Below are 118,279 nucleotides of genomic sequence, written 5' to 3'. Positions count from 1 at the left end.
GGTGAGGAATATTTCTATCTCAACCAATTGGGCCTGGTAAACAGGTAAAACAGAAAAGAAAAGAAAAAGCTGGAATACCAAAACAACCAAATAGATCTTTGGTTTGGGAACAAAATCATAGCATGGACCATCCCATGCCTGGGCCCTCTCCTAATAATATGCCTAGGACTAATGTTTTTACCCTGCCTAATTAACCTTTTTCAAAGATTTTTAACTGAAAGGATCAGGGCCATTTCACAAACAACTACCGAAAAACATCCACACAAGGCGTTGCTCCTACAGTCAATCTGAGACCAGAAAACTCTCTGTGTCCTCATCAGCAGGAGGTAGCCAGAAAGAACACGTCGCCCCTCATCCTTTTTATAACTGTAGGGTCAGGATTGACAGAGCAGGAGCATTGCCATCTTGGACAAGCACTGTCATTTTAAAATTCACCTTGATCAGAAACTGCCTAAATCCAAAGGGCATCAACCTAATGGCTAAAGTCAGCAACATCCCGTCAACATCTCTTACCAGAAACATTCCAAACCCCTCCCCAATGAGAGACATGCCAGCCCCGAGATAACCTCCTCTCCAGCCAGAAAGACATCAGCCCCAAGATAACCTCCCCTCCACCCAAAGACATTCCAACCCTGCCATAAACTTCTCCCCCACACAGAAACATTCCAACCTTGTGATAAGCTCCTTCACCCTAAAACTAATATATATATGCTTAGTCTGTAAGAGAGAATGCTTCTGACTGAAATTGGCCAGAAGACACTCTCTGGTTTATTTCTCTAAAATACATCTGTCTTTGACTGTTGAGCCACATTTCATGTTACTACCCTCTTTCTTTAACTCTTACAGGGATCCCGTTTCTTTTTGGGGGATTACAGTAAGTATAACACAGAAGGATCAAATGCTTCCCTCTGCCACGGCGTATGGAGACAAAGGGCAGTGCAAGATGCAACAGGCTTTGTCTGCTCCTGGTAGGCCTGCCTTTCACACAACTGCTCCAAATAGTGAAGACAATATAATAAGTAAGAGCCAGGAAAAGTCCTGTCTTGGCTGTCCATCAGATAACAATGGAATAGGTGTGGAAGGCTGCTGCTGGCCTTCACCATCGTCTTCACTACTCACAGTCTGCCTTCTTCCCGTTCTCTCAGATCTTCATTCCCCCAACTCAGCTCACTTAACACTTAACAAAGCAAACCCCAGGCATGACTCCTTTTCTCAGCTGCCCTTGGCATTCACATAATTTCCATCCTCTCTGCCCCTGGTGGGAGGGGAGGAGCACATCTGGCCAACCTCCAGCACGAATTGCTTAGTGCTTGCTCCTCTGTCTCCCTATCACAGCCACAAGTGCCATGCAGATTGCAGTTTTCTGGTTTTCAAGGTCATCTCCACTAACCCAAAGCACATTCCAATGGGTTTCAATTTCCAGCTGCTCCCCTGAGATTCAGGCCACTGTTCACAATGCTCTCTGAATCCAGCCAGTGCCCTGCCTCATTCCAGCAGTCGGGAATGCTCAGCTTTGGAAGCCAGTGAGGTGGGCGGTAAGGTGTTTTATATGCCAAGTTGCCCTGTGTTTAAGAAGATTGAAAAAGGTGTCAGTGTACATGTGGTGTTCATGTTGGCATTCTCACACATATATTTGAAGAATGTTTGATCTAAGTAAAAGGAATGACAGACTCCAGTTCCTGGAAACCAGGGATTCTTTGGAAGCAGTTCCATGCATTCTTTTTACTCACTGAAGACACACCACTGAGATGCCTTTCTGGACCTACTAGAGCTGAAGTAGGGAGTGGTTCTGCCTGGGTGTTCTGATACCATCTGTGTATGACTGGCCTACTCCAGGCCCCAAGGCTGTGTCTCATTAAGAGCAGAGCCCCTAATAAGTTCACCTGTCAGTTGAGTGGGCATGTGCTGGACGTAGTGCTCAATGCTAGGGAGACAGACATGAGAGAGGTAGAGATGCTTACACATTTCAACATCATTTAAGGGTGAAGGTGAAGGCTGATATTGTTCCCTACCTGCCCAATATGCTTGTAGTGAATTATTCTGCCAACTTTAAGTATTACTTTAGGGATTGGCACTAGGAGCTTCAGGGGGTGGGAGGTGGTCAGGGGGAACTTCATGTCAAAGCTTCACATGTTATGTTAGGGCAAGATGGTACATTCAGCAAAGGCAGAGCATTAAGTAGATTCTCTGCCAAGGACTTTACAACTATAAGTCAGGGTCCCCACCACTGCTGCAAATCAGGTAATGTTCACTTTAGCTGGCTTTGTTGGGCAAGGGAAGGGACAGTGTGTGACCTTGTAAAAGCTAGTTCACTTTGGCAAGAGGCTGAAAAAGGGTCTGGCAAGACATTTCTCTTGTCAAGAGTAGCATTAGCAAATGTCTGAAATGAGTATCATCTCAAGAATTCAGCTGAAGTAGCTATATTGCTTTCTGTGTTGAAGTTAATAGAGTTGGTAGAAATCACAGACATGACTTCACAGCCTGAGATTCACTGGACTGACACAGCCACTGTTCAATGCTGCTGCAGCCCAGACCAAGCCCTGTACGTATTCTTGATCTTGGCCTCATCTGTGCAGTGGAAAGATAAAGGTATAAGGTGTGGGGAAATCAAACAAAATGACAAACATGAAGGCTCTTGTAAGATTCAGGGGCTTGTGTGAATGTTAGGAAGCAAGGTGGTTACTGGGTGGTTGTGCCCAAGTGCTGCAGAGAAGGGGCTGCTGAGGGGCATCCTAAAGTCTTGTGTCATAGCTCCTGGGAGCCTAGAAGGAGGAGAGAGGCAGTTGCTGTGCATGTGGCCTGTGTCCTCTGGGATTTCCAGCTCCTGGGGCAGGGTAATGAGGGAGTGAGAAGGCATGGCCTCCCTTTCCTGAGAACAGGAAGAAAGAAGGAACTAGTTCTGCTTCTCTTTGAGGGTGTGCTGTGTGTGGAGTGTGCAGGGCAGAGCTTTGGCATTAACTGGCAGTGGACTTGAGCAAGGCATGACTTTTCTGGGTTTCTGATTCCTTTTCAGTAGGCACTGTCTCTATTGGCTCTGCCCACTTTTATGTCAAGTGATTGTCTATGAATTTTAAAACCTACTTGGGAAACGTCCATAGCTAAATGCAAAAACAAGAGACCATATTTAAGTCAGCATTAAGTTCTGCAGTTCAGTGGTCATCAGATATCAGGGAGGGAGGGAATCGGTTCCTACTTGGCTCCACTTCTTGATCTTTTACAACCCTATGAGAAGTATGATGCCCCATGCCCAGTGAGGTGCCAGGTGCCATTAGACCCAAGGAAGGGCTGGAAAACCACTTTCTCGAATAGCTTTGGCTTCACACAAACAAACAAGCATGTAGAGGCATGTGTTATTATGACGTTTAGCTGCAGAAGTGTGCAGGTGCCAGAGGATGCAAATCATCTTACACTTTTAAAGCCCAATGTCACTGGCAACAGACCTTAGAAATGAGCCATAGCCTTCATTTTTCAGGAAAGGAAACAGACGCAAGAAGGTGAAGAGATTTGCTTGACTTTGATAGCAAAATTGAAATGAGAACCCAGGATTTGCACCCTTCACTCTCATTTGCAGAAATATTCTGTTTCTAAAATGAAAAAATACTGGCTTCTTTTTGCCATCCTCTCCCCCTTTCCTTAGTCTCAGTCACCCCAGCTACTTTTATTTCTATACCATGAAGTACCTGCCTATCTCCATTCATGCAGAACTCTCATCCTACAGGCTGATGTTGAGGTGGGAGATGGGCTGTTTGAGCCAGGCAGATGACTTAGGCAGCTGGCTGGTTGTTAGGCCTGCCTTCTGCCCTCTTTTCAAATGTCTCATTCCAGTTTTTTTTTTTTTCTTAATACATATGTTGGCAGGACAACCTCCTGGCTCTGTGGCTTCACCTGCCTTCTCAGCTTAGGGTTAGCAAATACTGGGTCACCACTGCAGGTGAGAATAGAGTCCAACTTTGTCTTCCTTAGGGAACGCTCATACTTCAACAGCCTTTAGATCATTTCCTAAGATCTCATTTATTCTGGTCCAGGGTCCCTTTCTTTTGAGAACTAACTTCCTTCTTTCCTTCCTTCCTTCCTTCCTTCTTTCCTTCCTTCCTTCCTTCTTTCCTTCCTTCCTTCCTTCTTTCCTTCCTTCCTTCCTTCCTTCCTTCCTTCCTTCCTTCCTTCCTTCTTTCCTTCCTTCCTTCCTTCTTTCCTTTCTGCTTCCTTCCCTCCCTCCCTCCCTTCCTTTCTTCTTTCCTTCTTTCCTTCTTCCCTCCTTCCCTCCCTTCCTTTCTTCCTCCTTCTTTCCTTCTTTCTTCCTTCCTTCCTTTTTTCCTTCCCTCCGTTCCTCCCTCTCTCCCTCAAGTCAAGTTAGTGGACACCCACACTGTACTGGAAGTGATCTCTAGCAGACAGATCCTTCACTGGTCCTTGGAAGGCTGGAAACCTCCTGGGAAAGGTGCAGCCTGACCGTGAGGAGGAGTCAGCTGAGGAAAGGGTGCCAAGGGGATGGGACATGCTGCAGACAGAAGAAGCCATGGCGGAATCTTGGTGTGGCTGGTTGTGTGCAGATGGTGTTGGGAGCTGTGGCAGAATCTATAATTCCCCTGGGCTGTGCTGTGCTTCTGCTCTGAAATCTGTGTATCTTCTGGACCTGGGACGCTTGCCACAAACTCTTCTCCTTTCTTTACCATGTGGATTCCAGCATGTTTTAAAGTAGCAGAGCGGAGAGACCGGTGTTCTAGTTCAGCTCCGGTACTGATGGTTTCAGTGACTATTGGAAAGTCACTTCACTTCACAGGTCTCAGTTTTCTCACTGGTAAACGGAAGAAGGAAAGGAGTCCACAGCTAAAAGCTGAAGTAAATGTCTCTAGAGCCTTCTTTAAGTTTTAATTTTTAAAAAAAATTTAGAGACGAGGTCATGGCTGGCCTTGAAATCCTGGGCTCGAGTGATCCTCACTCCTCAGCTTCCTGAGTAGCTGGGACTACAGGCATGCCCCACCATCCCTAATGAAGCCTTTTTAGTTAAAAGATCTGAATTTCACAAAAACATTGATCTGCTCTTGAGGAGCCAGGGAGCCTTTTTCATGTACCCACGATTGATCTGAGGCCATAGCTGTTTAGCCTGCTGATGAAAGAAGTTCTCATAATGAGGGCTGGCTGCATATTTTACAGAAATAGAATCGGTGCAAAATAAAATGTGGGGTCCCGTGGCAGCCCTTTAGGCCAAGCACAGGCCCTGGGTGACTGCACCAGCTGTGTGCCCACAGAACTGCCCTGCTCAGAGCTACACCAGGGATTTCACAGACTCCAGAAGGTGTGAGAGAGAGTTAGGGCCGTGCTCATGAGAAGAGTATTCCTACCTCAGTGGCCAGAGTTCATGCTTGGATGACAATAGGCCCACAGCCCATCTCATGCCCACCTCTCTATCACCAGTACCTGTTTTAGAAGAAGGGCTGACTTCACTAGTGCTGGTTCTTCCATTTCTCGAGGAAAGATTGCGCTGTTCAATAGGGAGCTTCAGGTTTCCAGAACAGATTACTGACTGTTTTGGAGTCTGCAACTGACCCTAGTGCCCCCTACCTTTGGGGAGAGAGTGGCCAAGCCATTTTGTTCTGTTCATCTGGCCTTCCCCCTCCACTTCCTCATAACAATCTTCTTTCATGCTTCAAAACACAGACTCCATTCTTTGCTCATTACCCTTGGGTGGCATCTTGGGCCATGATAAAGAAAAAGAACTCCCTCCAAATATGCACCAGAGTCCCCTGATGTCTTAAGAATTACATGCAACCAGAGATGTTGAGTGATTCTCACCTGTATCACCTAAGAGTGGGAGATTCTCTTCTGAATTCAATTTTCAAAAGCAGATTTTCGTTTTTTTTTGTTGTATAAAAATGCTCTGGGCATTGCATGATTTCAGGTTTTGGATCTAATTCCCAGTCCCTTTATAACCTTGGCAGCTGGGCTTCACCTTCATTAGCCTTTCCCTTTCCCTGCTCATTGGCCTCTCACAACCCCACTCCCTCTTCATATCACACAAATCAGTTCATTCTCAGCCCCATACACCCCATGTGTCTTCTCTTTTTTTCCAGTTTTCAACACGATAATCCAGCTTCTTCAGCTTCATTGACACATTAAAATGTCATCTTTGAATTCGTTCTTACTTTGCCATTCAAAGCATTCTGTTCCCTGACTCCCCAGCCCTTCTTCGCTCCATTCTAACAGTTGAGTTTGCTTGTGTTTTATCCATCCATCCATCCATCCATCCATCCATCCATCCATCCACCCACCTACCCATGTGCCTATTTTGAATCAGGCACTGGGGACAGAGAGATGACATGATGAATTACTGTCCTCATGACATGGCAGCGTAGGGGTGGGGAACAGGATATATAAATGAAAAATTAGTAGCAGTGCAATTAGATATGCACAAGGCACAGAGGCTGTAAAAAGAGATGTTTGGATGGTGAATAAGGAGCTGGGAAGGCAATAAGGTGCTGGCAAGAGATCTGGGGACCCTTTAAGCAGAAGGAATGCTGTGCACCGGCCTGGGTGGATATAAAAGCATGCTGCATGCAGGAAGCGCTGTTTGGAAAATTGTTGAGGCACAAAGTAGGAGAATCTGGGGATAGGGCAGGGATTGGTGAGAATTAGTCTGGACTATTGGGCAGGGCCCAGGGCTTCAGAGGCCCTCTATGTTATGCTAAGGCTCTCAGGCTCATCCTGACAGTCCTGGGCCTCCACCCAGTGGTTGGTTTTAGGGAAGGTCATGACATGGTGAGACTAGTTTGGAGAGAAAACTCTGGCAACACTGCTGAGGATACGTTTCACGGGTGACTCTCCAAGACAGGGAGGCCTATGGGGTGTAAAATTAGGAATGGCGTTACCAGGGAGGAAGACGACACATTCAAGAGGTGTTGTGGAGGTAAAGTTGGTAGCGCTGAATGATAGGTGGTAGGAGTGGGGACTGCCATCTAGGTTTCTGGCTTGAGAAAGTGGGTGCATGAGAGTTTTGTGCCCACACCCAGTGCTGTCTAAACTAGTGGCCATTCTGCCTCAGGCCTACCTCGGTTGCCCCTGTCTTCCATTTTGTTACCAACATATAAATCAGGCCTTCATTTCTTACCTAGATTCTTGAAGTATCCTCAGCATCTCTTTCAGTCCATCCTACGAAATACTGCCATCATAATCTTCCAGGGACAGCTGAACAATTCCCATTGCATAGTGAATGATGTCCCATCTTTTAGTATCACCATCAATATTCACAGCTAGAGGAGACATTCTTTTTCCTTGGAGTCCAATTTTTGAGAGAAGATGAGGCATGTTATATGTGAAGTAATTGAATGTGAAGTGGTCTTTAAGAGGGGTCACAGAATTCCTACTCTGAAGGCAACTGAAGGAAGGAGGCAGGGTGTCTCCAGGGGTGATCATGAGTGATCATGGTCTGTGCCCATCATTTTTTTCCAGGTGTATCTTCCACTTCTCCCCTGGCCTTGTGCTCTCTGGTCTGGTTTCATTGTTGCCTAAAAGTGACCCCTTTTCCCACCTGGGTCTTTGCAGACTGCATTGCCTCTGCCTGGAATACTTTCGCTCACATTCCTGTCTGTTGAAATCCTACCCATCTTTTGATATCCAGTCCAAATGCAAGAACCCCATGAACGCCCAGGGGAATGGATCCTCCAGAAGCACTATCCTCTCTTATGACACTGCACATTTACTGTGCACAGCATCTAACATGTCTCGTATTTTATCTCCCCCACTGGACCGCTAGACCAGGAGCAGAAGTGGAAAATCAGAGGCCTTAAGCCTGGGGTCAACCTTTGTATGTGTTTTGTTAATTTGCATATTTTTCCCTCACAGAATTTAATTTTTTAAAAAAATCATGACCTGTGTTAAACATACAGAAAAACTGAGAATATTATATAATAATGTATATTTGGGACTTATCACCAAGAATGAACAGATTTGCTGCTGACACCTCGCCACCCACTTTTTAAGATACAAAATATTACACATACAGTTTGAACACTAGCCCACATATCCCTCCCCTGGAGCTGGTCTTCACACTGCTTTTTCAAATTTAGGGTTAGTCACTAATATTTAGAAATGAAAAGATTTCACATAAGAGTTGGACTTTGGCCACTTTTCTGCAAGATCTCTCTAGGCCATTGTGGGCTCCCCACTCCATCCCTGGCCTAGGAGCCTGCCTGTCGGGTCCATGGCTGAGTCTTGCACCTGAGCTCCTCATCTGCCCTCTGTACACGTTTCCCAGAAGGCGGGTGGGCATCCTCATGTCCCTCATCCTCCTCTTCACCACTGCCCCCTTCCTTGGAACCAGGAATCCAAGTCCTCCTTCAAGCCCCACTGGCTCCTGTGGCTTTTCCCAGTGACTTCAGCTCAGCTCCATTCTCTGTACTCACATATACCTAAACCCTTAAGCTGGTGGCTGAGCACTTGCCTGTGTTTTCACTCATTCCTTTGCCAGGTACCCTGCAGAGCCACCCCGGTGGAGAAAAGACACCTAAAAGTCCGTGCTGGGTCAGGTTTCCTTCCTTGTTCTTCCCTCTGAGACTTTGCTGCCGCTGTGTGGTGAGTCTCGTGAGGTGCAGCAGAGTTTGGTGCAGGAGCTCTGCCGGCCTCACACCCTCAGGTATAAGAAGTGATGGCACATTTTGTTGGCCACAACACAACAAGGCCTTTTTGCTTGTTCAGTTGAGAATCCTGGCCCATCCGATTCCCTCGTCTCTTTCTTTAAGCAACCCTTGCTGCCCGTTGAAAATATGTCCTTTTCTTTACCTTCCCTGTGAAAATTGCCCTGGTGGTTTTATAGGCATGGGGTTTCGCAAGGCTGAAAAACCAGGGGGAAGGGCTCTTTCCTCAGATTCCACCACTCTCCTTTTCTTCCCATTCTATTTGACATTAACATACGGATGGTGTGCATGCCTTTCAAGAGCTGGACAGATGCTGGCTCTTGCATTTTGTGCAGCGGCCGGGGAAGGATGGGTGTTCCATTTTCCACGTTACCCCACTGCCTGGGGCCACACCCCCTGATGCTAGTGCTGATCATCTGTCCCTTGTGGTTTTGACGGTGGTGGAAACCTGTTCATCTGGGCCAGAATATGGTTTCCTTTACTCTACAGGATGAACACTGAAACTAATTCCTTTGTGGTAATCAAATTCAACTGATTAATGATCTGTAAATTTCCTCTGTAAGAAAGAAGTCATCTTGATGTTGTGTATTACTCTAATCATGCTGTGATACACCCAGGTCCAGAGGAGATAGCTTCCCCTCCCCACACTGTTGACCCACAGCAACCTCCTCACCTGCTTCCGTTCAATTCTGTCCCTGATGCCCCTAACAGTGTTTCTTTTGACTGTGTTTTTGTTGGTTGCTTAATAACTATGTCATCATTGAAGTCCCCAAACTTATATTGATTGGCCTCATCTCTTCAGGGAAATTGAGACAAATGAGAGGACCAGTGATTAAAGGGGAGATAGAGAGAAGAAAGTGGCTAAGGAGATGGAAGAATGAAGGAAGAACAGATGTAATTTAAAATGAAAAAGAGAAAGGAGAGACAGACCATTAAATCTGGGGATATGGGATAGTAGACTTCTACTTTGAGGCTGAATAGAAGGTATATTTTGGGGAAAGTTCACACTTGTTTTCTTTACTTGCCCAGGAACCCATGATGTGGCTTCATTGTGTGATTGGAAGGGTGAAATGCAGGGTTATGAATAACCAGAATGATCAACACACATATAGCCAGGTGTGTTCTACAGACCTTCAAGGAAACTGGCACTGAAGGTGGAGGCTGGATGCATTTTTGCTTCTCTCTCCCCTGCTCAGGGCCATTTGCTAAGGCATGCAAACCCTTCCAGATACTCCTCAAGGATTCTCCTGGGTTCTAGAGAGTCCCCTGCAAGGGACTGGGCAAGAAGGAGGTAATCCAAAGTATCCGGGGCTCTCCCATAAATCGGGACCCCATGCTTCAGTGCTCTGCTGTACCACGGACAAGACCAGTTCAAGCTGTGTAATTGGGTGGAAAGATAAGGACTTTCAAGGCCAACTCCCTCATAGCAGGCCTAGTCACTAATCAGTGTGACTGTGCACAAGTTTCCTTGCTAATAAAATGGAAATAGTCACTCTACCTCATAGGTTTCTGATGAGTATTAAATGAGATAATATATGTCATATGTAGGTTATGTTGTACATGTGTGAAACATAGCAGAGCTTATTCATTCAGTCTTCATCCGCCCTCCCTGACCCTCCCACTACTCTGCCCACCTCCTAACCCCTGTTTCATCCTACTCTTCTAAATGAGAGATGGTGATACCTGGAAATGTAAAAGAAAGGAGAAAAGTATGTATTAACAGTAACCACACTTTTCTCCACTTTAAGCATTAAATCATTTATTACTCTTTTCACTGAACTCTGTGAAGAAATAGGAGATTTAAAAGAAAAGAAATCCCTTCTCATTTAAGAGGGGAAATGGAGCTATAGTAGTCGAAAGAGACCCTCAAGTTAAAAGAGATCCCAAATTGTTCAGAATCAGCCCACGAGATTTGGTAACAGCAAATCACCTTGTGTGTCCTCTGGCATATGATTAGGACAGAAAGCTTTTGGTTAGGCCACTGACTGCACAGGTTTTGATGGCACAGGAAGACAATAAGTTGGCTATTGTGTGAAAGGGAGGCAACAGGATCTGGGCTTGTGCCCTTGTCACCTTCTGTATGAAGCCAGGAGGATGGAGCTTGATGACATCGCCTAACAATACCCACATGCACATCTCTGTCATCCTTAAATCACTGAGTCTTGGACTTTAGGGTCTCCTTGTTCCAGTCCACAAGGGAACCAACCCACTCCACGGTTTTCTGCTCGGCTTCCTCCCAGCTGTAAATTGGCTTATATGCCAGATCTCGCTGAGCCTTCTTGTAAGAGAAGGTGACCATGCTGTTGGACAATGTCACTGTGTGGCAGTTGAAGGGAGGTCAATAGGTATAAATTGACCTGAGCAGGAAGCTCACTATTTCCAGCAGGAAGCCAATTCAGTACCTCAGGGCTAAAGGAAGCCTCCATCTGGAATCAAGGCAGAGGCCGAACTCTTTGCTCAAGGCGTAATTAAGGTTATCATAGCTTTGGTGAGGCGTGTCATCTGAGATGTAGTAGAACTGTCCTCGGACACTTGGGACCTTCTTGGGGCCCCACAGGGCCTCAAGGCCAGAATGTGGGCCCAGCCCACATAGACTGGGTTGGTTGTGGAGAACTTTCCAACAGTTGACAGGATCGCATTGTTTTTCAAGGCCTTATTTATATTGTCAGTAAGAAATGGGCTTCCTTCCCCATAGATATGCATTGAGCTTAAGGCACAAGTGTACAACATGCCAGCATTTTTCAGAGTCCACACATTAGCCGCCAGCACAGCCTTCTCAGCAAGCTTTTTGCTGTATGGATATGGAGCAGACCATGTGTTTTCCAGATGCTCTTGTTTGTGTCGATTCTGGAAAATCTCTTTGTAAGAGTTGGGCCAGGCTACCTGTATGCTGCTGGTATGGATGAAGACTAGCACACTAGCTTGGACACAGGCCTCCAACAGCTGTTGGGTACCTGCCCATGAAGAGCATGCTGTCAATGTCAGGAAATATCCCTAAGGGGGACCAACCACGTGAACAGATCCATGTGTCTCACTCCCCACTCCCAAGTTCAGTGGTTGTAATAGACTCGAGGTACATTCTTCAGTGGATCTGACTGAGATTGGGTCATGCTACAGCCATAGGAAAAACACAAAAATGAAAATCCTACTGGAAAGGCTAAGTGAGGTCTTAGTAAAGCACACCTCTCTATCTCCTGCGTCAGTCGAGAGACATCTAAACGATAAATTTATTACTCAGGCAGCTCCTGTCATCAGGAGGAAGTTGCAGAAACAGGCTCTGGGATCAGATAGTACATTAGAGGAGCTCCTGAAAGTGGCCATCTCGGTCTTTCCTCATAGAGACAGAAAAGCCCAGGAAAGAGAGAGGAGATACAGAAAAAAACCAAAAGCTTTACTGGCCTTGGTGCAAGCCCACAAACCCCAGAATTCCTGGGGTGCATCTGTTAACTGCTAAAGATATGCCAAGAACAGTTATGTCTCTTCTAAAGTTTAACCAGTCCAGGGTGAAACAGCTCATACAATGTTGTTAGTATATTTTACTTCTTGTCTCTGTAATCTTTGGCACTAAATTCTTTCCTTGTATAATACACATGTTTAATTCTGTGCCTGTTAAAAAGCCCCAAGATTCTAGCAGACACACACAAGCTGCTGGATGTCAAGAGGAGCAGATCAGGGGAAGAAGACAGAAGCAGCTAGATGTTGAGGGAAGCACATCAGTGAAGAAACACAGGGCAGCTGGATGTTGAGAGGGATGCACTGACCAGCAGAAGGATGCAGAGTTTGGCCAAGCAGTTAGGGAAGTGTCAGGCCACTGAGCAGCACACTCCAGGGGAAAACCATTCTTTTCTGGCTTCCTCCATCTGCTGAGAGCTACCTCCACTCAATAAAAGCTTGCACTCATTCTCCAAGCTCAGGTGTGATTCAATTTTTCTGGTACACTAAGAGAAGAACCCAGGATATAGAAAGCCCTCTGTCCTTGTGGCAAGCTGGACGGTCTAAGGTCTAATTGAGCTGGTTAACACAAGCTGCCTATAGACGGCAAAACTAAAAGAGCAAAACTAAAAGAGCACCATGTAACACATGCCCACTGGGGCTTCAGGAGCTGTGAACATTTGCCCCTAGATGCTGCTTTGGAGTTGGAGCCCTCCAGCCTGCTCATCTGTATGCTCCCCTAGTGGTCTGAGCAGGGGCACTGAAGGAGGGAGCCACACCCCCATCACACGCACTGTAAAGGGGACAAGGGATTTTTCCCATTTCATTCTCATCAGTGTACAACAAGATTTAAAATGATGACTATAGTGGCACTTGGAAGGTTTGATTCTGGCCCACAGAGGCAAGGGGTGGCTGGATATCAAGAGTCTGAAGTCGGAGTTTAGGTGAATTTGATTGGAGCCACAGTAGAAAGAGCATCCACAGCCTTTGGAGTCACACAGGGGTGAATTTAAAGTCTCATTCTCCTACTTACTTACTTACCTGGGGGGCCTTGGACAAGTTACTTGCCATCTCTCAGCCCTAGTCTTCTCATGTAAAAAACTGAAGGTAGCAGCTTTGAACTCCCCCAGTTGGTAGTGATTAGCAAAGACACTTGGCCCAGAGCATAGCAGGTGTTCAGTGGAGGGACTTCTCTTCCTTCATTGTTTATCTTTCTGATCCTTGTTTGCTCCACCTTGCTCCATCTCCTCCTCAGGCTACTGTACCTTTCACGTTGAAGTTCAAGATAGACTCTCTGTGAGTGACACCGAAGATGTTAATGATAGAGGCGGTGTGGATGACTACCGAGATGTCCTGGCAGGCTCTCTTCAGGCATGACTGATCCAGAATGTCTCCTTCTAGCACTGTCAGCTTGGTCTTGTTCTGGAGCTCTGCAAGAACACAGGTCAGGTCATTGGAAGGGTTTCCGAATCTGGCTTGGAAGTTTCCTGATAAAGATGATGTTACATAGGTGTTCGAGGATGGTTAGAGTTGGGTTGTTAGAGTGGAGGGTGTACATTCCATGGAAGGAACAATTAAACAAAGGCACAGAAGTCAGCACGTTTAGCAATTTTTTGGGAAAGAGCAAACATCTGTTTCTACCCCATCTCATTTCAGAAAAGTAATCTGAGCAATGAGCTGTCAGGTGTGCCTGGAATATAAGCACTGCTAGGGTCATGGGAGACTCACCAAAATTTTTAAGGAGAGTAGGGTGATTGTGGAGAGTTGGGTATAAGAGGGAAAAGTCTGAATTTAATTCTGTAGGTAATGCAGAATTGTGATTTTCGGTCTCCAGCACCATGTCACAGAAAACCCCTTATTTATATTTGGAACAAGTAGAGAAACAGGCCAGGGGTGGTGGCTCACACCTGTGATTTGGGAGACGGAGGCAGGTGGATCGCTTGCATCCAGGAGGTTGAGACCAGCCTGGACAACCTGGTGAAACCCCGTCTCTACCAAAAATACAAAAATTAGCCAGACATAGTGGTGAATGCCTATACTCCCAGCTAATAAGAAGCCTGAGGTAGGAGGATGGATGGGTCCCAGGAGGTGAAGGTGGCAGTGAGCAGAGATCATGCCTCGGGACTCCAGCCTGCGTGGCACAGCAAAATCCTGTTTCAAAAAGAAAAAGAAAAACAGAAGCAGAATTGTAGTGTAGGAAGTTAACCTTGCCTCAAGGATATAAAATGGACTGGTACAGGGGATATGAGAAAGCCAGGGGATCAAGAGATTAATCATAATGTCTGTGCCAAAGTTTAGATGAGGACTGGAAGCAGGGTCCCCCAGTGGAAGCAGAGGAGGGGAGAGATACACCAGGTTGGAATTTCAGACCTCACCTTGAAGGTCCTGGTACCTGTTGGATCTTGGCTGAGAGGAAAAGGAGAAGATAAAATCACCCCTATGGTTTCCTGCTTGAGCAACTGGGAGGAGAGTGGAGCCATTACTAGGGAATTGCAGAAGAGTTTAAATAATGAATTTTTTTGAAAATTCTTATTGGATATTATCGAAAGCAAGTACAAATGCTGAAAATGAGTCAGTCACCAATGAACTAACATCCAGCTGTGTAGCCCAGGGCAGCAGTTACAACATCAATGTCTTCAGGCTCCTCTGAAATCCACAAGTAGTGATGCTGCCAGTAAAGTTGTCACCTGGAATTAGCCCACAAAATGAACACCATGCTACATGGAGCTCAGATAAATACTTTACACTCATTTGTGCTTTATAATCTGCACATGGCTCACAGCTTGCTTATTTCCTTTTACAGCTGTCTCATGAGGTAGGTATTCTGAAACCCATTTTATTGGTGAAGAAACTGGGGCTCAGAGAGGTTAAGGAGATTAAAGGTCACGTTTCTAGTGAAGGCTCAAAGTTGCCCACCCCACCTCCAAGTCTTGTACCCTGTACACCAGGTGCAGGAATAGCTGTTTACAATCAACTTTTCTGAGAAAGAGTAAGAATAAGTCAGTTTAACTGAAATTGGCAACAAAGGCCAAAGAACAGTGAGAGTAAAATTCAGAGTGAAAAATTCAAAGCTGGAGAAATTCCTTCCTGGGATACAGGTGGGACCATTTGCTCTCCTGATGCCTCTGCCTTGTTTTGTCTACTCCCAGCCCCTTCCCACTGTCAGGCAACTCCAAGGAGGCTCTGCAATGGGGGAGGCAGGGAAGAGGCTGCTGGGGAGGAGGTGGGTGACAGCCTGAGAGTGGAATTTTCTCTGGTTGTATTTCCACCTCTGTACTTCCTGCTCCCTTCGTCTGCTTCCCATTTGCTGCCAACTTCAGACTGGCTCAAAGGAATTGCTATTTCAAAGCTGAAGAAGTCTAAAGCCAAGAGAAAATGACTCTTCCGCAGTGAGTTCACAGGGAACTAGAGACACCAGGAAAGGGGACTTTGTGGATGGAGCCATTGCTCCCTCCTTCCTCAAGCTGCTAGATGAACTACTGCTTAAGAGCACAGATGCTGCACTAGACCACATGGGTTCAAATCCAGCTTTGCCATATTCTAACTGTGGAACATTGGACAAGTTCATTAATCTCTCTCTGACTGTTTCCTCATCTGTAAGAAAGGAGGCTAATAACATTAACAATCTCATAGGGCTGTTATGAGCAGCAAATGAGTGGGCACATGCAAACCATGTAGCACAGTGCCTGGCACAGAAAAAACACTAAAAGGATTCTGTTTTTATCTTCATACAGTCTTTTGCCCATCCATTATACCCCTGCATTTTCACCACAGGGGAATTGTTCCTCTAGGCTAAGCATTGCTTTTTCTTTGTATTACGTGTTAGAGTACAAATATTGGTGAGACATAATGATTACAATCATTTAAAATTCATGAAGTGTTAATATTTGTTTATCAAAGACACCATTAGAACAGAGGGTGGAGGAAATCAGAAGAGGTCAGAGAAGAGTGAAAGAAGAGTAGAGTGCTGGGTGTGGTCCCTGAGTGCTGTCAAGTGGGGACTCTTCTGTGGGCAGCACATGACCCTCTGCACAGTCAGAGCCCACATGTAGACACACAGTCCTCCCAATCCCATGGGATGGGGAGGAGGACAGGGAATTGGACACACAGGGAGGCAAAAGGAGAGACTGAAGACCCATTTTGCCAAGTGTCAGCCCCAGGGCCAAGTGAAGCCTCTGGATGAAGCTTTGGTCTGAGCTCTGCTACACATTAATCAGATGGCCTTGGCAAATCGCTTTGTTTCTGGACCTTGATGCGTTCATTGTCCACTTGGATGTCACCCCTTTTCTACCCCCTTCCTCATAGTGTTATTTGCACAAGGAGTTGCTACAACAAATTCTGCAATTGCAGGGTGGGGGTGGGGGGGGCGGGTATTGAGCAACAGAGACAAATGGTTTTTAAAAAAAAGCCATATGTGAGAAATGAAAATGAGGAATGCCTGGCCTTATACTGCCTCTTACTCTGTCTCTGCTCTGTGCTGTGTGCTTGTGCATACTGTCTCCCTCTCACTGATGCTCTCTCTCTCACTCTTTCTCATTCATTCTCCATCTTTCTCATTTTCTCTCTCTGATTTTTCTCTCCCCTTCATTTTCTCTCTCTTTCTCACTCTCTGACATGCACACACAGGCACATATGCACACACACACACACACACACACACTTAAACACTCATCTTTACCTCCGCTTCCTTTTATTTTACCTCCACTAAAGATGCTGAGGATGCTATGAAACAAAACAAAGCTTGGGGCAGTCTAGACAGGCAGGGACCCACTGGTGAGGTCTCCAGGTAAATGCTGTCCTTTGTGAATGTTGTAAAGCAATTGCCAAGACAAAAAGCTTCAGAGCATAAAAGAGTTGTAGACAAGAATGAGAACTGATGTGGGATTTTCTAGATGAAAAGGGGCCTGGAGGCTGAGGTGGCTGCCTCTCAAGTTCTGGGTCAGGGCCAGAATCCAGTCTCTGGACAGCCTGTCCAGTATCTTTCACACTATGCCATTTTATACTATTTAATTTTCTTTTTTGATGACTTTGGATGTGGGATTGGCTTAGGTTTGGCTACAACTTGCCATAACTTGCCAGAAAAGCTCCACCTTCCCACACCCATGCAAGGTTTAAAATGTAGCCACACACCCATGACTCAAGTTTACTTACTAGAAAATTTCTCCCTCAATCCTGATCTGAAGGCCTTGTCCAAGGCCCTGATCTCCTTTAGCTCCTTCTCCTTCACCAAGAGGTTGACGATCCTCTGACCCGGAAACCCTCCTGCTCCTGTCACAAGGCAGCTCCAGCCCATCATGGCCAATCCAAGATTGCAGGAAACACTCGCCAGGAAATAGAAGATCCTGGGGAGCAGATCTTATTCTAGGGTGACCATGGAGAGGACTAAAAACAGAGGTAAAGTGGTTATAGACTTGCACAGATGCCTTATTTTCCTCCACCACATTGTTTGCAAAAATTCCATGTCCCCACCACTGCCAAGAGTAGCTGAAAGAAAATGAAAAAGCTTTCACCATTAATTAAATGGTTAAAAGGCTGGACAGAAAAGTCGAGGTGCTGGCCACTTCATTCCCTAAGGCAGCCCTGGAGCTTTATGCTCTGTGGCTCCTAGCTTGTCCCTTATCACTCTGAACTCATGCCACATACTCATTGCTCCCATCTCCTCCAGCATCCCTTTTCTCAGAAGAATAGTGACCTTTAGGTTATACCTCTAATTCTTCCCAGGAACATGAAGAGAAATCCAATCCTAAGGCCACTCTTCGAAAAAGATTAAGTGGTAAAATGTGTGGTAAAGAGTCTGTGGAAAAGAGTGTGGTAAAGAGTCTTAGGTTTAGCCTTAACAGGACGCTGGTCAGTTCATACCAGCTGTCTGGGATCTGCAATCTGTGAAGTTAAACTAGACTGGGAGATATCTCCAAGTGCAATGTGAACTTTGCCTTTGTGCAGTAAATATGTTTGGAGGGGAATCCACATTAGCCCATTATTTCCTGTCTGAGTGTCATTTGAAATGTTGCTGTTATCTTGTAAAGTTTAGAAATTTTCAATGGTGACAGCTCCAATCACTTAGTTTTATGTGAGGTGACTTTCTTTCCTACTGAATATATCCAAGACCTCAATTGCAACTTTCCCCTGAAGAGCTCTGGGTTACTAGATGAAGAACATCATTGAAGGAAAGGTATCTATTGATAACTGCTTAATAATATGGCCCGTACCACAAGAGTGGAGATTGTAGTTGTTTGCCCCAATGACTCTTGTCATAGATGTTTGAACTTATGCCATATTTTTGGCTGCAAAACCATTTTCAGCAAATTCCTGAACTGAACATGCTGTGAGTGCTTCTGAAGCCTATGCATTAGAACTGCCCAAATTTACCCACCGTAAGCTCCTGAGACACTTTCTTTACTTAAAAAAATGTAATTTGTATTCATTAAACTGCCCAGATCTCAAGTGTTCAGTCCAGTGAAACTTGACAGTTATGTATGCCCGTGTAAGTACCACCCAAAAAAACAGAGGCCATTTTCTTCTTGAAAAGAAGTTCTTAGTTAATTCCTTGCACTGTACCCAACCTACTTGGTAGGCAACTACTTTCTGATTTTTATTCTCATAGAATTCTTATTTTATTCCCATATTTTCCTAACTTTTTATTTTAAGATTTCTGTGGTTCTGGATACATATTTAAATATAAAATCATTCTGAAATGAAGTTTTGTTCATGGAGTATAGAAAAATTGACCATTAATTGTCTCTATTGTTTGTTCATTTTTTATTTCATGATTTTCTTTATTATTGGCTTACATTTATTAATTTTGGGTTTATTTTACAGTTATTTTTCAGTATTCTTATGATGAAAATATAGATAATTGACTTTACTCCTTTGTTCATTTCCACTATAGGCATTTAAAGTTGTAAATTTCTCTCTAAGCACTATGTCAGCTGTAGCCAACATTTTGATGCATTATCATCACTCAGTTACTGATGTTTTAAATTGTTTCTTGTGAGTTCATCTATGACCAAAGTGTAATTCAGATTATGTTGCTTGTTTTCTAAGACTGGGGGCTTTCTAGATATCTTTTTTTTTTTTTTTTTTTTGAGACGGAGTTTCGCTCTGTCGCCCAGGCTGGAGTGCCGTGGCAAGACCTCAGCTCACTGCAAGCTCCGCCTCCCGGGTTCATGCCATTCTCCTGCCTCAGCCTCCAGAGTAGCTGGGACTACAGGCGCCCGCCATCACGCCCGGCTAATTTTTCTATTTTTAGTAGAGATGGAGTTTCACCGTGTTAGCCAGGATGGTCTTGATCTCCTGACCTTGTGATCCGCCCACCTCGGCCTCCCAAAGTGCTGGGATTACAGGTGTGAGCCATCTATATATCTTATTGTTACAGATTTCTAATTAAATACTATTGTGGCCATAGCATATTCTCCACATGATTCTGATCCTTGGATATATATTGAGACTTATTTTATGGTGCAGCAAATAGTCTATGTTGGTGAAAATGCCATAAGCATGTGAAAAGAATGCTTTTTGCTGTTGCTGGAAATAATACTCTACAAATGATTTGGTTTGAAACCCCACTCTGGGTCTTGCCCTCCTCCCATGTTGTAGACATTCATCTGCTACTTGGGGTCTGACTACCAATGCTTCAAACCCACTTGCCTAGGAAAGGTTGGCCCTGTGCTGGAAGATGTAGCAGCTGGTTCTCTGAAACTATCGGAACTAGCTACAGGCCCTGGGTCTTGCTGAGACTTGTGGAGCACTATCTGAAACCACTCAGGTGCATCGCATGCCTTTGTCTGCTGTATCAGATGCTGGAGTGTACCTTATAGATACCCCATCACCTTCAGGGTGGGGCCGGACATTCCCTCAGCTGTTGAGAGTTCTAGAGGCTGATAGATTTCAGCCAGTGTCTCTTGGAATCTCTGAGTGGAAGCAATAAATATAAGCCCTAAAGAAAGTGAGAAATTAAACAAAGGGCAAGACAGATGGGGCCCACACTACTAAACTTTTTTGTTTTTAAACAGCTTTACTGAGGTATAATTGACATATCATAACATTCACCTTTTTTAAGTGTACAGTTCAATTATTTTTAGTAAAATTTTAGACATGTGTGACCATTACCACGATCCTGTTTTGCAACATTTCTATCATTCCTAAAAAATCCCTCATGCTTATCAGTTGCCACCTTTTATTCCCACTCCCCAACTCAAGGCAACCCTTAATTGACTTTCTGACTCTACAGATTTGCCTTTTCTGGACACCATATAAATAGAATCATGCAATATGTGGTCTTTTTTATCTGTCTTCTTTCACCTAACTTAATATACTTTTGTGTTTTATCTATGTTGTAGCACATATCAATATTTCATTCCTTTTAGGTGTCAAATCCTATTAAATTGTTTTTATAGTTCCCATTTGTTTGTTCATTCATCTGTTGATAGATATTTGATGTGTTTCCACTTTATGGACTGTTATGGATAAAGCTGCTATGAATATTCATTCACATTCATGTGTTGTGTGGACATAGGTTTTTATTTCTTTTGGGTAAACAGCTAGGAGTGAAAGTGCTAGGTCATATGGTAAATGTATCTTCAAAGTTTTTAAGAAACTGCCAAACTGGTTTTCAACATGGCTGCATGTCCCATCGACAATGCATGAGTAGTTTGATTTTTCCACATCATTGTTTTTTCACTTCCTCCAGTTGCTTCTGTCCTTTTTTATTATAGCATTCTAGTGGGTAAGAAGTAGTGTCTCATTGTAGCTTCAATTTGCATTTCCCTGCTCACTAATGATGCCGACTATCTTTTCATGTACTTTATTGGCTATTCCTACACCTTTTTGGTGAAATGGCTATTTAAATATTTTGCCCATTTATAAAATTAGGTTATTTATCTTTTCGTTGTTCAGTTGCAAGTGTGTTTTATATCCTGGATATAAGTCCTTTATCAAACATAGAATTTGATATTTTTTATCAGTCTGTGGCTTATCTTTTCATTTTCTTATTGTTGTCTTTAAGTGCAAACATTTTTAGTTTTGATCATGTTTCATTTTTCAACTCTTTTTTTAACCAGGAAAAGTTGAGTTTTTGTCTAATTCAGGATCATGAATACGCTAACCTATGTTTTCTTTTAAGAGGTGTATAATTTAGCCTTTACATTTAAGCCTATAATTTATTATGAGGGAATTTTTGCCTATGTCTGTGTTAATGGCCTGGATTCATATGGCCAATTGATTTTGACAATAGGAAACCCAATGGGGGAAAGCATAGTCTTTTAACCAAGTGATAATTAGACAACTGAATTGTCCACATGCTCAGGGAATGTCAGCCTGCTGTATCAAGTGATGCTCATCTGAGTCACCACCTATTGGCATCTGAGCATGTGAAGAATTTCTCAGTGTGATAATTATGGGTTAAATAATATGCTGTAGCTTTCTGCTTCTCCCATTTGACAGACAGCATCATCTTCTCGTGCAGAGCCAGCCACATCCCTGAGGCACCATGGTGAAAACGAAGGCCTAAGTCAATGGATTTGGCTTTATTGGGTGCTGGGTCACCAGGGCTACTTATAACTCTGATAAAGTGAATATTCTCACCATCAATCACCCCTTCATAGAGCTCAACTACATGGTCTACATGTTCCAGTATGAGTCCACCTATGACAAATTCCATGGCACCATCAAGGCTGAGAACAAGAAGCTTGTCATCAGTGGAAATCCCACCACCATCATCCAAAAGCTAGATCCCACCAAAATCAAATAGGGTGATTCTGGAACTGAGTACATCATAGAGTCCACTGGTGTCTTCACTACCATGGAAAAGGCTGGAGATGTCTTGCAAGGTTGAGCTAAAAGGGTCATCATTTCTGCCCTCTCTGCTGATACCCCCATGTTTATAATGGGTATGAACCATGAGAAGTATGAAAACAGCCTCAAGAACATCAGCAATGCCTCCTGTACCACCAACTGTATAGCACCTCTAGCCAAGATGACTCATGACAACTTTGGAATAGTGGAATGACCCATGACCACAGTCAGCGCTATCACTGCTACCCAGAAGACTGTGAATGCCCCTTCGTGAAACTGTGGCATCATGGCCACAGAGATCTCATCTTTGCATCTACTGGCACCGTCAAGGCTGTGGGCAATGAGATCCATGGGCTGAACTGGAAGCTCACTGGCATGGCCTTCCATGTACCCACCACCAATATGTTGGTCATGGACCTAACCTGCCATCTGGAAAAACCTGCCAAATATAACATCAAGAAGGTGGTGAAGCAGACATCAGAGGATCCCCTCAAGGGCATCCTGTGCTACACTGAGCACTAGGTTGTCTACTTCAGCTTAACCATTGACACCCACTCTTCCTCCTTTGATCCTGGGGCTGTCATTGCCCTCACTGACCACTTTCTCAAGCTCATTTTCTGGTATGACAATGAATTTGGTTGTAGCAACAGAGTGGTGAACCTCATGGCCCACACGGCCTCCAAGGAGTAAGACCTCTGGACCATCAGCCCCAGTGAGAGCATGAGAGGAAAAGAGAGGCCCTCAGGTGCTGGGGAGTCTCTGCCACACTCAGTCCCCCACCACACTGAGAATCTCCCCTCCTCACAGTTTCCATGCAGAACCCCTGAAGAGGGAGGGGCCTAGGGAACCCCACCTTGTCCTGTACCATCAATAAAGTCCCCTGTCTGTGCTAGGCCAAAAAAAAAAAAGTGCTATATTAGGAAAACTCACAAAGATTACTGATCAGAAAAAGAATAGACAGCATGATTTCTCTATCCTCTTTTTTATGCTAATGCATAAATGGTCAAGAAATGATGGGCTCACAACGGCAATCTGCATTCCAATGTAGGAACACTAGTCTCCCTTATTATAATTTTTTTTTTTTGTCATGTAAGCAGAAGGACACAACTTTAACAATGGAGGAACACACAGGCTGTTGGTGTGAAACAGTCTGGATTTAGGTGCCAACTGTTCACAAGATGGTGAAACTCAACTGCCCAGCACCTAGAGTCCTTGGGCCTCATGCAAAGAGTTTTCCTTTTCTTAGGGGATAAAGACACCCATTGTACAGGGAGCTATAGTAGGCACAGCCCCTCATGTTGGGAAAAGGAAATCCCTCTTCTAGGCCAGCTTATTAAATTTCTGGGTTACTTTAGGATAATTACACCCCTTGTGCTATAGTCCTAGAGAGGTCAATTTGGACATGAGTAGCATAGAATAATTTTTAAAGGCACAGGACTAGATGAAATAAATTAGGGTAAGAATATTCATGGATAAAAGGGAAAGTTCCTGGACTGAATCCTGGAATAGATATATCAATATTTAGAGGTTGAACAGAGAAGGAGGGACCAGCTAAATGTACTGAGTAGGAGTTGGTAGCAGGTAAGAGGAAAATTAGGAGATGGCCTTGTAAAAGTCAAGCAAAGAAAGTGTTTCAAGAAGAGTGTGGACCACTATGTTGGATGCTGCTGATGCATCAAATGCAATAGTAAAATAATTGATTATTGATTTTGACAACATCGTAAGTAATTTGGTAAGAGAAATTTCCAGGAACTGTTGGGTTGAAAGTTCAATTGGAAAGTCCAACACACAATTCATCTGTGTGTTGAGGAATAGAAGAAAAATGTGAAGACAGTGACTTAATGAACACCTGTTCAAGAATTAGTGTCATGAAGATCTCAGTAAAAAGGTGTTACAGCCAGTGGAGTCAAGAGTTTGTTTTTGTTGTCTTAAAACTGGAGTGCTGCCTTTATGAATCCTCAGCACCTTGTACCGAGCAAATGTTCAAACATTTTTGAGTGTTTGACTCAATAAAGCATCTGTGTCTCATACACCTTTTTATTACCATAAGAATTTTCACAACATCTGACACGTAATAGAAACTTAATAAATGTTTACTGAATAAATGAAAGGAAGGATGAGTGAACAATCAAGGACTCTAGAATGTCTTAGTGCTTTTGAAACTTAGTGCTTATGAACTAATACATAAAAAGAAATAGAAGAGAACAGTGACCACAAAAATGAAAAAAGTAGAAAGTTTTCCATACTAATGTGAGGCTGGGACCAACGAACAGGCCAAAGCTGTTTGCCAAGGAGAAGCAATTTTCCTCCCAGCTAAAACATGGATATGATTAGGGTCCCAGGTATTTGAAGGGTACTTGAAGAGCCAGTTTTCAGAAGTAGGGAAAAATGGGCCATCTCCTCCACCATACAGGAGAACTGGGGGCAGAGCTTTTGGTTTATATGAGCTCAACTTGGCTATCTTTCCCAGCAAGGCCTTTGGAGTGAGGAAGAAGAAGTCTTTGGCAAAATCTCTTTTCCATCTCCTACTTAATTCTCTGTTTGTCAGTTATTCTGGGAAGGTCACATAGCTGCCATTTAACCAGGTGCTCCAGAGGCTGACAATGATGGTATGGTAGCCAGCCTCTAAGGTGACTCCAGTGGTTCTACTTCTTCATATTCATTCCCTTGTGTGTGGGCTGAACCTAGTAACTTGCTTTTAATCAATATGATAAGACAAAAATGATGGGATGTTACTTCCATGATTAGGTTAGAAAAGATCGTTACTTCCATCTTGATTTTACATTTCCTCTTTCTCACTGGGCTGGATGAAGCAAGCTGCCATGCTGGAGAGGACAATATAGCGATGAACTGAGGGCAGCCAACAGTCAAAGGGGAGCTGAGGCTCTCAGTCCAATAAGCTTCGAGGAAGTGAGTCTTCCAACAATTATGTAAGTGAGCTTGAAAGTAGCTATTTTCCTAGTTGAGTCTTCTGATGAAATTGGAACTTTGTGCCAATCCCAGAGTTCTTGGAACTCCAATGTTTAAGAAAAAAAAAATGCCAGGTGCAGTGGCTCACACCTGTTAATTCCAGCACTTTGGGAGGCCATGGAGAGTGGATCACCTGAGGCCAGGAGTGTGAGACCCACGTGGCCAACATGGTGAAACCCCATCTCTACTAAAAATACAAAAAAATTAGCTGGGCATGGTGGCATGTGCCTGTAATCCCAGCTTAATGGGAGACTGAGGCAGGATAATTGCTAGAACCCAGGAGGTGGAGGTTGCGGTGAGCCAAAGGTTGCGGTGAGCCGAGATCATGCCACTGCACTCCAGCCTAGGTGACAGAGGGAGACTCCATCTCAAAAGAAAAAAAAAAAAAAAAAGAAAGAAAGAAAGAAAGAAAAAAGAAAAAAAAGGTAGACTGTCATACTTTCAACAAGCTACCTTCTTTCCTTGGGGACTTCTCTTGCATTACAAAGAACATTCACCCTTAGTTAAACTCAGTTTGAAAACTACAAGTGGTTTAGCAAATATTAGATACAGTGAAGTTTCTATGTGTTGGTGAAGATGTGGGGAGACAGGCATGTTATTTGTGGAAGTGTAAGTTTATGCAAATTTCTGGTGAGTATTTGACAAAATATTTTAAACTTTCACACACTTTACCCAGCAAGTCCACTCCAGATATTTATTTTAAGGAAAAATCAGTTGAGATCAGACCAAGAGGTCATATGGGACATCTCCTTGCACATAGAAAGCTCTACATATGAGCTCTAATATATTAATTGAGTCATTTACTATATATGGCACTTTACATATATTTTCTCATTTAATTTTTAAAATAGACTTTATTTTCTATAACAGTTTTAGCTTCACAACAAAATTGAGGGAAAGTGCACAGAGTTCTCATATACTCTCATTCCCACACATACACAGACTCCGCCACTATCAACATCCTGCACCAGAATGGTACATTTTGTACAATCAATTGATTTGCATTGAGACAACTTTATCACTCAAAGTCCACAGTTTACTCTTGGCCTTGCACATTCTCTGAGTTTTTACAAATGTATACTGACATGTAAACACCATTTTAGTATCATCTGCCCTAAAAATCCTCTGTGCTCTGCCTATTCATCCCTCTATGCATCTTGACTAGTACAGCCATTGACTTTTTACTGTCTCCAAGGTTTTGCCTTTTCCAGAATGTCATATATTTGGAATCGCACTGCATGTAGCCTGTTCATTTTGGTTTCTTGCATCTAGTAATATACGTTTATGCTTCCTCCGTGTCTTTTTAAGGCTTGATATCTCTTATTTTTTTTACCACTTAATAATATTCCACTATCCATTGAACTACTGAAGGGTGATTTGACTGCCTCCAAGTTTCAATAATCATGAACAAAGCTGCTGTAAAGATCTAACCTAAAAGTATGTTTTTGTGTGGACATAGTTTCTTATTTATTTGTGTAAATGCAATAGAGCATAATTGCTGGATAATGCATTAAGAATATGTATAGCTTTATAAGAAACCGCCAAACTGCCTTACAAACTCTATCATTTTGCATCCCCACCAGCAATGGATGAGCATTCCTGATGCTCCACATTCTTGCTAGCATTTGGTGTTGTCAGTGTTATGGATTTTCATCATTCTAATAGATGTGCAGGGGTATTTTTGTTTTAGTTTGCAATTCTCTAATGACATATGATATTTAGTATCTTTTCATATGCTTTTTTTGTAATCTATGTATCTTCTTTGGCAAGTGTCTGTTCAGGTCTTTTGCCTGTTCAGGTCTTTGTCTTTTGCCTTTCTATCAGATTGCATTACAAATGTAAGACATTTTCAGAATTGAAGAGATTCCTTCTGAGATTTTTATATGCATCTCTTCAGTTTACTGTGGGTATTCCTTTCCCCATGTTTCTGAGCAATGGAGAACAGCTTTTTGGTATTATCTTGATAATATTCTTGCTCATTTCCCTTGGAATTTTTGATCTAGCCCTCTGAGCCCAGTTGCAACCTAAAAAATTATACCCATGTGTGTCCAGGAGCACAGTTATCACCAGGTAGATGTATACAAAGAGAGCTTCTACTACATTTTCTTGTAAAGTAAGCTAATGTCATTGTCTGTATGCCACATTGTTTTAATACCATATGCTCATGTGATTTGTTTCACTCTTACCACAAACCAATCTCTAATGACTCTCCTAAGTCCTCAGCTTGTGATTTCATGGTTGAAGAGATGACCTTAAGTGGGCCACTACACCTGCATTGAAGTCCTTGTAATAAAAGAAACTTGGGGAAATTTTGCAACGTGATCACTAACAAGCAGGAAAGCATGAAAAAAAAACTGATTTGCAAGATTCTGACTGGGTGTTTGGAGGGGTGGACATTATCGTACTTATGTTTTCTCTGATTTCAAGTCTTATCTTCAAGGCTTTTTTATTTGTTTACTTAACCACAAAGAACAATTTAATACTGAAATGTTCTTATCTTTTTCTAATGTGAGGAGAATCATGAGACCACAGTTATGAACTTAACACAAATGGAAGGAGGCTAACTAAGAAAGATGGTATCTGACAAAGAGTTCTATGATTTAGAAGGGAAATTCCAAAGAGTAAAGTTCTAGAAATGGCACCAAGTCCCACTGTCCATGAGGGTGATTCCTGATGGATGACAGGGGTATTAGGGTTGGGGAACAGGCCAGAGGAGAGCAAAGTCAGCCTAGGTTTGGTCATTTACTGTGGGACGTGGCTGGTGGGACAGCTCTTCATGAGTCTGCCCACAGTCTGAGGCTGTGTTCTTGGGGACTGCTGGGTAAGAGAAGATTTCTTAGACTTTAATCTCTGCCATTCATTTATCTCTGTAGTAATTTATTGAGAAAGCCTCCATCTATCTACTAAAACTATCCAATATGACCAAAATAAACATATCTCCTTTCTCATTTACTGGTGAAGAACTGGACTTGTCAATATTAATTTGCTTCCAGGGTCCCTGAATCTCTTATTTGAAAACTCTGCTACTTTTCTTGGAAGTCAGTGCATTGCACAGAATAGACGTTAGCCAATGTGCCATAAAATCCTGTAACATTGTAGGTCATGACAAAGAATATTTTAGGCTTTTCTTTGCTCCTCTGTTCTTTCTTGTTCTGCTCTTTCTGGCCTTGGCTCTGTGACTCAAAGTAAAAAATATGCCCAAAGTTCCTTGCAGCAGTGCATGAGTTAAGCTAAACCAAGATCACTCTTGTCTCATATTCTTTTTAATCTCATGAACTTGTATGGTCTGAATATATCCCCTTCAGATTCACATGTTGAAACTCAATTGCCAATGTGATACTGTTTAGAGCTGGGGCCTTTAGGAAGTGATTAACATATGAGGACAGGGCTTTCATGAATGGAGTAAGTGACCTTATAAAAGGGCTTCAGAAAACTAGCTGACCCCTTCCATTCTTCTGCCACATAAGGACACAGTGTCCACCTTTTGCAGAGGATGTGGCAAGAAGATGCTGTCTTGGAAGGAGACACAGGGCTCTCACCATACATGGAACCTACCGACACCTTGATCATGGACTTCCCAGACTCTGGAACATTAGAAATAAGTTTCTGTTATTTGTAAATTATCCAATCTGGTATATTTTGTTATACTAGTAAAAAACGGCTTAAACCATGAAGCTTCCATTTTGTTTCAAGTCACATGTTGCCATGCAAATAAGGGTGTTGAAGGTCATCTTCAAGGCCCATGGTCATCTTGGCATCCTGTCCCATAATGCAGCTGTGACTGCTGTGTCAGCCAGCCAATCACCCCTAGATATGTGATTTCTTAGTATGTCCCTAAACTTTCAGCACAAGCACTCCCTGCTTGCTGCCAGATTAAAGACCCCTCCCTGACCTCAAATTATCAGCCACCAATGCAGCAGACAATTTGACAGCTACATAAAAAGTTAAGGCCTAACACTGGGAGCATGGTGATTTCATTTTTCTTTTTATCAACCCATTAACAGTGACATCTAATTTAGACTTCTGAGCTTCTTTTCAATGATCATGATTCTCCAAAGTATGCACTACTCTTCCAAATATTCTAACGACACCTGCTTCATATTTTCCTTTCATCTGGCTTGACTGTGCTGCTGTTTAACAGATAGAGAGCATGAGTTCTGTTGGAAAACATTTTATAGGTGTAGCTCTTTTGTCCAGAGTTCAAAGTTCCATACTTATTTCCTAGAGATATACGGGATGTGCAAAAAATTATAATCCACTGATGGTTTCAGTCATTACTGATCTGCCCTTTTAAGATCTTTTATTCTGAGAAGAACCAAAGGGACTGCTTTGAGTCACACATTTTATGAACTAATTTTTTAAGGGACTGCTGTTTTGAAAGTTTGGGGGTTCACTTCTTTTTACTTCTGGGTTCTGAATTGCAGTTATAGGCAAGTAGAGCTGTACCGCCATACTTCATTTTTCCTTTCTAAATATGTGGTGGTAGACACCCTATATATATATATATATATATGTTTGGGTTCAGCAAATAGACCTTAAAAGTTATTACCAGGTAGTCTGCTATGGGACTGCTTTCTCTTTTGGTGTTTTCCATGCTAATGTTCTTTTGACCCAGCTCTTGGCTCTGTGGGTTAATATGGGCAAAAGTGAACCTGTACTATGGTGTGGGTTCATGCAGGAAAGTGTCCAGTCAAGGAATGATAGAAGACTTTTCAGGTCTGTTGGCTTAGGTAGTGACCCATTCTGCTGGGTTCCATCCTAACTCACAGTTTTCCTCCTTGGACGGTTATAATTTTCCAGATCTGCTAATGTATTTTGATCCAGCTTTGCCTTCCTGGATTAATTTATTTAATAAATATTTATGAGGCCCTCTATGACACTGGGCATGATTCTAAGCTCTTGGGAATGTAGCAGGGAGCAAGACTGCCTAAGGTCCCTATGCGGGTACAGATAAACAATAAAATCTACAACTGAGGTTAGTTGCAGGTTTTGGTAAGAGCTAGGAGGAGAGAGACAACGTGATGTGATGAGTGAAGCAGAGCGTATTTCGGAGAGGATAGTGAGGATGTCTCACCTCTTTAGGGAGGTGACAGTTCAGCTGAGATCTACATGTCAACAGAGAGCCAACCATGAGAAGATGAGGAACGCCATTTTATGTAAAGGGAATGACAAATGTGAAGATTCAGAGGCAAGAAAGTTTTGCTTGTTTATGGAATAGAAGGAAGGTCGATCTCTCTGGGCATCATGAGTAAAAGGGAAGTGATGAGGAGTTGGAAAGTTGAGCAGATCATTCAGTGCCCGGGAGAGCTGGAGATCAGTTTATAGTGTGGTAAATGGAATGGGAAGCCACGGGAAGGTTTTAAATAGGTGAGACATAGGATTTGATTTTACTTTAAAAAAATCTCAGGCTCTTGTATGGAGAACAGAGTTTGGCAAGCAGCAAGAGAGATCATGGGAAAAGCCGCTGCTGCCACTATTCATTTAGACAAATATATTTTTTTCTCTAACCTTCTTTCTTTCTTTTTTTTTTTTTGAGACAGGGTCTTGCTCTGTCACTCAGAATACTGATGTGCAGTGGCACGATCCTCAACTTCCCAGGCCAAGAGATTCTCCTACCTCAGTCTAAGGAGTGGCTGGGACCACAGGTGTGCACCACCATGCCTGGCTAGACTTTTAACAAATTTTTAATTTTGTAGAGATGGGGGTCTCCCTATGTTGCCCAGGGTGGTCTCAAAATCCTAGGTTCAAGTGATCCTCCCACCTCGGCCTCCCAGAGTGCTGGGATTACAGACGTGAGTATCCATGCCCAGCTATCTCTAACTTTGCTGTGAGTGGGCCTCTGCCCACCTTCCAATTAGAGAAACTGTACCTGGTCACCTTGGAATTCTTGAGGTTTGATTGGTTTAAGCTACAGATTTTCTTAACCTTGGAGAGCTGTTTTGTTTTTCTTTTAAATGTAGAGAGTGATTAGTTAGAGTGAGGCCTAAGTATCTGTAATTTTGTAGAAACTCCCCAGGTGATTTTAATGAGGAAACAGGGTTGAGAACACTGTGGGACCAATTAGGGACCCCCCATTCTTTCTTGGGGATTACAGTAAGTATAAAACATAAGGCTCAAATCCTGTCCTCCACCAATATTATGGAGGCAAAGGGCAGTGCAAGGTGCAACAGGTTTTGTCTGCTTCTGGTAGACCACCTTTCACACAACTGCTCCAAATAGTGAAGACAGTAAAATAAGAGCCAGGAAAAGTGCCTGTCTTGGCTGTCCATTAGATAACTTCCACTGCTTCCATCAGTCCAGCAGTGGAAGGCTGCTGCTGGCCTTCACCTTCCTCACCATTCATAGTCTGTCTTCCTCCCCTTCTCTCATATCTTTATTTTCCCAACTCAGCTCACTTAACAAATCAAAACCACAAGCATGACTCCTTTTCTCAGTTGCCCTTGGCATTCACATAATTTCCGTCCTCTCTGCCCCGTGGGAGGGGAGGAGCACACCTGGCCAATCTCCAGCATGAATTGCCTAGTGCTTGCTCCTCTCTCTCATTGTCACAGCCACAAGTGCCCTGCAGATTGCAGTTTTCTGCTGCCAGACTGTGGTTTTAAGTTCATCTCTGCTAACCCAAAGCACATTCCAATAGGTTTCAATTTCCAGCTGCTCCCCTGGGATCCAAACCACTGTTCACATTGCTCTCTGCATCCAGCTGGTGCTCTGCCTCATTCCAGCATCTGGGAATGTCAACTTTGGAAGCCAATGTGGTAGGCGGCAATTTGTTCCATATACCACTTTGCCCTGTGTTCAAGAAGGTTGAAAAAGGTATCAGTGTACATGCTGTATTCAAGCTGACTTTCCCACTCATGTATTTGAAAGATGTTTAGCCTAAGTAAAAGTATTGGCAGACTCCATTTCCTGGAGACCAGGGATTCATTGAAAGCAGTTCCACGCATTCTTTTTATTCACTAAAGACACTCCACTGAAATGCTTTTCTGGACCTACCAGGGCTGAAGTAGGGAGTGATTCTGCCTGGGGGTTCTGATACCGCCTGTGTATAGCTGGCCTTCCCCGGGCCCCAAGACTGTGACTCATTAAGAGCAGAGCCCCTGAGAAGTTCACCCCTCAGCTGAGTGGGCAAGTGCCGGGCCTAGTGCTCAATGCTAGGGAGACAGATATGAGAGAGGTACAGATGCTTACATATTCCAACACCACTTAAGGGCAAAGGTGAAAGCTGATTTGTTTCCTTCCTGCCCAACCGGCTTGTGGTGAATTATTTTGCCAACCATAAGTATGATTTTCAGGGGCACAAGGGACTGCAAGGGATGGGAGGTGGTTAGGGGGAACTTCTTCCTGTCAAGGCTTCACATGTTATGCTAGGGCAAGATTGTACATTCAGCAAAAGCTCAGAGTTAAGCAGATTCTCTGCCAAGGACTTTGGAACTGTAAGTCAGGGTCCCTGCCATTGCTGCCAATCAGGCAATGTCCACTGTACCTGGCTTTGCTGGGTGAGGGAAAGGACAGTGTGTGACCTTGGAAAAGCTAGTTTACTTTGTCAAGGGGCTGGAAAAGGATCTGACTAGACAGTTATCTTGTCAAGTATAGCATTAGGGAATGTCTGAAACGAGAGTCACCTCAAGGTTTCTGCTGAAGTAGCTCTGCTGATTTCTGCGTCGAAGTTAATAGATTTGGTAGAAATCACAGACAGGACTTCACAGCCTGAGATTCACTGGACTGACACAGCCAATGTTCAGTGCTGCTGAAGCCTGCACCACCATGCCTGATGAAGCCATCTTTAGCTCTATAATCTGGACTCCACAAAGATATTGAACTGCCCTAGGGGAGCAAGAGAGCCTTTTCCATTTACCCATGATTGATCGATGAACGATAGTTGTTTTACCTGCTGCTAAAAGAAGTTCTCATAATCAGGACTGGCTACATATTTTACAGGGATAGGGTCAATGCAAAATAAAATGTGGGGTCTCATGTCAGTCCCTTAAGCCAAGCACAGGCCCTGTGTGACCTCACCAGCCATGTGCCCTCACAGCCGCCCTGCTCAGAGCTACACCAGGGATTTGACAGACTCCAGATGGTGCGAGAAGGAGTTAGGGCCGGGCTCATGAGAAGGGTATTCCTACCTCAGTGGCCAGAGTTCATGTTAGGATGACCATAGGCCTGCAGCCCATCTCACACCCACCCCTCTGTCGCCAGTACCTGATTAGGAAGAAGGGCTGACTTCACTAGTGCTGGTTCTTCCATTTCTTGAGGAAAGATTACACTATTCAAAAGGGAGCTTCAGGTTTCCAGAACAGACTACTGACGGTTTTGGAGTCTGTAACTGACCCCAGTGCCCCCTGCCTTCAGGGAGAGAATGGCCGAGGCACTTTCTGTTCATCCAGACTCCCCTCTCCACTTCCTCATAATGAACCTCTTTCACGCCTCAGATCACTGACTCCATTCCCTGCTCATTAGTCTTGGGTGAGACCTTGGGCTGTGATAAAGGAAAAGAACTCCCACCCAAATTCCCACCAGAGTCCTCTGATGTCTTAAGAAGCACATGTACCCAGAGAGGTTGAGTGGCCCTCACCTGAGTCTCCTAAGAGTGGGAAACTCTCTTTTGAATTCAGTTTTTAAAAGCAAATTTTCTTTCTCTCTTTCTTTCTTTTCTTTCTTTCTTTCTCTTTTTCTTTCTTTCTTTCTTTCTTCTTTCATCTTTTCTTTTTCTTTCTTTTTTTTTTGTAGTATAAAAATACTCCAGGCATTGCATGATTTCAGGTTTTGGATCTAATTCCCAGTCCCTTTGTAACCATGACAGCTGGACTTCACCTTCATCAGCATTTCCTTTTCCCTGCTCATGGGCCTCTCACTCCCACATTCACTCTTCACATCACACAAACAAGTTCATTCTCAACCCCATACCTGCTGTGTGGCTTCCCTTTTTTCCCATTCTCATCATGATAATCCAGGTTCTTCAGGTTCATCAACACCTTGAAAAGTCATCTTTGAATTCTTTCTTGCTTTGTCATTCAAAGCATTCTGCTCCCTGACTCCCCATCTCTTCCTCTCTCCATTCTAACAGTTCCATTTGCTTGTGTTTTATCCATCCATCCACCCACCCATTCATCCATCCATGCATCCATCCATTCTTCCATCAGCCCACATGTCTATTTTGTGTCAGACACTGAGGAGAGAGAGATTATATGGTGAGTTACTGTCCTCGAGACATGGCAGTGTAGGGGTGGGGAACAGGATATATAAGTGAAAATTTAATGGCACTGCAACTGATATGCACAAAGCATGAAGGCTGTAAAATAAAAAGCTGGGAAGGATGCACTGGCAGGAGAGCTGGGCACCCTCTAAGCAGAGAGAATGCCGTGCACCGGCCTGGGTTGACGTAAAAGCATGCTGCATGCAGGAAGCCCTGGGTTTTGGAAAATTGTTGAGGCACAAAGTAGGAGAATCTGGGGATAGGACAGGGATTGGTGGTAAGAATTAGTCTGGAGTGTTAGGCAGGGCCCAGGGCTTCAGAGGTCCTATATGTTATGCTAAGGCGCTCAGGCTCACCCTAACAGTCCTGGGGCTCCACCCAGTGGTTCGATTTAAGGAAGGGTGTGACATGGTGAGACTAGTTTGGAGAGACAACTCTGGCAACACTGCTGCGGATAGGTTTCACAGGTGACTCTCCAAGGTGGGGAGGCCTGTGGGGGGCACAGGGGGGTAAAAGTAGGAATGATGTTACCAGGGAGGAAGAGGACACATTCAAGAGGTGTCCTGGAGGTAAAGTTGGTAGCAATGAATGATAGGTGGGTGGAGTGGGGGGCTACCATTCAGGTTTCTGGCTTGAGAAAGTGGGTGCATGAGAGTTCTGTGCCTACACCCAGTCCTGTCTAAACTAGTGGCCATTCTGCGTCGGGCCTGCCTCAGTTGCCCCTGTATTTGGTTTTGTTACCAATGCATAAATCAGGCCTTCATTTCTTACCTAGATTCTTGAAGTATCCTCATCATCTCTTTCAGTCCATCCTACAAAATACTGCCATCATAATCTTCCAGGGACAGCTGAACAATTCCCATTGCATAATGAATGATGTCCCAACTTTTAGCATCAACATCAATATTCATCACTGGAGGAGACATTCTTTTCCCATACAGTCCAATTTTTGAGAAAAGATGAGGCATGTTATATGTGAAATAATTGATTGTCAAGTGGTCTTTAAGAGGGGCACAGACTCGTACTCTGAGGGCAAAGAAGGAAGAAGGCAGGGTGTCTCTAGAAGTGACGCCGGGTGATCCTGTCTGTGCCCATCATGTCTTTCTAGGTGTATCTTCCACCTTTCCCCTGGCCTAGTGTTCTCTGGTCTTGTCTCATTGTTGCCTAAAGGTGACCCCTTTTACCAGCTGGGTCTTTGCAGACTGCATTGCCTCTGCCTGGAATACTTTCACTCACATTCCTGTCTGTTGAAATCCTACCCATCTTTTGATATCCAGCCCAAATGCAAGGACTCCATGAATCCCCTGTGGGAATGGATCCTCCAGAAGCACTTTCTTTTCATATGACACTCTGCACATTTACTGTGCACAGCACCTAATATGTCTCATATTTTATCTCCCTCACTGGACCACTAGACTGGGGGCAGAAGAGGAAAATCGGAGGCCTTAAGCCTGGGTCCAGCCTTTGAATGTGTTTTGTTAGTTTGCATATTATTCCCCAGCCAAATTTAATTTATTAAACAAAAACCTGTGTTAAACATACAGAAAATTTGAAAATATGATATAATAATGTATATTTGGGACATCACCAAGAATGAACGGATTTGCTGCTGACACCTTGCCTCCCACTTTTTAAGATACAAAATATTACACATGCAGTTTGAACACTAGCCCACACATCCCTCTTAAAGCTGGTCTTCACACTGCTTTTTCAAGTTTAGAGTTACTAATATTTAGAAATCAAAATACTTCACATAAGAATTGGCCTCCCACCACTTTCCTGCTTGTTCCCAGCAGACCACTGCGAGTTCCACACCCCACCCAGGCCCTCAGAGCCTGCCTGTCTGGTCTGTGGCTGAGTCTTGCACCTGAGCTCCCTCATCTGCCCTCTGTACATACTTCCCAGCAGTTGGGGGGGCTCTTCATGCCCCTTATCCTCCTCCAAACCACTGTCCTGGCTGTGCCCCCACCTGGATCCAAGAATCCAAGGCCTCATTCAAGCCCCATGGGCTCCTGTGGCTTTTCCCAGTGATTTCAGCTCAGATCCATTCTCTGTATTCATATACACCTAGCTCTTAAGCTGGTGGCTGAGCACTTGCCTGTGCTTTCATTTATTCCTTTGCCAGGTACCTTGCAGAGCCACCCTGGTGAAGAAAATGGACCCAAAAGTTCCCACTGAGTCTGCTTTCCTTGTTCTTCCCTCTGAGATTTTGCTGCCCCCATGTGATGCATTGCGTGAGGTGCAGCGGGGCTTGGTGCAGGATCTCTGCCCACCTGGCACCAGTAGGTGTAAGAAGGGATGGCACATATTGTTGGCCACAACACAACAAGGCCTCTATGCTTGTTCAGTTGAGAATGCTGGCCATCCGATTCCCTCATCTCTCTTCAATCACTCCTTGCTGCCTGATGGAGATATGTCCTTTCCCTTTCCTTCCCAGTGAAAATTGCCCTGGTGGTTCATAGGTGTGGGGTTTCACTAGGTTGAAAAACAAGGAGGAAGGGCTCTTATCCCAGATTCCACCACCCTCCTTTCCCTCCCATGCAATTTTGCATTAACATATGGATGGTGCGCATGCCTTTCAAGAGATGGACAGATGCTGACTCTTGCATTTCATGCAGAGGACAGGGCAGGAGGGGTGTTCCATTTTTTACCTTACCCCACTGCCTAGGGCCACTCCACCCTGATGCTAGTGCTGATCATCTGTTCCTTGGGGTTTTGAAAGTGGTGGAAATCTGTTCATCTGGGGTAGAATGTTCTTCTCTTTTCCCATCAGAATGAACACTGATACTATATCCTTTTTGATAATCCAATTCAACTGATTAATGATGTGTAAATTTCCTGTGTAGGAAAGAAGCCATCTTGATCTTGGGTGTGACTCTCATCATTGCTATCACACCCAGGTGCAGAGAGAGACAGCTTCCCCTCCACACACTCTGACCCCACAACAACCTCCTCACCTGCTTCAGTTCAACTTTGTCCCTGATGCCCCTGAGACTGGACTTTTTTGTTTGTTTGTTTTTACTGTTGCTTCTTTGGTTGGTTATTGACTATGTCATCATTGAAGTCCCCAAACTTGTCCTGATTTGCCTCCACTTCTCAGGCACATTGAGAAGAATAGGAGGGCCAGTGATTAAAAGGGAGATGGAGGGAAGGAAAGTGGCTAAGGAGATGGAAGAATAAAGGAAGAAAGGATGTGATTCAAAGGAGAGAAAGATAAAGAAAAAGGAAGAGGCAGTTAAATCTGGGGATGTGGGATAGTACACTTCTACTTTTTGAGCTGAATAAGAGCTGTATTTTGAAGAAGTTCACACTTGTTCCCTTTACTTGCCCAAGAACCCATGATGTGGCTTCATCATGTGATTTGAAAGGGTGAAATGCAAGGTTGTTAATGACCAGAATGGCCAACACACATATAGCCAGGCTTGTCTTAGAGACCTTCAAGGAAATTGGCACTAAAGCTGGTGGAGGCTGGATGCATTTTTGCTTGCTCTCCCCTGCTCAAGACCATTTGGTAAGGCATGCAAGCCCTTCCAGATGCCCCTCGGGGAATTTCCTGAGTTCTAGAGAATCCCCTGCATGGGATTGTGCAAGAAGGAGGTAACCCAACTAAGCTAGGGTTCTCCCAAGTATTGGCACCCCATGCTCCAGTGCTCTGCCATACCACTGACAAGACCAGTTCAGGCTGTTTGATTTGGTGGAAAGATAAGGACTTTCAGGGTCAATTTTCTGATAGCAGGCCTAGCCACTAATCAGTTGACTGTGAACAAATTTCCTCACCAATAAAATGGAAATAGTCACCCCACCTCATAGGTTTCCGATGAGTATTAAATGAGGTAATATATGTCATATGTAGCTCATGTTGTACATGCCTGCAATAAGGGCAGAGCTTATTCAGCCTTCAACCACCCTTCCTGACCCTCCCACTACTCTGCCCACCCCCCAACCCCAGTTTCATGCAACTCTTCTAAGTTGGAGATGGTGATACCTGGAAATGAAAGGGAAAGGAGGAAAGTATGTATTAACAGAAACCATACCTTCCTCCAGGTTAAGCATTAAAACATTTATTGCTCATTTCCTTGAACTGTGTGAAGAAATAGGAGACTTAAAAGAAAAGAAATCCTTCTCTTTTAGGAGGAGAAATGGAGAGCTCTAGCAGTTAAAAGAGACCCTTAAGATAAAAGAGACCACAGTTGTTCAGAATCAGCCACTGAGATTTGGAAAAAGCAAATCACATTGTCTGTCCTCTGGTATATGATTAGGACAGAAAGCTTCTGGTTGGGTCAGGGAATGGGCAGGTTTTGATGACACGAGGAAGACAATAAGTTGGGCATTGTGTGAAAGGGAGGCAGCAGGACCTGGGCTTATGCCCTTGTCACATTCTGTATGAAGCCAGGAGGATGGAGCTTGATGACATCTCCTAACAATACCCACATGCACATCTCTGTCATCCTTAAAGCACTGAGTCTTGGACTTCAGGTTCTCCTTGTGCCGGTCCACAAGGGAATCTACCCACTCCATGGTTTTCTGCTTGGCTTCCTCCCAGCTGTAAAGTGGCTTATATGCCAGATCTCGCTGAGCCTTCTTGTAAGAGAAGGTGAACATGCTATTTGACAATGTCACTGTGTGGCAGTCGAAGGGCGGTTGATAGGTGCAAATTGGCCTGAGCAGGAGGCTCACTATTTCCAGCAGGACGCCAATCCAGTACATCAGGGATAAAAGAAGACTTCATCTGGAATCAAGGCAGAGGCCGAACTCTTTGCTCAGGATGTAATTAAGGTTATCATAGCTTTGGTGAGGCGTGTCATCTGAGATGTAGTAGAACTGTCCTAGGACACTTGGGGCTTTCTTGGGCTCCCGCAGGGCCCTCAAGGCCAGAATATGGGCCCAGGCCACATTGCCAACATAGACTGGGTCGGCTGTGGAGAACTTGCTGACACTCGACAGGATCCCATTGTTGTTCAGGGCCTCAATTATATTGGTAGTAAGAAATGGGCTTCCTTCCCCATAGATATACATGGGTCTTAAGGCACAAGTGTACAAGGTATCACCATTTTTCAGAGTCCACCCATTAGCTGCCAGCACAGCCTTCTCAGCAAGCTTTTTGCTGTATGGATATGGAGCAGACCATGTGTTTTCCAGAAAGTCTTCTTCATGGGCATTCTCAATGATTTCCTTGTAGGAGTTGGGCCCAGCTAACTGTAGGGTACTGGTGTAGATGAAGACTGGCACAGTAGCTTGGACACAGGCCTCCAACAGGAGCTGGATACCCGCCCAGAAAGAGCATGCTTTCAGTGTCAGGAAGTATCCCTAAGGGAGGGCCAAACACATGAACAGATCCATGTGCCCCACTCCCCACTCCCAAGTGCAGTGGTTGTAACAGACTCAGGATACATTCTTCTGTGGCTCTGACTGACACTGGGCCACACTACAGCCATAGGAAAATCACGAAAATGAAAAGAAACTGAGAAGTGGGTTCTGGAGAGCAAGAATTTTTAGACTTTTGGGTTTCAAGTGTGTGTGTGTGTGTGTGTGTACCTTAATTTTGGAAAATGACCTAGGGTTATCACTCTTTGTTTTGCCAACTAAAGACATTGAAAAATTATGATTTTTCATCAATACCATTAAAGACAGATTGTTTAAAATTTAAAAATACTCTGAGTATATGGATAGTCCCAATCCTTAGGCAGAAAAGGGCAGTGGAAGAATTCACATGACACACACACAAATACACAGTATTCAGGCAATATACACTCTTCAATATACATGAAATTGTTGACATTTTCCTCATTTTGTTGAGGACTAATAAAACTTTGTCACAAGGACCATCTCTGGGGTCACTGAGTAAACAGTGGGTTGTGGGAACATGCTGGAGACCCACACTCTTTTCCTGATTGTGTGTTCCCTGGGAAAGAGGCTCCCAATTTAAAGTCTCTGTGCAATTTGAATTTCTGGAGAGACAGTCTTAGGCTTTCAAAAATTAATCTAACGAGGGAGCAAATTTGGAGTTAGTTTACCTTCAAGGGGGAATTGATCAACATTGTGAAGTATTTTCTAAGCCTGGGAATGATAATGGTTTTAGGAAACAGATGTCTCTAACACTTTCCTTGTCATTTCATATCCCCTGTTGTATGGAGCTGTGGAGAACAGGAATTAAAATAAAAAACTGGTTACTCTTAGCATCCTCCTTGCATTGTAGGGGTACTTAGAGGTATGGGTAAGTAGCAACTGGAAAAGGTTTTTTTTTTTTTTTTAGTTGGTGCTGGAGACTCAAAAGCAATTAGTTGCTTTAGAAAAGGAGTTTGAGGCCGGGTGCAATGGCTCAAGCCTATAATCCCAGCACTTTGGGAGGCAGAGGTGGGTGGATCACCTGAGGTCAGGAATTTAAGACCTGCCTGGCCAACATGGTGAAACCCCTCTCTACTAAAAATACAAAAAAAAAAAATTAGCTTGGCATGGTGTTAGGCACCTGTAATCTCAGATACACTGGGAGGCTGAGGCAGGAGAATCGCCTGAACCCGGGAGGTGGAGGTTGCAGTGAGCTGAGATCGTGCCATTGCACTCCAGCCTGGGTGACAAGAGCGAAACTCTGTCAAAAAAAAAAAAAAAAAGAAAAAAAGAAAAGGAGTTTGAGTAGACTGAATGTGGAGGGCCAGGCCAGGGGTTGGAATGCTGTAGTGCTGAAGACTGGGTTCTGGAGATCAGAGAGTGAGAGTGCATTAGAAGATTCCTTAAGAAAATGTGTCTGAATTTAAAGTAGGTTGGAAAGCCAGGATTCAGAAAGACTACCAAGCATTTAAGGGATGAGGATTGAATGAGGGTGCACTTTGGGCACCTGGCTGGAAACAGCTATGTAATTAGCAGACCCTGTGGTGAGCTGAAGAGACTGTATCCTGGACACTGGGAAACTCTTATTGTTAAGAACATATAGTGGGAAGGCATGTGCTGGATAATTCTGTCCTGACAGACCTCTGTGAACCAGATTTGCTAGTTCTCTCGAGAGGATTTCTTCTTTGAGGTGGGCAGGAAGACTCTGAATGTTCTCATCAGCCTACACATAAGGTTCAAAATAATGACTATGGTGGCACCTGGAAGGTCAGATTCTGGTCCGGGGAGCCAACGGGTAGCTGGATTTCAAGAGTCTGAAGTTGGAGATTAGTTGACTTTTGACTGGGGCCACATTAGAAAGAGCTTCCACAGCCTTCGGAGTCACACAGGAGTGAGTTTAAAGTCGCACTCTCCTACTTACTTACTCAACTGTGGGACTTTGGACAAGTTGCTTGTCATTGCTCAGTCCTAGTTTTCTCATCTATAAAACTGAAAATAGCAGCCTTGAGTTCCCCCAGTTGGTAGTGATCAGCAAAGTCACTTGGCCCAGAGCACAGCAGGTGTTCAGTGGATAGACTTCTCTTTCCTTCCTGTCCTTCTTTCTGATCCTCATTTCCCCACCTTGCTTTATCTCCTCCCCAGGCTACCCTACCTTTCACACTGACATTCATGATAGACTGTCTGTGAGTGACTCCGAAGACATCAATGATACAGGCGGTGTGGATGATGACCGAGACGTCCTGGCAGGCTCTCTTCAGGAATGGCTCATCCAGAATGTCTCCTTCCAGCACTGTCAGCTTGCTCTTGTTCTGGAGTTCTGTGTGAGCAGAGGTTAGGTCATTGGAATGATTTCTGTATCTAGCTGAGAAGTTTTCTGATAAAGGTGATGTTACATAGGTGCTCAAGGACGGTTAGAGTGGGGTGTTAGAATGGAGGGCATACATTCAATGGAAAGAACAAGCAAACAAAGGCACAGAAATCAGCATGTGCAGCAGTTTACTAGGAAAGAGCAAACATCTGTTTCTACCTTATCTCATTCAGAAAAGTAATCTGAGCAGTAAGCTGTCAGGTGTGCCTAGAATGTAAGCATTGCTGGAGTCATGGGACACTCACCAAATTTCTTAAGGAGCCTAGGGTGATTGTGGAGAGTTGGGTATAAGAGGGAAAAAGTGAATTTAATTTTGTAGGTGATGAGGAATCAGGTATGGAATCATGATTTTGGGTCTCCAGCATCATGTCAAAGAAAAATGCTTATTGATATTTGGAATAAAAGAGAAACAGGTCGGGTGTGGCGGCTCATGCCTATTTCTTTTTGCATTGCAAATATAAATAAGCAATTTTTGGAACTTTGGGAGGCCAAGGCGGGTGGCTAGTTTGAGCCTAGAGGGTTGAGACCAGCCTGGACAACCCGATGAAACCCCGTCTCTACTAAAAATACAAAAATTAGCCCTGTGTGATGGCATCTGTCTATAGTCTTCACTACTCAGGAGGCTGAGGCAGAAAGATGGATGGAGATGGATGGAGCCCAAGAGGTGAAGGTGGCAGTGAGCTGAGATTGCACCTCTGCACTCCAGCCTGGGGGGTAGAGCAAGACCCTTTCTCAAAAAAAAAAAAAAAAAAAAAGAAAGAAAAAGAGAGAGAGAAACAGAGGCAGAGTTGTGGTGTAGGTAGTTAACCTTGGCTTGAGGATATAAAACGGACTGGTACAGGGGAAATGAGAGAGCCAGGTGATTAAGTGATGAATCAGTATGTCTGTGCCAAAGTTTAGATGAGGACTGGAACCAGGGTCCAGCAGTGGAAGCAGAGGAGGGGAGAGATACACCAGGTTAGAATTTCAGACCTCACCTTGAAGGTCCTGGTACCTATTGGAGCTGGGCTGAGAGGAAAAGGAGAAGATAAAATCACCCCTATGGTTTCCTGCTTGGGCAAGTAGGAGGAGAGTGGAGCCATTACTAGGGAATTGAGGATAGGCATAAATGATGAATGTTATTGAAAAACTATTATCAGATATCATCAAAAGCAGATAGCAATGCCGAAAATGAGTTGGCCGCCGATGAATTAACATCCCAGCTGTCTAGTGTCTAGCCAAGGGCAGCAGATACAACATCCATATCTTCAGGCTCCTCTGAAATCCACAGGAAGTATTGCTGCCAGTAAAGTTGCCACCGGAATTAGCCCACAAAATGAACACCATGCTACATGGAGCTCAGATAAATACTTTACACTCATTTGTGCTTTATAATCTGCATACAGCTCACAGCTTGCTTATTTCCTTTTACAGCTATCTTGTGAGGTGGGTATTTTGAGTCCCACTTTATTGGTGAGGAAACTGAGGCTCAGATAAGTTAAAGGACAGATCTAAGTTCAGGCTTCTAGTAAGGCTCAAACCTGCCCACCCCACCAGAAGCCTTGTATTCTGCACCCCAGGTGCAGGACTGGCTGTTTAGAATCAACTTTTCTGAGAAAGAGTAAGAATAAGCCAGTTTAACTGAAATTGGCAACAAAGTCCAAAGAATTGTAAGGGTAAAATTCAGAGTGAAAAAAATCAAGGCTGGAGAAATTCCTTCCTGGGGTACAGGCGAGACCATTTACTCTCCTAATGCGTGTGCCATGTTTTGTCTACTCCCAGCCCCTTCCCATAGTCAGGCAACTCCAAGAAGGGTCTTCAGTGGGAGGAGTCAGGGAAGAGGCTGCTGGGGAGGAGGTGGTAACAGCCTGAGAGTGGAATTTTCTCTGGTTATATTTCCCCCTCTTCTCCCTTCTCTGCTGCCTTCCTCTGCTGCCTTCCTCTGCTACTCCTTTGCTGCCGACTTCAGACAGACTGGCTCAAAGAAATTGCTATTTCAAAGCGGAAGAAGTCCAAAGCAGAGATAAAAGGACTCTTTGCGAACGAGTTTGCAGGGATCAAGAGGCACCAGGAAAGGGGACTTTGTTGATGGAACTATAGCTTCCTCCTTCTAGAAGCTGCTAGACTAACTACTGCTTCAGCGCACAGATGCTGCACTAGACTGCGTGTGTTCAAATCCAGCTTTACCATATTCTAACTGCGGAACCTTGAACAAGTTAATTAACCTCTCTCTGGCTGTCTCCTCATCTGTAAGAAAGAAGGATAATAAAAAACCGATCTCATAGGGTTGTTATGAGGAGCAAATGAGTCGACACATGCAAAAGGTTTAGCACAGTGCCTGACACAGAAAGAACACTGAAAAGATTCTCTGTTTTTATCTTCATGCAGGCCCCTGCCCATTTATTATACCTTCTGAATTTTCACCATAGGAGAATGGTTCCCTTAGGCTGAGCATTGTTTTTTGTTTGTTTGTTTGTTTGTTTTTTCTGGTATCAGGTGTTACAGCAAATATTGGTGAGATATAAAGATTACAAACATTTAATATTGGTCGTATGTTAATCAAAGACACCATTAAAACAGAAGGTGGAGGAAATTGGATATTTGAAGAGGTCAGAGAAGAGTGAAAGAAGAACAGATTGTTGGGTGTGGTCCTGAGTGCTGTCAAGTGGGGGCTTTTCTGTGGGCAGGGGAGTACCCACTGGGCAGCCAGAGCCCACATGTAGATACACAGTCCCCCCAAACCCCTGGGTTGGGGAGGTGGACAGGGAATTGGTTTGGGGCACACAGAGAGGCAAAGAGAGAGTCTGAAGACCCACTTTGCCAAGCATCAACCCAATGGCCAAGTGATGGAGCCTCTGGAAGGAAGCTCTGGCCTGAGCGTTGCTATACATTGATCAGATGGCATTGGCAAGTAACTTTATGTTTCTAGACCTTGCTGGGTTCATTGTCCAGTTGGATGTGACCCATTTTGTACCTTCCTCACGGGGTTATTTGCACAAGGAGTTGCTACAGCAAACTCTGCAATCAATTCCTTTGGGCTATTGAGCGACAGAGAGAAATGGTTTAAAAAAAAGCCATTTATAAGAAATCTAAATGAGGCATATCTGGCCTCATACTGCCTCCTACTCTGTCTCTGCTCTGTGCTGTGCACTTGTGCACACTCTCTCCCTCTCACTGATGCCCTCTCTCTCTCTTATCCTCTCTCTTTCTCATTCATTCAGACTTTCTCATTCTCTCTCCTCATTTTCTCTCTCTCTCTGACACACACACACAAACCACACAAACACTTATACACTCATCTTTACCTTTGCTCCCTTTTATTTTGCCTTCACTAAAAATCCTAAGGAAGCTTCCAAACAAAACAAAGTCCAGCACAGTCTAGAAAGGCAGGATCCACTGGTGAGGTCTTTAGGGTAATGGTGTCCTTTGTGAATGTTGCAAAGCAATCGCCAAGACAAAAAGCTTCAGACATAAAAGAGTTGTAGGCAAGAAAGATAACAGATGTAGGATTTTCTTAATAGAAGAAGAGAGGCCCGGAGGCTGAGGTGGCTGCCTCTCAAGTTCTGAGTCAGGGCCAGAATCCAGTCTCTGGACACTCCTTTAAGTATATTTCACACTATGAAATTTTATGCTATTTAATATTTCCTTTTTGATGACTTTGGATGTGGGATTGGCCTAGATTTTGCTGCGACTTTCCATAACTTGCTAGACAAGGTCCACCTCCCCACACCAATGCAGGGTTTAAGCTGGAGCCACACAACTATGACTCAAGTTTACTTACTAGAAAATTCCTCCCTCAATCCTGGTCTGAAGGCCCTGTCCAAGGCCCTGATCTCCTTCAGCTCTGTCTCCTCCACTAACAGGCAGATGATCCTCTGACCCAGAAACCCTCCTGCTCCTGTCACAAGGCAGCTCCAGCCTGTCATGGCCAATCCGAGGTAGCAGGAAACACTCTCCAGGAAACAGAAGATGCTGGGGAGAAGATCTTTTTCTAGGGTGCCCCTGGAGAGGGCTAAAAAGGGAGATCAGATATTTATACACTCACACAGATGCCTTTTTACTTCCACCCATTTTTTTTGCAAAAATTCCATATCCTCACCATTGCCAGAAGTAGCTGAAAGAAAACGAAATAGCTCTAACCATTAGTTAGATTATTAATAGCTTGACAGAGTAGTCAGGGTGCTGGTCACCTCATCCTTTGAGGCAAGCCTGGAGCTTTGTGCACTGTGGCTTCTGGCTCAGCCATTATCACCATGAACTCCTGCCACAAACTCATTGCTCTCTGCTCCTCCAGGATCCCTTTTCTCAGAAGAATAGTGACCTTTAAGTTTTATCTCCCAGGAACAGAAAGAGAAATTCAAGGCTGCAATGTGACAAAGAGTCTTGGGTTTAGACTTAACAGGACACTGGTCAGTTGATACCAGCTCTCTGGGATCTGCAATCTGTGAACTTAAAGTAGACTGGGAGAAATCTTCAAGTGCAATGTGAATTCTGACCTTGTGCAGTGAATACATTTGGAAGGAAATCCACATTAACCCATTATCTCCTCTCTCAGACTATCATTTGAGATGTTGCTCCTGTCTTGCAAGGTGTAGAAATTTGCGATGTTGACAGCTCTAATCACTAAGTTTTATGTGAGGTGACTTTCTCTCCTACCCAATATATCCAAAACCTCAATTGCAATTTTCCCCTGGAGAGCTCTGGATTCCTAGACAAAGAACATCACTGAAGGGAAGCTATCTAGTGATAACTGCTTAATAATATGGCCTGTACCACAAGAGTGGGGATTTCTGGTTGTATGACCCAGTGACTCTTATCATAGATGTTTGAACTTTTCCCATATTTTTGGCTGCAAAACCATTCTCAGCAAATTCCTGAACTGAATATGCTGTGAATGCTTCTGTAGCCTATGCCTGACAACTGCCCAATATCACTACCATAAGCTCCCCAAAACACTTTCCTCTATTTTAAAAAATCAAGATGTAATTTGTATGCATTAAAATGCCCAGATCTTAAGTGTTCAGTGCCAATGAACTTTGACAGTTATATATGCCCATGTAAGTACCACTCAAAGAAGATATAGACCATTTCCTTCACTCCATAAAGTTGTTTTCCAACTGTTCCCTGTTATTTCCCTGCCCTTCACCCAATCAGTCTCATAGGCAACTACTTTCTGATTTTTATTCCCACAGAATTCCCATTTTATCTTTCAATTTCCTATATTGTCATAATTTATTCTTCTAAGATCTCTGTGGTTCTGGATATATGTTTAAATATAAAATCATTTTAAAATTTAGTTTTGTGCATGGTGTACAGAAAAATTAACTATTCATTTTCTCTATTGTTTGTTCGTTTTTATATTTCATGATTTTCATAATTGGATTACATTTATTAACTTTGGGTTTATTATACTCTTATTTTTCAGTATTCTTATGATGAAAGCATTGATAATTGACTTTAGTCCTTTGCTCATTTCCACTATAGGCATTTAAAGTTGTAAATTTCTCTCTAAGCACTGTGTCAGCTGTATCCAACATTTTGAGGCACTGGGTTATCATCACTCAGTTAATGATGTTTTGAATTTTTTCTTGTGAGTTCGTCTATGACCAAAGTGTTATTCAATGTATGTTGCTTGTTTTCCAGGATTGGGAGTTTTCTAGATATCTTATTGTTATGGATTTCTAATTAAATACTATTGTGGCCAGAGCATATACTCTGTATGATTTTGATCCTTGGATATATATTGAGACTTGTTTTATGATGCAGCATATGGTCTATGTTGGTGAAAATGCAATAAGCACTTGAAAAGAATGCTTTCTGAAGTTGTTGGAAGTCATACTCTACCAAGGATTTGGTTTGAAACCCCACTCTGGGTCTTGCCCTCTTCCCACATTGCAGACATTCACCTAATACTTGGAACCTGACTACCAGTGCTTCAAACCCACTTGCCTAGGAAAGGTTGGCCTTGTGCTGCAAGATGTAGCAGCTTGTTCTCTGAAGCTATCAGAACTAGCTACAGGCCCTGGGTCTTGCTGAGACTTGTGGAGCACTGTCTGAGGCCACCCAGGTGCATCGCAGGCCTTTGCCTGCTGTAGCAGGTGCTGGAGTGCACCTTAGATAGCCCTCATCTCCTTCAGGACAGTATTGCTCATTCCCTCAGCTGTTGAGAGTTCTGGAGGCTAATAGACCAACCAGTGTCTCTCTTGGAGTCTCTGAGTGGAACCAATAAATATAAGCTTTCTTTAAACCAATAAATATCTCACTTTCTTTAGGAAAATGAGAAATAAAACAAAGACTGAAAGACTGATGCGAGCCAAACTACCAACTTTCTTTCATTTTTAAACAGCTTTACTGAGGCATAATTGACATATCATAACATTCACCTGTTTTAAGGCACAGCTCAATTACTTTTAGTAACATTTTAGAGTTGTGTGACCATCATCACAATCCTGTTTTGGAACATTTCTATCATTCCTAAGGAATTCCTCATGCTCATCAGTTGCCACCCCTTATTCCAAACCCCCCAGCTCTAGGAAGCCCCTAATTGATTTTCTGACTCCACAGATTTGATTTTCTGGACACCATATAAATAGAATCATACAATATGTGGTTAATTTCACTTTCACTTAGGTTAATATACGTTTGTGGTTCATCTATGTTGTAGCATGTATCAATATTTCATTCCTTTTAGGTGTCAAATCCTATTAAATTGTATGGATGGCTCCCATTAGTTTATTCACTTATCAGTTGATAGACATTCAATGTGTTTCCACTTTTTGGACTATTATGGATAAATCTGATGTAAATATTCACATTCACTTGTCGTGCTGACATACATTTTTACTTCTTTGCAGTAGACAGGTAGGAGTGAAACTGCTAGGTCATATGGTAAACGTATCTTTAATGTTTTAAGAAACTACCAAATTGTTTTCCAATGTGGCTGCCTGTCCCATCAATAATGCATGAGTATTTCAATTTTTCACATCATTGTGTTTTCAGTTCCTCCAATTGTTACTGTCTTTCCTTTTTATTATAGCATTCTAGTGGGTAAGAAGTGGTATCACATTGTAATTTTGATTTGCACTTCCCTGTTGACTGATGATGCTGACCATCTTTTCATGTGCTTTATTGGCCATTCCTACACTTTTTGGTGAAATGGCTATTCAAATATCTTCCCCATTTTAAAATTGGGTTATTTATCTTTTTGTTGTTTAATTGTAAGTATATTTTATATTATAGATACAATTCTTTATCAAATACATGATTTGAAATTTTTTTCTTAGTCTGTGGCTTATCTTTTCATTTTTTTATTGATGTCTTTCAAAATGCAAACATTTTTAGTTTTGATCATGTCTCATTTTTAAACTTTTTCCCTTTGACCAGGAAAAGGTGGGGTTTTGCCTAATTCAAGGTCATGAATATATTAATCTATGCTTTCTTCTAAGATGTGCATAATTTAACCCTTACATTTAGGCCTATAATCAATTTTGAGGGAATTTTTGCTTATGTGTGGGTTAATGGCCTAAATTCTTATGGCCACTTGATTTTGACAAAAGTAAATTCAATGAAGGAAAAGGATAGTCTTTTAAAGAAGTGATACTGAGACAACTGAATCATCTACATGCTCAGGGAATTTCAGCATACTGTGTAAAGTGATGCCAATCTGAGTCATACACTATTGGCATCAGAGTTTGTGAAGACTTTCTCGATATGATAACCATGTGTTAAATAATACGCTGTAGCTAGTTCTCCTCTCTTCCTTTTCCACAGGCGGCCACATTGTTCTGTTTTGCTCCAGCCACATCCCTGAGACACCAGGGTGAAGTTGAGGGCCTGAGTCAATGGATTTGGCTGTATTGGGTGTCTGGTCACCAGGGCTACTTTTAACTCTGGTAAAGTGGATATTATTGCCATCGATGACCCCTTCATTTAGCTCAACTACATGGCCTACATGTTCCAGTATGATTCCACCCATGGCGAATTCCATGGCACTGTCAAGGCTGAGAATGGGAAGCTTGTCATTAATGGAAAGCTAGATCCTACCAAAATCAAATAGGGCGATACTGGCACTGAGTACATTGTGGAGTCCATCAGTGTCTTCACTACCATGGAGAAGGTTGGGGCTTGCTTTCAGAGGGGAGCCAAAAGGGCCATCATCTCTGCCCCAGCTGCTAACGTCCCCAGGTTTCTGATGGATGTGAGCCATGAGAAGTATGACAACAGGTTCAAGATCATCAGCAATGACTCCTGTACCACCAACTGTTTAGCACCCCTGTCCAAGGTCATCCATGACAATTTTGGTATCGTGGAAGGACTCATGATCACGGTACACACCATCACTGCCAGCCAGAAGACTTTGGATAGCCCCTCTGGGAAGCTGTGGCATGACGGTCACAGGTCTCTCCAGAATATCATCCCCACATCTACTGGTGCTGCCAAGGCTGTGGGTGAGGTCATCCTTGCCCAAATGCAAGGACCCTATAAATCCCCTATGGGAATAAATCCTCTGGAAGCACTTTCCTTTCTTATGGCACTCTGCACATTTACTGTGCACAGCACCTAACATGTCTCATATTTCATCTCCCCCACTGGACCACTAAACTGGGAGCAGAAATGGAAAATTGGAAGTATTAGTCCTGGGTCCAGCCTGCAGACTTGTTTTGTTAGTTTGCATGCTTTTCCCCCCACAAAGTTTAATTTATTTAAAAAAATATAACCTATGATAAACATACAGAAAATTTGAGAATATGGTATAATAACGTATATTTGTGGCATATCACCAAGAATGAACAGATTTGCTGCTGACACCTGTCCACCCACTTTTTAAGGTATAAAATATTACACATACAATTTGAACACTACCCCATGCATCCCCCTCCTGCAGCAGGTCTTCACGCTGCTTTTTCAAATTTAGAGTTAGTCATTAATATTTAGAAATCAAGAGATTTCACACAAGAGTTGGCCTCTGGCCACTTTCCTGTCAGTTCTCACCAGGACATCATGGGCTCCGCACCCCACCCCAACCACTGGACCCTGCCTGTCAGGTCTGTGGCTGACCCTTGCACCTGAGCTCCCTCATCTGCCCTCTGTACACACTTCCCAGAAGGTGGGGGCAGGGAGCTCCTCATACCCCTCATCCTCCTCTGCACCATTGCCCAGGCTGCACTCCCTACCTGGACCCAGGAATCTAAGTCCTCATGCAAGCCCCATGGGCTCCTGTGGCTTTTCCCAGTGACTTCAGCTTAGCTCCATTCTCTGTACTTATATACATCTAGTCTTTAGGCCAGTGGTTGAGCACTTTCCTGTGCGTTCATTCATTCCTTGCCAGGTAACCCGCAGAGCCACCTAGGTGGAGAAAAGGGACCCAAAAGTCCCCACCAGGTCAGGTTTCCTTGTTCTTCCCTCTGAGCCTTTGATGTCTCCATGTGGTGCATCGCATGAGGTGCAGCAGAGCTTGGTGCAGGAGCTCTGCCTACCTGGCACCCTCAGGTATATGAAGGGATGGCACATTTTGTTGGCTACAACACTCCAAGGCCTTTTTGCTTGTTCAATTGAGACTGCTGGCCCATCCGATTCCCTCGTCTCTTTCTTCAAACACCCCTTGCTGCCTGTTGGAGATATGTCCTTTTCCTTCCCTTCCTTGTGAAAATTGCCCTGGTGGTTTTATAGGTGTGAAGTTTCACTAGGCTGACACACAAGAGGGAAGGGCTCTTGCCCCAGATTCCACCACCCTCCTATCCTTCCTATGCTGTTTGTCATCAATATATGGACTGTGTGCATGCCTTACAAGAGCTGGACGGATGCTGACTCTTGTATTTTGTGCAGCGGCCAGGGAAGAATGGGTGTTCCATTTTTCACCTTACCCCACTGCCTGGGGCCACTGCACCCTGATGTTCATGCTGATCATCTGTTCCTTGGGGTTTTGAAGGTGGTGGAAACTTGTTCGTCTGAGCCAGAATTACTTCCTTTTTCCCTTCAGAACAAACTCTGAAACTATCTCCTTTGCAATAATCAAATTCAGCTGATTAATGATCTGTACATTTCCTGTGTAAGAAAGAAGCCATTTTGATGTTGGATGTGACTCTCTTCATTGCTGTCACACCCAGGTCCAGAGGGAGACAGCTTCCCTTCCCCACACTCTGGACCCACAGCAACCTCCTCACCTGCTTCAGTTCAACTCTGTCCCTGACGCCCCTGACAGTTTTTGTGTTTTTTTTTTTAAACCTATTTCTTCTTTGGTTGGTTAATGACTACATCATCATTGAAGTCCCCACATTTGTCTTGATTGGTCTCCTTTTCTCATGGAAATTGAGAAGAATGAGAGGGCTAGTGATTAAAGGGGAGATTGAGGTAAGAAAATAGGCTAAAGAAATGGAAGAATAAAGGACGAAAAGATGTGAATGAAAGAAGAGAAAGAAATGAGAGAGAGGCAGTTAAATCTGGGGATGTGGGATAGTAGACTTCCACTTCTTGGGCTGAATAGAAGGTACATTTTCAGGGAAGCTCATGCTTGTTCCCTTTACTTGCCCAGGAACCCATGGTGTGGCTCATTGTGTGATTTGAAAGGGTGAAATGCAAGGTTAGGTATGACCAAAATGGCCAGCACACATATAGCCAGGTGTGTTCTAGAGACCTTCAAGGAAATTGGCACTGAAGCTGGTGGAGTCTGGATGCATTTTTGCATCTCTCTACCCTGCTCAGGCCCATTTGGTCAGGCATGCAAACCCTCCCAGATGCCCCTCAGGGAATCTTCTGGGTTCTAGAGAGTCCCTTGCATGGGATTGGGCGAAAAGAGGTAAACCAAATGAGCTGGGGCTCTCCCAAGAATTGGCACCCCATGCTCCAGTACTCTGCTGTACCACTGACAAGACCAGTTCAGGCTGTGTGATTCAGTGGAAAGATAAGGACTTTCAAGGCCGACTCCCTGGTAGAAGGCTTAGTCACTAATCAGTGTGACTGTGAACAAGTTTCCTCACTGATAAAATGAGAATAGTCGCTCTCACCTCATAGGTTTGTGAAAGAAAATTAAGTTTTGGGACCCCAAACTCATTTAGCCAAAGGGAAAACTCAAGCTAGGAACTGGGTCATGCAAACCTGCCTCCCCCTTTTGGTGCCTAAATAAGAAGGTTACAAGATGAAAAGCTACATGCCTCCCCCGTATTTTGCCCACAAAGAAATTTCCAGTGAGCTGTTAAAACTTCATCATGGCAATGCAAATTGATAACTTATCTTTACAGGTGCAGTCACCCAGGGTGCCAGACACAAATGCATATCTGATTGTTCCCCTACCCAGTGTTTTCTGTGTTACCTTATGTATAATGCAGATTCCCTGCATTTTCCCTCTGCCTCTTTTATGTCATCTTATGTAAAAAGTGCAGATTCATTGAGCCAGACAAGGGCATGAATGGCTATTTTCCCCTCCCCTCCCCTTACATAAAAACTATGTGCTTCTCAATATCCCACTCTTTCCCCCTTTGAATTTGGAACACTCAGAATCATCTACAGAGAAAGGCATAGACCTGTCTCTTGGATGTGCCCTTAACTTTAAAAAATGAAGCTGCTAAAATGATTGAGACTTGTCTCATCATTTTCCTCGACTGACATCTGGTAACCATGGAGGGATCCTGAGTGAAAGTAACCTGGCCTGTGGAAATTTGCCTCTCAATGCTTGGTACCTGCTTGGGCACTTTATATCCCAAAATGACAGGAAGATTTGCCGAAGTCAGGCACCTCTTTCCTCCAAGGATCCCTTCTAATATTTTTCAGTTAGGGGTCTGAGGTTTATTTGCTGTTAAAACAACTCGCCTTTTTTGTGGTAGTTCTTTTACTTGCTTCCATCAAGGAAAGTGAGCTCATCTGCTTCTGCATCGGTGGAGAGTGGTCTCCGGCTTGGGCCCCATCACTAGGTAAGAAACTGGTTTGGGATTGCGTCTTATCAATTCTTTTAAATGACTAAAATTAACATTAACAACAAGCTGGTGTTACTTTCCTGCTTACACTTAGAGCGCTCAGTGTGATCATTGTTAGTTTTGCTTAACTGTTTTGTTGTTTGTTTCTGTGTGTGTGTGTATGTGTATATTTCAGTCCCTTCTCCTGTCAGATTTGACCAACTCTGAACCCTCTAGCTCATGAGTGTGGAATCTTCCACTATGAAGAAATAGAGCACCTTGCTCCCCTCAGCCTTTCGAGGCATTCACAGGTGACAGAATCATGTGAGGGTGTCTGAGAGAAACACTCCCTGAAATGTGCCCTAAATAGGTTTCTCCCTCAGAAGAACATACTTAGGGTCTAATCTCAACCGGCAGGTACATATAAGGAAGTGATCCCTCCTGCACCTTGAGCCCCTGACACATTGTGCCAGGTAGCCATGACACAGGTGGACCAAACTGGGTCAAGGGGTAATGGATCTGAAAAGCTAGACCTGCAAGCAGCACATTTTGCGCCCGACACATGTCCCAGCTTGGTCAAATTTGAAGAGGAGCTCTAAATTATGGCGAACAAGGCCTCTAAGATCCCAGCAGCTGCAAAACATAAAGTTCCCCCTTTAGGAACTCTAGCTAGGTATATGCAAAATACTTATGGCAAATGATCGTGCAAATATTTAACCGAGTGGACCACTGTAACTAAAGCAGATTCTAAGTTACAATGGCCTAAATGGGAATCTTTTGAGATGCCCAAATTAGTGTACCTGTGAACCAGGATGGAAACGCAGGCACAAAAACCAAGCAACCAGAATGGGAGAACTATTTTCAGTGGTATCTAGAAAGTAACAAAAATGGGGAAGACCACCTCATCTCCCTACAGGAGGGGAACAAACAACTTAGGAATGCTAATAAAGAACTCTCTAATATTTTATCTCTCTTAAAGAAATCCTTGGGATCCCCTAATTCCCGTTTGGCACCTTCCCCACCTCCACCTACACTCCCACTCTACCCTGACCTCTCTGAGCTTCCCAGACCAGATCTGTCCCCACCTTCCCCTGTATGTTTAACACTTGCTCAACAGAAGGCAGTCGGGAATCTGACTTCGAAGACCCCACCCACTGAGGATTCCCTGACAACGCCAATGGCACTCTCACCTGGAAGTTGTGGGAAAGGGGGACCCCGCAGGGACTTCTCTCATGATTTCCTCATTTTGGGAACAACCAGTAACAGGTAGGGGAACCCCAGCAGTTGTCTACCAACCCTAGTCAAAGGCTGAATTATGAGGCATAAAGAATTTGCTGACCCCATAAAGATCCAATTGGGTTTGCCCGAGAAGTTGAGCTTATTATCAGAACCTATGACGAAGGTCATTCAGATCATTATCAGCTAGTCCACATTGTTGGTCTCAGAAGCTAAAGCTAAGGAATGGCTGGAAAAAGCACAATGGTCAGACCCTATAGCAGATTTGACTCCTGAAGGCACAATAGAGCCACAATAATCAGCCCCCACAAATCCAGAAGACGGGTGTAAAGACGCATGGGAACAAACAACCACTCTGTTAAATATTATTCCTTCAGTGTTCCAAAGGGTTGTGGATTGGAATAAAATCCAACAATGCTGCCAGAACCCAAGTGAATCAGTTTTAGATTATTTCACATGTTCTGATAAACTTTAAGACAATATTGCGGGATGTCAGCTGATTGCTTTGAAAACACCAAAAATGATATATTACTAAATGCAAATTTCTTAAACAGACTAGATGATGATTCAGCCACCCTTGTAAAACACCACATGACAAATTGGGCCACAGCCAGAACTAATGAACTAGTTAACTTATCTGACCAGTTATCTCGCATTATGATAAAGAAGGAAAAAAGAAGATGGCCTGAGTTATGCATTTACAGCTAAAGCAATTAACTTCTCAAACCTGTCAGTCCCAGAAAGATTTTAAGCTCCCTCAGTCTGAGAACTCTTTCCTCCCAGTCTGTTACTACTGTAACAGACTGGGACACCTCAAGAGGGATTGCCTTAGGCCGAAGCAAAAGAAAAGGCCAGAGAATGCAACTCGGGAAGACTAGGGATTCTCTGAGGAAATATAGGGGTTTCACCTCTTTAAGTATTCTACCCTGACAAACAAATTGGGAGAGATTAATATAATAATAAACGATGAGGTTAAAACTGCCTTGACACAGGCACGACTATTTCTCTGGTAAATCCCACCTTATTTAGAAATCCAAAGAAACCCCTACCCAACTTTAAACAATATCCTCTATGACAGGAAGCCATAGACAGAATTGCCCGTATTATACAAGATTATCTGAAAAAAAAAAACAAGACTCATTATTCCCTGCATAAGCCCCTGCAACAGCCCTATATTTCCTGTAAAAAATCCAAGTGGGAGAGGATGAAGATTTGTGCATGACTTGAGAGCAATTAACAATATTGTAATACCCAGGCACTAAGTAGTCCCCACACCACATACCCTTCTATCAGCCATAGCCACTACCAGCCAGTATTTATCAGTTGTGGATTTCTGCGGTGCCTTTTTTTAGTATTCCTGTAGATCCAGACAGCCAGTATTTGTTTGCCTTTACTTGGAAAGAATGGCAATATATGTGGACTGTAATGCCCGAAGCGTATACAGAAAGTCTCACTTACTTTTCCCAAATATTAAAAGCTGATTTAGAGGATTTAATTTTTCCCCAGGGCTCAACATTCATCCAGTACATGGAAGACTTTCTCCTTTGTTCAGGCACACTATCTTCCTCCCAGGAAGATAGTCTGTATTTACTCAAACAGCCACCAAAGGACACATAGTGTCCAAAGACAAATTTCAGGTATGCTTACCACAAGTTAAGTATTTGGGGCATATTATCTCAGTCAAAGGACTGAGTATTCACCCTGACAGAGTGAGAGAAATTTCAGCTTTCCCAATGCCCATCACTATGAAACAACATAGAGGATTTTTGGGCCTGCCAGGCTGTTGTAGAAACTGGATACCAATTTTCTCCCTTATGGCTCAACCTCTGTATTCATACCTAAAAAATGAACAACCTGATCCCATCATGTGGACTTCAGAGGGACAAGCAGCTGTACAACAAATAAAGGAAATTCTAACTAATGCCTCAGCATTAGGACACTCAAACTATTGGCTTTCTCCCTTTTTGTGCATGAAACTGGAGGTACTGCATGCAGGATACTGATCCAGAAACATGGTGATCATCGGAGACCTATAGCCTACTATAGCCAACACCTGGACCCTGTGGGTTAAGGGCTGCCTCCTGTGTGAGAGCAATAGTAGCCATGGCCCTTCTGTACAAGTCTGTTGAAGAAATAATTATGGGTTCCCCCCTTACCATTTTTGTGCCACATTCTCTTAAGACCCTTCTAAACTCTCATCATACTCAGCATCTGTCAACTTGTTAGCCTCTTATGAAATTTTGCTTTTATCATTTCCCAATATTACTATTTCCCACTGTAATAATCTTAATGCAGCCACTCCCTTGACAGGCCCTACCAAGGAAACCCCTCATGACTATGTTCTGATGACTGACCAACTTCTCACCCCCAGGACAGACCTATAAGAGACGCCACTGGATAATACTGAGATAGAATCATACACAGATGGGTGTTATTTAAGAGGAGAGGAAGGAAATTTTAGAGCAGGATATGCTGTGGTTTCTGTACCAGAGGTAACTAAAGCCAGTCTTCTTCCCCAAGCCAGATCAGCTCAAGTGGCCGAATTGATTTTCCTGATCCAAGCTTGTCAATTGTCAAAAGACAAGGCTTTTGCCATTTACACTGAGAGCCACTATGCTTTTGGGTTGCTCATGACTTTGGGATGCTATGGAAAGAGACAGCATATTTAACCTCCTCAGGAAAAACCCATAAAAAATGGACACCAATTATGAGAGCTGTTAGAAGCTATTTTGAAACCAAAACGTTTGGCAATTATAAAAATCCCAGGTCACTCAAAATTAGACACCACAGAAAGTCAGGTAACCAATTGGCTGACACTACAGCTAAAAGAGCAGCATCTAAGCCACCAGCCCCAGTACAAGAAATGGCCATAAAACCCAAAAACACTTAGAAACATGTTGAAAGAAACCCAGAGCTCCTACAAAAGGGAAATCTACTTGGAAACAGGCAGGGAAATACTTGGCTCCCAAAACTGAAATATGATGTGGACCTAATAATAAACCTGTTATTCTAATTGGATGTCAGGTGCCCCTTGTGGAATATGTTCATAATCTAAGCCATTGGAATCCAGATAAAGTAATATCCTGGTGTTAACAGTATTACTGGAAACCATCCTTCACAGTGGCACAAAAAGTTTACTCTTGTTATGTTATTTGTCCCAAATATAACCCACGAAAGCCCCTCCATGGGGCCCAGGGTCATTTTTCCTTTCTGATTGGACCTCTTGAGGTATGGCACCTTGATTTTATCCAGCTGCCATCATCTCAAGTTTACAGGTATGTTTTAGTAATAGTCTACATGTTTTCCCATTGGGTTGAACCTTTTCCCTGTAGGCAAGTAACAGCTATGGCGGTTGGAAAAATCCTACTAGAAAAAAGTATCCCACTGTGGGGAGTCCCCTGTGAACTTCACAATGACAGGGGAACTCACTTTACTGGCCAGGTTATTCAAAATATTTGAAAAATTTGGCCCATATTTCAACATTTCCATTGTGCCTACCATCCCCAATCCTCAGGCCTGGTGGAGAGAACCAATGGAATAATTAAAACACAATTGGCTAAGTTCACAGAGGCATTTTCCCTCCCCTCATTCGAAGCACTCACCCTAGTGCTGCTTACACTCTGATCAACCCCTTTTGGAAAACATCAATTGTCCCCTTATGAAATTATAGTGGGAAGGCCCATGTATATGGGAACAAACATAACAAATCCAACTTTTCTCAAGGGAGATATATTGCAATATTGTGAGCGACTTTTTTTATCACCTTAAAAAAGTCAAGATTTGGTAAGGAATTCCTTTCATAGTGTGCTCCCTGAAGATAAGGCACCTGGTCACAATCTGCAGCCCAGAAATTTTGTCTATTGGAAAAGACATCTAATAAAGAATTCCCTTCAACCCCGATGGAAGGGCCCATACTGGGCACTATTGACTAATCCATGTGCCACAAAATTAGAGGGTATAGACTCTTGTATTCACATCACTCATCTTAAAAAGTCACAATCTCCTGAGCTGGCTGTAACTTCCACCAAAGACCTTCACCTCACGTTCACTAAACATCAACTTTCAACCCAGGATTAGAAGCAGATGACAGCTATTGTGGACTGCTTAAACCCAAGATACAGGACCAGGCCTGTATACAAAGAAATGTCTATGTTCATTGTACAATAACCATTACAATGATTGTCCTAGATATACTGGCAACTGCTGTCTTATACAGAACAGGGCACTTGCTTTGTCTAATTTAACATCTGTTAGTAACTAAAATGAATTTCACAACCTTGCTGTTATTAATTATATATCCCTACATCTTCTTGCCACTGATGCCCATGAAACAAATCTGTTTCTGCAATAGGCTCAGGATTATGCAGACAGATTACAAAAGGACACCTGCTGGATATGTGGGCTCATGCCTCTCTCCAGTGGCTGTGGCCTGCCATGGTGAGTATCCTTCTTCCAAGGTCAGGACTGGATAGAATACCAAAAATGTATTACATCACAGAAACGGTCTGGTATTCTTAGTGCTGGCATAACAAAAGACAATATATATAGTTGGCCCATTAAAAACACTCTTAAGAACAAGGGACATAGGAAAAGTTTTTCAATGGAAAAGACCAGCTCATTTGCTCTCACTTTAGCATCTCCCCAAGTAAAAGAGAAGGTGGTAACCATGCCTCAAACAATGACCCATTTTCAGAATGGAATAATACAAATTTGGGATGGATTTATCTGGCTCACCCATTCTTTGGCCAACTTAGCAAAACAGTATGAGAGATGTGGGGTGGATACCTGGAGAACATTGAGACCACATTATCATATTATAAGACACTGACTGGCATGCCAACAATTGGGGGCAGCAACCAGATATTTATTGGCTAGCTCCAAATGGGACATATTGGCTATGTGGCACTACCTTATGGCCACGGTTACCTCCAAGGTGGTTAGGATGATGTTCTCTAGGTTATGCTTGGGCACAAGGACAAGTAATTCAGACCCTGCCAAAACCAGCAAACCTTTTTCATTTACACTCTTATTGGATGTGTTCAGTATTCCAATGGCATGATCATTTAGCTTCAATCTTTGTACCACAGATAGATATTGAAGATGTTATATGGCATATAGAGGCCTTAACGAATTACACCCAAAAGGCCCTGAATGATAGCCGCATGAGTATCCCCTTGCTAAACAATGAGGTTATGCTTATGAGGAAAGCTGTGCTGCAAAATCATATGGCTTTAGATACTCATGACAGCACAAGAGGGGACCTGTGCCATCATAAAACTAAATGTTGTGTGTATGTTCCAGATGAATCAAAGAACATAATGCAACATATGACTGCTATGAAAACCCAGATAACCAACCTGTCAGATCCAAAACCCTCACTAATCGATTGGTTGAGTGGTTGGCTTGGATCCTGGGGAACATGGTGGTAGAAACTATTGTTTATAATAGGAATAATAGTAATAATTTGTGTTCCATCCTGTTTTTGCTTACAATGTTGTTATGGTATGTGCTTGCATGTAAGTCAACGTGCAACTAAAAGGCCCAAAGAATTGCTCTAATTGAGGAGGCAGTAATATACCCTCACCCAGCTTCCAGGTTTGCTTTCCTTTTGTTGCTATAAATCTGGCCTAGGTCCCTATATATTTTCTTTTCTCTCTCTCTCTCTCTTTCTGGTTTCCTCTCATTTTCCCTTCTTCCACCCCACCCCTCCATTTTTTTTTTCTTCATGGGACAAGATTTCCTAGGAATAAGCCTTCCTAGCAAGGTGAGACATAACCTCCCAGGAATGAGCCTTCCTAGTGATGTGGGACCTGAACTTCTAGGAATAAACCATCCTAGCCATGAGAAACCAGCAAAAAAAAAAAAAAAAAAAAAAAAAAAAAAAAAGAAAGAAAGAAAGAAAAAGAAAAAGCAACCAGAGGCCAGGAATGCATATTTCTTTCAAAATGCAGTACTTCAAAAGCGTTTAGAGAAAAAAAGGGGGAAAATGTGAAAAAAATTAAATTATGGGACCCCAATCTCATTTAGCCAAAGGGAAAAATCAAGCTGGGAACTGGGTCAGGCAAACCTGCCTCCCCGCTTTTGGTGCCTAAATAAGATGGCTACAAGATGAAAAGCTACGTGCCTCCCCCATATTTTGCCCACAAGGAATTTCCTAGTGAGCTGTTAAAACTTCACCACGGCAATGCAAATTGATAGCTTATCACTACCGGTGCAGTTACCCCAGACACAAATGCCTATCTGATTTTTCCCCTACCCCATTTTGTCTGTTATTTTATGTAAAATGCAGGGAATCTGCATTTCCCTCTGCCCCTACTGTTTATGTCATCTTATGTAAAAAATGCAGATTCACTGAGCCAGACAAAGGCATGAATGACTATTTTTTTCCTACCATCCCGTTACATAAAAACTGTGTGCTTCTCAATATCCCTCTCTTTCCCTCCTTTGAATTGGAGCCCTCAAAATCATCTTTGGAGAAAGGCATAGGCCTGTCTCCTGGGCACATCTTCAAGTGAATCTCCTAAAATGATTGAGACGTGTCTTGTCGTTTTCCTCAATTGACAGGTTTCTGATGAGTATTAAATGAGATAATATATGTCATATGTAGTTCATTTCATACATGCCTAAAACATAGTAGAGCTTATTCAGTATTCATCTGCCCTTTCTGTACCTCCTACTACTCTGCCCACCCCCCAACCCCGGTTTCATGCTACTCTTCTAAGTTGGAGATGGTGATAGTTGGAAATGAAAGGAAAAGGATGAAAGTATGTATTAACAGAAACCATGCTTCTCTCCATGTTAAGCATTAAAACATTTATTGCTCTTTATGTTGAACTGTGTGAAGGAATAGGAGATTAAAGAGAAAAGAAATGCTTTCTCATTTAAGAGGGGAAATGGAGCTCTATTAGTCAAAAGAGAACCTCAAGTTAAAAGAGACCACAATTGTTCAGAATCAGCCACTGAGATTTGGTAACAGCAAATCATATTGTTTGTCTTCTGGTGGATGACTAGGACAGAAAGTTCTGGTTGGGCCAGTGACTGTGCAGATTTTGATGACATGAAGAAGACAGTAAGTTGGGCATTGTGTGAAAGAGAGGCAGCAGGACCTGGGCTTGTGCCCTTGTTGCCTTCTGTATGAAGCCAGGTGGGTGGAGTTTGATGACATTTCCTAACAATACCCACATGCACATCTCTGTCATCCTTAAATCACTGAGTCTTGGACTTCAGGGTCTCCTTGTGCCGGTCCACAAGGGAACCAACCCACTCCACGGTTTTCTGCTTGGCTTCCTCCCAGCTGTAGAGCGGCTTATACGCCAGATCTCGCTGAGCCTTCTTGTAAGAGAAGGTGAACACACTATTTGATAATGTGACTGTGTGGCGGTTGAAGGGGGGTTGATAGGAGTAAATTGGGCTGAGTAGGAAGCTCACTACTTCCAGCAGGAAGCCAATCCAGTACATCAGGGTTAAAGGAAGGCTCCATCTGGAATCAAGGCGGAGGCCAAACTCTTTGCTCAGGATGTAATTAAGGTTATCATAGCTTTGGTGAGGCGTGTCATCTGAGATGTAATAGAATTGACCTCGGACACTTGGGGCCTTCTTGGGGTCCCGCAGAGCCCTCAAGGCCAGAATGTGGGCCCAGGCCACGTTGCCAACATAGACTGGGTTGACTGTAGAGAACTTTCCAACACTTGACAGGATCCCATTGTTGTTCAGGGCCTCATTTATACTGGCAGAAAGGAATGGGCCTCCTTCCCCATAGATATACGTGGGTCTTAAGGCACAAGTGTACAAGGTATCACCATTTTTTAGATTCCACCCATTAGCCGCCAGCACAGCCTTCTCAGCAAGCTTTTTGCTGTACGGGTATGGAGTGCGCCATGTGTTTTCCAGAGGCTCTTCTTCGTGGCCGTTCTGGATGATTTCCTTGTAGGAGTTGGGCCCGGCTACCTCTATGCTACTGGTGTAGATGAAGACTGGCACACTGGCTTGGACACAGGCCTCCAACAGTAGCTGGGTACCTGCCCACGAAGAGCATGATGACAGTGTCAGGAAATATCCCAAAGGAGCTGCAACCACATGCACAGATCCATGTGCCCCACTCCCCACTCCCAAGTGCAGTGGTTATAACAGACTCAGGGTGCATTCTTCTGTGGCTCTGACTGAGATTGGGTCATGATACAGCCATAGGAAAAACGCAAAAATAAAAAGAAACTGACATTTGGGTTCTAGAAAGCAAGAATTTCTAGACTTTTGGGTTTCATGGACCTATGTTTGTGTGTGGTGTGTGTGTGTGTGTATGTATACGTGTGTATATATATATAATATATATTATAAAATATATATACACATATATGTATATATAATATATATTATAATATATATACATATATATGTATATATAATATATATACATATATATGTATATATAAATATATATACATATATATGTATATATAATATATACATATATATGTATATATAAATATATATACATATATAGTATATATATACATATATGTATATATAAATATATATACATATATTATATATATACTATATATGTATATATAAATATATATACATATATGTATATATAAATATATATACATATATGTATATATAAATATATATACATATATATGTATATATATACACACTTTAATTTTGGAAAAGGACCTAGGGTAATCACTTTATTTTTTGCCAAGTAAGGATATTGAAAAAGTATGATTTGTCATCAATACAATTAAAGACAGATCATTTAAAATCTAAAAAATCAGGAGGCTATACTCTGAGAATATGAGCAGTCCCAGTCAGTCCTTAGGCAAGAAAGGGCAGTGGAAGAATTTGCGTTACACACACAAATTCACAGTTGAATATAGGCAATATACACTCATAGATATACATAGAATTGCTGGTATTTTTCTCATTTTGCAATGGATTAATAAAACTTTGTCACAAAGACCATCCCTGGAGTCATCGAGCAAACAGTGGGTTGTGGGGAGATGCTGGAAACCCACACTCCTTTCCTGATTGTGTGTTCCCTGGAAAAGCTGCTTCCAATTCTGGCTATGACTCTGTTACCCAGTTATATAAAGTGGGGGTGATAAACCTTCCTTTAAATCCTGCCCTGGCATTTCCTGTGGAGCCTGGTGGAGGACTGGGGAGGGAGTGTGCCCTCTCCTGATAACACGTGCACTGGGAAGACCTGTAAGCATCACCTGAGCTGTGTGGAAGCAAAGCTCATGGAGGTATCTGGAGTGTCTTCCCTTGAAGAAGGAAGGAATTTCCTAGGCAAAGGATCATTTTTATTTACTTATTTTATATTCTTAGCCACTTTTAAAGTCTCTGTGCAATTTGAGTTTCTGGAGAGACAGCCTCATGAAATGGCCATCATTGTGAAGTATTTTCTAAGCCTGGGAGTGATAACAGTTTTAAGAAACAGACGCCTCTAACACTCCCCTTGTCATTTCTTATCCCTTGTTTTTGGGAGCTGTGGAAAGTCAAAATTAAAACAAAAAACTATTCACTCTTAGCACACTCCTTGAACTATAGCGGTACTTAGGGGTATGGCTATGTAGAAACTGGAAAGGTTTTTTTTGTTTGTTTGTTTTTTTAGACAGTGCTGGAGACTCAAAAGCAATTAGTTGCTTTATAAAAGGAGTTTGGGTAGTCTGAATGTGGAGGGTCAGGCCAGCAGTGGGGAGCTGTGGTTTGAAGAGACTGGGCTCTGGGAATCAGAGGGTGAGACTGCATGGCAAGATTCCTTTAAAAAATGTGGATCAAATGAGGGTGCACTTTGGGCACCTGGCTGGAAACGGCTCTGTAATAATAGACCCTGTGGTGAGCTGAAGAGATTGTATTCTGGACACTGGGAAACTCTTTTTGTTAAGAAAATATTATGGGAAGGCATGTGCTGGATAATTCTGTCCTGACAGACCTCTGTGAACCAGCTTTGCTAGTTCTCTTGAGAGGACTTCTTTGAGGTGGGCAGGAAGACTCTGAATGTTCTCATCAGCCTACACACAAGGTTCAAAATGATGACTATGGTGGCACCTGGAAGGTCTGATTCTGGCCCGGGGAGCCAAGGAGTAGCTGGATATCATGAATTTGAAGTTGGAGTTTAGTTGACTTTTGATTGGGGCCACAGTAGAAAGAGCTTCCACAGCCTTTGGAGTCACACAGGAGTGAGTTTAAAGTCTAACTCTCCTACTTACTTACTTACTTTTGGGGCCTTGGACAAGTTACTTGCTGTCTCTCAGCCCTAGTTTTCTCATCTAAAAAACTGAGGTTACCAGCCTTGAACTCCCCAGTCAGTAGTGATCAGCAAAGGCACTTGGACAAGAGCTCAGCAGGTGTTCAATGGAGTGACTTCTCTTCCCTTTCTTGTCCTTCTTTCTGATCCTCATTTAACCAACTTGTTTTATCTCCTCCCCAGGCTACTGTACCTTTCACATTGACATTCATGATGGACTCTCTGTGAGTGACACCAAAGACATCAATGATACAGGCGGTGTGGATGATGACCGAGATGTCCTGGCAGGCTCTCTTCAGGAATGGCTCATCCAGAATGTCTCCTTCAAGTACAGTCAGCTTGGTCTTGTTCTGGAGTTCTGTGTGAACACAGATCAGGTCATTGGAAAGATTTCTGGATCTGGCTGGGAAGTTTTCTGATAAAGGCGATGTTACATAGGTGCTCAAAGAGATTAGAGTGTGGGTGTTAGAGTGGAGGGTGTACTACATTCCATAAAAGGAACAAGCAAACAAAAGCACAGAAATCAGCATGTGTAGCAGTTTATTGGGAAAGAGCAAACATCTGTTTCTACCCCATCTTATTCCAGAAAAGTAATGTGAGCAGTGAATTGTCACACATCCGTGAAATATAAGCATTGCTAGAGTCATGGGAGACTCACCAAATTTTTTATGGAGAATAGAGTGATTGTGGAGAGTTGGGTATAAGAGGGAAAGTTTGAATTTAATTCTGTAGGCGATGAGGAATCAAGTATAGAATTATGATTTTGGGTCTCCAGCACCATGTCAAAGAAAAACCCTTATTTATGTTGGAATAAGTAGAGAAACAGGCCGGGTGCAGTGGCTCATTCCTGTAATTCCAGCTCTTTGGGACTCTGAGGTGGTGAATCACTTGATTTCTGGAGGTGGAGGTCTGGCTGGAAAACATGGCAAAACCCTGTCTTTACTAAAATTACAAAAATTAGCTGGGCGTGATGGTATGTGCCTATAGTCCCAGCTAATCACAAACCTGAAGCAGGAGGATGGATGGAGTCTGGGAGGTGGAGGTTGCAGTGAATTGAGATCATGCCACTGCATGCTAGCCTCAGTGGCAGAGAAAGACCCTGTCTCAAAATAATAATAATAATAATAATAATAATAATAATAATAAAAGATAAACAGACGCAGAGTTGTGGCGTAGGAAGTTTACCTTGGCTTGAGGATATAAAACGGACTGGTACAGGGGAAATGAGAAAGCCAGGGGATCAAGAGATTAATCAGAATGTCTGTGCCAAAGTTTAGATGAGGACTGGAACCAGGGTCCAGCAGTGGAAGCAGAGGAGGGGAGAGATACACTCCAGGTTTGAATTTCAGACCTCACCTTGAAGGTCCTGGTACCTACTGGAGCTGGGATGAGAGGAAAAGGAGACAAAATCACCCTTACAGTTTCCTGCTTGGGCAACTGGGAGGAGAGTGGAGCCATTACTCAGGAATTGCAGATGGGCTTAAATGATGAATTTCATTGAGAAACTTTTATCAGATATCATAAAAAGCAGATAGCAATGCTGAAAATGAGTTAGCCACCAATGAACTAACATCTCAGCTGTCTAATGTCTAGCCAAAGGCAGTGGATGTAACATCCATATCTTCAGGCTCCTCTGAAATCCACAGGTAGTGACGCTGCCGGTAAAGTTGTCACCTGGAATTAGCCCACAAAATGAACACCATGCTACATGGAGCTCAGATAAATACTCTACACTCATTTGTGCTTTATAATCTGCATACGGCTCACAGCTTGCTTATTTCCTTTTACAGCTATCTCGTGAGGAAGGTATTCTGAGTCCCACTTTATTGGTGAGGAAACTGAAGCTCAGAGAGGTTAAGGGACAGATCTAAAGTCAATTTTCTAGTGAAGGCTCAAACCTGCCCATTCCACCTGCCATTTTTGTACCCTGTACCCCAGGTGCAGGAATAGCTGTTTAGAATCAACTTTTCTGAGAAAGAGTAAGAATAAGCCAGTTTAACTGAAAATGCCAACAAAGGCCAAAGAACAGTGAGAGCAAAATTCAGAATGAAAAATTCAAGGCTGGAGAAATTCCTTCCTGGGTTACAGGCAGGACCATTTGCTCTCCTGATGCCTCTGCCTTGTTTTGTCTACTCCCAGCCCCTTCCCATTGTCAGGCAACTCCAAGAAGGCCCTGGAATGGTGGAGGCAGGGAAGAGGCTGCTGGGGAGGAGGTGGGTGTCAGCCCGAGAGTGGAATTTTCTCTGGTTGTATTTCCACCTCTACCTTTTCTACTCCCTTCATCTGCTTCTCCTTTGCTGCCGACTTTAGACAGACTGGCTCAAAGGAATTGCCATTTCATAGCAGAAGTCCAAAGCCGATAGAAAATGACTCTTCCCCGGTGAGTTTCCATGGATCTAGAGAGACCAGAAAAGCGCAATTTTTGATGGAGTCTTAGCTCCCTCCTTCTCCAAGGCACTGTGGACTTGGCAAGTGTTTCACGTAGACTAAATTCAGTTGCTTTTGTGTTGTGTGTTGGGCTGGAAGGAGGCTCAGAGAAGCTGCTAGACAAACTACTACTTAAGAGCACAGAAGCTGCACTAGACTGCCTGGATTCAAATCCAGCTTTGCCGTAATCTAACTTGGGACCTTCGACAAGTTGATTAACCTCTCTGTGTCTGTCTCCTTATCTATAAAAAAGGAGGATAATAATATTACCCATCTCATAGGGTTGTTATGGGGAGTAAATGAGTCAGCACATGCAAAACCTTTAGCACAGTGCCTGGCACAGAAAGAACACTGAAAGGATTCTCTGTTTTTATCTTCATACAGGCCCTGCCCATCCATTATGCCCCCTGCATTTTCACCATAGCAGAACTCTTCCTCTAGACTGAGCATTGCTTTTTCCTGGTATCAGATGTTAGATTGTAAATATTGCTGAGACATAAGGATTACAAACATTTAATATCAGTCATGTGTTAATATCTGTTCACTATTAGAACAGAGAGTGGAGGAAATTGGACGTTTAAAGAGGTCAGAGAAGAGTGAAAGAAGAGGAGAGTGTCAAGGGGAGCTTCTGTGTGAACAAGGCAGGACCTTCTAGGCAGCCAGAACCTGCATGAAGAAGACACATAGTTCCCCCAGTCCCCTGGGTTGGGAGGAAAACATGGAATTGGTTTGGGGCACACAGAGAAGCAAAGGGAGAGACTGAAGACCCACCAAGGATTAGCCTGGGGGTCAAGTGATGAAGCTTCTGGAATGAAGCTCTGGTCTGAGCTCTGCTACACATTAATCAGCTGTTCTTGGCAAGTAACTTTATGTTTCTGGAACTTGATGTGTTCATTGTCCAGTTGGAGGTGACCCCTTTTCTACCTTCCTCACAGGGTTATTTGCACAAAGAGTTACTACAGCAAATTCTGCAGTCAATTTATTTGGAGTATTGAACAACAGATACAAATGGTTTTTTTAAAAAAAGGCTATATATGAGAAATATAAATGAGGCATGCTGGCCTCATACTGCCTTTTACTCTGTCTCTGCTCTGTGCTGTGCACTTGTGCATGCTCTCTTTCTCTCTCTCTCACTGATGATCTCTCTCACTTTCACTCTCTCTCTCTCTTGCTGATGCTCTCCCTCACACTATCTTTCTCATTCATTCTCTGTCTTTCTCATTCTCTGTCTCTGACTTTCTTTCCCCCTCATTTTCTTTCTCTGTCTGACACACACACACAATTACACACACATCCGTACCTTCACTTCCTTTAATTTTGCCCTCACTAAAGATACTAAGGAAGCTATAAAATGAAATGAAGCCTGGGGCAGTCTAGACAGGCAGGACCCACTGGTGAGGTCTCCAGGTAAATGATGTCCTTTGTGAATGTCGCACAGCAATCGCCAAGACAAAAAGCTTCAGAACATAAGAGTTGTAGACAAGAAGGAGAACTCATGTGTGACTTTCTAGAAGAGAAGAAAAGGGGCCTTGAGGCTGACATGGCTGCCTCTCAAGTTCTGCGTCAGGGCCAGAATCCAGTCTCTGGACACCCCATCCAGTATCTTTCACACTATACCATTTTATTCTATTTCCTTTCTGATGACTTTAGATGTGTGATTGGCCTTCATTTGGCTACAACTTTCCTTAACTTGTTAGACAAGGTCAACCTCCCCACACCCATGCAGAGTTTAAGATGGAGCCACAGACCCATGACTCAAGTTTACTTACTAGAAAATTCCTCTCTCAATTCTGGTCTGAAGGCCTTGTCCAAGGCCCTGATCTCCTTCAGTTCCTTCTCTTCCACCAACAGGCGGACGATCCTCTGACCCAGAAGCCCTCCTGCTCCTGTCACAAGGCAGCTCCAGCCCATCGTGGCCAATCCAAAGTAGCAGGAAACACTTGCCAGGAAACAGAAAATGCTGGAGAGCAGATCTGATTCTAGCGTGACCCAGAAGAGGGCTAAAAACAAGAGGTAAAATGGTTATACACTCAGCAGATGCCTTATTTTCCTCCACCCCATTTTTTACAAAAATTCCATGACCCCACTACTGCCAGGAGTAGTTGAAAGAAAAGGAAAAAGCTCTAACCGTAACTTAGATTGTTAAAAGCTGGACAGAGGAATCCAAGTCCTTATTGCCTCATCCCTGGAGGAAGGACTGGAGCTTTATGCTCTGTGGCTTCTGGCTCAGCCCTTATTACCTTGAACTCCTGCCACATACTCATTGCTCCCTCCTCCTCCAGAATCCCTTTTCTCAGAATAATAGTGACCTTTAGGTTATATCTCTAATTCTTCCCAGGAACAGGAAGAGAAATCCAATCTTAAGGCCACAGTGTGATAAAGAGTCTTGGCTTTAGCCTTAACAGAACACTGGTCAGTTGATACCAGCTGTCTGGGATCTGCAATCTGTGAACTTAAACCAAACTGGGAGAAGTCTCCAAGTGCAATGTAAATGTTGTCCTTGTACAGTAAATCCACCTGGAGGGAGATCTATTTTAGCCCATTATCAACTCTCTGAGAGTGTCATTTGAAACGTCACTGCTGTCTTGCAAAGTTTAGAAATTTTCAATGGTGACAGCTCCAATCACTAAGTTTTATGTGAGGTGACTTTCTTTTCCACCCAATATATCCAAAACCTCAATTGCAATTTTTCCCTGCAGAGCTCTGGGTTCCTAATGGAAGAACCTCATTGAAGGAAAGGTATCTAGTGATAATGAATTAATCATATGGCCTGTACTACAAGTGTGGGGATTTGTAGTTGTATGCCCAATGACTCTAATCATAGATATTTGCACTTATCTTACATTTTTGGCTGCAAAACCATTCTTAGCAAATTGTTGAACTGAAGATGCTATGAATGCTTCTGAAACCTATGCCCCAGTCTGCCCAAACATCACTGCCATAAACTCCCCAAGACACTTTTCTCTACTTAAAAAAATAGAGATGTAGTTTACATGCATTACAAGGCCCAGATCTTAAGCGTTCAGTGTACACTTAAGTGTTCATTGTCAATGAACCTTGACAGTTATATATGTCCATGTAAGTACCACCGAAAAGAAGACCACCATTTCCTTCACTCCAGAAAGTTTTATCTGCCTGTTCTTAGTCAATTGCCTGCCCTCCCCCGAGTTTACCTGGTAGGCAATTACTTTCTGATTTTTATTCCCACAGAGTTCCCACTTTATTCCTATATTTTCCTAATTTTTTCTTCTAAGATCTTTGTGATTCTGGATATATATTTAAATATAAAATCATTCTGAACTGAAGTTTTGTTCATGGAGTACAGAAAAATTGACCACTGATTGTCTCTATTGTTTGTTCATTTTTCTATTTCATGATTTTCATTATTTTTATTATTGGCTTAAATGTTTATTAACTTTGGGTTTATTTTACTCTTCTTTTTCAGGGTTCTTATGATAAAAGCGTAGATAATTGACTTTACTTCTTTGCTCATTTCCACCATAGGCATTTAAAGTTGTAAATTTCTCTCTAAACACTATGTTAGCTGTATCCAACATTTTGATGCATTGGGTTCTCATTATTCAGTTACTGATGTTTTGAATTTTTTCTTGTGATGTCTTCTTTGACCCAAGTGTTATTGAGAGGCATGTTGCATGTTTTCTAAAACTGGGGATTTTCTTATTGTTATGTATTTCTAATTAAATATTATTGTGGCCAGAGCATATACTCTGTATGATTTTGATTCTTTGATATATATTGAGATTTGTTTTATGGTCCAGCCTATGGTCTATGTTGGTGGAAATGCCATAAGCACTTCAAAAGAATGCTTTCTGAAGTTGTTGGAAGTCATACTCTACAAATGATTTAGCTTGACTCCCCATTCTGGGTCTTGCCTTTCTCCTGTGTTGTAGACATTCACCTTCTACTTGGAACCTGGCTGCCAATGCTTCAAACCCACTTGCCTAGGAAAGGTTGGTCCTGTGATGCAAGGTGTAGCAGCTTGTCTTCTGAAGCTCTCAGAACTAGATACGGGCCCTGGGACTTGTGGAGCACTATCTGAAACCACCCAGGTGCATCACACACCTTTGCCTGCCATATCAGACGCTGGACTGCACCTTACAGACCCCATCACCTTCAGGGTGGGACCAAATGTTCCTTCAGCTGTTGAGAGTTCTGGAGGCTCTTAGAGTTCAGGCAGTGTCTCTTGGAGTCTGAGTGGAAGCAATAACTGTAAGCTTTCTTTAAACCAATAAATATTTTGCTTTCTTTAGGAAAGTGAGCAGTAAGACAAAGAGCAAGGCTGCTGGGGGCCACACTACCAACTTTGTTTTTAAACAGCTTTACTGAAGTATAATTGACATATTATAACATTCCCGTTTTAAGTGTACAGTTCAATTATTTTTAGTAAAATTTTAGACTTGTGTAACCATCATCACAATCCTGTTTTGGAACATTTCTATCTTTCCTAAGAAATCCCCCATGCTTATCATTTGCCACCTCTTATTCCCAGCCCCCAGCTCTAGGCAGCCCCCATGACTTCCTGACTCCACAGATTTGATTTTCTGGACACCATATAACTAGAATCATGTAATATGTGGTCTTTTGCATCTGCCTTCTTTCACATAGCTTAATATACTTATGTGTTTCATCTATGTTGTAGCACGTATCAATATTTCATTCCTTTTAGGTGGCAAATTCTATTAAATTGTATGGATAGCTGCCATCAGTTTATTCATTTATCAGTTGATAGATATTTATGTGTTTCCGCCCCCTTTTTTTTTTTTTGAGATGGAGTGTCACTCTGTCACCAGGCTGGAGTGCAGTAGCATAATCTCAGCTCACTGCAACCTCCGCCTCCTGGGTTCAAGCGATTCTCCTGCCTCAGCCTCCCGAGTAGCTAGGACTACAGGTGCACGCCACCATTCCCAGCTAATTTTTGTATTTTTAGGAGAGACAAGGTCTCACCGTGTTGGCCAGGATGGTCTCGATCTCTTGACCTCATGATCTGCCCACCTTGGCCTCCCAAAGTGCATTATGGATAAAGCTGCTATGAATATTCACATTCATGTGTTGTGTAGACATACATTTTTATTTCTTTAGGGTTGACAGGAGTAAAACTGCTAGGTCATATGGTAAGTGCATCTTTAATGTTTTAAGGAACTGCCAAAATGTTTTTGAACATGGCTGCCTGTCCCATCAACAATGCATGAGTATTTCAATTTTCCCACATCATTGTGCTTTCACTTCCTCCAATTGTTATTGTTTTATTTTTAGTATAGCATTCTAGTGGGTAAGAAGTGGTGTCACATCGTAGTTTTGATTTGTATTTCCCTGCTGACTGATGATGCTCACCATCTTTTCTGTACTTTATTGGCCATTCCTACACCTTTTCGGTGAAATGATTATTCAAATATCTTGCTCATTTTAAAATTGGGTTATTTATCTTTTTGTTGTTTAGTTGTGAGTGCATTTTACATTCTGGATATGAGTCCTTTATCAAATATATGATTTAAATTTTTTTCCTCCAGTCTGTGGCTTATCTTTTCATTTTCTTATTGATGTCTTTTAACATGTAAACATTTTTAGTTTTGATCATGTCTCATTTTTCGACTTTCTTCCTTCTACCAGGAAAATTTGGGCTTTTGCCTAATCCAGTGTCATGTATGTATTAATCTCTGATTTCTTCAAGAAGTGTATAGTTTAGCCCTTACATTTAGGCCTATAATCCATGTTGAGAGAATTTTTGCTTATGTGTGAGTTAATGGCCTAAATTCGTACGACCAATTGATTTTGACAAAAGCAAATTCAATGGAAAAAATTATAGTCTTTCATACATGCGATCCTGAGACAATGAAATTGTCCTCCACATGCTCAGAGAAGGTCAGCATGCTGTGTAAAGTGATACTCATCTGAGTTACCACCTATTGGCATCAGAGTTTGTAAAGAATTTCTCAATATGATGATCACAGGTTAAATAATATGCTGTATTAGGAAAACTCACAAAGATTACTGATCAGCAAAAGAATAGGCAGCATGATTTCCCCATCCTCCTATCTTATGCTGATGCATAAATTGTTAGGAAATTGCTGGGCTAACAATGTGAGTATTCATTCCAGTGTAGGAACACTAATCTCCCTTATTATAACTTTTTATGATGTAAGCACAAGGACACAGGCTTACATCCCTTATTATAACTTTTTATGATGTAAGCACAAGGACACAGGATCCTCAAGGGAGGAACACAGGCTGTTGGTGTGAAACAGTCTGGATTTAGGTGCCAGCTATTCACAAGATTGTCTGCGAAAATCAACTACCCAGCACCTAGAGTCCTTGGGACTCATGCAAAGAGTTTCCCTTTTCTTAGGGGAGAAGCCACCCGTTCTACAGGGAGCTATATTAGGCACAGTCCCTCATGCTGGAAAAAGGAAAATCCCTCTTCTTGGCCAGCTTATTAAAATTCTGGGTTACTTTAGGATAATTACACCCCCTGTGCTAGTCCTAGAGAGGTCAATTTGTATGTGAGAAGCATATAATAATTTTTAAAGGCACAGGACTAGATGAAATAAGCTAGGGTAATAATATTCATGGATAAAAGGAAAAGTTTCCAGACTGAATCCTGGAATAGATATATCAACATTTAGAGGTTGAAAAGAGGAGGAGGGGCCAGCTAAAGATACTGAGTAGAAGTTGGTGGCAGGAGGAAAATTAGGAGGGGATGGCATTGTAAAAGTCAACTGGAGAAAGTGTTTCAAGAGGAGCGTGGTCCACTATGATGGATGCTGCTGGTGCATCAAATACAATAGGAAGAGAATTGACCATTGGTTTTGGCAACATCCTAAGTAATTTGGTAAGAGCAATTTCCTCGAATATTTGGGTTGAAAGTTCAACTGGAAAGTACAACCCACAATTCATCTGTGCGTTGAGGAGTAGAAGGAAAAAGTGAAGAGAGTGACCACTAAAAAAAAATACCTGTTCATCAATAATTTGTGCCATGAAGATCTCAGTAGAAAGGTGTTACAGCCAGTGGAGTTGAGAGTTTGTTTTTGTTGTGTTGTCTTAAAACTGGACTACTCCTTTATTGATCCTTAGCACCGTGTACAGAGTAGATGTTGAAACATTGTTGAGTGTTTGACTAAATAAAATGTCTATGTCTCATACATCTTTTTATTACCATGAGAATTTTCACAACATCTGACATATAAAGGAACTTAATAAATGTTTATTTAAAAAATGAATGGAAAGATGAGTGAACAATCAAGGACTCTAGAATGTCTTAGTCCTTTTGAAACATAGTGCTTATGAACTAATACATAAAAGGAAATAGAAGAGAACAGTGACCACAAAAATGAAAATACTGGAAAGTTTCTCATACTAATGACAGATTGGGACCATTGCCCAGGCCAAAGCTGTTTGCCAAGGAGAAGCAATTTTCTTCCCATTCAGAGGATGGATATGAATAGGTTCCCAGGTATTTGAAGTGTATTTGAAGAGCCAGTTGTCAGAAGTAAGGAAGAATGGGCCATTCCCCCCACCATGCAGGTAGAGCTGGGGCCAGAGCTTTTGGTTTATATGAGCTCAACTTTGCTGTCTTTCCCAGAAGGACTTCGAAGTGAGGAAGGAGAAGGGTTTAGTAAAATCTCATTTCCATTTTCTACTTACTATGCTGTCTGCCAATTATCTTGGTGGGAGAGGTTACATAGATGCCATTCAACCAGGTGCTCCAGAGGCTGACAATAATGGTATGATAGGCAGCCTCTAAGGTGGCACCATTGATCTCTGCCTCCTGGTATTCATACCTTTGATTTGTTCTTTTTGCTTAGTCTTACTTTGGCTATGCAGGCTCTTGTTTGATTTCATATGAATTTTAGGATTGTTTTCTCTAGTTCTGTGAACAATAATGGTGGTATTTTGATGAGAATTGCATTTAATTTGTAGATCGCTTTTTGCAGTCTACAATTTTTTCACGATGTTGATTCTACCCATTCATGAGCATGGGATGTGTTTCCATTTGTTTGAGTCATCTATGATTTCTTTCAGCAGTGTTTTGTTGTTTTCCTTGTAGAGGTCTTTCGCCTACTTGGTTAGGTATATTCCTAAGTATTTTATTATTATTATTATTTTGCAGCTATTGTAAAAGGGGTTGAGTTCTTGATTTGGTTCTCAGTTTGGTAGCTGTTAATATATAGCAGAGCTACTGATTTGCGTACATTAATTTTGTATCCTGAAATTTTGTGCCAAATTCAGCAAATGATAAAAGGACAAGGCCTTTTATAATTTTCTTAAATTTATTTGAGATTTGTCAGTTCTAGGAGCTTTCTGGAGGAGTCTTTAGGGTTTTGTAGATATACAATCATATTGTCAGCAGACAGCAAGAGTTTGACTTCCTCTTTACCGATTTGGATGCCCTTTCTTTCTTTCTGTTGTCTGACTGCCCTTGCTAGGACTTCCAGTACTGTGTTGAATAGAAGTGGTGAGAGTTGGCATCCTTGTCTTGTTCCAGTTCTCAGAGGGAATGCTTTCAACTTTTCCCCATTCAGTATTTTGTTGGCTGTGGATTTGTCATAGATGGCTTTTATTACATTGAGGTATGTTTCCTGTATGCCAATTTTGCTGAGGGTTTTAGTCATAAGGGGATGTTGAATTTTGTCAAATGCTTTTTTTGTGTTTGTTGAAATGATCATGTGATTTTTTTGTTTTTAATTCTGTTTATGTGGTGTATCACATTTATTGACTTGTGTATGTTAAACCATCCCTGCATCCCTGGTATGAAATGCACTTGACCATGGAGGATTATCTTTTTGATATGCTGTTAGATTCAGTTAGCTAATATGTTGTGAAAGATTTTTGCATCTATGTTAATCAGGGATATTGCTCTGTAGTTTTCTTTTTTTTGTCATGTTCTTTCCTGGTTTTGGTATTAGGGTGACACTAGTTCATAGAATGGTTTAGGGAGGATTCCCTCTTTCTCAGTCTTGTGGAATAGTGTCAATAGGATTGGTACCAATTCTTCTTTGAATGTCTTGTAGAAATGCACTGTGAATCCATCTGGTCCTGGACATTTTTTTGTTGATAATATTTTTATTACCTTTTCATCCTCATTGCTTGTTATTGGTCTGTTCAGGGTTTCGAATTCTTCCCGATTTAAGCTAGGATGATTGTATCTTTCCAGGAATTTATCCATCTCCTCTAGCTTTTTCAGTTTATGCACATAAAAGTGTTCATAGTAGCCTTGAATAATCTTTTGTATTTCCGTGGTGTTGGTTGGAATGTCTCCTGTTTTGTTTCTAGTTGAACTTATTTGGCTCTCTTCCTGGTTAATCTTGCTAATGGTCTATCAATTTTATTTATCTTTTTAAAGATCCACCTTTTTATTTTATTTATCATTTCTATTTTTTGTTTCAATTTCATTTAGTTCTGCTCTGATCTTGTTTTTTTCTTTCTTCTGCTGGGTTTGGATTTGGTTTGTTCTTGTTTCTCTAGTTCTGTAGGTATGACCTTAGATTATCTATTTGTGCTCTTTCAGATTTTTGATGTAGGCATTTAAGGCTATGAACTTTCTTTTTAGCACTGCCTTTGCTGTATCCCAGAAATTTTGATATGTTATGCCATTATTATCATTTAGTTTGAAGAATTCTTTAATTTTTATCTTGATTTCATTGTTGACCCAATGATCACTCAGGAGCAGGTTATTTAATTTCCATGTAGTTGCTTGGTTTTGAAGGTTCCTTTTGAAGTTTATTTCCAATTTTAGTCCACTGTGGTCTGAGAGTGTACTTGATATAATCTGAATTTTCTTAAATTTATTGAGATTTGTTTTGCAGCCTATCATATGGTCTGTCTTGGAGAAAGTTCCATGCACTGATGAATAGAATGTATATTCTGAAGTTGTTCGGTAGAATGCTCTGTAAATATATGTTAAGTCCATTTGTTCCAGGGTATAGTTAAATCTATAGTTTCTTTGTTGACTTTTGTTTTGATGACCTGTCTAGTTCTGTCAGTGGGGTATTGAAGTCCCCTACTATTATTGTGTTACTGTCTATCTCACTTCTTAGGTCTAGTAGTAATTGTTTTATAAATTTGGGACCTCCAGTGTTAGGTGCATGTACATTTTGGATTGTGGCGTTTATCTGTTGGACAAGGCCTTTTGTCATTATACAATGTCCCTCTTTTCCTTTTTTTAACTGCTGTTGCTTTAAAGTTTGTTTTGTCTGACATAAGAATAGCTACTTTTGCTCACTTTTGGTGTCCATTTGCATGAAATGTCTTTTTCCACCCCTTTACCCTAAGTTTATATGAGTCCTTATGTGTTAGGTCAGTATCTTGAAGGCAGCAGATACTTGGCTGGTGAATTCTTATCCATTCTGCAATACTGTATCTTTTAAGTGAAGCATTTAGGCCATTTATATCCAACATTAGTATTGATATTTGAGATACTGTTCCATTCATTATGCTATTTGTTGCCTGTACACCTTGAGGTTCTTTTTATTGTATTTTTGTTTTATAGGTCTTGTGAGATTTATGCTTTAGAGAGGTTCTGTTTAGATGTATTTTCAGGATTTGTTTTAAGATTTAGAGCTTCTTTTACCAGTTTTTGTAGTGGTGGCTTGGTAGTGGTGAATTCTCTCAGCATTTATTTGTCAGAAAAAGATTGTATCTTTCCTTTAATTATGAAGCTTAGTTTTTCTGGATACAAAATTCTTGGCTGATAATTGTGTCATTTAAGGAGGCTGATGATAGGGCCCCAATCCCTTCTGCTGAGAAATCTGCTGTTAATCTGATAGGTTTTCCTTTATGGGTTTTGCCTATAAGGAAAAAGCACCTGGTGCTTTTGCCTCACAGCTCTTAAGATTCTTTCCTTCATCTTGACTTTAGATAACCTAATGACAGTGTGCCTAGGCAGTGATCTTTTTGCAATGAATTTCCCAGGTGTTCTTTGAGTTTCTTGTATTTGAATGTCTAGGTGTCTAGCAAGGCCAGGAAAGTTTTCCTCGATTATTCCCCCAAATAAGTTTTCCAAGTTTTTAGATTTCTCTTCTTTTTCAGGAATGACAGTTAGTCTTAGGTTTGGTCATTTAATGTAACCACCAACTTCTTGGAGCCTTTGTTCATTTTCTAAATTCTTTTTTCTTTGTCTTTATTGAATAGGGTTAATTCTAAAACCTTGTCTTTGAGCTCTGAAGTTCTTTCTTCTGCTTGTTCAATTCTATTGCTGAGACTTTCCAGTATATTTTGCATTTCTCTAAGTTTGTCTTTTATTTCCTGAAGTTGTGATTGTTTTTTATTTATGCTATATATTTTACTGAAGACTTTTCCCCTCACATCTTCTATCTTTTTTTATTTCCTTAAATTGGACTTCACCTTTCTCTGGTGCCTCCTTGATTAGCTTAATAATCAACCTTCTGAATTCTTTTTCAGGTAAATCAGGGATTTCTTCTTGGTTCAGATCCATTCCTCATGAGCTGGTATGATTTTTTTGGGGGGTGGGTGGGTTGTTTAAAAACCTTGTTTTGTCATATTACCAGGATTGTTATTCTGGTTCCTTCTCATTTGGGTAGGCTATGTCAGAGGGAAGATCTGGGGCTCAAGGCTGCTGTTCAGATTCTCTGTCCCACAGAGTGTTCCCTTGATGTATATTCTCCCCCTTTTCCTAGGGATGTGACTTCCTGAAAGCTGAACAATCGTGAATGTTATTTCTCTTCTGGATCTAGCTACCCAGCAAGGCCACTAGGCTCTGGGCTGGCACTTGGGGTTGTTTGCACAGAATCCTGGGATGTGAACCATCTTCAGATCTCTCAGCTGTGGATACCAGCACCTGCTCTGGTGGAGGTAGCAGGAGAGTGAAATGGACTCTGAGAGGGTTCTTAGTTTTGGTTGTTTAATGCACTGTTTTTGTGCTGGTTGACCTCTTGCCAAGAGGTAGCACTTTCAAGAGAGCACCAGCTGTGGCAGTATAGGGAGGATCAGGCAGTGGGCAGGGCCCTAGAACTCCCAAGAAAATATGCCCTTTGTCTTCAACTACCAGGGTAGGTAGGGAAGGACCATCAGGTGGGGACAGGGTTAGGCATGTTTGAGCTCAGACTCTCCTGGGCAGGCTTGTTGCAGCTGCTGGGCTGTAGGGCTGTGGTTCCCAGGTCAATGGAGTTATGTTCCAGGAGGATTATGGCTGCCTCTGCTGTGTCATGCAGGTTGTGAGAGAAGTGGGGGAAATCTAGCAATCACAGGTCTCACCCAGCTCCCACACAACCCAAAAAGCTGGTCTCACTCCCAACATGCCCCCAACCCAACATCACCGAGTTTGTTTCCAGGCAGTGTGTCAGCAGAGCTGAGGCCCTGCACCAGGCTACCAGCCTCCCAGCTGAGAAAGTAAGCCAGGTTTTCACACCTTCCTGCTTGTTGAGTCTGCACATCAGATTCACACCCTCCGTTGAGTTTGTTTGTTTGGAATTGTTACAAAAGTCAGCTGAAGATTTCCTTCTCCCTGTGGTCTTTTCCCAGTTCCTCTGGCAGCCCTTCCCAAGGACCCTTTTGAGAAAAGTCAGAAATGGCTTCCCTGGGGACTCAGAGAGTCCACAGGGCTTTTTCCACTGCTTCCTCTACCCCTGTATTTTGCTCAGCTCTCTAAATTGACTCAGCTCCAGGATAAGATCAAATCCTTCTCCCATGATCTAGACCTTCAGGTTCTCTATTGAGGGTCTGTGTTTGGGAGCATATGATTACCCTTTTCTCACTTTCACACCTTGGGCACTCAGAGTATTTGGGCTCTCTTCCGAGTTCTGCAGGAGCAATCTGCTTTCTTCAGAGAGTCTGCAGGTTCTCTCAGCTTTCCTGATATATTCCTGCAGTAGTTCTGGAGCTGAAGTTCACGATGCAAGTTTCCACATGCTGCTCTGTCCATCCAAGTGGGGGGAGCAATTCAGTCCTACCTCCCATTGTCCATTTTCCCTCCACTCCAGGCATTTATTTTAAGGAATAATTAGTTAATATCAGACCAAGAGGTCATATGGGATATCTCTTTGCACACAAAAAGCTCTACACAAGAGCTATAATATATTAATTGAGCCCTTTACTATGTATCAGGAGCTTTACTATATTATTTCATTTAATTTTTTAAATGGACTTCATTTTCTATAATAGTTTTACCTTCACAACAAAACTGAGGGAAACTGCAGAGAGTTTTCATGTACTCCCTACCCCCACACATACGTAGCCTCCCCCACCATCAACAGCCTGCACCAGAATGGTACCTTTGATACAATCTATCGACCTGCATTGACACATCTTTGTCTCTCAAAGTCCACAGTTTACTCTTGGTCTTGCACATTCTGTGAGTTTTGACAGAAGTATAAAGACATGTAACCACCATTATAGTATCATCTGCCCTAAAAATCCTCTGTGCTCTGCCTATTCATCCCTCTGTTCACTCTAACTCCAACAGCCATTGACCTTTGTACTGTCACCAAGGTTTTTTCTTTTCCAGAATGTATATATTTGGAATAACACTGCATGTAGCCCATTCATATTGGCTTCTTGCATTTAGTATAATACATTTAAGTTTCCTCCGTGTCTTTTTATGGCTTGATAGCATTTTTCTTTTTTTTAAGCACTGAATAATATTCCATTTTCTGGATGTACCATAGTTTATTTATCCATTCACCTACTGAAGGACAATTTGGCTGCTTCCAAGTTTTGATAATCATGAATAAAACTTCTATGAAAATCTAATCTAAAAGTAGGCTTTGGTGTGGAAATAGATTTCCAAATTATTTCTGTAAATGCAATGGAGCATGATTGCTGGATCATATGGTAAGAATATATTTAGTTTTATAAGGAACAACTGGTACCAGCCACTGCAAAAATATGCCAAACTGTAAAGACCATCAAGGTTAGGAAGAAACTGCATCAACTAATGAGCAAAGTAACCAGCTAACATCATAATGACAGGATCAAATTCACATATAACAATACTAACCTTAAATGTAAATGGGCTAAATGCTCCAATTAAAAGGCACAGTCTGGCAAATTGGATAAAGAGTCAAGATCCATCAGTGTGCTGTATTCAGGAAACCCATCTCATGTGCAGAGACACACATAGGCTCAAGATAAAGGGATGGAAGAAGATCTACCAAGCAAATGGAAAACAAAAAAAGGCAGGGGTTGCAATTCTAGTCTCTGATAAAACAGCCTTTAAAGCAACAAAGATCAGAAGAGACAAAGAAGGCCATTACATAATGGTAAAGGGATCAATTCCACAAGAAGAGCTAACTATCCTAAATATACATGCACCCAATACAGGAGCACACAGATTCATAAAGCAAGTCCTTAGTTACCTACAAAGAGACTTAGACTCCCACACAATAATAATGGGAGACTTTAACACCCCACTGTCAACATTAGACAGATCAACGAGACAGAAAGTTAACAAGGATATCCAGGAGTTGAACTCAGCTCTGCACATAGCGGACCCAATAGACATCTACAGAACTCTCCACCCCAAATCAACAGAATATACATTATTTTCAGCACCACACCACACCTATTCCAAAATTGACCACATAGTTGGAAGTAAAGCACTCCTCAGCAAATGTGAAACAACAGAAATTATAACAAACTCTCTCTCAGACCACAGTGCAATCAAACTACAACTCAGGATTAAAAAACTCACTCAAAACCACTCAACTACATGGAAACTGAACAACCTGCTCCTGAATGACTACTGGGTACATAACGAAATGAAGGCGGAAATAAAGATGTTCTTTGAAACCAATGAGAACAAAGACACGACATACCAGAATCTCTGGGATACATTCAAATCAGTGTGTAGAGGGAAATTTATGGCACTAAATGCCCACAAGAGAAAGCAGGAAAGATCTAAAATTGACACCCTAACATCACAATTAAAAGAACTAGAGAAGCAAGAGCAAACACATTCAAAAGCTAGCAGAAGGCAAGAAATAACTAAGATCAGAGCAGAACTGAAGGAGATAGAGACACAAAAAACCCTTCAAAAAATCAATGAATCCAGGAGCTGGTTTTTTGAAAAGATCAACAAAATTAATAGACCACTAGCAAAACTAATAAAGAAGAAAAGAGAGAAGAATCAAATAGAGGCAACAAAAAATGACAAAAGGGATATCACCACCAATCCCACAGAAATACAAACTACCATCAGAGAATACTATAAACACCTCTATGCAAATAAACTAGAAAATCTAGAAGAAATGGATAAATTCCTTGAGACATACACTCTCCCAAGACTAAACCAGGAAGAAGTTGAATCTCTGAATAGAACAATAACAGGCTCTGAAATTGAAGCAATAATCAATAGCTTACCAACCAAAAAAAGTCCAGGACCAGATGGATTCACAGCCGAATTCTACCAGAGGTACAAGGAGGAGCTGGTACCATTCCTTCTGAAATTATTCCAATCAATAGAAAAAGAGGGAATCCTCCCTACCTCATTTTATGAGGCCAGCATCATCCTGATACCAAAGCTGGGCAGAGACACAACAAAAAAAAGAGAATTTTAGACCAATATCCTTGATGAACATTGATGCAAAAATCCTCAATAAAATACAGGCAAACCGAATCCAGCAACACTTCAAAAAGCTTATCCACCATGATCAAGTGGGCTTCATCCCTGGGATGCAAGGCTTGTTTGACATATGCAAATCAATAAACGTAATCCAGCATATAAACAGAACCAAAGACAAAAACCACATGATTATCTCAATAGATGCAGAAAAGGCCTTTGACAAAATTCAACAGCAGTTCATGCTAAAAACTTTCAACAAATTAGGTATTGATGGGACATATCTCAAAATAATAGGAGCTATCTATGACAAACCCACAGCCAATATCATACTAAATGGACAAAAACTGGAAGCATTCCCTTTGAAAACTGGCACAAGACAAGGATGCCCTCTCTCACCACTCCTATTCAACATAGTGTTGGAATTTCTGGCCAGGGCAATCAGGCAGGAGAAGGGAATAAAGGGCATTCAATTAGGAAAAAAGGAAGTCAAATTGTCCCTGTTTGCAGATGACATGATTGTATATATAGAAAACCCCATCGTCTCAGCCCAAAATCTCCTTAAGCTGATAAGCAACTTCAGCAAAGTCTCAGGATACAAAATCAATGTGCAAAAATCACAAGCATTCTTATACACCAATAACAGACAAGCAGAGAGCCAAATCATGAGTGAACTCCCATTCACAATTGCTTCAAAGAGAATAAAATACCTAGGAATCCAACTTACAAGGGATATGAAGGACCTCTTCAAGGAGAACTACAAACCACTGCTCAATGAAATAAAAGAGGATACGAACAAATGGAATAACATTCCATGCTCATGGGTAGGAAGAATCAATATCGTGAAAATGGCCGTGCTGTGCAAGGTAATTTATAGATTCAATGCCATCCGCATCAAGCTACCAATGACTTTCTTCACAGAATTGGAAAAAACTACTTTAAAGTTCATATGGAACCAAAAAAGAGCCCGCATTGCCAAGCCAATCCTAAGCCAAAAGAATAAAGCTGGATGCATCATGCTACCTGACTTCAAACTATACTACAAGGCTACAGTAACCAAAACAGCACGGTACTGTTACCAAAACAGAGATATAGATCAATGGAACAGAACAGAGCCCTCAGAAATAATGCTGCATATCTACAACTATCTGATCTTTGACAAACTGACAAAAAGAAGAAATTCCCTATTTAATAAATGGTGCTGGGAAAACTGGCTAGCCATGTGTAGAAAGCTGAAACTGGATCCTTTCCTTACACCTTATACAAAAATTAATTCAAGATGGATTAAAGACTTACATGTTAGACCTAAAACCATAAAAACCCTAGAAGAAAATCTAGGCAATACCATTCAGGACATAGGCATGGACAAGGACTTCATGTCTAAAACACCAAAAGCAATGGCAACAAAAGCCAAAATTGACAAATGGGATCTAATTAAACTAAAGAGCTTCTGCACAGCAAAAGAAACCACCATCAGAGTGAACAGGCAACCTACAAAATGGGAGAAAATTTTTGCAACCTACTCATCTGACAGAGGGCTAATATCCAGAATCTACAATGAACTCAAACAAATTTACAAGAAAAAAAAAAAAACAACCCCATCAAAAAGTGGGCAAAGGATATGAACAGACACTTCTCAAAAGAAGACATTTATGCAGCCAAAAAACACATGAAAAAATGCTCATCATCACTGGCCATCAGAGAAATGCAAATCAAAACCACAATGAGATACCATCTCACACCAGTTAGAATGGCGATCATTAAAAAGTCAGGAAACAACAGGTGCTGGAGAGGATGTGGAGAAATAGGAACACTTTTACACTATTGGTGGGACTGTAAACTAGTTCAACCATTGTGGAAGTCGGTGTGACAATTCCTCAGGGATCTAGAACTAGCAATACCATTTGACCCAGCTGTCCCATTACTGGGTATATACCCAAAGGATTATAAATCATGCTGCTATAAAGACACATGTACACGTATGTTTATTGTGGCACTATTCACAATAGCAAAGACTTGGAACCAACACAAATGTCCAACAATGATAGACTGGATTAAGAAAATGTGGTACATATATAACATGAAATACTATGCAGCCATAAAAAATGATGAGTTCATGTCCTTTGTAGGGACATGGATGAAGCTGGAAACCATCATTCTCAGCAAACTATCACAAGGACAAAAAACCAAACACCTCATGTTCTCACTCATAGGTGGGAATTGAACAATGAGAACACATGGACACAGGAAAGGGAACATCACACACCAGGGCGTGTAGTGAGGTGGGGGGAGGCGGGAGGGATAGCATTAGGAGATATACCTAATGCTAAATGCTGAGTTAGTGGGTGCAGCACACCAACATGGCACATGTGTACATATGTAACAAACCTGCACGTTGTGCACATGTACCCTAAAACTTAAAGTATAATAATAATAATAATAATAAAAAGAAACTGCCAAACTGCCTTACAAAGTGTCTGTACCATTTTGCATCCCACTAGCAATGGATGAGCATTCTTGATGCTCCACATTCTTGCTAGCATTTGGTGTTGACAGTGTTGCGGATTTTGCCATTCTAATGGGTGTGCAGTGTTATCTCATTTTTGTTTTAGTTTGCAATTCTCTAATAACATATGGTGTTGAATATCTTTTCATGTGCTTTTTTGTAATCAATATATGTTCTTTTGTTAGGTGTCTGTTCAGGTGTTTTGCCATCTTAAATCAGATTGCATTCCAAATGTAAGACATTTTTAGGAGTTAAGAGATTGCTTCTGAGATTTCATATGCATCTCTTCAGTTTACTGTGGGTATTCCTTTTTCCATGTTTCTGAGCAGTAGAGAACAGCCTTTTGGCATTATCTTGATAACATTCTGGCTCATTTCCCTTATAATTTTGGATCTAGCCCTCTGAGCCCAGACAAACTTAAAAAACTACACACTTGTATCCGGGAGCACAGCTATCACCAGGTAGATGTATACAGAGAACTTCTACTATATTCTCTTATAAAGTAAGCTAACATAATTATCTATATACCACATTGCTTTAATACCATATGCTCATGTGATTTGTTTCACTCTTACCCCAAACCTATCTGTAATGTCTCCCACAAGTCCTCAGCTGATGATTTCAGGTTTGAAGAGATGACCTTAAGCAGACAATTATGCCTGCTTGAAGTACCTGTAATAAAAGACACTTTGGGAAATTTTGCAACATGATCACTAGCCAACATGAAAGCATGAAAAAAAAAATGATTTACAAAAAAAAATGATTTACGAGACTGTGATTGGGTGTTTGGAGGGGTGGATGTTATCCTACTTATGTTTTCTATAATTTCAAGTTTTATCTTCAAGGCTTTATTTATTTGTTTACTTAACCACAAAAAAAATTTAGTACTGAGATGTTCTTATCTTTTTCTGATGTGAGGAGAATCATGAGACTGTAGTTATAAACTTAACACAAATGGAACGAGGCTGAGAAAGTGGTATCTGACAAAGAGTTCTATGATATAGAAGTGAAATTCCAGAGAGTAAAGTTTTAGAAAGGGCGCCAAGTCCCACTGTCTCTGTGGCTGATTTCTGATGGAGGACAAGGGTATGAGTGCAGGGGAACAAGCCAGAGGACAGCAAAGTCTGTTTAGGTTTGGTCATATGCTAGTGAGTCAGCTCTTTCATGAGTTTGCCCACGGTCTGAGGCAAACTTGGGGACCCCTGGGTAAGAGAAGATTTCTTAGACTTTAATCTCTGCCATTAGTTTAGCTCTTTAGTACTTTATTGAGAAAGCCTCCATCTATCCACTAAAACTATCCAATGTGACCAAAATAAAGGTTTCTCCTTTCTCATTTACTGTGGAAGAACTGGAGTAGCCAATATTACTTTGTTTCCAGGGTCCCTAAATCTCTTATCTGAAAACTCTCTTTCTGCTACTTTTCTTGGAGGTCAGTGCATTGCACAGAATAACATTAGCCATTGGGTCATAAAATCCTGTAACATCCTAGGTCATGAGAATGAATATTTTAGGCTTTCTTTTGCTCCTCTGTTCTGTCTTGTCTCTGGCCTTGGCAGTGTGACTCAAAGTAAGAGATATTCCCAAAGTCCATTGCAGCAGTGCAGGAGTTAGCCTACACCAAAATCACCCTTGTCCCATATTCTTTCTTGATCTCGTGAAATTGTATGGTCTGAAGGTGTTACCTCCAAATTCATATGTTGAAACTTAATTGCCAATGTGATAGTATTTAGAGCTGGGGTCATTAGGAAGTGATTAACATATGAGGACAAGGCCCTCATGAATGGGATTAGTGACCTTATAAAAGGGCTTGAGGGAACTAGGTGGCCCCTTCCATTCCTCTGCCACGTGAGGACACAGTATCCATCTCCTGCAGAGGATGCAGCAACAAGAAGCCATCTTGGAAGGAGACTCTGGGCTTTTACCAGACTTACCAGCCTCCAGAATGTGAGATATAAGTTTCTGTTGTTTATAAATGATCTGATCTCATATATTTTGTTATACTAGCACAAACAGACTAAATCATGAAGCTTCCATTTTTTACAAGTCACATGTTGCTATGCAAATCAGGGCGTTGAAGGTCATCTACAAGGCCCATGGTCATCTAGGTCTCCTGTCCCATAATGCAACTGTGACTTGCTGTGTCATCCAGACAGTCATCCCTAGATATGTGCTTTCTTAGTATGTCCCTAAACTTTCAGCACAAGCACTCCATCCTGGCTGCCAGATTAAAGACCTCTCCTTGACCTCAAATTATCAGCCCACCAATGCAGCAGCCAATTTGACATCTGAGTAAAAAGTTAAGGCCTAACACTGGGATCATGGTCAATTTCCCTTTTCTTTTTATCAACCCATTAACAATTACATCTAATTTAGCCTTCTGAGCCCCTTTTCAATGACCATGATTCTCCAAAGTATCTGATGCTCTTCCAAGTCTTCTAGCAACATCTGCTTTTTTTCTTTTCTTCTGATTTCTCTATGCTGCACTATTTAATAGATAGTATGATTTTTGTTGGGGCATATTTTATAAGTATAGCTCTTCTGTCCACAGTGCCAACTTCCACAGTTATTTCATAGATATATATAGGATGCGCAAAATTGTATAATCCACTGGCTGTTTCAGTCTTTTCTGATTTGCCCTTTAAGATCTTTTGCTCTGAGAAGAATCAAAGGGTCTTCTTTGAGTCACACACTTTATGAACTTTTTTTTTAAAAGGGACTGCTGATTTGAAAGTTTGGGTGTTCACTTCTCCTAAATTCTGGGTTCTGAATTGCAGTTATAGGCAAGCAGGTTGTATGACCTTACTTCATTTTCCCTTTTCTAAATATGTGGGTGGTGGACATCCTATGCATATATTTGGGTTAAGCAAATAATCCTTAAAAGTTATTACCAGGGAGACTGCTGTGGGACTGCATTCTCTTTTGGTGTTTTCCATGCTAAAGTTCCTTTGACCCAGCCCTTGGCTCTGTGGGTTGATCTGGGCAAAAGTGGACCTGTACTATGGCGTGGTTTCATGCAGGGAAGTGTCCAGTCAAGGAATGATAGAAGACTTTTCAGGTCTATTGGCTTAGGTAGTGAACCATTCTGCTGGATTCCATCCTAACTCACAGTTTTCCTCCTCTGACTGCTATAATTCTCCAGATGTGCTGATGTAGTTTGATCCAGCTTTGCCTTCCTGGATTAATTTATTTAATAAATATGTATGGGGCCCTCTATGACATTGGACATGATTACAGGCTTTTTGGAACGTAGCAGGAAGCAAGACAGTCTAAGGTCCCTATGCAGGTACAGATAAACAATAAAGTAGACAACTGATAAGTTAGTTGCAGGTTGTGGTAACAGCTAGGAGGGGAGAAACAGTGTGATGTGATGAGTGAAGCAGATTGTTTTTGGGAGAGGATGGTCAGGGATGCCTCATCTCATCAGGACGGTGACAGTTCAGCTGAGATCTACATGCCAACAGACAGCCAATCATGAGAAGGTGAGGAACACCATTTTATGAAAAGGGAATGATAAATGTGAAGATCCAGAGGCAAGAAAGTTTTGATTGTTTATGGAATAGAAGGGAGGCCAATCTGGCTGTGGCATTATGAGTAAAAGGGAGAGTGATGAGGAAATGCGTTGGAAGGATGAGCAGATCATGCAGTGCCCGAGAGAGCTAGAGATCAGTTTAGGGTGGAATGGGAAGGTGTAGAAAGGTTTTAAATAGGTGAGACATAGGATTTGATTTTACTTTTAAAAACTCTTTCAGGCTGTTTTATGGAGAACAGTGTGGCAAGCAGCAGGAGAGATGATGGGGAAGCCGTTGCTGAAGCTATTAGTTTAGACTTAGATTTTTTTTCTCTAACCTTCTTCTTCTATTTTTTTTTTTGGTTTTGTTGTTGTTGTTTGAGATGGGGTCTTGCACTGTCACCCAGAACACTGGAGTGCAGTGGCATGATCCTCAACTTCCCAGACCAAGTGATTCTCCTACCTCAGCCTCCTGAGTGGCTAGAACCATAGCTGCACACCAGCACATCCGGCTAGGTTTTTAACGAATTTTTAAATTTTGCAGAGGTATCCCTTTGTTGCCCATGAAGGCCTCAAAATTCTAGGCTCAATTGATCCTCCTGCCTCAGCCTCCCAGAGTACTGGGATTATAGGCATACGCCTTCATGCCCAACCATCTCTAACCTTCTTGATGTCTTCAAGTGCCAGATCTTATTCAGCTGGGTATCCCTGCTCTAGAAATCTATTCTAGCTGACTACTGGTCTCAGGAGGTTTTATTCTGATAGGTCATTTATATATTTTCCAACTATCCTTTATCTATCCCTCTATCCATCCATCTATCCCAGAAATGTTCATTGAGATGTTCCTATATGCCAAGCCCAGAATCAAGCATACAGTTTCTTGTCTGGAGCCATTCATAGTCTATTTGTGGAGAAAGACATGCAAATAAAGAAATATGACCAGGTGTAATAAGGGTTGTAATATTGGAATGTGCAAAGTACAATAGGAAGGACAGAGCAAATAGCCGGGGTTAATATTCGATGATAGTTGAAAGTTGAACAACGCCTTGAAAAGTTAATAGGAATTTTCCAAACAATAAGTATAGTATATATATGAGTATATATATATATACACATATGAGTATATATATATATACACATATGAGTATATATATATACACATATGTGTATATATATATATACATATGAGTATATATATATAAGTATATATATGAGTATATATATACATATGAGTATATATATATAAGTATATATATGAGTATATATATATGAGTATATATATATGAGTGTGTATATATATGAATGTATATATATATATGAGTACATATGTATATATACTCATTAAGTATGAAACACTACTATTTCTTAAACTCCTACTAGGTGCTAAGAATTGTGTTCTGAACTTCAAATACATCATCTTACTCTAACTTTTTCCCAACCTACTGGCTGAGGGAGTATAATCCCCATTTTATACACCAGGACTCAGAAACACAGAGAGATCAGAAAACTTGCCCAAGTCACGTAGCTTGCCAGCAGTAGTCCTGACTGTCAAACCCATGTCTGTGTGGCTCCAAAGTCCATGTCCTTAACTATTTCCCTATTTTCTGTAGATAGGATTATGTTTTTATTAGAAAAATGCCTTGTATATACAGCTCCTCAGTCCAGAGTGCAAAGTTAGAGAGTCATTTCATAGAGTTGTATAGAGTATGCAAAAAATATCACCCACTAGTGGTTCCAGTCATTAATGATCTGTCCTTTTGAGATCTTTTACTTCAGAGGAAGATTTAGGCAAGAGAGCAACATATAATAGTCAGTGATACAAAGAAGGGCATGGAACATTTGGGGAACACAGGGGTTTGGAGGGCCTGAAGCACAGGGGTGGAGGTATTAGAAATGTGGGAAATATGGGCCATGAGCCTCCGGACAGAATGGGGTCCAGGAAGGACAGCATCACACACTGTGCTGTGAGTTTGTGATCCTCCTGTGGGCAACCTCAGCAGTCTGGTTATTGGCCCTTTTTTCTTACAGCCTGGAAAACTGGACCAAGTTTCGATTGATCTCAGCGACCGACCGGCAGCCTAAAAGAACAATGTGGTTACAAGCTCATTTTTGTCAAACACAAGCAACTCACCTCATCATGGGTAAGGGGTGATGAAGGGGAGTAAGTCTGACTTGATCTTTGTGCTCACTCTTATAAAATGGTTTACATACAGAATGAATAATGTAATTCTGTTTGCGTTGGGTATTATTCTGTGAACCTGAGCCCAGGTCATCTCTGAACATGGCCATGTCAAAATGTCAGGGTAAACATGTAAAAACCCTATTTTAGCATTTTCTAAATCAACTCTTGTGTGCAATAGATGTCTTTGATCTTTATCTTGGTTCTGATAAGGCTCAGGGATATAGGAAGTATCTTTTCGGGAGGAATATGACACACAGATAGCAAAAGAGATGGGGTGAGTATTCCACATGACAATTGCCTTCTAAAGGAAAGTTCTGTCAAAGGAAAAGACTCTTCTTTAGAAGAAGATATTAATTAATACGTAAAATTATGACTGTAGCTCAGATTGGACATAAGGATTGAAGAGAGTAACTCCAGATAAGTAAAAGAAGGGAGTAAGAGAAGCTGGCATGATGTTATGGGGCTGGGGAGTTGTGGGCTTGAGTAGGCAATGAGAAGTCCCTGGTGATGAGAAGGCTGAAAGAATGCAATAACAGGCTGCGTAACGTTTAACTGGGAGTTCTTTCCATATTTATGATGTGTGCACCATAACTTTGGCAAAATGTATTATTCACAAAAATATACTAATGAGAGAGTCTTTTCCTAAAAGTAGAAGCATAGAAAAGAGTTGAGTTTCATGCCTGGGTTGACTGGAGTGGACAGAAACAGCAGGCATGGGATATGTCAATAGTCCGTAAATTGAACGAATTCAACAGAAGCAAGAATTCAGAGCCAGAGGTGACACTCCCCAGAGCTGACAATGATCTTGAGGACAGCTCTGGTTTCCACTGTGCAGAGAATAGTGCTTAATCTTTGTCTTGAAAGTTGCCTGCCTGTCCTATCTTTTGGACAGCTACCACGTCAGGAAAGGGTCTGCTAGAGGGAAGGACTGCTGCTCCTATTCTTTAGCCATCCTGCTTTAAGTTCCAAATCAGGGAAAACATGTTAACTTACCTGTAAGGGCCATGGAAGTGTGGAACTCATTTGTTAAAATGTTCAAAACTTCCTTAACACCATGTTCACCCTGCTCCCGAGGCAGACAGACAGAGACACAAAGAGACATAAAGGAACATTCTGACCATCCACTGAGTATAAATTCTAGATGTAGTCAGAGCTATAATGGGAAAGATGGGGATTATCTGTGAAGTGAGAATTACCTTGGGAATAAAGGAAAGCACAGAGACAAAGATAGGGGATGAAAGCTATTGAACATTTTGCAATGGGCTTCAGAAGAAGCATGGAGATGCACCTTAGGTGTAACTATCCTTTAGGAATCATTTTGAAAATGGCTAAGCTTGGAAAATGAACCGCAGGAAAGCACAGAAATGAATGAGAAACTCTGTATCTTCTTGCTGGTTTGCTTTGCCACTCTCACCTTGCAGGCAAGGCCCCATAGGATTGGTCTCCCAAGAAAAATGCACTTAGCTCCAAGGGCCAGAGCCTTCAGCACATCATTGCCAGTTCGGACCCCGCCATCCAGGTAGACTTCAATTTTCCCCTTTACAGCAGCCACCACTTCTGTCAAAGCATCAATCTGAAAAGGAGATACACATGGGCTGGAGGGCTTTCGATTTTGACTCTCAGACTTGGTCTTCCTGGCATATGACCAGGAAAACCAAGCTGAGGAGATGCCCTTGACAATTTCTTCCCCTCCCATGCTTGAGGCTGCTAGCGCTGATCAACTGCAGCGGCAGTCACATTCCTGAGGCCCTCCTGCCTTGACTTTCTGCTTTGACTCCAGTCTAGCTTCTCTCTGACTCACTTAACTGTCTTACAAGTTGGAAGAACTGCTTGGTTACTCTTTCCATCCTAAAAGGGACATTTTCCACTTATAATGTTTACTTCAACTTTCTTCTTTTCAAACAACATTTTGACTTTTGATTTTCTTCTACTCTCTCTGTTTCTAGGGTGGCACAACTACAAAGGCTCTCCACTGCAAAGGCACTAAGTCTTTTTGGCAAGACAAGTACACTTGGCCATGGCCTGCATGTCTGGATTGCATCCTGACTTGGGAAACTGGGTTGAACATTATTTCTCATGCACCACTTGACCAACTTGTCCCTGACTTCCTCATGGCATATCTGAGAAAATGAGATAGGACTAAAGTACAACACGGTAAAACTAAAGTTTGAGCCTTTGACAGACAAAATAAAAACATCTTATCATCTTGGCCTGATTTTCCTAAGGAACTTTGTCTCTTATGTTGCTTCTTCAATTCCAGGGAACAGGCAAATAGGCCTTGACCACACAAGGTGCCCCAGGCCAATCTATGCTTCTAGGCACCTACAAGTCTGTAAAGAGGAGTGACAAACAGGCCCCTTATGGATCAAGGCGGAAGATCCTTGGAGAGGGAATTCTGGAACTCCCTCAGGGTTTTTGTCTGTGCTTCTCTGAGGGATGGCCTGAGAAGAAGAGTCAAAACTGGGCCCTATGAGGCCTTCTGCTGCCAAAGGAATCCATTAGCATTCTACCTGAATGGGATACTTTGGCTGAGACTGAACAGTATAAGAAACTAGTAAGGAAATAATTTTCTACTTTAACTTATAGGTGGGGGCGGGGAATTGAATATGTTTTGAACTTACATGTAATAACTAGAGAGAATTCACATTCTAATAAGAGGCATTTTTTATAGTCCCAGCATGGTGTTATTTGGAGTATTTTTATAATGTTGTGAAAGAGGTGGGAACTTCTATGAGGAACTTTGAAATCAACTGATTTCAAACTATAGTATCTGAGTTTTTGGCACTCCCTTAGAGTCTGTGCCTGAGGTCAGTGTCCCACTCCCTGCAGGTTGTTGCCAGTGCTATAAAAGGTAAGGATTTTGAGAAAAGTTCCCACCTCTATGAGGTTTCATATCTAAAATTGTTCTTGTACTTCCTCCTAGGACCATGGGAAAGGATAAGTCAGCTGTTGTCCCCAGAAGACTCTAATGAATGTCCTGTTCTGTCCTGTTAAAAATTAACTCTAAAGCCTCACCCTAAGGTAAAATTCACTCCCTATTTTATTTCACAATTATTATCAACTCCACTGCATAGTATGGCTCACTAGAAGAGTTTGTACAAACATATTTCTCTTTCACAACATCATAAAAATATTCCAGCTGGGCACAGTGGCTCATGCCTATAATTCCAGCACTTTGGGAGGCTGAGGCGGGTGAACCACCTGAGGTGAGGAGTTCGAGACCAGCCTGGCCAACATGGTGAAATCCCATATCTACTAAAAATGCAAATAGCCAGGCGTGGTGGCCAGTGCCTGTAATCCCAGCTACTTGGGAGGCTGAGGCAGGAGAATTGCTTGAACCTGGGAGGTGGAGGTTGTAGTGAGCTGAGACTGCGCCATTGCCCTCCAGCGTGGGTGACAAGAGTGAAACTACAAATAAAAAAAAATAAATCCAAATGATACCATGCTGGGACTATAAAAATGTCTTTTATTTGGACATGAATTCTCTCTCGTTACTAATAGTCACCAAAACAGCATGGAACTGGTATAAAAATAGGCACATGGACCAATGGAACAGAATAGAGAACCCAGAAATAAATCCAAATACTTACAGCCATCTGATCTTTGGTGAAGCAAACAAAAACATAAAGTAGGGAAAGGATACTATATTTAACAATGCTGCTGGGATAATTGGCTAGCCACATGTAGGACAATGACACTGGATCATCATCTCTCACTTTATATAAAAATCAACTCAAGATGGATCAAGGACTTAATTCTAAGACCTGAAACTATAAAAATTCTAGAATATAACATAGGAAAAACCCTTCCAGATATTGGCTTAGGCAAGGATTTTATGACCAAGAACCCAAAAGCAAATACAGTAAAAACAAAGATAAATAGCTGGCACTTAATTAAACTAAGGAGCTTTTGTATGGCAAAGGAACAGTCTGCAGAGTAAACGGACAACCCACAGAGTAGAAGAAAACCTTCAAAATCTATACATCTGACAAAAGACTAACAACCAGAATCTACGAGGAACTCAAACAAATTAACAAGAAAAAAAAAAATCTCATCAAAAAGTGAGCTAAGGACACGAATAGATAATTCTCAAAATAAAATATACAAATAGCCAACAAACATATGAAAAAGTGCTCAACATCACTAATGATTAGGGAAATGCAAATCAAAATTACAATGCAATACTTCCTTACTGCTACAAGAATGGCCATAATCAAAAAATAATAGATGTTCATGTGGATGCAGTGAACAGGTAACACTTCTACACTGCTGGTGGGAATGTGAGCTAGTACAACTGCTATGGAAAACAGTGTGGAGATTCCTTATAGAACTAAAAGTAGAACTACCATTTGATCCAGCAATCCCACTACCAGGTATCTACCCAGGGGAAAAGAAGTCATTATATGAAAATGATACTTGCACGCATGTTTATAGCAGCAGAATTAACAATTGCAAAAATGTGGAACCCACCCAAATGCCCATCAATCAATGAGTGGATAAAGAAACTGTGATATATATATATATATATATATATATATATATATATATATATATATGATGAAATACTACTCAGCCATAAGAAGGAATGAATTAATGGCATTCGCAGCAACCTGGATGAGATTGGAGAGTGTTATTCTAAGTGAAGTAATTCAGGAATGGAAAACCAAACATCATATATTCTCACTCATAAGTGGGAGCTAAGCTATGAGGATGCAAAGGCATAAGAGTGACACCATGTACTTTGGGGACTAAGGGAGAAAGGGTGTGAAGGGGGTGGGAATAAAAGACTACAAATAGGGTGCAGTGTATACTGCTCAGGTGATGGTTGCACCAAAATCTCACAAATCATCACTAAAGAACTTACTCATGTAGCAGACACCACTTGTTCCTTAATAACCTGTGGAAATAATTTTTTTTAAAAAACTCAGATAAATGCTGTTTGAACAGAATGTTTTTAAAAAACAAATGGCAAACTCTGACCTGTGAGCTGGAAGTTTGTTTTTATAAATAAATAGACCTGGGGCTAGGATTAAGGTGAGGCAAGTGAGGCAGGGTTATACAAGCACAGGGTCAGGTTTCACCTGAAGCAAAACCCTCACGAGACTCACACTGATATTTGTGCTGTCTCCGAGTGAACTTGAGTTTGGATGTGAAGCCAAATGGCTTGGGAGAATATCAAGTTGATTAGCACAATAAGATAGGAGAAATTCTCCTCTCCCTGGCCCCTACCTTAGCCAATACTCATTCTCTAGTGGGGAAGCACAATGGGAGAATTAGTCTTCCTCTTTGTCTACTCATTACTCAGTTCTTCCAAAAGAACAAGACCAGCTAAGTTGATTAATGAGAGCCTGACACCTATTGTATGATGTATTTTATTAGCTTTCTTTCAAAAGCCTATATTCTACTGTTTGCTGCTTGTTGGCAATGGGCTCTTCATTGCCTTCTGCTCCTATTTAGGCATAGTTGGGATGACTCAGGGCATGCTATGCTCTTTTGCTTTCTCTGTTTTGCTAAATACTGGATGGCTTGTAGGCATCCTGGCAGGGGTTGGGTGAGAGAGCTCAGTGTGTGCTCAGCCCAACCACTTTCTCCTAAGTTTGCAGGTCAATAGGTGGGATGAAAAGCAGGAGACCCAACCACTTCGGTTCAGCTCTTACCAGAGAGACACAGTGAAGGGTGACCCCTGCTCTCCACGTGGGCTTGCATTCCACTGCCTTTAGCAGTTAGAGCTGGTGCAGAGGAGGAGGTGAGTGGCTGGCTCTTAGGCTTCCAAGCATCACGTGTCTTGGAATGTACCAACCAGCTAGTGCAAATTTCTAATTCCTGGAATTTATCTTAAAGAAGTACTTGAGATTGCGCTATGGATTCAGTCACTGATGTGTTGTTTAAAATAGGGAAAGATTAGAGGCAATACAGATGTTCTACAATGGAGGTTGGTTATATAGTTGTCTGTTCATACTACATACCATTAAAAATAAGAGGAGCATATATACTGAAACAAAAAGTTGCTTTTAATATAATGCTAAGTAAAAGAAAAAAACAAAATATTATTTATACTTTTCTTAAACACCAAAAATTGTATTTGCATTAAGAAGATGTTAACAGTGACCAAAATGTTGACGTTAGTGATAGTGATAAAATTAGTGTTAATTTTTATCTTTTGCTTATGTATATTTTCTAATTTATCTGCAGTGAACATGTTTTATTTATATAAGTGTCAATGAAACTGAAGAGGAAAAAACCTTATTTCTCTTTCTTAAAACAAGTCAAGCAGCAATAGAACATTTCAAAAAATATAACTCAATGAAAACAAATCAACAACAAATTCCCATGTAAAGATTCTTTCCCTGCCTTACTTTCTCTCACTTTCTTGCCCTCAAACTTCATTTATAATGGACATAAATTTATGAGTTAAGGGAAAAAATTATGGACTTTTATAGATTTTAGCAAAAGACACATCAGGGTGTTTTTAGAGTTTTGCCATGAAACGTGTTTACTTTAGAACATCTGTCTAATCAAATTCAACATTAATTATTTATTATCTTAAGTGAACTAAAGATAAGTTATTTAACATCACTAAACTACAGTATCCCCATTTGCAAAACAGGGATAATAACACCCATCTTGCAGCATTGGCATGAGACTTAGAGATGCTATATGTAAAGGTTGAAAAAACAGCTTAGCACACAGTAGGCTACTAATAATAATTAACAGTCCTTAAAATTCACAGATACATACCAACACATGTGGTACAGAGGAGTGAAATATGCTCAGATTTCACAGAGTCCCTTGATGTGGACACACTCACACATACACACACAGCACTCACAAACACACCCTTCTCTGAAGTAATCCTACTTACTGAAGCGAGAACCTCATCAAGCTGCCTCCCACCATGGTTGGAAACAATGATACCCTGGACATTGTGCTTCACAGCTAACTCTGCATCCTCTTTTGTCAAAATCCCTTTCAGGATGATGGGCAATCGAGTTATGCTCTGAAACCAGGAGAGATCATTCCAGCAGAGAGAAGTGCTGATAGGAGTCATCTGGAAATAAGGTATTGCATTTCCCTATAGGAAATAAAAAGGGAACTTAGTCCTGAGCTCTCACAAGGCTACTTGATGCATTCCAAAGATGAGACACATTTAGAGAGCTGCCATTTATAAACTGGAAGGAGGAAGAACAGGGCTGGGCATGGTGGCTCATGCCTGTAATCCCAGCACTTTGTGGAGCTGAGGCGGAAGGATCTTTTGAGCCTAGTAGTTTGAGACAAGCATGGGCAACACACAGAGACCCTGCTGCTGCTCCTCTAAAAAAATAAATCGTGGTGCATGCCTGTAGTCCCAGCTACTCGGGAGGCTGAAGTGGGAGGATCGCTTGGGCTCAGGAGGTCTAGATTGCAGTGAGTAGTGATGGCGCCACCACATACCAGCCTGGCTGACAGAGTGAGACCTTGTCTCAAAAACAAACAAACAAACAAACAACAAAGAAAACAAAAAGAAACAGGAGCAACAAAACCCAACAATGTTTCTAGCTCCTTTGTCTAACAAAATTTGTATAAAAGAATTTCTACTTCAATTGCTTATCATTGACCATGAATCATGTTGTTGCTCAGTAATTGTGCTAGGATCTGGGGACACAAAGACAAATAAGACAAAGTTTCTACTTTAAAAAATTCAGAGTTTAGTATATAAGATGGATAAGCAAAAGCATTTATTGGTCAATGTGATATGTTATGGTTGAGGCATACCCAGGATAAGAACTAAGCAATACTAAATCAGTTATTACCCAATATTTACTCTTGGCTCACCATGTACATCAAATATTTATAAATCTCAATGTGCTTCTGGAATTTGAATAAGGATTTTGGAGCACCTCAAGGCCAATCTGTGATTAATGAGAACTGTTGAGTTACTTGGCTTGGTGTCACAGCTGCCCACTGGTTGAAAAGGCTGGCTTTAGTATCTCTACTATAGCCAGGGATTCCCACTTTATCATGGCTGTCTCTCTCTGAGGCACTTCTTGCCATTTAATTGTAGGATATTAATGGGGAAGGTCCCCTTTGTAGTCACCTAGTTCAGAGATTACAAACAAATGTGCTATAGCATCCTGGTGCTCCACAAATGAGTTCTATGTGTGCAGAGATATTGATTCCTCAGTTTCAAGGCAGTAAGGTAGAACCTGGCCTGTCTAGACTGTCTGGCCAGTCACCTTGGTCATGAACATCCCCTTTGGAGAGTCAGTTTGTCTATGTATGCCATCCAAAATTAGCATTTTCTGAGTGTGTCATAAAGTAGAAAATGTTACATGAACTTTTTTAGTTTACTCTCCAGTTCGTGCAAAAATCTTTTCCGTGGCTTTCCTATTTCTCAGCATCCAGCTCTGGCCAGAACACTTCTGGTGACAAGTTGGGCAGCTCCAAGGGTGAGAACATTTGGTCTTATATTGATTGTGCTTGTCTGGAAACTCTAGGGAGCAGGAACCATATCTGCTTTTTCAAACTGCTTTATCCGCAGTGTCTGGCACAGAGCAGGTGTTCGATAAATGCTTGTGGAAAGAAAGAATGGAGGAAAGGAGAAAAGAGGGAAGGAAATTTGCCTCTTGTAATGCCTGTCCATCGAATTTGGTATCTTTCCTACCTTTTTAGGTGATTGAAGATCTGTTAGTGTTAAGTTCCTCCTCAACTGGTTTCGAATGTCATGTCGCCTGTTGCCACATACAGGTGTATCCAAAGTTATTACCAAAGCTTTGAAACCTAGGGATTCTACCCTCTGGATCAACTGTTTGTTCAGCTGCAGGTCTGGATGCACATAGAGTTGGAACCATCGGAGGCCTTCGGGAGCTGCAATGACAATGTCTTCAAGGCTACAGCTGGCAAATGTGCTGGTGATGTAGCAGATACCAGCCGCTTGGGCAGCTGTAAAGCAAAGGACATGACTCAGGCTGGAGGGCAGAGGCCTCTGGACTGGGCTGAAAACCTTGGGAGTCTGTGTAGCCTCTGGCCATCTTGCCCCATGAATGCAGATAAAGCTTAATTTCATTCTGCTTCCTCGTAAGAAAGGGATGGAAGGCAATTTGATCAGGCTGAGAGACCTAAACCTTTTTGGGTTCTCCTCTGTATAACCTGTCTTACAAACCCTCTACTCGATAACAAAATATTTCCAGCTAAAGATGCCATGCAATCTCCAGAATCATGTTGGTTGTGTTATAGCCTTCAGACAGGCAACTGGGCCTCTTATGAACTCCTTAATGAAGCAGAAGAGAATTAGAGAGGGCAGAGGATGAGGGAATGTAATTCCAGTGGAGAATCCTGAACTTCATGGTGGAAAAAGCATAGCATATGAAATTAGAAGAATGCTAGTTCTACTCCTTCTTTGCTGTGTGGCATTGAGTCTCTCATTTTCTTTATCTGTAAAATGGGGAAAATAATAATACATGTCTTTAGGGTTGTTGGGAGACTGAATAAGATACTAGCTATGGGAGCATTCTTTACATTGCAAAGTGGTGTACTGCATAGATACCAGTGCTAATGAAGTTGATGGTGATGACGTTCATACGGCTGCTGCTGACTGGCAGATTTCCCATTTCCTACTTTATTCATTTCAATGAAATCTCCAACAGGTTAATGTCACTGTCCCACTATAACTCATGGGCAGCGAATTTGGGCTAATCAAAAATTAACATTTTCAATTTTTCATGTCAACAGGAGATACCCCATTCTTTCATCCTACCCCCAAACAACACATTCAACCATGATGACTTAGTAAACTAGTCACATTCATATAGGATATTAATATCTCAACCTAGCTAGACCTGGTCCCTAGACCCCATCAAGATGGATGTCACATTCAGCTCTAGAATCCTTGAATCCATAGCTTCCTTCATCATGGAGTCAAAGGAAAAGACCTCAGGGAAGCCCTGAGAAATTCACAAAAACAGATGTGACTTAGATTGAAGATTATGAAAGAGTCCCAAGAGCATTTTCAGCCCCATCTCTCCTTTTCTATTTATTATTATTATTATTATTATTGGCGGTGGTGGTGGTGGTGGTGGTGGTGGAGAATGTGGGATGAGAATTAGGTTGACTGGGAAGGAGATGTAACCCAACAATAAAATCTTTGTCAAACAAGATGACAAGGTCAATTGAAGAGAAGGAAAATGGAATGTTTGGGCAACAGCAGCTTCCAGGGCCTTGTGTTAGGACCTAATGTCGTGATTCTCTCCTCATCCTAAATTCAGAGACTGTCATTCAGCCCTAGCCCTGGCCCATCAGGGGCCAAAGAGGGCCCTAGCCTTGGGGCTGCGTTAAGCATCCCTTTCCCTACAGATGGTGTGAGCCAGAAGGGCCAGCACCCCTGTTCTGAGGGATGACTTGGTTAGATTTTAGCACCTCCTTATTCATCTGTAAACCCCCTTGCACTCTAACTATTCTTTATTATGGAAAATGAATGTTTTCTCAATCTTAGATTACACAAACGCAGCTTTAAGCATTCCCTTTCCTGCCTTCCTTAGTGTTAACCAGATTATGTTCCTAAGGCCCTTCTAGAGAGAATCTTGGAGCCTCTGCCACTGCTCTGAGGGACACCTCCTCCCGGAAAGGAGCCTTGAGGTGGGGATGGTTCATACCTCTTGCTGTGCTCATTTCCCCATCAGGCCAGACAAGGCAGTGGAACCCTGTGGGTGCGATACAAATAGGGGCACTGATCTCCTCCCCTTGGATTGTGGTTCTGGTGTCCACCTCAGACACATCTCTCAGGTACCGGGGACGGAGGCGAATTCTGTGCCGGACAACAAAGAGATCTTCTGTTGGTGAGATGATTCTGCAGCAGGGAGGCACTGTCTGGGGTGGACCCCCCTGATTCCTGATACAAGTCTAAACCAGACAGGGTCCTGTGGAACCTTGGTGGGTTCAGTTGGCTGAGAGCTGAGTAACCTGTGTTGATCCAGGAGGAGACTTATCTCCAGAAAGCCGCTTCCAACACCTCATTCCCCATTTCCCAACCTTCTCTGAACCACTTTGTGCATACCAAGTCCACACTATTCCTGCTTTGCTCTGTCAGAAGTCTGTGTCTTTGAGTCATGCCTCCCAGACTACACTGCAGCACTTGGATGGTTTGGTTCATCATAACAAGGACTAAAAAGAAAAGAATAGGTAGGAAGAGGTTCCAGGCTCTTTTCCTCTCAGGTTAGGACCAAGTCTCCAGAAAGTAAGAAAAGGCCACTGAATGAGAACAAATCTCAGGGAGTGATTGAGGCTTTTGTGATAGAGGCTAGTTAGTTTGAAGATTTGACTTAAACGCTGCTTTAGAAGAAGGTAGGATAATTTACAAATAATAAATATGCAAAACACACTTTTTAAATAAATGCATACTTAGCCTCAGGTGTCTAAAATTTTCATTGTTTATACAATATTATTATTTTTGCACATAAACTTAGAAAAATTTTCTGAAAATTCTTAATTGTGCAAATTTGAGTAAGGTAGCCTCAGTCACTTCATCTGAAATAGGAATAATAATCCAAATTTCCTAATAGTTTTGTGAAGACAGACTGAAATAAATGATGTAAGGTGCCTCGTATAGTGCTAACTAAGTATGAAAATACAGAATATAGGGCTCCCTTTTATACCATTTTTCAGTTTTCTCCTGAACTCTGTATCACAGGAATCGGCAAGCTTTTTCTATAAAGGGCCAGAGAGTAAATATTTGAGGCTTTGTGGGCCATGTAATCTTTGTCACAGTTATTCAACACTGCTCTTGAAGTGCAAAAGCAGCCATAAACAATAGTAAATGGCTGAGCATGGTTATGTTAAAATAAAACTTTATTTATGGACACCAAAATTTGAACTTCGTACAATTTTTATGTATTACAAATTATTCTTCTTTTGACTCCCCACCCTCAGCCATTCAAAAATGAAAAACCATCATCGTTAGCTCATGGACCATACAAAAATAAGTGGCGGGTCAGCCTCTGCCTGTGGACTGCTGTTGGTTGACCGATGCTCCATCTCCTACTTTTTCAGACCAACTCTTCTCCCCTGACTCAATCTCTTATTATCTCTGAGACTCCTTGGATCTCCATATTTTCTCCAAACCTGAGTGTTCTCTCCTGTCTTCCATTTTCTTCTCCAAGCCAGAGTTTAGGAACTCAGGAGATCCAGGCCTCCCAGCAGGCCCATCCTCCCTGCCTAGGGAACTAGTCATTCTGGGACTCTTGTTCTATCTTGTCAGGTTGCAAAGTTGCTGAGATGAAGGAGAATGACTCACTTATGCTGGCTATAACAGAAATTCCCTCTTTTTCCATCTTCCCATCAGCCCTCCCTCCCCTGCCCCTAACAAACCAAAACAACAACAAAATCATCCACATTATTAGGTCTTGAGTGATCTGTGTTTTTTGGAGGCAGAAACCAGGACTACTACTGTCCAAGTTGCTCTCCACCAGTGCACCTTAACCTAACAATAGACAGGCTACAGAAGACCACACCTTTTAAATGCTGCAATGTTGTCATCCCGCGTGATGCTGTCATCTGCTCCACCTTCAATAAAATCCCGAGTTGACTTAGACAGCTGCTCTCGCGCATGGGCCTGAAAGTCTGTCAAACACACCAAGGACATTTCTGGACCTTCCAAGGAGAAAACAAAACAAAACCAAACCCAGTGAGAACACTTCAGATGCAGAAAAGGAAATGAAGGGGAAGGTGCAGTATGAAATTGTTTGGATTCAACATTGGTCTCCCTGTATTCTTATCTTAACAGAGTTATTGCCAAAGCCAGTGATCCCTAAGCCAGAAGGCAGAGAGTAATGGTCCACCCTTCCATTCTCCCATTCCCATTCCCATTCCCATTCCCAAATCCTGATTATTTGGCCTTCTGAGTATTTCTCATATTTTCTCCTCCACTGTACACACACCACCTTAGACCTAGTTGAGGCCCCACCACTTCTTAAAAGCTTATTACAAAAAATTCTTATTTTTGTATCTTGCCTTCACATTCACTCCCCATCTTGTCTTCCATCAGCTTCCTGGGATCTTCCTAAAGTTCAAGGCTGATCATGCCTGCCTCTCGTCTTTCAATGTGCCCACGTCATGGCATTCCCAGCTTTCTAGGCCCTGGATTTTCACTGCCTCACCAGCTTCATTTCTTGGTGAACTGATGCTACTATCTGGTAGTTCCCAGGAATCTCAATGTTTGAATTGTCTGGAGCTGTGGATTACAGAGTGGGGAAAGGACAAGACAAAGTTTACTTTGTAATTCTTGGCTGGGTCGCTGAACATGTTGCTTAATATTATTGGGAGGCTCAAGGGTCACCATCTACCTTTTTCCTATTTTTGCTAATTTGGGTACCTGAGAAACAATGTATGTTGGCTCCATTTATTCCCATCTTCAATTTGAGCCCTATAAACGCAGAGCTTGGTACTTTTGATACAACACCCTGAAAGAGGAAAGGGGACAGGGCTTGGGGGTAATGAATAAATCTCTCCAGTAGAAACAGGGCAGTAGAAACAGCAGCAGAGATGCTGAAGACACTAGTTGCTTTCAGTTACAGCATGTAGAGCTCCTGCATGAGAGGATTCCAGAAGGAAAAACAGAGAAACCTGAAGTTTCTAAGCTCTAGCCAACTCCCAGGCAGTTGGCAGCCATGTGAAAATTAACCAAAGGTTTTGGGTGGAAACTGAATGGCTTTTAAGTCATTATCTAAAGGAAGAAGATAGGCCGCAGTAACTAGGGCTTCAACCAGGAATGGGTTAGTTCCTCTAATGGACAAAGGGGACACAGAGGCCAGATGAGACGTGAGGTGCTGGGAATCTTGGCTGGAGCAGGGATGGGGCAGAACTTGCTTGAGGATACCTCAAGTCAAGCCAGGATCTGGTCAAGCCAGATTCTGTTGAAGTCAAACAGAGAAGTAGCCCTTAGCACTTACTTAAGGGCTAAGCAGGAAGAAATTATATGACAGACAGGAAACAGAGCCCCCAGGAAGTGCATTGGGCTCTAGATGGAGGCTACGAGGAGTAATTTGGAGCCCAGCCATAGCACCTTTTATAGAAAAAGTACTCTGCCAGTGAGTGAGGAGAGAACATTGAGGTATGGAGTTGAGTCTGACAAATTACTACAACCATATCTAATTTAGCTCATTCTTACTCCACCCTTCAAAGGGTTAATAAACCTTAGTCAAATGAATTAATCATTGCAAGTATCCAATTATATCACAGTTGCTTATTTATATCTCTGTGTGCATAAAAGCATAAAAGAACTAATATATGATGCCTGGGAATTTTATTCTTCCAGAGATCTGCTTGCAATATTGGACCTTGCTTGGTGTCTGGGAACTTGGATTTCAACAGGGTTCCCAGTGTTCCCTGATAAGAGTGCCTCCCTGTGTATAAACTGTTTGTATAAACAATGTGGTTTATGATGAACATTTGCTTCTCCTCTGGGACTCTAGAATTTTGGTATGGGCTAGGCAGAGGGTGACCATATGACCAGCCTCCAACATGAAACTCTGGGCATTGAATCTCTACTGACCTGCTCGGGTAGGTAACATTTTACATGTGTCATCACATCTTGTTGCTGGGGGAATTAACTGCATCCCGCATGAGTCCACTGGCAGAGGACTCATGGAAGCTTATCCCTGGTTTCCTCCAGATTTTGCTGCAAGAGCCATTTTTCCCTTTGCTAAGTTTGCTTTGCATCCTTTCAGTAATAAAGCATAGCCTCGACTATTTGTTCCTCCTAATGAAGAACCAAACCTGGGACCCCCAACACACTTTGTATTCCCAGGCATTAGGATAGTACATGGCACTAAGTTGCTGCTTACAAATGTTCATTACTTGAATTTAACATTCCCCTGCCTGTCATTTATCTTCATTATTGGATGAGAATTCTCCACCAGGTTTCAACTCCTGATATCTCAATAAATACAAATATCCTATACATTACACACTCATAGAAAGGCTGTTCTATACAATTCTAGAATATAAATGCCACAAACATTATGTCTAATCCAGAAGAAATGGCTCATGCTCACTCAGAGTCATGTGTCTAGAATAGTGTCAGTTATGTGATTTGAAAGCTGCTTGGACATAAAGAATCAAACCTAGCATCTTATATATAACAAACACTATTTTATCTCATTTCGATACCTCTTCTAATTTTTCCTTAGACTCTTTTCTATCTACAGCTTTTTCTCAGTGTCCCTGTGAAGAAGACAGAGAAGGTATTAGTCTTCCTACTTTGCATTTAAAGAGACTGAGGCCTCAGAAATAAAATAACTTGTGAAAGATCAGTGATATGGTTTGGCTGTTTCCCCACCCAAATATCTTCTTGAATTATAGCTCCTATAATCCCCACATGTCATGGGAGGGGCCTGGTGGGAGGTAATTGAATCATGGGGCTGGATTTTCCAGTGCTGTTCCTGTGAGAGTGAATGAGTCTCATGAGATCTGATGGGTTTATTTATTTATTTATTTTGAGATGGAGTCTCACTCTGTCACCCAGGCTGGAGTGCAGTTGGTTCTGGACTCATGTGTTCTGGTAGCTTCTAAAGATAGACATTCTCTATTTTCAATTTAACGTAAAGAACAAAATAGTTGGTTCTCATAAATTGCTTGCTATATTTAAGAGAATTTTCTAGGTTTAAAAATACAATTATGCATTTTTTTCTTTTTATAATGTATGTAAAGCTTAGCATGATCTCAGCTCACTGTAACTTCTGTCTCCCCAGTTCAAGCAATTCTTCTGCCTCAGCCTCCTGAGTAGCTGGAATTACAGGCATGTGCCACCACACCCAGCTCATTTTTGTATTTTTAGTAGAAACGGGGTTTCACCATGTTGGCCAGGCTGGTCTCAAACTCCTGACCTCAGATGATCCACCCACCTTGGCCTCCCAAAGTGCTGGGATTACAGCCATGAGCCACCATGCCTGGCTGAGCTGATGGCTTTATAAAGGGCAGTTCCCTGCATGTGCTCTCTTACCTGCTGCCATTTAAAACATGCCTTTGCTCCTCCTTCACCTTTCACCATGATTGTGAGGCCTCCCCAACCATGTGGAACTGGAAGTCCATTAAACCTGTTTTTCTTTATAAATTATCTAGTCTCAAGTATTTCTTTTACAGTATGAAAATGGACTAATACAGTAAATTGGTACCTGGTAGTGGGACGCTGCTATAAAGATACCCGAAAATGTGGAAGTGACTTTGGAACTGAATAATAGGCAGAGGTTGGAAGAGTTTGGAGGGCTTAGAAGAAGACAGGAAAATGTGGGAAAGTTTGGAACTTCCTAGAGACATCTTGAATGGCTTTGACTAAAATTTTGATAGTAATATGGACAATGAAGTCCAGGCTGAGGTGGTCTCAGATGGAGATGAGGAACTTGTTGGCAACTAGAATGAAGGTGACTCTTGTTATGTTTTAGTAAGGAGACTGGCAGTATTTTGCCCCTCCCTTAGAGATCTGTGGAACTTTGAACTTGAGAAAGATGATTTAGGGTATCTGGCAGAAGAAATTTCTAAGCAGCAAAGCATTCAAGAGGTGACTTGGAGGCTGTTAACAGCATTCAGTTTTATGTATTCAAAAATATATGGTTTAGAATTGAAACTTATTTTTAAAAGGGGAGCAGAGCATAATAAAAGTCTGGAAAATTTGCAGCCTGATGATGTGATGATAGAAAAGAAAAACCAATTTTCTGAGGAGAAATTCAAGCTGGCTGCAGAAATTTGCATATGTAATGAGGAGCCAAATGTTAATTGCCAAGACAATGGGGAAAATGATTCCAGGGCATATCAGACATCTTCTCTGCAGACCCTCCCATCATAGGACTGGAGGCCTAAGATGCAGGGCACCAGGGCCTTGCTGCTTTGTGCAGTCTCAGGACTGGTTGCCCTGTGTTACAGCCATGGCTAAAAGGGGCCAAAGTACAGCTCAGATTGTAGCTTCAGAGGGTGCAAGCCTCAAAGCTTGGCAGCTTCCACGTGGTGTTGGGCATGTGGATGTGCGGAAGATAAGAACTGAGATTTGGGAAGCTCTGCCTAGATTTCAGAGGATGTATAGAAACACTTGGATGTCCAGGCAGAAATCTGCTTAAAGGGGCAGAGCCCTAATGGAGAACCTCTGCTAGGACAGTGCAGCAGGAAAATGTAGGGTTGGAGCCTTCACACAGAGTCCCCACTGGGGCACTGCCTAGTGGAGCTGTGAGAAGAGGGCCATCATCCTCCAGACTCCAGAATGGTAGATCCACTGACAGCTTGCACTGTGCACCTGGAAAAGCCACAGACACTCAACACTAGCCTGTGGAAGCAGCCAGAAGAGAGGCTGTACCCTGAAAAGCCACAGAGGCAGAGCTGCCCAAGACCATGGGAACCCACCTCTTGCATCAGTGTGACCTGGATGTGAGATATGGAGTCAAAAAGATCATTTTGGAGCTTTAAGATTTGACTGCTCTGCTGGATTTTAGACTTGCATGGGGCCGTAGCACCTTTGATTTGGCTAATTTCTCCCATTTGGAATGGCTGTATTTACCCAATGCCTGTATCCCCATTGTATCTAGGAAGTAACTAACTTGCTTTTGATTTTACAGGCTCATAGGTAGAAGGGACTTGCCTTGTCTCAGATGAGACTTTGGACTGTGAATTTTTGAGTTAATGCTGAAATTAGTTATGACTTTGAGGAACTGTTGGGAAGGCATGATTGGTTTTGAAATGTGAGGACATGAGATTTGTGAGGGGCCAGGAGTGGAGTGATATGGTTTGGCTGTGTCCCCAACCAAACCTCATCTTGAATTTTAGCTCCCATAATCCACACATGTCATAGGAGGGTCCTGGTGGGAGGTAATTGAATCATGGGGGAGCGGGTTTCACCATGCTGTTCTCATGATAGTGAAAAAGTCTCATGAGATCCGATGGTCTTATAAAGGGCAGTTCCCCTGCACACACTCTCTTGCCTGCCACCATGTAAGACTTGCCTTTGCTCCTCCTTTGCCTTCTGCCATAATTGTGAGGCCCCTTCAGCTATGTGGAACTGGGAGTCCATTAAACCTTTTTTTCTTTATAAGTTACCCAGTCTCAGGTATTTCTTCATAGCACTATGAAAATGGACTAATACAATCAGGTAGTAAGTTATTATGAGAGATGGTTCTGAACTCATGTGTCCTGGTAGCTTCTAAAGATAGACATTCTCATTTTCAATTTCAGGTAAAGAACACAATAGTTGGTTCTCATAAATGACTTGCTATATTGAACTCGAGATAATTTTGTAGGTTGAAGAATACAATTATATATTTTTAATATAATATATGTAAATCTTAGTAGTCTATTATTTTTGTTAGAGGTTTAATATAAGGTTTATAATTAAAGAAAAGGATACCTTCCTTGTTCAAAGCTTTTCCTAAATTTGGAAGTGAAGAACTTAGCACAGTATATTTGTATATACTTTATTTTAATTTGATCCCTACCAGCCTTGAAGCCACCAGAAATTAAAGGGAAGATTCAAGTAATCTAATGGTTTTCTTGTATTCCCACTTTATTTTGTCTTCTTGTATTCCCATTTTATTTTGTCTCCATTTCAATGTTTTTTCTTTTTTCCTTTTTTATTCCTACTGCCCAAGAAGAAGAGACAGAGGAGAAAAGAATAAAATTGCAAATTGACCAATTGCCAGCTATTGTTCTAGAAATTTTAGCTCATTTTAGCTCCTTGAACCTCTTTAGGCTTTTTGTCTGATAAAACAGTGAGGTACAATTAGCAGACCAGTGACAAAGAGGAGGAAATCTGAGGGCAAGGACATTCAGGAGTACCTGTTGCTAACAATCTGAAGTTCAAACTCTCCTGACTGAGGGAAGGAGGAAGGAAGTAGAGAAGCCGGCAGGCTTTTCAAGGAAGACGTGGTTTTCTTTAATATTGCAATCTGATTTAACACCAGACAGATAAAAAGTTGTCTTCCTTTGAAGATTTTGTATGATTCATATGATTCATGTTGGTGCTGCTTTAGGAACTCAGGGTTATCACAGCTTATATTTGTATGGAAACCCCCTACACAGTCTGTGGGAAATCTCAGCGTGAAAATTGCAGGGTAGGCTGTGGAGATACAACGGGGGAGAAAAGTCAGCCTCTGATGACTCACTTTAAGGTACACTTGCTTGGTGCTATAGGATGGTGTCCTTCCAGAACCTCTGGCCTAGTTCTTTAGGAACTTATGCCAAGTTTCCCAATGGAATGTCAGATAATATCAAGGCTACATTTTACGGGCCTAGTTTGAGAGATTAGACTGTTCAAAGTTGGCTGAAAATGCTGTAATCAGTCTTCCCCTCAAGGATAGTGGATACAAAGGGTATAGCCATCACCATGGCATTGTCAACAACAGCACTGTCAGGGGAGAGGCTGAAGCTAGAGGAGACCCTGAGAATGAAAGAGGTGATGGGAGAGGAGAAGGGTCCCAGAGCTGATGGAGACGAGGAGAGCCATGTGCAGATGGCAGTGTTGGGTTCAGGGAAGACATGAATCAATGGCACTGGAAAATGCTCCTGTGACTGAGGCAGATGAGCCCCCAGCATGGGGAAGAGAGGGCAGGGGGAAGAATTTGGATGCCCAGGAACAGCAGGTCACCCCTCAGAGTAAAAAGGGAACTGAGTGTTTCTAACATTGCAGTGATCTGAGGAATCAAGGATGGCATTTGTATGGGACTGAGGGGAAAAGAAGCCAGTCCAGTTCAGATCTGGCAAGGATTAATTCCTGGTGCCTGTCAGCCCAGAATCAGCTCTGGCTTCTTCCCTGAGCTCTCACACATTGTGAATCAAGGATGCAGGAGCCTTCTGAACCATAATGGCCCTTTTTTTGTTTGTTTTATTCTGATTTATATAATAATCTCTCCTTTTTAGGCTGCCACTCCTCAACCACTCTCATTAGCCTTTTTTTGTTTCTACTAATGAAAATTCCCTTCTCAACCTGTAAGCATGTTCTACCACGAGGAGTATGATGCTTGAGTTCTTCAGAGTGGCTTCTTTAGTCATGATAGGGAGTGACTCATATCTTTGCTTTACTCTAGGAGCTTTGTGTGTCACGGATTGAAAGAGTTTTTGAGACTTGCCCTGGTGGGGCATGTTTATGTTAAGGACATGCTCACTCTGAAGTTATTGTGACCTAATTAGGCAATTACCTACCATTGTCCTGCCTCCCACACATCCTGCCTATTGAGGATTGGAAGACTATGAGATTATCTTGCTTGATGGAGCCAAGAAGGACCCTAGAGAGACAGAGAGATGTGCACAAGTTTGGCAGCACAGCTAATAAATGAACTCAGGTCTTCTGTCTCTGCATTTAGGGTTCTTTCTGAAATACGATATGACTCTTGAAATTGCTTCTGGATAGCCTGGCAATATAACTTAGAATTAGCTTCTCTTTACATGAGAATTAGCTTCTCAGCACAGACCTAAGATTTCTAGAGACTCAACTCATCTACACTAGATTTTATCATTCCACCTTCACCTCTACTCCTTCTGACCCTGCTTAGCCATGCCAGTAAAAGGAGCTCCACTTGAAGTTGGAATACGGAATAAACTTTTGCTTCCTCCAGTCAGTGGAGTGGTGTGTGTGGCAGCCTGAGAGGCAGGCTACTTCAAGAGAGATAGCTACTAACACTTATTTGAACAGTGGCAGGCTACATGTCTTCTCTCCAAGTCTCAGTTTCCTCATTTGAGAAAATATACATTTTTGTGTATTTCAGCTTAATCCATGATAGATTTGAAGCCACCTGAAATTAAAAGCTGAGCTGAGGTCCTTCAAGTACTCATATTCTGTGCTTTCTTTGCCCATAAACACAGGGAGCTGTTTAGATGAGGTCATATGAACATTCTAGTTCAGCATTTACTTCATGGCAATAAAGTATAGAACAGGGAACCAGCACAATATTTAGACATATTTGGCAACAACAAACAGCTGGGTGCTCAAGCCTGCCTTTGCTCCTCCTCCCCAGCCTGGAGGTCTTTCTTTTCAAGAACTTTTCTGGTCCCGTGGCACCACCTTATGGTTTCAGTGGATAACTACTTGACCAGTCTTGTCACTATTCCCTTTTACAAGAGGTACGGCCTGTCACACCACCTGTTTTTCCTGTTCTCAGACCAGGTAATTGAAATCCGTTTTACTACACAGATGTGCCTCTTCCTCCTTTCTCGATTTCTCCAAACTATTGAGTGCCTTTCTCAGGGAAATCTTTCTCACGCCTTCTTCTCTTTTCCTAATCTCTCCCATCTCATTTCCTTTTTCATTTGCAAACCAAAAATAATTGTGCTATGAGTCCCTTATGTCAAGAAGAACAAAGTGAAACAATTTTGAAGTCGCATTAGACCTAGCAAAGAACTTCAAAAACCTTTGAAAATACCCTCAAAGGCATCTTAACATTTCTTACTTACATTTCCACTGAATTATCTCTTCCTCTAATTAAGCCTACTTTTCTTCATCAGTTGCATACACAAGAAATTTTTAAAACTGATTTATTACACAGTTTTCTTAGTTTTCAGTTTTGGTTAATGACCAGCAATACAATAACATTGCTTTACAGTAATTTGCATTGCAAATATGCCAGATCTTCTGCTATTTTGTGTATCAAGTGGGTATTTTCAGTCACCTGGGAATCCAACCGCTATTTTAATAGCATTCTTTTGTGGGAAAATCTGTTCTGAGTTTCAAACAAATGCCCTCCAAGTAGAGTTTTGGAACCCAGCCATGTTGTAAACTGTGTGCTGTCCATAGAGCGTTGAACATAGTTTAGGGCATACTGGGAGACATTGATCCAAATGTTTATATAGTGTTTTGAAAGATAAGGACTTTCTTATTCTTTCAAACAGTGGAATAATTTGATTATGCAAAGAGCCCTGGAGGCAGCATGATGGTTCCTTAATATGAATAATAATAACGACAATAATATTGCAACCATTTATCAAGTACTCCATGATGTACCATGCACTGTGTAAATTGCTTTACATGCATGACTGTTTTAATCCTTGTGGAAATGTTCAACACAAATATTATCATCCCCATTTCACGGGTGAGAAACCTGAAGTTCAAGAGGTTAAAATACTTTGTTCAATATTACATATCTAGTAATGTGTCACGATTCCAGTGGCCTGGCTCTTAAGCACTATAGAAAGAAGAAAATGGGCACAGCCAAGTGTGGTTTATGGAATGACAGAGTTGGCACGGACCTTAGAGGATTAAAATGTCATGGACATATGCAACTTTGCTTTCTTCCTTCAAAAAAATCATAACTCAATCAGAAAGTTAAAAAAAATCTTCATTATTCAGCCAATCACTAAAAAATAACTTCTTATGTTTAAATCTGTCTTAACAGTCTACAGAGCACTCTTCTATACGTTATTCCATTTGGTGCTTACAACAATCCAGTGGGCAATCAGAGAGTGTATGTATGAGCCCCATGTTATAGATGAAAACATTAAAGCTCGGATAATTCACGTGAGTATCCAAGCTAATGCAACAGAAATGGCAAAGCCTGACCTGGAATCCTTCTGACTTCTTTCCAATGTCTTTGAGCCAGTATGGAGTGTTAGTGGTATGGGGGAGACATTTAAGTCTCTGTTCTGAATGGTCAGAGAGCTGCATAAAATGAGCTTGGTCAATTCCCACAAAATCCAGGCCATTGGGAAAGGAGTTCTATGTGACACTGTGAGATCACTGCACCTGCCTCTTCATCTGCTCAACAAGGATAGAATGTGCAAAACAGACATCAGAATTCACACAAAGCTCCAAAACAGGCTCTGACATCTACTCTGTCCACTAGTGACTTCAGGTCTTGCAGGTGTACCTATATCTCACAGTGGCAATCACTGGGTTGTAGCAGGAGAGAGAGGAGAAAAGGCAGAGCAGTTGGGGATGGAAGAGCCCAGCTATGGAGTGCAATTTTTTCTCTCTTTGCCTTCCTCCTGGCTTCTCTGTCTACGGCAACTACCCAGACTGTGTTTCTGAAGGCCATTGCTTTCCACCGATCAACTGTGCCCAAGGAACTAATGACTGAGGGAGTCAGTGGAGTAGAGAAGACAGACTATATTATAAGCTTTGGCACCTGGCAAACATAGGCTGAAATCTCAGCTCTACTACTGGCTCACCACGGTTCTGTGCAAAATTTATTTGTTAAAGGAGAATATTAACATCCATCCCATAGGGCTGCCATGAGGACTAAGCAGTATGGCCCCTTTGAAATTTCTAGAACAGTGCCTTGTATAGACTAGATTGTTAATAAAGGCAGCTCCATGTTCATTATTCCTCCTGTTGATGACATGTGTGATTTCATCTGAGGCTCTGGAAGTGGAAAGCTGCTTCAGGATTTGAGTATTTCTGTCATAGTATAATTTAAACCCTCTGTCAGATTTACTCATTAGTTTATCCAAGAAGGTTTATTGACACACACTCTCAGCCAGGGTGGCGGAGGCATATACTGCTCCCCACAGGCTTAACATTTCGCTGTTGCTTAAATACAGGCATGGCTCTGTGACTAGTTCTTCTGGCCAATGGCCTGGGAGTGGGAATAGCAGGTGTGAATTCTAGGCCAAGGATTGAAGAGCTGGTATGTGACCCTCCAGCTTTGTTTCCTCCTCTACAGCGATCCTCCATCCTCAAGAAGGCAAAGCTGTAAGAGAAAGGCCACTTGGATTCCCAAAACGCCATTTGGAAAAGAGTAGCCCTGGAGATCAGCTGATATTGTGTAAGGAAGAAATAAATATTTATGTGTTATCTCACTAAGTTGTTAAGGTTTATTCTTTACTATAACATAGCCTGATTTAACATAATATATCGAAGTATTATGCTAAACGCTAGAGATATGGGGGGGGGACCTTTATCACATCAGTTTCTGCTCTCAAGAAGCTTACAGTTGAAGAAGACAGACTTTAATAGCTCATCATTTGATAGCTGATACGATTTAGAGTATAACAGGAGTCCCTTTGAGGGGAGAGTTACCTGGGAATTTGGCAATATTCCCATTACCTCTCAAATGATATACCACAAGTGATGTTCCACTTAATCTATTCTAGACAAGCTCCAATTCTCATCTATCTTTAAATTAGGTTATTACTGTCTATCTCATAGGGATCTTGTGAGAATTGAAGGATCTTGTAAAATGCAGAATATAGTAGTAGTTAAGAATAAAAGTTTGCGGATTTTGCTTCCTGCTAATGGACTCTTTATTCTGTTCCATTGATCTGTTATCTATCTTTATACCAGTACCTCCCTGTCTTCATTAGCGTTCTTGGCAGTTCTCCCCAGGTTGATCTGTAGATTCAAATTAACACAATCAGAGGCTCTTCATTAGTGGGACTTTGTAACCCATTTGTTCCAAATAAGCTTATTGCTCAAAGGAACTGCATTGTTTGAGACACATTAACTTCTTTACTTTTTTAGGAGCATAGCCATGTCACTGTTTTCTTTTGCTTGTGGCCGGGAAGCAGTGGTCAGAATACTAAATATATCCCTGAAGGCAATAGCAATACCTTTTAGGTTTTCAGAACGCTGTCAAGTGAAAACATTTTAACCCATTTTTCCTCCTATGGACACCCACGGATATTCCACCATACAATTCTAAGACTCAACTTCCTAGACTTAACCTTCTCTGTCTGTATCCTTTTTGAAACCAAATCTTCCTTTGCCCATGCCCTCTGAGTTCCCTAACATCTGTCTCCCTAGGACCATCTTTGCCAAGGTCCTTGCCTTGCAAACTCATAGTTGGCTTCCACGATATCTTCCATTCCCATCCTATCTGGCACTTCATCACCCTTCTCAGTTCCAAGCACACAGAACACACTCAATGACAAACCTGATTCTAATGTCTTCCAGTCCTCAGGAAAAGAAGTGTTTAGACGCAGCCACTCAAAGCCTGGCTCACTGCCGGAGGTGTTAGGAAACACACCACATCACTACCCACAGTTCAGGCTAAAGAAGAGTCTGAAGTCTCAAAGTTAATCTTTTAATGAAAACATCCAGCTTAGCAGTAAATAAGCAACTAGGCCAGAGCAAGGTTGACTTTGAAAGAATTTTGCTGACTTTGCAAATTTACTTCAAAATTAAGTGAAGTTTATTACAAAATTAAACTTCAAAGTGAAGTTGTAATTTCCTACCTGAAATCACCCATTCCCTACCTCTAAACTTCAAACTTTATGTTGTCCTCTGCTCATCACAGATTGTTAGAGGTAGGGAGTGGATGATTTCAGGTAGGAAATTACAAAAGTCCCCGGGTTGGAGGAGGGACTTTTTGTGGTGATGGGGTTGGGGTGGGAGAAGAGCAAGCACAGCCTGGGAGCCCATGGGCAGGACAGCAGTGGGGACCCAGGCCAGGACGGTCCGAGCTTTGGGGATTTTGGAGGGTGCATAGTGTAGAGCCCTCCCTGCCCACAGAACTGTTCTGGGGAATTAATTATGTCTAGATTAATATGGGAGTCAGGGAGAACCAGTGAAATTTTTGAGTGGAAAATTATTCAGGAATGTAGAAGAAATGCTAGGAAAAGCAAACTTAAAAGTACATGGAAAAATAGAATTAATTTCTCCAGAAGAGTTCTGTAGGGGTCCCAGAAAGGTCACTAATTTGTCCAGGTCTGTTCGTCTCCACTCCTCCCCCAGCTCTTGCCACTGCTCCTTAGTATTGCCACAGCTCACGTGTGTGATGCGCTTACGACGTGCCAGACACACTACACGCGTTACTTCATTTGATCTTCACGGAAGGTCAATCTTTTCAAGATTGTCTCTTTTTCAGAAGAGAAAATGAGATTAACGAACATGCCCAAAGCCTTTCAGCAGTAAAGAGCAGAATTGGGATTTGAACCTAGCCTGTAGCCAACACACGGAGCAGAGGAGGCCGAAATCCTGAGCTGTACCGATGACCATAGCAGTGGGGTTTGCCTTTCCTTTAGAACCTGTAGTTAGAGAGCAAAATGATGAATTTGCCACTGACTTGTCATACCATCTCCACTCAAGGCTCATTGGCTATTTATTTGGAGGGTAATCCCTACCTGCTATCTAGCCACTAGAGGACAGTATTACCTCAAAAATGCTTTCAAAAGTAGCCAAAATCTGGGTTCTGGAAATTTCTTTTCCATAGCAATTTTCACAGTCTCCATAATCAGCCTCTAGGCCATGTCCTCAGTCAGCTCTCACAACACCTGGCCTGCTCACAGTCCCCTGATCCAGACCCTCCCTTGCTGTTTTCCAGACTCCGACTCTGTCTCTCCCTTCCAGAAGGAAGCCTGGTGATGAGCACACACTGGAACATGGTGCTCAAGCTCCAAACTGCAGCCACTCACTCACTAACATCCACATGTTACTTAAATTCCCTGTGCCTCAGTTTCCTCATAATACCTCCCACACTGTAATGAGAAGTAAGTGAGTTAATACTTAAAAGATGCTGGCAGTAGATAGAAAGAACAGTAGAGCTTCTCATGAGAGATTCTCAAGTTTGAAATAATGACCTTCTTGGAGACCTTTTAAATCTGATGATTGCACTGAGTTAAAGAACATCATCTCTACAAGGTAACACACTCTAATATCAGCCTCTAATGTTTGCACCTAAGTGAACTAATCTCAAATAGGGGATATAGGGCCACAGGCAGAGCTATTTGAGGCAGCATTTTTGCAGCACCTCTTGAATTCCAGAGAATGGGTCCATGGATAAGACAGACCAGCTTTGGACCCACCAGCAGGCTTGGAGAATGTTTCAGGATGAGGTTATGAAAAGATATTGGTTTTATTCAGGTGGTCATAGGGTACCCATTGAGCAATATGCCTGCTTATTTTGGATGAAGAGAAATGTCGGGTCATTCTTGAGCTGTCATGACCCAGTCTCTTAGAAAGCAAATGTAGTTTCACAGTAGAATAGAATGCCAAAATTCTTCTTAATGGAGGGGATTAAAAACATGCTAAGTCCTCCTGATCACTGTGGTCCTGTCCTAATCCAGCCATCTATTTTTCCTGAGGTAATTCTGGAAGTCAGGATGAGCCCAGGACTTTGCAGTCTGTGCTCAAGCCCATCAGGGTTAAAGATGAACACTTTGGTGCTGTGGTCAGGTTAATATTAGGT

General features: G+C 42.1%; 3 protein-coding genes and 3 pseudogenes across 4 annotated transcripts; 2 read left to right on the top strand and 4 right to left on the bottom strand.

The window, feature by feature from the left end:
- Positions 1 to 10,782: 10,782 nt before the first annotated feature.
- Positions 10,783 to 17,425, bottom strand: LOC100983336 (3 beta-hydroxysteroid dehydrogenase/Delta 5-->4-isomerase type 1-like; annotated as a pseudogene).
- On the top strand, positions 13,374 to 25,228 carry LOC117974406 (glyceraldehyde-3-phosphate dehydrogenase-like; annotated as a pseudogene).
- An 11,296-nt stretch (positions 25,229 to 36,524) lies between these two features.
- LOC100990187 (3 beta-hydroxysteroid dehydrogenase/Delta 5-->4-isomerase type 1-like) lies at positions 36,525 to 49,454 on the bottom strand. Its single transcript, XM_008952224.4, is given in 3 exon segments — positions 36,525 to 39,279; positions 41,490 to 41,662; positions 45,474 to 49,454. Coding segments are annotated over 3 exon segments (1,377 nt in total). The 5' UTR covers positions 45,619 to 49,454; the 3' UTR covers positions 36,525 to 38,220.
- Positions 46,297 to 54,850, top strand: LOC129397592 (glyceraldehyde-3-phosphate dehydrogenase-like; annotated as a pseudogene).
- A 6,746-nt stretch (positions 54,851 to 61,596) lies between these two features.
- On the bottom strand, positions 61,597 to 70,126 carry HSD3B2 (hydroxy-delta-5-steroid dehydrogenase, 3 beta- and steroid delta-isomerase 2). The gene is made up of 4 exons (XM_055114446.1): positions 69,624 to 70,126; positions 69,265 to 69,495; positions 65,262 to 65,426; positions 61,597 to 62,834 (listed from the first exon to the last, which is right to left on the bottom strand). Exons 2-4 carry the CDS (start codon positions 69,404 to 69,406, stop codon positions 62,023 to 62,025), a joined length of 1,119 nt encoding a protein of 372 aa, XP_054970421.1. The 5' UTR covers positions 69,407 to 69,495; positions 69,624 to 70,126; the 3' UTR covers positions 61,597 to 62,022.
- Positions 70,127 to 90,770: 20,644 nt separating this feature from the next.
- HAO2 (hydroxyacid oxidase 2) lies at positions 90,771 to 116,144 on the bottom strand. Of its 2 annotated transcripts, XM_003806297.4 has the most exons (9): positions 116,027 to 116,144; positions 104,202 to 104,421; positions 103,703 to 103,841; positions 101,849 to 102,000; positions 99,862 to 100,139; positions 98,083 to 98,292; positions 92,635 to 92,793; positions 92,214 to 92,283; positions 90,771 to 91,116 (listed from the first exon to the last, which is right to left on the bottom strand). In XM_003806297.4, the coding sequence occupies exons 2-9, from the start codon at positions 104,230 to 104,232 to the stop codon at positions 91,061 to 91,063; spliced, it is 1,095 nt and encodes a 364-aa protein (XP_003806345.1). In that variant the 5' UTR covers positions 104,233 to 104,421; positions 116,027 to 116,144; the 3' UTR covers positions 90,771 to 91,060. The 2 variants fall into 2 exon arrangements, with proteins under 2 accessions (XP_003806345.1, XP_054970419.1); XM_055114444.2 differs by lacking the exon at positions 98,083 to 98,292.
- Positions 116,145 to 118,279: the final 2,135 nt, after the last annotated feature.

This window comes from Pan paniscus, chromosome 1 (assembly GCF_029289425.2).
Source record: "Pan paniscus chromosome 1, NHGRI_mPanPan1-v2.0_pri, whole genome shotgun sequence".
NCBI lineage: Eukaryota > Metazoa > Chordata > Mammalia > Primates > Hominidae > Pan > Pan paniscus.
Note: the sequence above shows the minus strand (reverse complement) of the source record. Positions and strands in the feature narration are given on the sequence as shown.

Coding starts and splice junctions, on each gene's coding strand:
- HSD3B2 (XM_055114446.1), bottom strand. CDS start 69,406: ATGGGCTGGAGCTGCCTTGTGACAGGAGCAGGAGGGCTTCTGGGTCAG. Junction 65,427..69,264: donor ATTGAGAGAGGAATTTTCTA/GTAAGTAAACTT, acceptor GTGTTCACACAG/AACTCCAGAACAAGACCAAG. Junction 62,835..65,261: donor CATGAATGTCAATGTGAAAG/GTACAGTAGCCT, acceptor CTTCGTGGGCAG/GTACCCAGCTACTGTTGGAG.
- HAO2 (XM_003806297.4), bottom strand. CDS start 104,232: ATGGAAGACAAGATGGGGAGTGAATGTGAAG. Junction 100,140..101,848: donor GGAAATGAGCACAGCAAGAG/GTATGAACCATC, acceptor TTTGCTTTACAG/CTGCCCAAGCGGCTGGTATC. Junction 92,284..92,634: donor TATGGGGCCTTGCCTGCAAG/GTGAGAGTGGCA, acceptor CCTCGGGAGCAG/GGTGAACATGGTGTTAAGGA.